The 101,540-nt window shown below is 41.8% G+C and overlaps 3 protein-coding genes and 1 non-coding gene across 4 annotated transcripts; 3 read left to right on the top strand and 1 right to left on the bottom strand.

Moving 5' to 3' along the window:
- The first annotated feature begins 3,321 nt into the window (after positions 1 to 3,321).
- LOC109979652 (annexin A2-A) lies at positions 3,322 to 13,378 on the top strand. Its single transcript, XM_065952620.1, has 13 exons — positions 3,322 to 3,455; positions 6,298 to 6,359; positions 7,093 to 7,186; positions 9,444 to 9,538; positions 9,671 to 9,784; positions 10,115 to 10,205; positions 10,467 to 10,546; positions 11,325 to 11,384; positions 11,658 to 11,751; positions 11,837 to 11,932; positions 12,612 to 12,670; positions 12,918 to 13,040; positions 13,145 to 13,378. The coding sequence occupies exons 2-13, from the start codon at positions 6,309 to 6,311 to the stop codon at positions 13,202 to 13,204; spliced, it is 1,017 nt and encodes a 338-aa protein (XP_065808692.1). The 5' UTR covers positions 3,322 to 3,455; positions 6,298 to 6,308; the 3' UTR covers positions 13,205 to 13,378.
- Positions 13,379 to 24,503: 11,125 nt separating this feature from the next.
- Positions 24,504 to 66,110, top strand: adamtsl5 (ADAMTS like 5). Its single transcript, XM_020640147.3, has 13 exons — positions 24,504 to 25,168; positions 37,890 to 37,965; positions 44,561 to 44,730; positions 44,974 to 45,034; positions 46,025 to 46,130; positions 47,407 to 47,534; positions 51,324 to 51,447; positions 56,018 to 56,104; positions 57,629 to 57,792; positions 59,813 to 60,023; positions 62,593 to 62,724; positions 63,370 to 63,441; positions 63,539 to 66,110. Exons 1-13 carry the CDS (start codon positions 25,149 to 25,151, stop codon positions 63,871 to 63,873), a joined length of 1,686 nt encoding a protein of 561 aa, XP_020495803.1. The 5' UTR covers positions 24,504 to 25,148; the 3' UTR covers positions 63,874 to 66,110.
- A 953-nt stretch (positions 66,111 to 67,063) lies between these two features.
- serinc4 (serine incorporator 4) lies at positions 67,064 to 93,511 on the bottom strand. Its single transcript, XM_020640207.2, has 11 exons — positions 92,687 to 93,511; positions 84,423 to 84,590; positions 83,222 to 83,400; positions 81,706 to 81,785; positions 80,720 to 80,813; positions 78,046 to 78,257; positions 77,454 to 77,549; positions 73,188 to 73,314; positions 72,964 to 73,076; positions 72,312 to 72,465; positions 67,064 to 71,023 (listed from the first exon to the last, which is right to left on the bottom strand). The coding sequence occupies exons 1-11, from the start codon at positions 92,813 to 92,815 to the stop codon at positions 70,816 to 70,818; spliced, it is 1,560 nt and encodes a 519-aa protein (XP_020495863.1). The 5' UTR covers positions 92,816 to 93,511; the 3' UTR covers positions 67,064 to 70,815.
- On the top strand, positions 71,390 to 71,462 carry trnar-ccg (transfer RNA arginine (anticodon CCG)). Its single transcript has one exon. It is a non-coding gene; the product is annotated as a tRNA-Arg (tRNA).
- Positions 93,512 to 101,540: the final 8,029 nt, after the last annotated feature.

The raw sequence follows: 101,540 nt of genomic DNA on the forward strand, positions 1-101,540 counted from the left end.
TAAAATGTGAAATGTAAGGAATAAAGTGAAGTTATGTTTCCTCTCTCTTAGTAACTTCATGAGGACGTCATGTTCTCTCCAGTGGTGTGTCTCTGAATGCTCCTGGCTTTGTTACACTATAAGTTACAACTTTTGTATATGTGTAAACTTGATCATCACTTTATATGAATTGTGCAGATATTAACTGCTGTATGACTGTATATCACCCTTATACCTTCTGTTTCCAGGATATGATTACCCATCACATTTCACTATTTTAACTCGTTCAAACTGTTTTCTTTGTAACTGACCATATATCATACTACTTTATTTAAATGTAAGTTTCCCCTGAGCATGAAAAAAAGAACATATATTTGAGATAACCTGAGTGTCTAACGACCCACAAAATGTGAAATGAACCCATCCAGTCTTTAAAATTAAAAAAAGTGAAGTTAAAGAGAGACAAAGAGAGACTTTTAGGAGAGAATAACAGAACTGTGGAAGAGTTTGAAAGTACAAAAACAATAGGATGGAAAGTGAAAAAACAGACCACAGAGAGAGGATTTCAGAAAACAGTGTTCAGTAAAACAGGCAGAAACATCCAAACTGATTCAGTGTTGTTCAAAAAAACATCACATTAAACACACAGATGTTTTTATTTGAATCTTTTTTCTTTTCACAGAGCAGAAAATATTCTCCACATCTGTTTCCAAATCATCTCTCTACAACAAACAAACACGCTCACACAGACATGACTCACACACACTGTGACTCTGTCTGTGTCTCCATAGTAACCATGCCAACAATAACTGTATTAACTTCAGACCTGAACTTGACCCGTAAAGGCTGTCTGAGTGGAGCCTCAGGCAAGAAAATATGAACTTCTACATGTTCCATCCTTCCTCTTTTTTTTATGGTTACTACTTTGCTTTGCATTGTGGGTATTCTTTTTTAGTGTCCACAGCTTTCCTTGGCTTATTAGCTCATCCAATCAAATGGCCTCCCCTTCACTTCCAGTCTCAAATGAATTTCTTCAGAAAGCCTCTTCACTTGAAACTGTCCTAGTTTTTTATTTTCCTCTTCATCGCATACTAAACGTTTCTGTGTTAAAACATGCAGCTTCTGATTGGGTACAAATTGCAACACAGTCTGAGTGTGAGTTTAGTATTTCCCTGTGGGGGTAGCATGAACTCTAGATCACATTCCTCTGGATTACTCCACTTGATGAACTTCTTCAGACAGAAACCTCTCCACTTTTCTCCTCTCCTCTAAAGCAGGTAGAGTTCTGCGCCGTGTCTTTCTTGCTGCTGGAGGTTAAAACAAACCCATCCAGTGAAGAAAACAATAGATTTCCACTTTGCATTAACACAACAGGAGTTTGACTGACTGTCAGCTGTTGTTCATCTTTATCTGGGTCTTTTATGGTAGAAAAACATTCTGTAAAATGCTCAAACCATCGCAACTATAAATCTCAGAAAGCAGAAATCCAGACCACAGAGAGCATTTTAGTTTTGCAAGGGTAGGAGACAGGTCAAGGGAGTTTGACTATCCAGACTACATGCTTTGTAGACTTTGGCAAAGCTCATGACTTTGTCCACAAAGAGTTGTTCTGGGAGTGGAGGAAGAACTGCAGATGGGGCAGCTGGACCCTTACAATAAAAAAACATAGATTTGATACCTGGAATTGATGTTTTTAACACTGAGACATCAGTTACATGTGTATTATTAAATGTCCCATATCGTATATGTGTATGCAGCAACCTCTACTCGACTCAGGAATCATGACTACAGAGCGGATTTGGGGAAATTGTATCTAATTTCCTAACATTGCGGTGTTGTATGCGCTTGTTTGCAGATGATGCCATTCTGTTGGCCTAAGACCATTACCTTGCTGTTCATCTTCCTTATGCACGGTACGGCATAGTGTGAGTGCGCCCTAAGTCTCCTCTACTTTGTGGCCCCCTGGTGGTGGAACAAACTACCAAACTCAATTTGATCCACAGACTCCCTTTGCACCTTTTCAGAAAAAAACTCAAGACCAAGCTCTTTCATGAACACCTACCCACATGATTTTTTTCATAATGATGATGACCATATTTAGGATGGTTTTGATGCTGATTAGAATTCCTAAGAACAGCTGTCGATGATGTGCTTTGCCTCTGGGCACTTCCTGTCAGCACCTTTGTGTCCGATCAGACTTAAGGCTGTTTGTTTGCACTTCTTCCTAGATCCTTGCTTGTTTTGTACTTACCCCCTGATGTAGGTCGCTTTGGATAAAAGCATCCGTTAAGTGAATTGTGTTATTTTTTGTCTGGATCAAATTACATTCCCCGTCACAGAAAATCCCAACAGCATGTCTCTTTAAAAGCTCTACACTTGCAGCTTTAACAGGGAAGCCTCCTGTGTATCTCTGAAACGCTGCCAAAGGTGTCTTTAACACCTTCCTGTTTTTGTTCTGATTTGCACCAAAGTTCATCAAGAGTTTCACTTTCCTTCCAGCTAGCATTCACTGTCTCAGGCTTGATTTTGTCTTACAGTTACTCTTTCTTTAGATACAAAAAGGGTTTAAAGTCAAAAATCTGCTGTTAACAACAGATACAGTTAAACAGTGGGAGGGGAAGTTGGACCAGAGAGGTGTTTAGATTGCAAGTCAACCAACTCTGATAATGTTTATCTACATAGTAAGTGATAAAGCGGGTGTGGTAGGGTGTAGGAGACAGGATTTTATCGATATGATAAAGGTCGTTAAGTGACAGGAATGTAAGGTGAACAAGCCCCACCACACCTTAGAAACACATGAAGTGACCTCACTGACAGAGGTGGGGGGGTAGCCTAGATGTCTGGGTCAACACATCCTGCTACTTTATGTGCTGAAGGACACATCAAGGGATTGTCTTTTATGCATTGCGGCCTCATCCAATCCATCATTTTTTGTAAAGAAAAATGTTTTATATATGTCATCCCACTTCCTTATGTGATGTAGCCCAGACTGTAAGGCATCCACAAGGAGACAATAATCAGAACACCTACTGTAATCTTTATTATCATTACATGAAGATTGAAGTATTATGATGGTTGATATCAATGCAAAGAGTTCACCCGTACCGCTTGTTTATGAAGTCCCTGCATACCACTTTAATGGAAACCTGACAACCAATCAGAAACCAGCATTGTCTCTGAGCTTACAAATAAGACAGAAAGCAGGCGAGGTGATCAGAACCTAAGTGAGGAATTTATACCCCTATGTTCAGTTTGATGTGTAAAAGTCCTGTCCACTGAGTCATGGAGAGAGAGCGTGTGTGTGTGAGTGTGAGTGTGTGAGTGTGTGTGTGTGTGTGTGTGAGTGTGTGAGTGTGTGTGTGTGTGTGTGTGTGCGTGTGAGTCAGCTGGTATTTAAAACCACACCCTGTCCCGTTCTGGATCATAACGGAGCTGCTGCTTCTGCTCGCTGCCTCTCTGCTGCTGCCTCTCTGAAGGTAAGGAAACATGAAAAACACACCTCTTACTCTTAGTTTGCACGGAGACTTTCAGCTACCCTCTACTCAAAGCATGCAGGAATGAGAGGTCGGCTTGCCAACACAGAAACTATTTGGCTGTTTGGCACTTTGAAACATGTGTAAAGAAGTCTCGGAGAGCCTTTCTTGAATGTATTAAAGGTTATAATCTTTAGATGTGATAACAGGCTGTTGGTGGGAGGGTGCGCCTGGGTAAAGTTTTCCCCTGAACACCCACTCTGCTCTCTGCCCGCCTGTAATTACCAGAGTATCATGATCGTGTCATTTACTGAAGGGAGGATCACAGAGAGGTGATGGAGCACCATTATCTGGGAACAGGAGCAGAGAGTTTACGGGGAGCAGCCTGAAGTTTATCTGTGTTTCTTCATCGCCTGATTCCAGCAGTGGATGAGATTAGAAAAGACATTTGTTACAACTTCTAAGGACTTTTTTTTCTGGAAATGTCTAAATGAAGCTGAAGGAAGAGGATTCATTAAAGTATTCTGCTAGCTGCTTTAATCACACAGTTCAGAGAAAACTGCAAATTTCAGGTCGCATTGCACATGTGTGTCAACAGAAGAACTTCAGCTTAGGCTTCCTGTCTACTTTGAAATAAGTGTCTGATCTCGTTGGTTTCTCAAAAAATGCTGGGAAGAAGGAATGAGGACATGAGGGAAATAAAAAGTTGAATGAACCTTTTTTTTACATACATTTTCCATTCGTTACATATTGTACTGTACTGTACTGTACACAACCTCTTATAGAAACAATGATTAAACTGTGCAGGGATTGTTTGTGGCAGGCGTTGCTAGGTGATGAAACACTGACCCTGACACGCTTCCTGTTAATGTTGTGTGGGATGGTCAAAGAGATTTCCGGTTCTTCTCAATTGTGTTTACTTCACTGTAGAGTTTGATTTCTTTGAGTAAAGTGTGTTTGTATGTGTGTGTGTGTGTGTGTGTGTGTGTGTGTGTGTGTGTGTGTGTGTGTGTGTGTGTGTGTGTGCGTGCGTGCATGTGTGTGTGTTACATAACATGCTCTACACTGTTTGCTCTGCTATCAATGTCCCTTATCTGCCCCGGTTTCTCCTGCAGACACACCCTCAGGGATGCCTAGGTCATTAAATTGAACACACCTATCTGTACTCTCGCTCTGAGGTGTTTATTACCTGCTGGGTTCTGCAGAGTCAAACATTAACAGACTACTGATCACTTGCTTATTTCAACAAATCTGAAATGAAAAAGAGTGTTTTTAGTTTAGGAAAAAGTAGCTGTTTCTTTAACTTTGCATGTTCATAAGTCGTGTATGTTATCTTCTTGTGCACATGTATTAGTTACATTATTAGCAGAGGCACCGCTTGTCAGCAGGCAAGGGCCCCAGTCCAGCCCAGCCCAGTGGCTGAAAATGTGCAAGTTTTGCAATGACGGTATGAAACCTCCCTAAGAGGGCGCCGTCTGACAGCACTCACTCTTGTTGCCCTGCTGATTGCTGGTTGTTTAAACCCGAACCATGATCTTCTTCTTCTGCCTACATGTTTGTCAGCAAGCTTAGTTTTAATTGTCTAACTGCACATATCATATTCATAACGGTTTACACAGATGATGCATCTTTGCCAAACCAATTTTGTTTCGATGAACGACCCACATGTCTCAGCTCAGATGGGTTGATGACTGGACCTTGATCGGAGTGCTACCCCCTTCAGACCAGACTGGTTCTCACATTTGATGTTGAGCCCATTTCTAGCTCATGTATATAGTAAGCCCATGGTGGTCCCAACACCAATCCACTTTAAAGCCCATCATCACATTTGAAGCTTAGAGCTGCTGAACATCTGACGTTCTGATTGCTGGACGATCTTTGTAATTTCATTTGACCTTTATTTAACCAGGTAATTGACAGTGGCACTTCTAGACCACTTTCACTGAGGGGGCCAAACTGGGGCCAGTTGTTTTGTCAGAGGGGAACATTAAACCCAGGAGAAAAATAGACAAAGATGATCGCTTTTAAAAAAAAAAGATATATACGTATATTATGCCAAAAATAGCGCACATCATTAAATACCATGATTTCTATTTGTTTCAGTAAAAGTATTTGATACTAGATTGTGAGTCCTGTTGTTGAGTTACTGTGTATGTGTTTTGAGGGGGGCTCTTCCTTTTGGAGGGGTGGCCACAGGGCGGACCAAGATCAGTGTTACAGGGGCACTGGCTCCTGCTGGCCCCTGAGATCAAGATATCTTTCATAAAGGTGACCTGGGTAAGAGGGCAGCAGCTCTTGTCATCATAACCATGACATGATGAAGATTATTTTGACAAAGCCTCATTTAATCAAGAATGCTTGAACTCCTTTTTTCTTTAACTCAAGTAAGAATCACACTTACAACTATTTGGCTTAATTGTTAATCTCTTAAGTCACTATTCCAGCAAATATTTGAAACATTTGGAAACCAAAGAGCGCTTTTTAACACAGTTGAAACATTTTCTAGGTAAAGTTTTAAATGGGAAAAATTGTGTTTGTCCATCTCCCTAAGGTTACAGGTCATTTAAATGTTTGACCTTTTTGGGCTGTCAGATGGAAAAGATGTGAACACCCCATGTCTGAGATGTCTTTTTACTGTGCTCCGTGTTATGAGATGATTGATCACTGAGAAAAGAGAGCAGCACGTCCTAGTTAAAAAACCCTCCTGAGTTGTAGTCCTGAATGCAACGTTTCCAATCATCTGTCTTTTGGACATTATTGATTAGCCATGAGAACGACAAAAGACAGTTGGTGAATCAGATACCGTATCTCAAATGTCTGACCTGTTCGCCCTAACTCTCTGCAGGTCGACTCAACATGGCGCTAGTGTCTGAGTTTCTGGGTCAACTGACGCTGTCCTATGGAGGGGTGAGTATCCTGCTGACACAGGAAACAGGACACCAGTGCTGCAGAAGGATTGTATTGATCAACTGTTGCAACATTAAGTTTGTTGCGACCTCCTTCTTCCAGCGTCTGTGGCAGAGCTTTACTTCATCTTTCTTGAAGACTTTTTTCTTAAGAAAAGTTGATAGAGTAAGAAACTGGCGGGGGAGAGAGAGGGGGGGATGACGTGCAGGAAAGGAGCCACAGGTCCAATTTGAAACTGGGCTGCAAGCTTGGAGGACGAGCCTCCATACATGGAAGTTAATCTTTCTAAAAGATATAACTGCACCTATGATCTGATCCTGTATCTTTACTGCCTGAGGCCTCGATAGGATCCATAGTGTTGAGACTCTAAAGCAATTAAAGGTGTGGTTTGTTCTCCACCCAGAGTTCACCTGATAAACTGAACACCAAGTCAGAGACTGCAGGCGGATCGATGATTACAAAGATTCAGTCAGACACTGTGGGGGGAAATCCTAGAACAATGGAACAATTTAACAGCAAAAGAACAAAAACAGTTTGAATGCAGGACGTTAACTTTGATGTATTGTTTTTTTTTTTAACTTAAATTAACGACCTGAACAGTTTACCCGTAACTAATGTTGGCCTTACAAAGAAGGGAGACCAGGTGTCATTACTATCATCTCTAGCTACTGTCTCATCATGATCAGCAGCAGACTCTGAGGTTAACATGTCTGTTTGTCTCCGTCCTCTGCAGGAGGCAGAGCCCATATATCCCACTGTGGTGCCAGTACGGGACTTTGACCCGGCCAAAGATGCTGCAAGGCTCGAGACGGCCATCAAGACCAAAGGTGAGAGGGTGCAACAACTCAGTCAACTTACTCTAAAGACTGACTTCTAGTTTATTCATCGACGAACAAACTCATCAGGGATTAAATAATGCAGATAAAACTGCTTTGAAGAGGTACTTGTTACGCTAACTCATTAAACTACTGTTCTGTTACAACTCGATAAAAAAGTAACAGTGTTCTTCAAACGATAAAAGATGTGTTACAGGCGAGAAAACTGCAGACGAGATAGTCTTTAAAAAAAAAACGTGTGCTGTTTAATAACCACCCTGAGTTCACCCAGCTCGTGCAGCTACAAGTCCGATGTGTTCTTGGGCAAGACACCTAACCCCAAGTTGCTCCTGCTGCTTCGTCTGCGGTGTATGAATGTGTATAAACGTGATTAGTGACTTCTGATGGACTCTTTACACAGCAGCCTCTGCCATCAGTGTGTGAATGTGTAGGTGTGACCTGCTGTGTAAAAGTCCGTAGACTAGAAAAGAACTAAACTGGGTCAAGCTCAAGTCCATTTACCATTTACTTTTTAATCTCTGGATGGAAACCTGGGCGCTATGTTCATGATTTCATATAGTTTTGATGCAGTCAGATGAAGTTGAAGCAGATAAATGGTAACAATTAAAATGTGGGGGAAAAAAACTGCCTTTGGTTTTAATTTTGGATTCAGAAGAAACACGATGCAAACTTGGGCTACACATGAAAACTGTGAGTTAAAGCTAATATGCACTCTTTAATATTTCTTCATCACACTTTATATCATTATTGGTATACTGGACAATGTTACCGCACATTGCATATTTTGCTCATATTGTGCAGGCCTGCCTTATAGACTGTGGATCATAGGCTTTATGTGGTAATTGTGTTTTTGTCTTGCTCTGTGCAGTTTTCACTTTTCTTTGTGTACAGTGACTCAGACTCTGATTCCATCCTGTTACAGTCTGATATCAGATTACAAAGTGGCTTCTATCCACCAATGAGCTGTTCAAACCACAACAGCATGTTTTTCTGGTCAGATCAGAGACCATCAAAAGTTTGTGTACCTTCTCTGAATATGCTTCTGACCTTTCAGCTGAGTGTGTGTGTGTGTGTGTGTGTGTGGAGGGGGAGAATCTTACAGGTCTGACTCTGCTGTGATTACTTCCTGTATCTGAGCTGCTGCAGGATGTTGTTTAAAGGCTCAGTCTGTTAAACAGAAGCAGCTGATTTTATTAAGAGTATCAGAGTGTACACAACTTAAAAAATGAACTCTTTCCCGCACAAACAGCTGAGACTTGTTATCTCTTATGTAAAGCCTTGATTGAATCAAATCCAGGGTTGGTTAGGTTTAGTGAAGGAACATTGTTTGGATTAAAATAGTTTCTTGGTCCTCGTGGTTACTTCAAAAGTTACAACAACCAGAGGCGCTGCTTGTCAACAGGCTTCTTAGGGCCCCAGACCAGTAGGGGCCCTTGAGGGCTGACTTCAGTGCCTTAAGGTTGCCCCATCTGACTGCACTCACTCTCATTGCCCTGCTTAGCGTGGCATGCTTTGAAAACCAAAGTTTGTCAATGAAAGTCAACAAAGGGAAATGAAGAGGAATGATCTCTCTGGGAGTGAATAAGAAGAGGAGCAAAAAGGTAGAGGAGTAAGCATCAGGACATTGGCAGGCATAATGGTGATGTTCTCTGGTTGGAGGTGGCCCCCAAAGGATATCTGCCTATAGGGCCCAACAGACTGAAGAATCACCACTGATAATGACAATAGGATGCCGGCTAGCCTAGTGGTTTTGACTCTTGCCCCATGTACAGACTACAGAGGCTGCAGTCCTGGTCGCAGCGGCTGTGGGTTCTGGCCTCGGTCCTTTGCTACATGTCGTCCCCTACTCTCTCCTCCCTACATTTCCAGATCCTCTTCAGCTGTCCTATCCATTTAAAGCAAAATCGCCCCAAATTATAACTTTAAAAAAGTTCCAACAAATAAAAAGTACAGATTTATGCCTTTTTTATGTAATTCCTAAGAGTACTGTAAATTGCCTTATATCCCTAAAATCTCTGTAGCCTATTTAAAAAAAGTAATGAAAGTCAATAAACCACTATAGTGGATTAAAATTAAGATGAATAAATAAAAACAGTTACCACTTTTTTCAAATAAAATAATATACATGTATTAAATGTGACAGTCATTAACAAAATGTTTCTCAACACTTCTTAGAACACTTCAGGCCCTCAAGCTTTTAATGCTGAACCTATGTAATCTAAAATGAAATCTTTATTCAATTCTGCAGGTGTGGATGAACAGACCATCATCGATATCCTGACCAGGCGCAGCTACATCCAGCGGAGAGAGATCGCCTTTGAATATGAACGAATCGCCAAGAAGGTTCAAAATTTTTCTTCTGCATAACACAGATTTACCTTTCATATACAGACCTCCACTCAGAGGATGACACAACTATTTAACTAATTTTTAAGGAATTTTCTTACCAAGTTGTGTGCTACTGCATCATTTCAGGATCTGAACGCAGCCCTGAAGGGGGCGCTGTCTGGCTCTCTGGAGGCTCTGATGTTGGGTCTGATGAAGAGCACCGCTCAGTACGATGCCACTGAGCTCAAAGCCTCCATGAAGGTCAGAGTCACACCTTTTAGAAAGTAACTACGTACATTAACTCAAAATATCATACTTATAAATGAGGTACTTGTTGTTTTAAGCTGTCTTTGGTTTGATATCACCGTCCTTCACTGAAGAGACATTTCCCCTCTAAACTTCTCACATGGTTTCATTGCAACGATTGTTTGAGGCTCAAATTGGTTAAATTGATATTTAAGATAAGAACAGCCTAAACTTAAAGCCACTGAGATAGATGGGTTTATTTACTAATTGACGTGCTTGCCTTGGTGTCCTTAAGTCTTCATGTTTAAAGTAAGGAGTCTTACCTGCTGGTTTTTGATGTCTCAGGGACTGGGAACAGACGAGGAGACCCTCATTGAGATCGTCTGCTCCAGGAGCAAAGACGAACTGGTGGATATCAAGAAAGTTTACAAAGAGAGTAAGTGAGAAAATCGAGTTTTTTAAAATTATAATCAATAAACCAGCAAGAAAATGTATCACTTATAAACAATGAAACATAAAACAAAACCACTCTATGACACCATCTAGTGGCAGCTGTAGAAAACTACAGTACCATACCATAGTACGCTGGTACCAAACCCATATACTGTATTTTATGTGTAAATTACATCTGTTTATAAAAACACCTTGATTTATCTTTTTCATCTGCTGGATTGACAGACATTATTTCCCTCTGTAGCGTTTAAAAAGGATTTGGACAAAGACGTGGCAGGAGACACATCAGGAGACTTTGCCAAACTGCTGATGGCTCTGGTGCAGGTATGTGAGCTTTCCCAATGCTAAATGCTAACATCCAGAACAACAGCATTTTTGCTTTCACTGTATTTTAGTAATTTTACTGTATTTGTAAATATTATTTTATCAACAACATGTGTGTGTAATTGGAGTATACATTTAAAAAGTTTGTATTGTGCAACTTGACAGTTTTTGACCTTTTTCTAAAGGTGTAAGCTGCATGTGATAAAAAGGTGAAATTCCTCTCAGAGCACATAGACGTTGTTTGATTATTATTATTTCATTAGTTGTCTCTACAGTACATGTAACTACACCAGGGTTAGCTTATTGGCATCTGTTGTCCCTGGGCAGGTAGCAAACAAATACATAACAGCAAGTAGGCTACATCATCTAAAACAACATAAAAGAGCCATGAGCGGAGAAGAGCATACTGGCGACAGGAAAAGAAAATGCAGCCGTTTAGTAATGTGCACAGAGATCGTAGTGGTCGCATGTGTTCACTCTATGCACCGTGCAGCAGATACAAACATAACTCCGCCCTCCCATTGGCTCGAGGTGAATTCTCCTTAGAATATCCTGCTGCATTCTCACCTCAGCTCACTTGGACTTGCTACAGGAAAAATACTAGGAGTCTGGCAGGAGAAACTCTGTGTGAAGTCCGAGCGAAAAGTTTATCTGTTTGCGTTCACACTTACAGCTCCTCCTGGAAATATCAAGAGTTTTCTGCAAGTGTGAAAGCCGTATACAACACCAGGTTGCTTTTAATTTGAACATCGATCAATTTGTTTTTCTTTATTTACAGACAAAGCGAGATGAGCCCTCAAATGTGGTCGACTATGAGAAGATTGACGAGGATGCCAGAGTGAGTCAAACTATTCACTGTATTTAAAAAATGTTCAGTTTCTTCTAGAAGAAAACAGTTGTTTTATGTACTGTTCTCCTATTTGAAATGTTCTCGTCGTATAATTGTAGACTGTATTTGGAAACTATTTTTGACATGTGAAATGTTTATCTGTATTATAATGTTGTAATTACTTATACGTTTGTTTATAACTTTTTTACTTGTAACCACTAAAATTCTTCCAATGGGGATTAATAAAAGTTTATCTAATCTTCTCTCATGTGATCCCGTCAGTCTCTGTATGAAGCCGGGGTGAAGAGAAAGGGAACTGACGTGGCGACCTGGATCTCCATCATGTCTCAGAGGAGCGTCCCCCACCTGCAGAAAGGTGAGCTGCTGAAATTTAGATTCAGTGCCGATGTTTTCTGCCTTCTACACCGATTACATGCTTTTTTATATGCATGTTTTTTCAGTGTTCCAGAGGTATAAGAGCTACAGTCCTTACGACATGAAAGAGAGCATCAGGAAGGAGGTGAAGGGAGATCTGGAGAAGTCCTTCCTCACGCTGGGTAAGAAAAAGATAGATTTTAAAGGACTATTCCACTTTGATTTCAGTTTTCGATCATTTCCTGCATACACACTGCTGCAGTCCAGCATTTAAAGGTCACATATTCTCCTCCTTTTCAACCAGTGTAAATAAGTCTCAGAGCTCCCCAAAACATGTGTGTGAAGTTTCTTGTTCTAAATCCACTCTGATCCTGTATTTGATCATGCCTATAAACCCCTCTATTTCAGCCCTGCTCAGAACAGGCTGTTTCTGTGTCTGTACCTTTAAATGTAAACGAGCTGTGTCTGACCACGCCCCCCCTCTCTGGAAGGGCTTGGGTGGCTCGGGGCTTTCTCGCTCCATGTCCTATTGTTTACGGTGAGAAGGCAGACTCAGAGGGCAGAACAAACACTTAGCTGTGGGAGTGTCACCCACCTGGGGGAGGGGTTACTGCCCTTTGTGATGTCATGAGGGGAAATCTCCAAACGGCCTGTTTGAGCACACATTTTCTGAAAATTGGAGCAGGCAAAATATGGAGAGGATGGACTTTTCTCATAGTTGGTGTTTTTTTTTAGTCAGACTAGGGGCACATACTAGTGTTAGAAAACATGATAAAGTGGATTTTGCATAATATGTGACCTTTTAACTACAGTGGAATATTTATTTATTTTTAAATGGACCTGTGTATTCTCTCTTCACAGTGGAGTGCTTTGAAAACAAGCAGCTGTACTTTGCCAACAGACTCAGTGAAGCAATGAAGGTACATTTCATAGTTTTGTACAGTGACAAACACTTTTACTGTTTGTGGTACCTATACTTTCCTTTTTTCATATCCTGTGTATGTGTTGTTCTTTAATTGTGCAATATAGTATTTATTTAGCAAATGTTTTGAATACTTTTCCACCACTTGGTTTACCCACCTTGTTTTTTTATCAAGTTATACTGCAAACACCTGGCTCTAATGTCTGTCATCCTCCATCCTCATCGTTTTCCCTTCATCTCTGCAGGGTAAAGGAGCGAAGGACAAGGTGGTGACCAGGGTCCTCGTTTCTCGCTGTGAAATCGACCTGATGAAGATCAGATCAGAGTTCAAGAAGCAGCACAAAAGATCGCTGTACCAGACCATAACTGTGAGTAATAGTCTGTGTGTTTGTTGTTATTATCAAGTTTCAAAGAGGACATCTTCAGGACATTCATTATTATATTAATCATTTTGTCTTTGTTTTTCTTCCAGGAGCACACTAAAGGAGACTACCAGAACGCTCTGCTGAGCCTGTGCGGAGGAGATGACTGAGGCCTCAAATCTGGCTGGACTCAAGTTTCCCAGAAGCCCTGTTGGTTTTCATCTGACTGCAGATCTTCTAACAGTATTAGAGCCTTTTTGTTTTTAAGTCAACATGAAACCGATGATGTGATCTCCATCTCTCTGAGCAGCTTCCGTTTGTGAAATAAAACCTTTTCACCTGTTTGTGTTTGTTTGCTTTTTGATTATACGGCCAGCAGAGGGCAGCAGAGACTGACTCAGAGTTTACTGAAGCTTTGAGGAGATGTTAATGACTCAGGTCTATGCTGCACATGCTCACTCCAGTAATAGATAAAAAAAAAAAAAACTCACCTGGTCACTTGTGAGTGCTTAACATGTAAGAGACTGTTGGATGTAACTAACACAAGAAGACCCTTCAAAATAAGAGTTCCCTTTTTGGAAACAGGGTTCTTCTAGGTTTAGGAAACTGGGGAAAGAGAGAGTAGGGAATCACATGTAGGAAAGGGAGTCAAGATGTAATAATCCTGGGTCGCCCGCTTTGAGGACTGCAGCCTCTTAACATGGGGCGCGCAACTCTCGGCAAACCAACGCCCCTGCATTTCATATAGAGTACATACCTTTCAGAAGTGATGGATTGTGTGTATTTGTTGCAGGCTGGAGAAACCGTAAAGACACAGCATGAACTCAGAGGTATTTGTTCAGTAAAGATAGAAAAAAGTATTTTAATACATTATGTTCAACATATCCAATTGCTTTTTCCAAGATTGGAAAATAATAAATTGCAAATACAGTGTATAAATAATGTACTTTCTACGGAAGGAGATCATGGCTTAAACCAGGGGTAGGGAACCTTGTTCCTATCAAGGGCCATTTGGGTATTTATAGCATAAATTTTCCATCTAAATTAAGTTGCTTTTTATTGGTTGAACTACCCGCTAAGGTCGGACTCCAGGAACCAAAAAGAGTCAAGCCTTTAATAAAGTAAAGGAACACGCTGAAGAATTGAATGTGATTCGATCATGACCTTTTAATTCAAAGCTTGCAGTTTTGTGTTGCTTTACTGGAATTAAGCGATTACTTTAATGTTGTCATGCGTTTGTGACTGAGCACTTGTAAACTTGATCTGTTTGGATCTTTGAGGACTTTATTGTTGAATTTAAAGGGGACATATTATGAAAACTCATATATTTGGGTATCCTGAGTGTCTACTGACCCACAAAATGTGAAATTAACCCAGCCAGTCTTTTGTTTGTGGTCTGTATAAGTCTTACAACATAGAGAAAAATGCTCTGTTTCAAATTTGCTGACCTTGTGACATCACAGTGGGACCATGGACTCCACCCCGAAACTAGATCAAAACTTTTGAGCATGTCCGCCATTTTTGTTCTCGCTACAGAGAAGTGAAGTCTACTGGGAAAACTCAGGGGTGGCTCATCGCATTTAAAGAGACACACACACCAAAACGGAGCGTTCTGAGAACGCTGGTTTATACAGGGTCACAAACCTCCTCTGGTGCTTGATTCATGTTATATTTTGACCAAAGCACAGCACAAATGTTTCATTTAGACCACAGGGGACTGTTTGAAAAGCTGGAAAAGGGGGATAATATGTCCTCTTTAAGATACATCGTGTTTCCAACAGGGTAAACAGGATTAAAAAGAACAGAAGTGAAATTTTAGGAATCACAACTGAACACTGAATTACGAAGCCTCATTATTTCCCTTCATCTCCACATTCCCTTCCTGTGTTTTATTTTCCGCGCCTCATATCTGTTTTTATTGTCCTTGTTCTTCCCTGTTTGAAATGAGAAGCATCCTTGACTTCCACTGACCTGACTCTGAGTTTTAGCACGTGTTTGTCTAAATGTTTATGTGGCCGAGCGAGTCCTGCTCTCATTGAGCTGTTCGGCCACCCAGAGCCCAGGGAGAAAATCTGTAAACTGTGACTGAAAGTGTGTTCAGGCTGGATTTCCTCAGGTGGTTGTAATATTGATAAAAGAGGAGTCAGAGATGTGTTTTGAACTCTTTGTCCCGTTTTCACTTAGAGTCTTGGCAGATTTCAGAAAAGTGCTGGCATCGAATGAAAGTCAGGGAGCGGTCCACACGTTGTGATGGTCAAAATGCTTATTCAATGCAGAGTGAAGGACTCACAACAGAGCTGCTTCTGAGACACAAAACATACAGTGAAGTCAGTTAACATTCTTGTCCTCTTCTGGCACCACTTGTGTTGATTCAGTGAGTGTGTGTTTGTGGGAGAAAAAAGACAGAGAACCGACATGTACTTCCAATTTGATGCTTCAATAATTATAACTCTAAGGGTATCGGCCTACATCTTATAAAAACTACAAGCATCCCTTTTGAATTTTTTTTTTTTACATGTTCTTCAGGGTCACATTTATACCCCATTAACAAGCAGTTTAAGACGATTCGGCAAGACCGCTAGACCACATTACCATCTCACAGTGACGATTCCACAGACACGAGATCTCATAGAAACTCAAAGTGACTTTAAAAGAAAAACAAATACGGAGGACGATTGTCGTAGTCAACTGCATGAGACAAAAAAATGCCCAAAATCGGGCCTGAAGTAGTCAAGTGTGTAGCCAGAATAAGTCGTGCTGAAATCGATGTACGCCAGGAACTAGGTGAGTCTGTGAAACAAAAAGTTATTACATCACTATATTTTGCTGGTGTAGGCTGACTGTTGTATGAAAGCAACATAACCGGTACTTATATTCAGTTCATCACTCCCTCTTGTTAATCAATCAATCAATCATTATTTGTATAGTGCCAATTCATAACAAGCGTTATCTCGAGAGGCTTTAAAAAAGAGTACATGGGATATTAGCAGGAAGGATTTCTCCTTTGTATTCCTCTCATTCCTGTTGTCCACACTTCCTTGCTGCTGAGGTGGAGGTCGGAGCAGGCCGTCCATGAATGAGGCCGCCGGTGGTTGTGGGGACGACACAGTCCGATTGAGTGATACTGTTTAATTATGAGAAGTACATGAACAGTGCAGATACAAGAACATCCAATCTACTGTCCCAATCCAACATTTTAACCAGGATGTTGGACAAAAAAGCTAATTTCCATCCACAAAAGAAAAGTAAAGAATAAGTGTCAATGGAACATCTCATGACCGACCCGTGTAAACCCTCAGTCACCACATGTGTACTTGTGATCTGTGTTTTAAGCTAGCTCGAACTCAGATGGCAGCACAGTCACACCTCTGTGGTTGTGTGATTTTGTGTGACTGAAATATCTTAATCCCACACAACTGGAGCGCGCTCAAATACACCTCTGTCCCCGAGCAGGAGGTCAGGAGGAGCAGCAGCCTCTGATCTGAGCGCTGTCTTTGGAATGAAATCTTTGGAGGTGGTTTGTTCTGGTTCTTGGTTTTTGTTTACATGCTTTTGAGTTATACTTAGCCACAAGTTAGGTCCAAATTTCTGCTCAGCGGCGACATCTATCAGCAATAAGTGAGGCAGGAATGACTTTGTTTACAGCCTGTTTGTGATTTTCATTCAGAACATGTTAAGTTATCTTTACACACACGCACACGCGCACACGCACACACACACACACACACACACACGCACGCACGCACGCACGCACGCACGCACGCACACACGCACACACACACACACACACACACACACACACACACACACACACACAGTGTAACAGCTGTGTTTGGTGGCTTATAGTTGTTTGTACTGAGATGTTGAACTGTGTTTCTTAGACTACCGTTCCACTGACATAAACACAATTTGTTAAGTGCATCTGTGCAACCTCAGCGTGTGGAGGAACATGTTTATTAATGTGATTTATTGTCCTGTGAGTAACATCAGTGTGCAGGACCGGAGGCCTCCTTTAAGGTTTACTGGACTTCACATGTGGAGGAGACACTCTGAGGTAACGTCAGTGTGGACGGAGCAGCAGATGTTTCCTGTTCGGACGCCTTGTTTAAAGTTACTCTGACAGCTTACAGGTCTGTGTGAAGTTTAATGTGAGAACGATTACGGAAACTTTATATTTCGAATGTCTAAGAGGTGTGTATGAGAGTTTTCTTTGTTTTCTAACATGTGAACAATACAACGTGTCACCAACTGTAGCTTGTACTGTAATTCACCTAAAAATTGCTATCTTACCTTTATATTGTTTGATATGAGGTATTAAAGGTCACATTTAAAATACACTTTCCCAAGTTTCTATAGCACTAATATATGTCCCTAGTCCGTCTACAAAAACCCTCCAATAAGAAAAGTCCATCCTCTCCGTCTTTTGCCTCAGAAAATGTGTGCTCAAACAGGCCGTTTGAAGATTTTCCCTTCATGACATCACAAAGGGCAGTAACCCCTCCCCCAGGTGGGTGACACTCCCACAGCTAAGTGTTTGTTCTGCCCTCTGAGTCTGCCTTCTCACTTTAAACAATAGGAAATGGAGCGAGAAAGCCAGAGACACCAGTTCCATAGAGGGGGCGTGGTCAGACACAGCTTATTTACATATTTAAAGGTACAGACACAGAAACAGCCTGTTCTGAGCAGGGCTGAAATAGAGGGGTTTATAGACATGATCAAATACAGGATCAGAGAATTGGAAGAAACGTCACAGACGTGCAGATCTCTTTACACATCCAATTTAAAACACTCTAGATGAATAGTTGAAGTTTGTATATATGGCCATTGATGTATGATATTTTATAGTTTAAGTCATATTGTCAAAAGTGGCAGCAGGTGCAGTTTTCGCCAGGGTGGGCACTATTTCTCACAGATGAACCAGTACATATATCGTGTGTTAGCTTGATGCTAAAACTAATTGGAAAATTCCATTAACTGGCTAACAGAACTAGAATTGCAACTATTTTAACTTAGAAAACAAACAACAGCATATGCACTCGTACTTACAGGCACAAGTTTCCTAAACTCTGTGGAGACAAACTAAAAAAACGACTGACTCATACTAGTCTAGTCTGCTGCTCTGATCTGTCTTCATAAACAGTCAATGCTCAGATCCAGTGACTCAGCATGACTCGCTCTTCAAGTCTCTGTTCATCACTCTGCTGACTTCTAGGGTGGCGGTGTGTAATGGGTTGATGGGCGCATTTTTCCTGTGCTCCTCGATGATCCTATCTCTTGTTTTGAAGAGGAGCAAAGGCACATGTGCAGCTTATATCAAGAGTTAATTGTTTCATATTATAACGACCAACACAACCCTTGTTGTTCTGTTTTCTTCAATGCCAGAAATACTCTCCAAACATGTAAAGATAACGTCCGGGTACATCATAACAACTTCTTCAGCCTGTGAAATCATTTGAATAAGTTTCAGTGGAAATAGAGAAAAAACTAAGATTGATCTTTAAAATGATCCCATGTCTCACACTGCTAATGCAGCTGTGTGCATCTCTTTGCACAAAGTTTTCTGATTTATTCATGCAGCCAGTTGAGAGCAGCATGTGACTGTTTGCTTTCTGTACATAAACAGATGTTGCAGATGTTCAGCCTGCTTTACTGTATTCAAACAGAGCAGTAAATGCAGGGGCTGGTATTTAAAGGAGGTTTTAAAGTGGCCTTTTTTTTTTTTTTTGACTGAGTTATTTTCTCCCATGGGAAAGCAGTTTGTAAAATTACCATGGTGGTTTCTTGTAATGAAAGCTTGTATTATTATGAGTTTGGACAACACATTTCTTCATGACTGACTCATGTTCTGAGGAACAAGCTTGGGTGCACACTCAAGTCCTGGGAAGCAGCTTTGTTTTGAGCATTTTTTAACCTGAGTGTTACTGACTGTGTAATTCTCTCTCATACCTTCCTGGCAGCAGTAAATCAAACGTGTTGTTTTCTTTGTTCCGCCTCTTTTATATTATGAACTTTTATGAACCCCATACGTCAAACCTTCACAGCTTCAATGAGCGCCATTAGGCCAGCACCATATCCAAAACATGTCATAACATCACATCCATGTACACGGAGAAGTGTTGCTCAGGTGACGGACGACAGCTTGAGATCAAAGCAGGAAGTGTCTGCAGGGTACAAACCTGTCATGTCATCCAGTGGGCACATAAACAATACCTGTCCTTCTTATACCACCCATGATGCATGCTGGGGCGGTGCCTAATAACTTCTCTAGTCAATACATCTGTCTTCTTTTACCTCATTTACGTATGTATTCCTGCAGAACCAAGTATCTGTATACATGAGTTCACCAGTCTCCTCATCTGTCTGTTTAATCTGCCTTAGAGGCATCCTTATAAATGTGTGTCGACTAAATTCACAAATAAGCTGCTCCGGACGATATGTGTAATTTTTCACCCCGATGCTTAATGATACACTTCCAGGTCTTGATATCCTGCCTGTGTTGCCCAGACCTGCACACTGTCTTGTTACAGACACAGACTATTAGCCTGCTGGGCAAACATGCAAAGAGTAAAATAGTACTTGAAGAGTGCAGCCTCTGCCAAGGACACTGCAGCATTATTTAATTTTTTTGGGGGGTGTTAATGTTAGCATGTGCTTGGAGGCAGAACATGACATGAAAAGGATGGTGCAAGATGATAGAGGAAGCACCAGCGCCTGATGCTGTAATGACAGTGTGTGCCTTTTTATCAGCACTTTATGTAAATACAGTAGTTTACAGTGTGATGTATAAGAAGGGAAAAGAACGTATGATCCCACAGGTTTCTCACCAGATGTTTGATGTGAATGTCATCACCTATACGCCCTCTTTATTTCCTGGGTATTACCTGTTGCATTCACACTTCGGCTCGCTCCGACTTCTTGTAGAAATTTAACTAAGGGCTAGACCAGATGTAGGCGGACGAAGGAATCCCGTCCACACATGCTAACTTTTTAAAAACATCTTCGTCCACATGAAAATGCAAGACGCACTTACAGCTGTCATGAGCACGCCAAGTCTAAAACAATGTCACTGAAGTGCGGAAATGTCCTCGCCATTCCTCTGCAATCACCATTTTATTTACAAAGTAGTCCATTCAGGCGTCTCTGCTCGTCAACACAGTGGGAGAGTAACTGTGTATGTATGTATGCATGTATGTACTTAGCATTTAAAAAGTCCGGTTAGCAAAGTTAGCACCGGTGCTAGTTTGGTAACGTCTGCCATCACACTAATCTCATGTACTATAATGTACTAATCACACATTTAAACGACTAGTTTCTGAAAATCTTCACCGTGGAAGGAGTTTTCCAAAAAGTGAATTTTCAGTGACCTAAAACGCAGTTAAGCTAATGTTTTGAACATTTTTAATAACTGTTTGTATTTGTTTCATGTATTGTTTGTGAAGCAACTTCCCAGTATCCGAGACCAATTTCTCCCGTGGGAGACAAATAAAGAAACCTTGACCTTGACCTTGCGTACCAAAGGCCAAAAAGCACAGAAAAAGTTATGTTTTCAAAAATGAGTACAGGTGGACTAGGCCCAAGAGACTGGCAGGAAAGATTCCTGTTAAAATCTCAGTTTTCTTGGTGCAGTGTGAAAGCGGTCTGTGTTTGTGTGTTTAATAAAATTGCAAATTGTGTATTTGTTAAGATATCTGTTTTTATGCCTGCTTTGTGCACTTCTGAACTCTTATAATTTACCTTTCCCTCTTTGGTGATTAAGCTTACCTTGACCTTACTCTGTTTCAGCGTCTCAACATGAAGCTGGGTGTCTTCATGTTTACGTCTGTTTATTCCTGTCTGATCCACCCTGCTTGTGGAAACACTTTTTAATCCTCCAGGTACACACAAATATTTAACCTCAGTTTAAATGGTTTAAATGGGAGGTTTTTCACCAGACAGACAACACATCTTACAGGCTGCAGCACATCAAAAAACCTCCTGAGTCCGGGCTGCAGCTGTGTGAAGGCCACATGTAATATATAGGACTTTTCACACCACCAGCAGCAGTCTTTCATCAGAGCTGCTGTGTGAAACTCTGTCCACCCATCCAGTTTCTCCAGTCATGCTGGCAGGCTGCCAAGCTCAGTAAAAACCTTAAAGGAGAGAGGGGGGAGGTGGATACCCCGCTCAAACCTCCCCCGTAATGTCTTTGAGGAGTGTTAAAGTGCCTCCTCAGCTCTGAAGCCTCTCATTACAGAGCAGCACCCTGCAGACTGCTAAATGCACAGAAAGAGAGAGCGTACGTGCATGAATGTGATGATTACTGTAAACACCGAGGCGATCCGTCTCTTAGTAAACACACAGAGCATTACAAGAGTGAAGAGCATGCAGTGAAGATGGGGGAACCATAGGGAGGGACAAGGAAAATGTCTCTGCAAGCCGGGACAAGCAGAGAGTCCTGAGAGCACTTAACTAATCATTATATACACACACAGGTACGGAGGAGCCACTCGCTGCTGATGGAAACATTTCTACACAATTTATGAATCGCGAGCCAACAAGCAGGACTGTTGTTACAGACCTGACTACATACATTCGTAATAATTACAAACCCTTGTCCATCTGTATGCACTCTGCTTACAGCCTGAATTAGCCTTCAGTACATTCCCCTTCACCCTGATGATGATCAATGTCTAAACAATAAAGGGTGAAAAAGACAGAGAGAACAACCTGATGTCTAAAGGTACAAACTTTGATTAATGAAAAAGGAAAAAAATAGAACACTGAAAGTAAAGTCTTTTGGCACAAACTTCTCAAAAACACATCACAGCAATATGTAGCAAAAACACACACACACACACACACACACACACACACACACACTGCACAGCTTTCTAACAAATGTTACCCAACTGGGAACACATTTACTGCATGCAAAATGAAAGCCTTAAAGGGATAGTTCAGATTTTATGTAATGGGGTTTGATTAGATTCTTTCACCTGTGCTCGCTGCATTAGTTCCCCGTTGATGGTTGACGACATGCTAAGCTAGCTGGTGAGCTATAGTGCTTTCATTCTTGCACAAAACTCCTGAAAAACTCCTGAAGTTTTGGGATGAGGCGCACATGTGAACAAACACAAACAGCCACATTTGCATCCTTAAATCTTTATCCGGAGTTTCTCCTGCCAGCCTGCCAGTTTTTTTTCTGCAGAAAGTCAGAGTGAGCTGATTTGAGAATACGCTCTGTGCATGTAATTAACACGCTGCGTTATGTTTTCTGTTCTCTGGTATGTTCTTCTCCGCTCTTTAGTTGATATGGTGATTCTGTCTAACTACGCGTAACATTGATGCAAAGGCAAACATTGTCTCTAAAACGCCTTATAGCGGACTTTTTCACTTCATCAACCACTGCCTCAAGTGGCTGATTGAGGAACTGCAGTTTAAAGCAGAAGTGGTATACACCATTAGACTCTGGGTTGAGTGCAACACACATGCTGGAAATACTGTAATAAAAGATGAGAAGAAATGGACTTAAGTGTAATTATTTTAGCATCTAAGTTATTTCAAGAGGCTTTAGATATCACTGGATAACCGGATCTAAAACCTGCACCACACTCTGCTGCTGCTGCCTGTCTAATGCTCCTGTGGATTTATGTCCCTGCAGGCTCATGTTGTCTGCAAGTCAACATTTGTAGGTTTGTAAATCATTTTCTTGACATCTGTTGTGGGCTTCAAATGACTGCAACATCACATCCTGTGTCAGCAGTCTTATTCAGGATAATATTTACACTGGAGACATGACCCTGTGTGGTCAAACACAAGCTAACAAGTAGCAACAGAAACGGTTAAGATCCCGGCTGAGGCTCTGACACAGATACTCTGACACCCTGCAGCTCCGTGTGGAGACACTCATGTTGTCCTGTTCCTTGTGTTTTGTCTGCACGGCTCCAGATGATATAGTTCAAGGTCGCGTGCTGAAACTGAAGCACAGCTCAGATGAATTGTCTCCGCCTTGGCCGAGCTTAAAGGAGACTGTGACAGAGCGAGGTGGAGACGCTGCTCTGAGTTCACACGGAGGACATGTGGTCGCTTCAGCAGAACTAAGTCGCCCCAGCGTGTGAAACGACGGATGACCTGCGTGTTACTGCCTCATACTTCACAAAATGTTCTCAAACTGTAAAACAAAACCTGCTACAGGGAGGCATGGTACTTCAAATGTGAAGCTCTGTGAGAAACAAAGACCGATAGATACAGTTACACATGGTTAAAAAAAAAAAGGTGGAAATGTGAGATGAGAAAAGGGAACGCTGGTACAGAGAGATTAAGACAAGAAAGGTGCCCTGACATGTGGATGGAGATGAATTTATCTCGGTTGTTTCTGGTGAAGCAGCAGGGCAGGTGAGGAGAAGGTGAAAGGATGCAGAGAAGCAGAAGGACAGAGTGAGAAGGACTCAGGAAGGAGAGACTGAGAGGTGATTCTTAAAAGAAGGAATAACTGCAGAAATGTGAAGGCTTTGTGTGTGTGTGTGATGTAAATAAAAAGTTATACCACATTTTTGAAGGACTATATATAAGTCCGATATTGAGCTGGAGAAGACTATAATGCCTTTGCCCTCAGTCGTCAAGGCAATGGAAATTCTAAACTTAATCCAAAAGGAAAGTGGCTGAAGGCGTTGAAGACTTTTCACGTCTTCTTCAAAAGCATTCTTGGTTTCTAAACTGACTGTTGAATTACGATACATACCAAACAATCAATTCTGAATAATGGACCTTCTACACATGCAAACAAACACAAAGGGAAGCATTTATTTCCTGTCAAGGAACAGGAACTGAGAGTAAATGCAAAGACAAAAGTTTGTGACAGCAAAGTCATTGTGAAAAGACAAATGTGTGTAATGTGAAAATGTTGACAACAAAGTGGAAATGTGGAGTATTGTTGAAATATCAAAAGTTTGCAAAGCGTTGATGTTGATAATGAATATTACATTTTTTTTCCTTTTTTAAATGAAATAAAAATGTTGAAAATAAATTCTTCCTTCTCTGTTTTTTTCTGACCTGTCACTGCAATAAAAGTTTGGCTTCTTTCTGGAAATTAGGAGTTTTCTTTTCTTTGTTGTTTTTTTCTTTGCATGAGCCAAATTTATTTGTTATCTTTATTGTTGTTGCACCTCCTCCATTTAGGGGATTTACTTTAATGTATTGATGGATTAATCTATCTCCACTTAGTCCTTATCTTCTGTTCAGCACCTGCTAACTTTTCAAGTAATGAATGCATTTGATTTCGATTCTTTAAATCTCCTAATTCAGTTTTTTATTCCTCTTCCTGCCTTGGAAAGCATCTCCTCTTCACCTTCTTGATTTCTTCAGTGAGTCACCTCTGATTTAAGAGGAGCTGCTGGGCTCTGATTGGAGGAGGGAGGCGTGTTCACCGGAGGAATGCAGCGCTCAGGTGGAGAGAGAGAGAGAGAGAGAGAGAGAGAGAGGCGGGGGGACACACCAAAACACAGACACAACAGCCCGGCACACATACAACCAAGCACGGCTGACTGCTGGAGCTCTGTCGGCGGCTCTCTGGAGATCTTACCGGCCCTGTTCGGACTGAGAGGAAAGTTACAAAGAAAAGCTGCTGGAGATATACCTGCTGCTTCAGGACTGACCACACAGGAATTCACCTGCACGGAGGCGATAGTTACACTTAATTTCTACCTGGATTAACATGTAGTGCCCACGTGAATGTCGGCGAGTGGTGCGTAACATAATAAGGAAGAAAATAGCAAGTAAACTTCTTCACCTAGTAAGTCCTGAAAATGCGTATTTACGCGCGTACCAGAAGACAAAACTGATGTGATTCTTTTTTGGAGGAGGGAAATTGAGAAACATCTTGGATGTATTACCTCTTTCTTTGAGTAAGAGAGAGAGAGAGAGAGAGAGAGAGAGAGTTGGTATAAATTTAAATAATTAAAGGAAAAGCAGAAAAGAGACATTAGAGGGTATGGGTGTTTTTGGGACTGAAATCCGTTCGTTGGAGTCTGCAGCTGGGATGCACTGCGCATCTGCACCGCGACGTTTCTCACCATGATACTGAAACAAAGCTGCACCTGACAACCAACACCTGAAGCCAGTCCATCAGGATCCACCATGCCCTCTCTACTGACGAGGTAAGGCTTTAAAAATGTAGTGTAAGTGTTGCTGTCTGCAGAAAGGATTGAACGAGAGATTAAATGTGATTTGTGAGAAAGGTCCAGTCTTGATGGGAGGTGATAAATTCCAGAGACAGATTCAGTTGTCCTTTTTTCTTTCTGAGTGGAAACTGTTTGTCTTTTGATTGCTCCTCAGGAGGAGGGGGACGTGGATGCTTTAAATATTTACCTTGAGTCATTTTGCTTGCAAGGAGCTGCAAAGCCTTGAACATTTTTTTGCAGTACAGTGAAGGATGGGAGGTGATAAATTCCAGGGACAGTCGAGTTTCATTCCCACTCCAGTTTGAAGTTGTTTGTTTTCACTTCACCACAAAGATGGCAGGACAAAGTGTTGGTCCGCAGCAGTGTTTGAGTCACTTTGGTTGCAGACTTTCAGCACTATTTGACTGTTCATCAAAAAGAAAACTTGACTTAAAGCGGTGTAGATAATCCTGTAGCAGCCTGTGCAGTGTTGTGTTTTCTCTGAGGGCAGAAGTCATATCCAGGCTCCTACTTCCTGCCAGCAGGTGAGGTAATCCTCCTAACAGTCATACAGTATCTGTGATATTGCAACTCCTGGCTCTGCATTCCTCCCATCCTGCTGCTGCACCACCTTTATCTCCCAAATGTCACCGGCTAAAAATACGCTGCTCGTATTTGATCTAATCCCAACCTTGCCACACAGATCACAAACACAGGGGCTGCACAGGGTTTGCTCCAACTCGGCATGAAGTTTAGAAATCTGTCTCTTCAAAACATAAAATTTACTTTCTGCCTGGTCTTTTTCTTTCTACTCTCAAACCCAAACAAGAAACTCAAGTCCACAATAACCTATCTGTAATGTAGGGTCTTATGTACAGAATTACAATAAACGAAACATTAAAGCTATTTGATTCGATCCAGATTTGAAATATTGGCTGTTGATGATGTAGCCTAAAAGTGTTGAATGTTGAACCTGGTTGTCATTTTTTCAGGTGCAGGAGTTCAATTTGGACTGCTAATGATCTTTTGTTATTGGCAGGACTTTAGCGTCAGCAGAGGGAGTTTAGCTCTGTAGCTAACAGAATTATTGTTTAGCGTTACTTTTATCCCTTTAAGAACAAATACTGGGATCTCAGATGACGTTTGGTTCTTACATATTGCCAGTTCAGTGCTGGACAATAATGCTCCTGTTAGGCCCTGTCTGCAATGTATGAAGTACTGAGGTAGTAGTAGCCTAGCTAGAGGGTTAAACGTCACCACCCTCATATAGTCGGCTCCAGAATTACTAGTCAGTGAAACAAATTATTAATATTTTGGCCCACAATGCCATTCTGGTCAAACTGCAATGCAGCCACCTGCCACTAGTTGGAGTCGTTTCCATACACTGGTTAATGAGTCTGCTCTCCTCGCTCTACTACCCAGATGTAAACGAGCACGGTGAATGGTTAACATGTCGGCAGTATTTTGATTTTGATTGATAATGGAGTTATACCTGTATGTAGGCGGTGTCAGGTTGAATTGACATACCTGTTGGAACAATGAGTATCAACATGTAGCATGGGCACCGAAGGTTAGCAGTGCTACCCCTCCTCAAATAAATAATGTTTTCTTACCTTTAGACTGCATCTTAATTTCTGTTTAACAGGCTTGAGCATTAGTCATCTAGGAACATCCTTATTTGTAATTCATCATTAAGAGATTGAAGGGATTTTTTTTTTCAGGTAGCATGGCTTCTGCTTCTTCTGTCTTATTAAACAGAGACGTATATCATCTTCATCAGTGTTTAAGTCAGGCGGTAGGGGCCCCACACACACAAACAAAATCCTCGACACAACGACTCGAAACCCTCAGCTCTCTGATGCCAATCTTCCCCTTTTTTTAATTTCCTGTTTCTCTTCATATGTCCTGTCAACAAAGGGAAAAAAGCCCTCCAAAAGTCAGCTAAAAAAAGAAAAGAAGGGTTAATGTCACTGCCCGTTGTGTCATCGTGGTGTGCAAAGCCAGGCAATCGAGAATCAAAGCTTGACCTGACACGCCCACACAGAGTATTTGTCTATTGAGTTGTTTCTTTATTTTTGTTTTCCAATAGTTGTGATTTTATAAAAGCTTTTAAAGTATTTCAAACCATATTTCAGGAGGCTTTAATAAAGAAAAACATGCTGAGGTCCAGGTGTTAAAGTGTGATACCAGTTTTATGGGCTGCATTTGACGTAATGTGTCAGGAAAAATGTGTCTGCTGTCAGTCAGATGACGCCGCCTCCAGAAACTAAAAGATGAGTCGGAGATATATATAGAGAGAAGGGTTTTTGGCTCAGGGTACATTTTCTGTCTCTGTGATAACTCCTCGGAGGAATGTTTGTTTGGGAAGGAGCCACCAGCCCCATGAACTGATTTAATCTACTTACCATGGAACACTGAGCATATAGCTTCAAAACGAGGACTCTAATTTGCTGTTACACGCAGTGATGTCACTCTCTCCTGCGGGGAGGAATTTCAATCCTTTTCTTCCCTGTGGATGTGAAGTCTGAACACTAAAGAGGGACAGAAGTGTCTCGAACCGCGACCACTGGGGAAAAAGTAGACGACACAGAAACAGTGGTAGAACTTTTTTCGACCGGAAAGTTAATTTTTACAGATAAACCAGATGAGCTGCAGAGTCACACACAGATTCTGATACAGTCAACATTTATAATAAATCTGGAGAGAACAACTTCTTGCACATTGCCCAAAGTAAAAAAAATCCAGGGTCAAATTTAATTTTCAAGGCTGGTTTGGTATCGTTGTTTTCTCTAAGCACTACAATACCTATGAGTATCCTTTGCTTTGGAGAAGCTAAAATTCAATAATTATAAAGCTGCAGTACGATATTGCTGTATTTCCCATGTGGCAACACTGGAGCTCAACAGTGACTGCCAACTTTATCGGCAGACCTACAAGACTGTGTACATGACTTTATCTGGGAGTGATGGAACTACGCATCCCACAATGCATTGTGATTCCAGCTTCTTTCAAAACGTACACAGACCTTCTTTCTTCATTTATCTTTATCGTGTTTATATTGTTAATAATCACGTTGTCATTTATTGTAGTTTGTGTTCATATAGTGTGTTGAACTTACAGTAACATCAGTGGTTGACAGGCTAAGTTCGCAGGGTTGATAATGTTTCCATGGTAACAGCGGGCTCCATCAATCAGGGATCTCGCTGTGACACCCTAAGATTGTGGGTAGTGTAGTTCTAGTCCCCGAGATCACAAATGAACCATGTTTTTCTACAAATGAGGTTGAAATGCAAACTTCTAAAGGAGCAGATAATATAATTTCACACTCAGGTAGCTCGTGGTCAGTCGACCTTGGAAGGATATGGAAATTATTGCTAATAATCAAATCCGCTATGGAGAAAATGAACCCCAATGTTGAGCTCTGTTTGTAATTTTGTCCTTGTTATGAAGTAAACAGGACAATGAGGACGAGCCCTGAAAACATGAGTCATGCATTCACACATTCGAATTTCAGATTTATTGGTGTTGACTGCAGCGTTAGCTCACACGACAGAGAGGAAATGAAGTTGATCAAGCTCTGTGGTGAAACAGAACGGCACTTAAGTTCTTTTTTAATTGTTTTGTATTTAGTAGAAAACATAAAAAAATACATGTGCTGCATAAAACAGACAGAACAGAAACTGACAAGTTATTGCTAAAATGCACACTTAATCACAAAAAATCTAATAATTATGCAGCACATGGATTTGTCCTAAACATCCTGCAGACTTCATCCAAAATGTTCCATATTTTCATTTTCATATTTGCACTTCGGTGCCTCTAATTACTGGCTGAGAATCTGTAAGTGAACTAATTCAAACTAAGTGTTTAATCTGTATTTTTAAGATTTATTTTTAAGACCTTTATTTTAGAGATGGGACAGTGGATAGAGTCAGAAACTAGGGAGAGAGAGAGAGTGGGGGAATGACAAGCGGGAAAGGAGCCAGATGTTGGATTTTCTTGCTGTGGTGTGTTTATGACTTCTGACAGATTCAAGCGGACACTGGATGAACTTCGGGATTTTACACGTTACAGAGTTCCACCATTACGCTTCTCTCTGCAACATTCAGATTGAAGCCGAAACGTCACAGGGGCGTAAAGATGGCGGCTTGAAACAGCAATCTGAACAGGGCTACTGAAATGCTTCTGAAATGAAGAACAGGTTTGAATAGTAAAATAATTGTATTTATTTTTTGGGGCTTTTTGTGCCTTAAATGAAGAGATAGGACAGTGGATAGAGTTGGAAATCAGGCAGAGAGAGAGTGGGAAATGACATGCGGGAAAAGGAGCCACAGGTAGGATTTGAACCTGGGCCGTCTGCTTGGAGGACTACAACCTTCATACATGGGAGGCGCACACTAACCACTGAGCCACCAGCGCTCCTAGTAAAATAATTATAATGGCTGATTTGTGTAGCTCGATCGCTGTACTTTACATACTCTTGCTATTTTGATTTCAAAAGTGTATTCATAAAAAGTTTTGACACAACTAACTGGATGGTCTGCTGCTGTTTTACAAAAAGAGAAATTTAAGTAAAAGTACATTTGGGGTGCAATCAGGTACAAATAGCAGGAGTATAAACTTTGGACTTTCTGCTGCACCTTTGTCACATGCTGGAAAGATTCCAGTCAAAGATTGACCAACAAACCACATGAAATCTCGTAATACACAGCACATTAAACATGATGATAAAGCAGCTGTCACTTCTCCACTTTCAAACTAGCAGACGGTTAACACATGAAGTGTGTGCAGCTGCGTCATGTTCCACCACTTCCTGTCGTTTAAATTCAGTCTCCAGGTTGATTTAAAGCAGATCCTGAATTTGATTTACAATTGGGCATCAGACTTATTGTTTTGGATGAAGACAGGTGAGTCGTTTCTCATGGACGCTCAGGTTTCAGAGTTCAGACAGATAAGAGTTTACTGCTCCCTGTTTGTGTCTCTCTGCACCAACATGACATCAAGTCTGTGATTCACTGTTTGAAGGCTTCACTTCCAAGCAGGATTAGTGTTGTGGTTTCAATTCAGTAATTGTGTTTCTACGTCTGTCAGCAGGATGTTTCTAAAGTACCCAGTGAAAGAATTTCCATGAGGCATGATGGACACGTCGGCTTTGAGCCAGGGAACCATTGATTTGGTTTTGGAGGCGATCCAGATCTGAGATTTCTGTCTTTGGACCATTAAAGTTTTTTAGCTGTAATTATGAAAGTGATGGAGACGGAAAACATGAGAAACTCCCAATCCTGCGGGTACATTTGTGGCTTCTAGACAACAGTTTTTATTCTAATTCAGCTGCTAAAGCATGCTATTTGAGGTTAAAGATAAGTGGAGGGCCTTTACTTCAGATTTTACAAGACTTATTTTATGAGTTTGTTTGATTTGATTTAACTCTTGAATCATTTGTACATAATATGCCCAACCCAAAACAAACATAGACACTTAGACGCTATTATTTATAAAGAGAGAAAGAAGTAAAGTAGAGGGACAAATACCAGTAATATCTCAGAAATAAACCATGCAGATGTTTTTGTCCAAGCTCTGTAGAAACATAAGCTACCGCTCGTCTCTGTTGTGGTCGGTGAACATTTCAGGGTTTGAGCAGACGTACTTTTCATTTGTCCTGCAGGGTTTTAACTCAGCGCAGGACAATAAGAAAATGTGATTCATTCTCCTGTTCTGCTAATCCAATAATATCCTTAGAAGGTGCGATAATATCCAAAGCTCCAAAGGTCCTTTCACACTTCAGACTGCACTGAGTTCACTTGTTCTCATTTGAATCGGAATTATAAGTACTCAAGATGTGTGTGGATGAATTCCTGCTCTTACTCTTTCCTTTTTAACTTTTAGCCCTTCTGTAGTCTTGAAATCCAGCGTTTTAACACAATAAGAGAGTTTTAAATGTATGTGCTTTCAATTTTAAAGCTTTAATGACAATAAAGGCGATCTGTTCTGTATAACTAAATGTTTTAAATCTGCAGACTTCTCGGGCGGTTAGGGAAAGGATTCCTCTTCACATCTTTAAAACTTCAGATTGAATGAATTACATTTCAGTGATGTCAGGATATACCCATTTTAAATTCAGATACGATGCTTGTACAAATCAAATCATATGGATACCCGTTTGGATTCCATGGCAACAAAGAAAAAAGTCTCTCGAGTTTCTCGTTTTTTAATCACCAAATCAAACTGCAGAAAAACATGGAAACGTAGAAACCTTGGAGGAAACCTTGCCGATATTTGTGTGCAATTTAAACACTGTGCATTGTGTTGTACAGTCATATTTCAACTCGGTCTTGGTCTCAAGACCACTTTTTGAAGGTCTCGGTCTCGTCTCGGAATCAAAAAAAAATTTTCTCTGTCTTGTCTCGTCTCAGACTGGATGGACTCCTAATGTAAAATCAAGAATGGTCAAGACCACCACTGAAAGGCTATTTTTCCAGGACATTACTGCGATTAGAAGGAAAACACCTTTTTCAAAAAGAACAAAAACAATTCATTCATAAATTGATTTTATCCCCTGGTTACGGCCAAGGACTAAGTGAGTGACACGCCTGCTGCAGACAAGATTATGATTTAATGACCTAAATGTCTTGGTCTTGGTCTTGTCTCGGGTATGTCTTGGTATCGGTTAGTGTGGTCTAACACTAAGTGTGCAGGAGTTCACCTGCACTTTCTGATGGACTCATTCCTCACCTGTCTTGTTGAATAGTCATGTAGTTAGAATATTAGAGGTTGTGTGGTTTTAAAAAGTCAACATGTATATTTCAGAAGATTGTGCCTCTGTCCTTTATTGTTCATAATTTACAGTATTTTCTCCTCCACTATCTCCTGCGTGTTCCTCATGTAGTGAGACGAGGACCTGAGAGGCTCTGCTTCAGTCAGAGTGGCTGTGAAAAGATAAGCTCATAATCCCTGAGGTATGACGGTGTACTAAGTTTGTTCTAACTGTCGTGGAAGGAGAGAGTTAGGTGCAGCGAAGCGGAGTGAAGGGACTCGAGTTGAGCAAGAACACGAGTGTAGACATTTTGGCAACAAGGAAACCAAAAACAGGATACCAACGCCTGTCTTTCATTTAGCCGTTTACCACAATGCTCTCTGGGGTTTTTTTTGTCAGGAAATGTAATAGTATTTCATTTCTTTTTTCTAAAATGTTTTGTTATGTCTCCAAGTGGAGCAGCTGCTGGAGCACAAAGAGCCTGCGCTGTTTGTCTCTGAGAGGCTGACCGAGCCACTGAGCGCTCGATTGTTGTTTCCTCATTCAGAGTGGACGCCAGACGCAGAGGTCAGAGTCTGAACAGAGCCTTCACACTGCACATCTGTTCAGGGTTGTCTCAATCCATTCAGCAGCGGGCTCCATATAACCATCGGACCCTCCACACGGCTCGCCCAAACTCTGGGTGGGTCACAGCTAAATCTCAGCAAGGGTCAAAAGTCAAGACCGGCCCCTGGTTGGAAGAGGTTTTTCTTTTCTAAACTTGGTGGGTGTGCAGGGGGTTGTAAACCAAAAAACGACGCCTGCAGGTCACCCTGACGGAGAGATCACACACGCACGTAAAGTGTCATCAGTCAGGTGTCTGCGGTGTTGATTTGACGCACACACCGTCCTGAGTTCAAAGAACACATTCTCACCTGCAGCGCACGACCACCAACGCACCGTAATGGCTCCACTTTTAATCGAACGATAACAGTGTTGAAGTGTTGTTTATTTGTGCAGGATGGGAACCCGAGTGCTACCTGTCTGTCAGGGTGTGTTTTTAGCAAAGTTCAGTCGTTACAGAGGAATTATAAACTCAGGCGGAGAGTCTTTAACCTCTCTGCGAGGAGGGTTATGTTGTCTTTCTGTCAGACTGTGAATAAATCCCCGCTCTGTTCAGGTGTCAGGTCAGGAGAGCGTGTTTGTCATTTTCCTCTTGAACTCTCATCATGAGAAGAAGAGACGATTCAGAAAGCGATTTTAAATGATTTCATCATAATTCTTCACTTGATTGAGCTTTTTTTTTTAAAGGGTTAAGAACCTTTGGGTCTTACTCAGGAGAGATCTGGTGGAGACAACTGCAGCAAAAAATCACAAAAAATGACTCAGGGTCTGGCAGGAGAAACTCAGAGTGTGAAAGACGTAAGAGGTCACACACGGACATATAATCGATCCAATGACACAGTGGAGCATACATCAGAAATACAAGACGTGCAAAAGTGGTGATTCCTATGACCAAGAACAAACCCCTGAAATTAGCCATGGAGACTCAATCTTTGCATTAACTGGGATAAAATAATAATTACACTTCTTTAAATCCAAATGTGCATCAACTAACATATTAGCATATGAGTTAATGGGAAACATTTGTGATTTATTTTCATCTTAAAGGAGCAATTTGTCCAAAAAAAAAAAAAAAGGCAAAATGTTTCTTAATCTGTACCAAAAACCTTTTTTTGAGCATTTTCCTTTCCGTCACTCGTCAAAATGTTGCTGATTAATTGTGTCTGTTGTTGTCTTTTTCACGTATTTGCGGGTTGTTACTTTGATTTGCAGCTTTCTCCGGAGCAATCCTCCTGAAATGACCTCGATATTTTCAGGAGTGCGTAATGTGAAAACGGCTTTTGTGATGTTTGGCATCAGTTGTCTCCAGAAAGGCTAATGTGATGATCTGTTGTGTGAGCATTGGCTGTATGTTTCTTACCCTGCAGACATAAGGGATCACTTCAAACATCTTGAAACGTCGACATTTACAAAGTAACAATATGAACGTGGAGATCAAGTCTGAAAACTGATTGAGCCTCGATCACGTAATTACATTCATATCTCTCTGAGCGCTCGTTGTGTCTTGATGGTTTCGGTCTTTTTCTGAAACTTATTTGCTGATAATTAAAGTAGTTGAGTGTTGAGCGCGTCGGGCGGGGCCGGTGTTGTTTCTTCTCCGTCGGTCATGAGTGCAACTGATGTCAGTCAAAATAAACAACAAGTCTCGTATTGATTAAAGCCGTTTCCCTCCCTGCCCCGGAGCTATGCACTAATGTGCTGCTATAGGCTTAATGAGAGCAGGAGGAGGCGGCCTGACCCCTGCTCACCTCTGGAGGGCCCCTGCAGGGAGGGGGCCAATCAGTCAGTGACCGGAGCTGCTGTCTTTTCATGTGCAAGAGAAGTGAAGCCAAAGATCAAGTGAAACTGAGAGAAACGGCTTCATCCCTGTGAGAGAACAAATTTTTTTGGTCACACTTCAGCAGCAAGTGAACATAACCCCCAGGCGTATTCTCCTCCGTTTGTTTCAGTGAAGCAGTGAGCAGAACGTTTCTTTCTTTAGTCAACAGTGTCACACAAAACTATTTACAATGTTTCTGTAGTTTTGTTGTTCTCCTCCACCACCAGCTCCCCGGGGTGATTATCTGGCTCTTTAGCTGCCAAATGCTCCACCGTTGCCTAAAGTACGGTGGCCGGTAGGGGTCACACGCTCAGCAACTGATGAATACTCAAGCACTTAGAAAAACGTGCAGCATATTCAGAAACGCTGCACATTCAAAAGCACATTCAAACTCATAAAAACAATTGCAAAGGCTGAAACGCGCTGCAAGTACAGAAACGAAACTTAAGTCAAAAACATATACATAAACATACTCAGAAAACAACAGCAAATGCAGAAACGCTGCAGGGTCCAACGTTTACAGTGGCGTCGCAAATGTGGGTTCCCGGTGTGAGTGGTGTAGTGATGGGGGAGTTTTGTTATCGCTCTGTTCTCTTTTAATGTAAAAAAGGGCTAAAAAGACGAAAGATGCTTGAGACAGATTTTGAGAGAAACTGTGGTCTGATGATAATATTCAGTCATGATGTAATGCAGCTCAGACTTCACAGATCAATTTGAGCTCAAATATAATCCCCTCTTGGGGAAAGAGCATCTTATTTTTCTTTTTTCTTCGAAAACTCAATGCAGGCTTCATTTCACTGCAACACAACGTAAACACAGTCATTGTCAGATGGTAGAATTTAAGATTTTAATCAAAAATGAAGGAAAATCTAAAGTAGTTGCTTTAAATGTTTGGGGGGTTTACCCTCAGGAACACAGTGACCCTGGCGTCATGCGGCTGAGACGTTTGAAGTGAGACAAAAAAAAGAAGGTCTCTTTCTTCCATCGTGATTTATGAGCCTGATCTTTGTTCCGGTCAGATCGACCTTCCTTGTTCCTCTGATATGAATTCCCCCATGTAAGGCTCGTGTGGGAGCCGAGGTCGCCGAAGGGAAGGGCTGCTCAGCCGAGTGTGAGGCAGAGATAAGTATCGTCTAATTGGACAGGGCAACTACTGACCTGGGACCGAGCCAAAAATTGTCTTTTTTTTTTTTTTTTTTTAAATCCAAAAGCATCGGAGCAGCTCTCTGTGTTTAAAGCCGCTGCGGAGATAAAAGAGATGGAGCAGACAGAGAGCGATAAATGATAGACTGGAGGGAGACGTGGGAGACAAGGTCAGGGAAAAAATTAAATGGAGAAGATTAGGATGCTGCTACTTTTCAAACGGAACACGTCTGTATGTTTTCCTCAATGAAAAGGACACGTCCCATCACGATCAGAGTCTTAAACGTCAAATGACACAGTGCTGCTGTCAGCGGAGCGGTGCCAGGAAGCAGTCAAAGAGAGGGGCTTTCCACGAATCACAGTCACTTCTCAGAAAAAAGCACTTGTGCTTTGATGAATCAGAGGCAGAAAAGACGATGAGTCCACGTCTAACTGTTTCCTCCCCCCCGAGGTGAAAACGGAGATGAAGTAGCTTGTTAAGCAAACAGCAGATTGATCTGGTAGCACCTCAGAAGGGTTCACTGTGGTGGTACAACTGTTGACTTTAGTCGCTTTTGAGTCAGCTTTGTGATAGATAAAGATGCTGCTGTTAAACTTGAAGTCTGACACTTTTTATTTTTATGAAGTAAAGTATATAAATATGAGGCTTTCATCAGGTCTCACAACTAAAACTGTCCAACTAGCTGAACTTCGGCTTTTAAAAACCTAAACTAAATGTACTCACCTTTAAAACTGGGAGGAAATGTCTCATTGCATTGGCTCATGGACACTCTGAGAAGCCACTGACGCTACATCCACATATGCTATCTGATACTCCACCATGCAGACGAAGCCATAGACAAACCAGATTTAGAAACGTAGCCGCCTTTCTGTCCAGAGCTCATGTAAAACGGACGTAGGCTCAGGAGAAAACTATCCTGAGGGCTTAAGAGTGAACATTTGACTTTCTGTTTGAAAATAATGGACGCCTCTTTCTTGAGCTGTTGTAATGAAAAAATGTCCCCCATGGGGGATCAATAAAGTTTATCTTTATCTTTCTCTGGGCTTCAGAGGAAAGGGACCAACTGGCTTGTTACGAGTGCTCATTTCGTGGCCAGCATCCTTGGTGGTACGGCGGTGCATTAGTAAACATGGCACTGACCTGCACATTTGTTTAGTTCACATTAATGCTGAACCATATACACAGATTTTGTAGGAACATATGCTGACCAGAAGACAACTTCTTTCTAGGGGAGGTTTGCTTATTTCAGCAAAGCAGTGCTAACCCACATTTTGCACGTATCACAACATCCTATCCTCTGTATGAGTCTGGATGATAAACTGGCCTCGACTTATGAAATATCTGGCACATTATGAAATGTAAAATATGACAAAGAGACCCTGAACTGTTTAACAGGTGAAGTCATAAGCATGGGACAACATTAGTTCTCATTAGTCTCCTTAGTTTTCTTTTTTTATTTATCCCTGAGGTTGACCTGGTTTAAACTCTGTTATTGAGAGACATGCTTCTCACACACACAGGCCCGAATCATACACCTGTACAAAAAGGACCTGTGGACACGCATTAGTGGAGAGATGTCAGAGTGGTGCTGCTACACACTGCTACGGGGGGTTAACCAGGGTGGTTTGGGGTTTGGTACCTTGCTCAAGCAGTACTTTGGTAGTTGCACTTCTTTAACTTCGCTGCTTGAAGTCCCTACGCACTGAGCTGCTTGGAGAAAAAGAAAAAGGGAAATGCTAGTTCCTGAATTCCTGAGTGTTAACAGAAGAGGAGATGCTGCAGAGTTGTTTAATGTGTCGCTGGCATGAAAGGAAAAATTGGCACAGTGTCCTACCTTTTTTGGAAACAAGGTTGTATGATTTAAATGACCCTGAATGAACGACCTCTGGTGCTATTGGCCCTTTTTTTACGCTCTTAATCAAAGTTTCTTGAAATTAAAAAAAGTGCATGTAAACACAGCAGGTTGGTTATCCTTCCTTTCATGTAACCAAAGTCAACAGTCATGCGGGGGGAAGGTGACAGGGGAGACGTCATTGTTCAGCGTTGGGGTTCAGGCCCCTCCCTCTCTGGCTCTGAGAGAGTTAATAAGACACTGTTAAGGGGGGGGGCATTTGGGATTAATGATACTCACTGGATGGGGGGGCATTCCTGACCTTGACTCCTCACCACAGGGGTTCACAGCAGCCCGGCAGCTTATTTGTGGATGTTATCAATGACCTAAAGACCTCTGCTGATTCCTCTCTTGTCTCGTCTTCTTCTTCTTCTTCTTCTTCACAGCTCAAACCCTGTTCAGATGCATCTTCACTTTTCTGATCCTGTAAGTGTATAAAATGAAACACATCGGGGCGGACGATACAAACACACTAACAGTTTGTGTTTCTCTCTGTGTGTATTCCAGGAAGCTGAGTCTGTTCCCGGCCCTGACCTTTGTCCTGCTGCTGGTCGCTCCTGTCTGCCTGTCGTCCCCGCAGAGTGTAAGTCCAACCTGCCCGCCTCGACACAAGTCACCACAGGGCCTCCGACACAAAAATGCCTCTGCTCTGTGTCAACGCTGCTTTTTTTTTATTGACACTGATGGATTGATTGTCAAACACAGCTCCTTCTGATTTCAACCCCATATTCTGGTTTTGGTTGTCAGAAGGGTTTTGGTCTCCTTCTGCTGAACAAGACATGTTGTCCACTAATGTTTTAGAAGGCATTGGCTATACGAGGGAAAACAGTCCATGTGGAGAGCAAGAAGGGCAGAACTTAATCTGCCATGATGCAATCATGGAAACAATCAGCAATCATCTAACAACGATTTAGCTTTGATTTAGGTCCATAAATGGATATGTGGATGCATGTAAAGCTGATATCTCATCCATTCTCGCTTCTCTGTTAGTCAGATTGGAACCAAAGGAAAAGAAAAAAAGAAGTCTTGGATGGAAGTGTTTTTTTGCTAAGTGTTGGCTACTCCCCGATAAATTGTCTGTCACTCTCTGCGGCTTTTATCAATGTAAGAGGAGAGCTGACAGGTTCCAAGATTTAGAGAAGAAATCCTACACAATTTAAGATGTATAACCAATGAATCAAAACTGAGAATAGATTAATCAAAACCAAAGCAAAGTTTTGAAACTGATCATTGTTTTGATTTTTAGTGCTGCTAACTTCTTTTAAACAAGGATGCAATTATTTTGTGTTATATAGGCGAGGCCGATTACTGAAAATGTTCATCTGACCACAAAAACCAGAGTGAAACAAGTCAAAGAGAGGTGGCAAAATGATTCACGTCTTTTACTTTTTCATTTATTTATAATCAGAAGAGTTTTAGATTCTGGGATCAAGTTATTTATTAATTACTTTTTCTCTGACCAAAACCACTTAAAGCAGCCTTAATTATTTTTGGGCCACTAGGGGGCATAAAGTCCACAAACATATATCAGACCAATCATATCGACATGTTATAGAGTTTTAATATGATGCCGATAGTTGTCCTTTTTTTTTTACACATTAAACGGACATAAAACAAAACGAGCATCAGGGTTGAAAATTACGTTTCATTTTCACATTCAGTTTTATTGTTTTCATGTTTAGTCCATCAAATATCAAAACAAACTGACACAAGGACAAAGCTGTTTCCTGGGGGGGTGGGGGGGGGGCAGTTTGAGCCATCATGTCAACTCCTGTGTTGTGCAAATATACAAAGCTAATAGCTGAGCGACAGAGTTCGCCATGCTGAATTTACACACAGGAGCCTGTCGGGGCCCGAGGCCGTGTTTCCCACAGCCTCCTGCCTCTATGTCTTATTTTTCTTACTTCTGACAGAGTTAAACGCAGCGATTACACTAATTAGCTCAGAGAAAAAACCCTGCACTCCGGTTCCAAAGAGGAAAATCCAGCTCATTTAGATAATAAACGGAGGTCGGCCCTTTGACCAGTGTCAGATGTGAGCAGGTCGCTGAGGTCTGCGAGCGTGCTGATTGGATTGTTTTTGCAGTGTGTTTGTCCTCTGATGGTATTTTTGTCTTGGCGGTTGTAATGTTCCTGAAGGCTGCCGTCCACTCACTTTCTCCCCGCTCTGATTGCTGCTTCTCCACCTTTTCTCCTCTGACTGCAGCGTCCATCTTCATCACTGTTTGTCTTGTTGTCAGGCCCCCCACCTTGACCTCACTTGAGGGCCGGCTGCAGTGAGCTGACACAGACAGAGAGATAGGCTACCCCAAACATCAAAGACAGGAATGTAGTGGAGGGTCGACACTCTTCAGATCAGTTTTCCATTGTCTGTTGGAAAATCATTAAGTCAGGACTGCAGTGAGGACATGTCGCTGCCCAAAAGCTGTTTAGATGTTTGACATTGCTGAGACTTTTTCTGTAGTGAGTCATAAACACAGCTGCAGTGACAGAGTCGCTGATGTCCACATCTGGACAACAACAGATAAAAAAAAAAAACAAGACAAATAGACAAATCAGATCAAGACATGAAATACATCACTGAGAGCTGGTTTTCTGGAGCCCCTTTCACACATGTCCTGCACTCCTGATAATGAACACATCAGCAATTTCTCCTGATGCTATCGCATTTAAGAAACAGCCAAGTTGCGTCAGATGGAGCCAGCTTTTATTGATAAAGGACGCCTGACTTCCTTTTCCATACAGTGCCTTTGGTTACCCTCCGAAGAAAGCTTAAAGGGGACATCTTGTGAAAAATCCACTTATAGTGTTTTTCAACATATATAATCTGAGTGTCTACCGACCCACAAAATGTGACATAAACCCATTCAGTGCTTTGTTTGTGGTCTGCATAAGTCTTACAACACGGAGAAAAATGCTCCGTTTCAATCTGATGTCACAGTGGGATTCTGGTAAAAAAAAAAATTCTCTCCCCTCCCCTGGTATCTCCACCCATGGACTCCACCCCCAGCCTAGAGCAAAACTTCTGCGCAAATCCGCCATTTTTATTCTCCCTACAGAGGAGTGATGTCTTCGGGGAAAACTCAGGGGGGGCTCATTACATTTAAAGAGACACACACACCAAAACAGAGCGTTCTGAGAGAGCTGGTTTATACAGGGTCACAAACCTCCTCTGGTGCTTGATTCATGTTATATTTTGACCAAAGCACAGCACAGATGTTTCATTTAGACCACAGGGGGACTGTTTGAAAAGGTGGAGAAGGGGGATAATATGTCCTCTTTAAGTAGAGAGAATGGATTTGGAGTTAGAGACAACGGCTTAGAGTGGATATTTAGCTGCAGTCACATGTAGAAATATGTTTATAGAAGCTAAATGGTCAAAGGATGATTGCTGATGGATTCTGGTGTTACATTACAGTCATCAACACATCAACGTTCTCCACACGGACTGTTTCCTCGAATATATGACCGGTGTCATTTCAAACTCCACTAATGTGGAAAAAGATGAAGTCTCTTCATGCAAGGCAAGGAAAGAACATTTCTATAGCACATTTCAGCAACAAGGCAATTCAGAGTGCTTCTCACAAGACATGAACAGCATCACGACAAACAGAAAAAGAAACATTAAATCATAAAAAAGCGTTGATTTTGCTCTTTTTCAAATTAACAAGTATCTATAATTGTGTGTCGGGTCTGCCAATAGTAGTGAACGATTACTATGAGTAATCAGCTCTGCGCTCACACAGACTGAGTTTCTGCTGCCCCGTGTGAGCTAAGCTACAGAATATGTTGGAGACTGAAATAGCATAATTTCTTAGAGAAAAGGTGGCGCTGATTATTTTGACTTTCTGTCTTCACCTGTTGTCCTCATGTTTACTTCAAGGCGGGACGTTTTCCAGTTTGTCTGTCAGCTCCAGCCTCTCTGCTGACTGGGAGAGCTGGTCTGCTGACAGATGAGGAATCTGTTCACTTGAGTTCCGGTTTATCAAACAATGTGTGGACAGTTTCATGTGATATCTCACCTCAGTGTTTGATTTCAGCTTTTTTTTTAAAAAAGGAGTAAAAAGGAGTTTTTTTTCCTGCTCGTGGGCTGCTTGGGGGGGAAGGGTGTGTTGTGAAGGTCAAAAGTCACTTTCATTAATCTTGAACGTCGGCCTGCCACATCTCCAACTGTTATCAACGCTAATTTGGAGCAAAGGTAACGCTAATGAGGGCAACCTCAGGTGACCCTGCCATGGAAAATGATGGAGAGTCAAAACACGGGACACTCTCAGCTGAGAGAGAGAGAGAGAGAGTGTGTGTGTGTGTGTGTGTGTGTGTGTGTGTGTGTGTGAGAATGTCTGACCAGTTCTAGTCAATGTCTTACAAAGCCTCAGATAAGAAGAGGCTATAATCCTACAGAAGCATACATACATATATATATATATATATATATGTATATATACTCTTACATAGTACATGTGGAGATGTGCCTATAAATGATTTAAAGCAAAGCCAGAATATGACTTCAAATGTACAAATTTTAAATACATAAAAAAAGGATTTGGATAAGTAGATTAGGTTTATGTGGAGTATGGAAACTATAGGAAAATGTATCAGAGAAAGAAGGAGGAGCAGAAGGGCAATTGTTTGATTGATCTTGATTTTCAGTAGAGCCCGACTGATCAATCGGCCAGCTGATAACATCGGCTGATATTAGCGTATCAAGTGACAATCGGTATCGGCTCATTTGATTTATTTCAGACTTGTGCCGATGTTAGAAGATCTATTCACCATGGATTGTGGGATATGTAGTTATTTAAGATTTATTTTTGGGGCTTTTAATGCTTTGATTGTCGAGACAGGACGGTGGATAGAGTCTGAAATCAGGGACTGACAGAGACTGAGGAATAACATGCGAGAAAGAAGCCACAGGTTCGGATTTGAACCCGCTGTGACGACTACTACAGCAGCTGCACCCTAACGACTCGGCCACCGGCGCCCCGGTTGGTTATTTTTTAAAGCATGTGCCAAGAATTTCATCTTGTTCGAGCTCTGTGATGATTTTCTGCTCGTCCGGTTTAGTTTTTTTTAGTTTAACTGACCGAACAAATTATGCAAAAGGTGGAGAAGAGAGGGTGAAAAAATGAAATATATACATTTGTACAAGCTGTTTGGTCCTTTGCCATCAACATAATAAATCAAGTATAAAACATGACTGAAACATCAAACTTACACACTCTTCTCCTGCTGTACAGTGTTTCTGATGATAAAGATATCACTGCTGCAGAACAACAGTGGGAAACAAGGACCGGAGCTTTAAGTCATGTGTTGTATTTGTTTTTCTATACATCTGGATTGAGTGTTAGTTGTTGCTTGTACATCAGATTCTCCAGATGACTCCAGCCCGTCCTGTGAGAAAGGTGGTCAAAGCAGTTCTTCAACGTGTGTCTAAAGAGTTAAACGTGTGTGTGAGCCAGCTGCTGTGTGAGAAACTGTTTGGGAACGCTGCCAGCTTCAGTCCTCCTCCCTCCAAGGAATCAAAAAAAAAAAACAACAAAAAAAAAAAAACTCAGGAATGTGTTTGAGGAGCGCCATTGAGATTTCTCTAATCACTTTTTATTGTCTCTGATGATCCTGATCCAGCAGCAGGCTCACAAGTTTTGTTTTTTTAAAACCATCTACGCTGAATAGATTTATCAGCCTGTTGGATTCTTGGCTATAAATAATGTGGGTGTTGTTAGCCGTCACAGATAACTCCCCTCTGAACACACTTTTTTTCCTTTCACAAATGACATCTCATCATCCTGCCAACACTGTCTTCTCTCCGTCGTCTCTCTCTCCCTCTCTACACACACACACACACACACACACACACACACACACACACACACACACACACACACACATGCAGGGATTGTGAGCTGCTGACAGTTGCCAGTTGCTGCCTGACAGCTCTGAACATGCAGGCCAACACTGCAGAGTGATGCTGCAGAGTGGCGGAGAGCGGAGAGTCGAGAGGCCTTTATGATGCATCCAAGAGACTCAGAAAAAAAGCCCAGCAGTACAGGAAAGAAATTGAAGTGACTGCTTTTTTTTTTTCCACTTCTTTGTCATTGTGTACCCGGCAAAGCTGGAACAACAGGTTGTAAACTTACAAAGAGTCTCAAAGTGACCCTTCAGTATTCATTGTGGTTTTTGCTCGCCCTGTTGTTCTCTCCAAAACACATGGACCCAATTCCTAAAACTTGTAAAAAGTGAATAAAGCAGTATCTTATTAAAAATGTTGTTCTTGTGGCACCGGTATAGATCAGTTGGGAGAGAAGGCGCTTCAAGTACAGAGGCTACAATCGTCGTCGCTGAGTCTCATGTTGACTCCAGATTCTGATGCTGATTGGAGCATATCATTTCACACTCACTCTCCCCCATTTCCTGTCTCTCTAAATCTACCCTTAAAATAAATTAAGGCCAAAAAAAAATAAAAAATCCTTCCTGATGCTCTTTGGCTTTTGCAAGATGTCAAGACACATCTGTGAGTGGAGCTGTTTTTGTGAACTCCTCTGATACAAACAGACATACTCAGTAGATTGAGTAATGAAAACTGGGAAAATAACTGAGCATGATAGTTCATGTGACAAATCTGAGTCTTACCCTTGATCCTTGTGGGGCCTTCGGGGGCTGTGAGCTGAGCCGCTGCTTGTAGCTCTGTTTTTACCAACATGAGGTGACTAAAATCCTTTACTTTGGTATCATGACGTCAGATAAAATGATATCTAATCGTGTCTAAATCCGAGTCTCGTCGACGTGACATGACATGATTCATTCAGAAAAGATGTTTCTCTGAAAAGTCTGATAGATGTCAGTCTTCAGTCACAACATGAATGAGGCTGATTAAGAAGTTTGATGAGACACTGAACTAAAAAAGGAAGAGATAGGCAAACATTAGAGTCTAAAAGCCAAATCCTTTTGAATGATAAAATTACGAGGTAGTTCTTGATTCCCTAAATATTAAATTGGTTTAATATGATGAGCGCTGAATCAAGATTCATATGTAACTTTGTCTGTTGCAGAAAAAGCGAGTCAGTCCTTTTTCCCCTGAGAAGATTTTCAGACTTGAAGGAAGGTATAAGCGAGTTCCCCAGCAGGTGTTTGTGTTAAATGTCAGTATTAAAGTTTCTCGCTGTGTCTTGTGTGTCTCAGTCCTGGATTTCTGCCTGGGGTCCCTCCGGTGAGGTCTCATCAGGTCGTCTGACTCGAGCCCGGCGGCAGCTGCACTACAGGAACGAGTGGGCCACATGGAGCGTCTGGTCCGAGTGCTCACGTAGCTGTGGGAGCGGAGCCTCTGTGAGGACACGCACCTGTATCACCAGGTAAATACACTGAGCCAAAACCATACACTGTATAGAAGAGGTGAACACGATGTATTGGTTTATGAAAGTGGAGCAAATGTGGAAAAAGCCGTAAATCTTTCTGCCAGCAGGGGGCGACTCCAATGCTTGTAAAAAGTAGTCCTCTGGTGTGAAACCAAAGGTGGAACCTACTACTACAAATAAAACATGTCCCCATGTGTTGCTGACTCATCCCTCATGAAGGTCTTGTTCTCTGCGTCACAGGAACCCAGTGGGTGGACCATGTGCAGGAGATCCCCGACAATACAAGATCTGCAACACCAAGGTCATTTCAGCCGAACGATCTTCACACTGCATGAAAAATATCAGAACAATGGCCCGTGTTTGCATTAGAAGTTGGTCTTTAAGGTGTGTTCGTGGGGAGGTGCAGCAGACGGCTTTCAGGGCGTGAGCTGGAATTTCACTGACATATTAACCTGTGTCCTCGCTGCACTGCTTTACGCTGAACTCAGGGAATTAAACAGCCAGTTATCAGAACCTGCCACTGAGATAGAAATGTGTTGTAAGGTCAGCAGCTGTGTTTGTTCTTGACAGGCGGTCAACTATCAACTGTAGTAACAAAGAAGAAACACACAGATGTGTTGCAAATTGTTCAAAGGAAGAATGTGTGACTTTTTGATCCAGTAGATGTCGCTCTTGAGCACCAGCATGAAACCAAAACAAACTGCTGTTTGTCCACACTTCTGCTAATCTGAAGCCTCCGCTCTCCTCCAATGACACACCTCTAACACCGCTCCACTGCGTTCACACTAAGGAGTTATCAATTAGAACGCAGCATAATTAAGCACCATTAAGCTCAAATGGGCAGATACAAACATACAAACAGACACATGACATCCAAATAAGCAGTGAGTATGTTCTTCTTTTCTTTAGTCCTTGACTGAAGCAGCTTTATACACAAGGTCGTCCCGTCCATGTAAACACGGCTCTGACAACAACACAGCCAGCGGGACTCAAGCTTCTCCCTCATTGTAGACAGTCATGACTCAGAGACACATTCACACAGGATATTCTTGATTTCTGCTGTATTTATGTGTACAATCTTTTCCATGAAGCATGATTTAATGTCACTTATTTATCTTAGATATAAAAATGGAGTTATGCAAGATTTAAGGTTCGGGTTTATATTTTTCTTTGGGAGGGGTTTGATGGTTGAATTTGAGATAAACGTCCAGGGAATGAATGCAGAATACCCACAATGCAATTTATTATCCTAACATGATGTATGTGTGTGTGTGTGTGTGTGTGCATACAGGTGTGTCCACCCAACTCGGAGGACTTCAGAGAGATGCAGTGTGCTGCCTTCAATGACCGCCCGCTGGTGGCTGGAACCTCCTTTAAATGGACGACCTTTCATGGAGGTCAGTGAGTCTATTCACAGTTTTTTACAAGGTTTTCTCAGCAGTGGTTTGTTTACAAAGTAGTGAATCCTCACCGTTTATTGGCAACAGATAGTTTTGGATTAAACCAGTCGTGTCAAAGAAGAAAAGGTGGAACTAAGTCCACTGTTGTTGCTGCTGAAGAACAACTGAAGGAATCTTGGAGGGTTTTCACACCTAACCTTTCTGCTTTGGTTAAAATGAACCTGATTCTGTTAGCCAAGTTAGTGCGGTTAGTTTGTTCTGGTGTGAAAGCTGACAATCTAACCCCGGTGCCGACCAAAGAGCCGTACAGAGGCCGCTTAAAAAAGGTTGGTCTTGGTCTGCTTTTTTTTCAGACTCTGGTGCAGTTTGTTTGTAGTATGGAAAGGAAAGTCAAAAAACAAGATCCACACACCAAGAAGCTCCCATTAGAAGGATTTATTAAGTGACATGTTGAGCAGACTTGCTCTTACTCAGACTTCATCCAGCACCCACTGAGGGATGTGCGTTTCTTTTTCGATTTTTCCTTTTGATGAAACGACGAGCACGATCCGAGAACGGCAGGAAGCGTTGCACTTTTTTGGATTATACAAGCCACCATAGACACGGCCCGTTCTATTAATCACTGCTGAACATGCGTCAAAAATCACAGCCAGACCTCTCAGATGGATCTTCAGAAACAGTTTTGGGGGGGATGAGCAGGTCATGGTTCAGGAGGATTAAAGTGCTCCTTCTCCTGAAGTGTCTTGATTAAGTGCCTTTGACTCCAGGACATCCAATGTATTCATTTCAAGACACGGTTGCATCTCATTTTCAAACTGTATCATTTAGCTACAGTGATTAAAAAAAACAAAAAACGATATAAAAACCGCTGAGCAGATCCAACATCAATCCCTGTAGTGTGTCGGTCTGTAACATGTAAAGTGTCTTTGTAGCAGCCACAGCCAGACAGGAGTCGACTTTAGTGGTGAAGTATCATTTGTTTGTTTCTGCCTGTGCCTATGTTTAATTTTAGTAACTGTGTCGTTGTCAGTCATGTGGTTAAGGTTTCCTGCTGCCTCTGCTCTCGTGTCCCCTCAGAGTCCTGCAGGGTGTTAATCCTCATAAGACTGTTGATGTTTTAAGTTTTCTCTTTGACATCTGTTTAGCTTCCTGCCTCCTCTCCCAGTCTCACTTATTTCTCTTCCCCGTCACTCTGTTTCTGCCTCCCTGCCTGTCCTTTTATTTCCCATAATAAATAAATTAATGAGCCACTGACTGGAGATCTTCCCTGCAGGCTCTAACCCGTGTGAACTGAGCTGCCTGGCCCTGGGTCACAACTTCTACTACAACTTTGGCCGAGTGCTCGACGGCACAGCCTGCGACAAGGAGCCCGGAGCCGTGTGTGTGAACGGACACTGCCTGGTGAGTAGGAACAACAGTGTGTGTGTGTGTGTTATTCATGTGCTTATTTTAGAATTACTTTTAAGATGCAGAAAAACAACTCCACAACTCACACGAAAACATGAAACATAGCAGTCCTCCAAGGTTGCTGTATTTTGTGTCACTTCTAAATGTTTCAGTATGAAACAGTACATTCTGCTCCTGTTATTTCCATTTCCATCTATATTAAAATGGAAATAATCTTCAGAAAAGGTAAAGGGGCAATAATGGATTTGAAGTCTCTAAAAATGTAAATTCTGGTTGGCGTTTTTTGTTTTGGATTCCAAGTCCTTTGAGTTTTCTGTTGTATCACTACACTGATTTACACAAGTCTCCTTTTCCTGGAAAGTTTTTTTTAAACTGGCCTTACTGGGTGCTTCAACTATGATAACTGGTAAACTGTTAAATGATTCCACATTGTGATGGCTCTGTACATGACAGATCTGCACACTGCTTCAGTCCTGTGGTTTTTGCTGAACTGGTGCAGTCAGTCGGTGGTTGTTAAAAACACACAGGACGTGTTAGCTCAAACATGCTCCAAAGACAAAAAGGATGAATCTATAAGATATCTTCAATAAAGTCCCTCACTAGGATATTAACTTGCACTCTTCCTGTTTTCAACATTTTCCTTAACAACAGACGGCTTTCAGACCAGGGTGTGAGTGTTAGTATGTGATTTGGTTTCTCAAATTGAAGCTCCACGTTGCTTTTAAACATGAAGCTACTTTACTCACATTTATTTTACTGGTTTTAATTAAAGGGTCTGTTTTGGAGAGGAGACCTCTATATATATTTTGTGCCTCATTAAAAATCCTTACAATGAACACTGAAGGGTCATTTTCAGACACTTTTTTGTACAGTCCTACAGCCTGACATGTTACATCTTCTCCAGCATCGCAGATTAGATTTGTGAGTTTATTCCAGTTCCTTAGAACAAACTCAAAGGGGGCGGTTTTAGTACTTTCTTCTTGTTCTTTTTTGTACTAGAGAGGAAGCCGTCTAAGTCGTCTTGGAAGTGATTGGTCAGTCAGAGAAAGAAAGGGAATAACTTCCAGAACCACATCCGTCTGAAATAACTCCTCTTACTTCCGTCCTGATTCTCATTTGAACATGAGGCTGTGTTAAGCTGAAGTTCCTCTCTCTCTCTCTCTCTTGCTCTTCATTCCCACCCTGTTGTGGTGTAAATGATGTTGACCACTCTGACTGCAGCTCTCTGGAGAAGTGAGCTCCATGCTGCGCGTTAGGGCCAAGGTGCACTCATCAGTGTGGACTGCAGCCTTCAGTTAGCATTACAGCTCTGCTCAGCACACAGTCCACAGTCCTGCTCCCCTCATCCAGGCCGTCCCTGCTCACCTCCTCCTCACCCCCCTCTTCACCCTCCTCACACAGATGGGGAAGGTTGGAAATGAACTTGTGTCCCTCTGGACCTGCAGGACATTCAGATTAACAACATGCATGTGTAATACTCAGCGGTCACATCTGCTACATGAGCTACACTTAGAAGAGGAGGTTATTTTTACACCACTTAGAAAGGGATTAATGTGCGTCTGTGTTTACATATGTCTATATATTATGTTTGCATGTGTGTGTGTGTGTGTGTGTGTGTGTGTGTGTGTGTGTGTGTGTGAGAGTGTGTGCTAACGCGTGGTGTAAATAAGTGGATTTATGGACTCAGACTGAGGTCAGAGGAGCACAGGGTCTGAAACAGGAAGCAGATGCAGCGTGCAGCTGGTGTGGGGAGCTGCAGGTCACAAGCTGAGATCAGACTGCACAACGCATGGCCGCTGTGGAGAGTGCACACATGTGTGTTTGTTGTGTGTGTGTGTGTTTGTAGATATTTGCTTTTTCTCAATGATGGTGCAGGGATTTGCTCAATCAAGCAGCTGTTTCATTCTGCTCTCTGACCACATTGCGGTCAGAAAACTCTTTAAAGATATGGCATTCATGAAAAAGCGGAGAAAATGGAGATCTCTCGATATTATTTCATCAGGCAAACACTCCAAAACCCCTTTGTATGGTTTTAGTTTTTGCTTAGTTTAGTATCAAACTTTATTGTCATTGCATCACTCATACTACAAACGCAGCCCAAAGTTCTTTATGATTAGGAGTATACGTCCACCAAGAGCTTCACATGAAATGAAACATGTAGACTGTGAGATAGCGATCTAAATATTATTCAACCGTTTACAGCCTGGTTACCAGTTCTGTGAGGCTGTACTCTACTGAATGGTAATGTTGGCATGAAAACATATTCATGATGACAGTACCTGCATGCTGGTGTCAGCAGAAAAAAGTCTGACCAAGAATATTCTGTTAGCATGTCAACATTTTATAAGTAGCACCGCTGAGAATTGAATTTCTTGAGTTATTTTTTGTAGGATTTTTTGGGGGGGTTTTATGGCCTTTATTTAGTTAGGACAGTGGATAGAGAAGGAAATCAGGTGGAGGGAGGGGGTGGGGGGGCGGGGGGGGATGACATTCTGGACTAGACTAGATCTGCAGTTTTGACTTGAACCCGGGCAGCTCACTTGAAGGACTACAGCCTCTGTACGCTGGCCACAACCTTATACCGCTAGGCCAGGTGTTTTATTGTCAACAAATGAATGAAACACATTCAAATTGTTAAGCACTGCTGATGGAGGAAATGTCAGAGGATCAGGAGGTCATACTGATGATCAAGGGAGCTTCATTTTACTGCAATCCCCCCAAAAGAGCTGTCAAGATATTTATGAAGATGTCAACCTCTGACGTTATAAGAATTCCTCCTTTACTTTCCTTGATGGATGACTAAAACTGCAAAAGAAATGATCATATCTTCTGTAACTTAAACATTAATTTCACTGACAAATAAATACCTTTCACTTCAGGATTAGTGTAATCACATACCTGAAATTGACAGTCAGTAGCTGCTCCAAACAAACCAGAAGAACAGTGAAGTCAGTGAAGAACGTTTGGGACTAAACCCGTTCAGATGCACCAACCTGTAGTTTTAAAGCCTTATGGTCTGATGGTTTTTCTTGCATTGCTTGAGTGTTTTTTGATGTTTCGCAGCACCGGGCTCTTTCCCTCAGTGGGGCCCTCGTGCACATGGCTCCTCTGTCACCGAGGATTCATTTCCTGTTGTGCGCTCACAGATGCTGGGAGTGTTTTTGTGTTTTTTAAGGGGCTTAGGGGGCCGATGATTACAGGGTCCCTAGATTGCTGCTTTTCTTTGCCGGGGAACCTCCCACTTGATTGGTTTGCTCTGCAGAGGGAGTGATGAAGGCTGGAGAAGAGAAAAACAAGCCACTGTAATCTATCGCGACAAGATTCTCCTCACACCATAAACCACAGAGCTCGTCCTGCGTGCTCTTTGCGTTGGCATTTTAACGTTTACTGAGGCAACTCTCGTCCTCTTTTTTTGGGCCCTGCACTGGCTTTATATCCCCGCGGAGTCAATGTTTGTGAGAAGGAGAACATGACGCAGATAAGCAAATAGTAGAAGAAGAGGCAGAGTGGACTGAGTTGAGTTATGGCAGAAGATTTAAGGAGGCTGCTGAGAGGAAACACAACAGAAGGAAAGGTTAGAGGTTGCCGGGACGCTGTCAGAAAATGTGTGAAAGTTGGACTCAAGTAGGATCAACAAGTCTCAACTGAGACTTTCAACCAGAGGGATGTAGTGTGTTACACATGGCTAAAAAAAACAATAAACCTCCTGGCCAAAATCTGTTTAAATGATTTTACCCTTTAATCCTGATTCCTAACTTGTGTGTTTGTTTGTGTGTCGTACAGAGGCCCGGCTGTGACTCCATCTTGGGTTCGAAGCAGCAGGAGGACGCCTGCATGGTGTGTGGAGGACAAAACACCACCTGTCTGCACCACAAGAGTGTGTACCAGAGCAACGGGCTGGAAGCAGGTAGGACACATACACACACACACATACACACACACACCCACACAATCATCACACTGTCTCCACAAGGAATCAATTGCTGCAGTTTCAGACCAACACGATCCAGGTATAAATCCCTTTTTGTGGTTTCTCTCCAAAGCGTCATTAGTCGGTCCAGTTCATTGAGGAGCTCATTGTTCTCTGATAAACCGAGCGTTCGCCATGGTTACAGTTTTTTGCCAAACAAAACCTGCTGGCTGTCGTCCAGGAACACATTCAGCAAACAACAGGTCCTCCAAAATTACAGTGGTTAAAGATTTCAGGAAGGAGGAAGAAGAACGGAGAGTTCTTCAGGCTCCAAATGACACTCTGGCTCAATGCCACAAAAACATTTTCCCTCTTCTATTAGTACCTGTAGTTCAGAGGTTAACGCACACAGTCTGATTGTTCACAGCAAACATGTCAGGAGGAGGGGAAATCTGCAGGGTTTTCTCTCTGCACAGATCAAAGGAAAGAAACATTACAGGCAAATGGCATATGAAGGCAGCATATCTGCAAGTAGGTTAAAAAAAAGTCATAATTGGATTACAGTCCAATCAAATAAGCTGGTTCTCAAAATGAAACAAAACGAACATTTGCTTTTCAGGCTGTAGAGACACAGTGAAAAAAAACGGAAAAAGTAAAGCAAAATAATGTTACTGGGATTGTTTTCATTTTTGCTAAAAATAAAGAAACCTTAGGCCTTGTTGAATAGACAACAACATGTTTAGTGTTTCCTCCTGACACCGCTCACACTGCTTTAATGTTGTACACTTCTATCAAAATGTGTATCATTGGATCATCATCAAAAAGCGCTCACCACATTTTAAAAACCATCTGTATCAGGGTTCATCTGCATCAGGGTTCATCTGTATCGTCTTCTTCACTCCACTTCGGCAAACTCAAGACTCGCCAGTTTAAAGGAATCGATTATTTAGTGTAAATCCGTGCAAAATGTTTCTGCCAACTCTGCAGCGGTTTGCCTAAAGACTGAGAAAGAAAGAGATGCAGTGATGGAACCAAACGTTGTCATTGTACAGTCTTTAGCTTTGTGTGTAGACGGACGTCCGTGTAGGAGAATGTCATGATTGTAGTTCTGGAGCTGAATGCACCGGCTGGGCTTTAAAGAAGTCATTCTTATCGCCAATGTCCAACTAAGCTAAGACCGACATTACTCTCACACCTTTAAGGATCTCAGAAATGTCTTCAAAAGAAACACATTTTCTTTGTGCTCATGAAAATGTACACGGCTGAAAGTATAATAACTTCAAGTTTTAATATCTTCTGGAATGAAACACTATGTTTTTACGTTCAGAATGTGCTTGTATTAATTTGTTTCCTGCGTTTATACACCAAAATGATCAAAAAGAAAGTATGATTTTCGTATTTCGCAAGTCAGGAGGACACAATTTTAATACTTTTTCTGTATATGTTCTGCTTATTAACCTTCAAGTTTAGGTTGAAATGATCTTAGGGATGTGCAGAATTTAAAAGATGCTCCAAGAAATGAAATCAAAATCAGACTCATTTTTACAGCAGACTTTGGAGGGTTAAACATTTACGCTCATGTTAATCGTGGAGCTACTTTGTTTTTGTGACTGTCAACATGAATAAATAATCGGTTGAATGGTGAAAATTCTGTGGAATTCAGGGAGTCAACACATGCAGAAAGTACAAACACCTGTGTGACTTGGCTCAGGTCTCTGTTATGTGTGCTTCCTCTCCTCGCTCTGTGCTTTTGGCAAAGCAAAGAGTCGGCCATTACGGCTCAGATTGAGCAAGAAGCAAACATGCTGATAATGGTTGCTTTGTTTGGGCGATGTCATCAGCCTTGGGAGGTTTTCTCTCCTCCTGCAGCTGTTTTTGAAAAATGCAGGGAGAGAACCCATGAAGCGGCTGCATGGACTTCACTCCTCAGGCGGTGAGATGCAGCCGGCCTTGAACGCTGCATCGCTGTGACTTTGACATTCTCTCTTGTCACTGGATCTTCATGAAGCTAATGAAGCAGATGAAGCCTGTGCATAGTTACTCTTTAGAGCGGGTAAACAGGGGCAACCAAAGCGCTTCAGAGGCCGTTATAAATGGAGTTCATCCTGCGGACACTTGTCACCCTTGAACAGCGGGAGAACCACAGAGCTGTCGCAGCCTCACAAAGGTGAAATATGGCTCTGTAATGAATGCTCCTGGTTTCAGCTCATTCATAAATGATCCCTCTATCTGCTCATTAACCCATCCTGTAAACCATTAATCAAAGTGAACCATAAATGACATCATAAATACAGATTGTTTTATAATGACAGGCAATAAAGACTCTAACAGCAGCTGACAGTGTTGAACAATATCCACTCAAAAGAACATTATTATCTGATTATTTGTGATTACATTTCTGTTTCTGTTGGCAGATGATGATTCAGTGTGCTATTTAAAGATTAACCCCCAATAAGAAGGGCAGAGTACAAAGTGAGAGCCTGCAGCAAACTGTTAAATAATGCGACCGCATTTCTCAAACCAGCCGAGGTTTAATCTTACTGTTAAATGTCAGAGACGTGCAGCTGTTGTTGGAATGCATCCACAACTTCCTGAATATACAAGAGCCTATTAATGAACTTCTTATTTAACAACACGCTTCAGGTTGTTCTGATTTGAGCTGCATATTTACATCTATTGTATGAGCAGCTTTATTAAATATTCAATGATAACCTCATGTTCATCCACTCAAAGATTTATAGAACTTAAAGGTCCCATATTCTCCTCCTCTTCAACTAGTTTGAATAAGTCTCAGAGCTCCTTAAAAACATGTGTGTGAAGTTTCTTGTTCTAAATCCACTCTGATCCTGTTGATCATGCCTATAAACTCCTCTATTTCAGCCCTGCTCAGAACAGGCTGTTTCTGTGTCTGTACCTTTAAATATGTAAATGAGCTGTGTCTGACCACGCCTCCTCTCTGGAAGGGCTCGGGGTGTCTCGGGCTTTCTCGCTCCATGTCCTATTGTTTACAAGAAGGCAGACTCAGAGGGCAGAACAAACACCTAGCTGTGGGAGTGTCACCCACCTGAGGGAGGGGTTACTGCCCTTTGTGATGTCATGAAGGGAAAATCTCCAAACGGCCTGTTTGAGCACACATTTTCTGAAAGGTGGAGCAGGCAGAAGGCACAGAGGATGGACTTTTCTCATAGTTGGGGGGTTTGTAGACAGACTAGGGACACATACTAGTGTTCGAAAAACACGGTGAAGTGGATTTTGTATAATATGTGACCTTTAAAGCATCATCTTGTGAATGTATTTCCATCAATCAATCTTTATTTATATAGCATCAATTCATAACAAGTGTTATCTGGAGACACTGTGTCTGTTAATATGCAAACCTGGAGAGAAGTCCCAGCTTTGAGCTTTGAATTAAGATTGCACGATTCTTCTGTATGTGGCTTATATTTAAAGTTTTGTGTGATTCTCACACGAGTGGCTTCGATTAGGGAAAGAGCAAGTCGTCAACTTAGATCAGCGAAGGATCCGCTCTTTCAGTCTGCATGTTGAGGTGTACTTGGGTAGAAACGAGAGAACCGCACCATCTGTGTGCGCTCTGCATGTCTCTGTGTGTGAATGAGCTTTAGATTAGATCCCAATGAGTAGGTTGGCACCTTGCACGGCAGCCTCTGCCATCAGTGTCTGAGCATGTGTGAATGTTGGCATGTAGTGTGGACTGCTTGAATAATCAGAAGACGAGATAAATGCAGTCTGTTGACCATTTTCTCTACCGCTCTGTACACCTTTACATTGTTAACTTAACCCGCAGTCATTATAGAGGTATCTGAACCTGTCATTGAAATTAAATACAAGTTTAATTGAACGCAGCGAAAGTCAGCGGTCTCTACTTTTAGTTCATATCAAGCTTCACTTCCCATCATGCAGCTTGATAGCATATTATGGCAGAAGCTTCAGTCCGCCTCATTTCATTCTAGCACAAAAGTTACAGTGAATGTTCCCCTTGAAAATCCTTCATCTATCAGGCTCTGCTGTTTAGGATCACAACAAGGGATGTAACTTCTCTTACTCACTACAAAACTCCTCCAGAGATACAGGAGACACGTTACAGCTGTTTGTGACAGGCCGTGTACTCCCTGACATGTAGAGTTTGATAAAAGGAGCTGAAGGAGCACCTCTTCAACTACAAAGACGAGATATGGCGGACTGTGTACATAACTTCTCATTTGCTTGTCTCACATCTGAGTCCTGCGGTGTAAACTAAACTCTGGGAGGCATCTGTGTACTTTAAAGATGAACCCGCTATTATCTCTGCAAAACTTTTTATGGGATTCATTTTACAAACTCAATGTTCACCTACATTTAGATTCATATCAAGCACAAAAACTGGACTTAAAGTGCCACATTTGTATTTTCTCTTCCTCACTTTGTTTCCTTTTGTTGTAAAAATGCACTTAGTGCAGCGTTTGTGTTCCAGGTTGTATAAAATGTCCTTTAATGATGTGAAGCATTTTAAAAAAAGAGGAAATAAATGAACAAGTTAATCCTCTAACCGAGTATTCCTGTCTGCCAGCCGGACCTTTTGGATACAACGAAGTGACAATGATCCCGGCTGGAGCCACTCACATCCGAGTCACAGATAACAGCAGGAGCTATCTCGGTAAGATTCAGCCTCTCACACACACACACACACACACACACACACACACACACACACACACACACACACACACACACACACACACACACACACTAACACAGCTGGTCTAGCATGTGTATCAGTTTGTGATGACTCACTTTGCGTCACTGTCTCCATAGCTGCCGAGTACATCAGACATTTTTAACTTAAATTCTAGACTTGCTATCACTTCCTAGCCCCAGAGACAAGACGGGGATCAGCGGTCCCATCTGGTCTCTGGATCAGCTGTGTGTTTACCAAGCAACAAAATAACCAAGGGCATCTATTCTCATCCTTGTTCATGAGATCAAAATAAAACCGGACCCTGAAATGGGGCACGCTGCGGTCTTGAAAGTGAAGCTCGTAAAGCTGCTGGGGCGAGGCAGGTGAAGGTGCTTCTTGTTTCCATTTCATGTCATGGAAAATCCCTCTCTCTCCGTGCACTGAGGAGAGACAGCTGCCTTATATAGACAGCTGGAGCTTTTCTGTTTCAGAAAGCCTGCTTTTACCTCAACGTGACCCACTGATAGGGAGCGCTCACTGCTGGAAATTACTTAAAAGTTGAATTGATCGGTATCTGAAATGCCTCTAAAACTGCTTTAAAGTCAGTGTTATCCCAAAGTTTTCCGGTCAATGCAGCAATTTGATTTTATCACTATTAGGTCCCCAGAAGAAGACTTTTTTTCTTCAATACAGTAGCTATGGTTTCAACAATATGGCAGCAGCTTGCGAGCAGCTAAGCTCAACAATACACTGCTACCGTAAATGTCATCATAAGTTTTTCACCATATATTTTAAGGATGTAGTTTGAGATTGAAAGTAAGGCCAACATAAAACAGTAAAAACACAAAATAAAGTATTTTAATTGTGAAAATCATTGTTGATCTGTCACACTAAAACATGGGACTGCTACTCGATAATTTAGCTAGTTTCCATTTGGTCAGATTATAACAGTTCAAGTATTTATAACTTGTGGTAAACACAGAAATGTTTTCATGGTCAATATCGGGGTTTCTCAAACACTCGAACACCAGGAGAGGCCCAATTTCTTGCTAATATTAGCATTAGCTTGTTTCTCTGCGTTGCGCCAGATTGCTGAATTCAAAGATGCAGTAAATTAAACCCATAAAAACACAAAATAAACCAGGGTTTCTCTGAAGCTCTGTGAAAAACACAGGACATCAGGAGGGGCTGCTAACCAAACTGTAGGCTAACTATCATTAGCTTACCTCATTTCCAGGGGTTTAGTTGAATCAAAAGCTGCTATAAATAAAACCCATAAAAACAAGCCAGGCCGTACAACAATGATAGCCATCATGTCACATCCACACTGGGTTATAACAATGATAATAGTAGCATATGTACAGTATATATATTATTATTATATTATTATATATTTGCCCCATATTATCAGCTCTGAAGTCACTGAACTTTCTTCTCTCCTCTTTCCTTCAATCCTCCCTCGTGTCCTTTTCCTTCTTCCCATTGCCGTCTTCCCTCCTCCAGCCCTCCAGAACGGTCGCTCTCAGTTTGTCATTAACGGTAATTGGAAGATCAGCATTCCAGGGGAGTACAACATAGCCGGGACGAAGCTGCTGTACCGGCGCTCGGCTGACACCTGGGAGAGCTTCGAGGTACCAGGACCGACCCAGGAGGACCTCCATCTGATGGTGAGACACTGGACCCTGACATTTTGATCAATGTGAATCTATAGGCATAACATATATTTTTGTGTTTTATTGATCATCATTGTGAAACCTTTCTAAAGTTTTACTTGTTTGAACTCAACTCTTTGAAAACTGTTCTCTTTTATTGAGAGCATTCTGGTAGGTCTGTTATACCATTTTTGAGCCCAGCAGGCAGGAAAACCTATAAAATAAAAACACGTTCTGCTCTCCCTCTTATACTCTTGCAACATATGGTTAAATTAAAGCTAATCAGCTTATAGTTAACATTGCACAGGCTGATAGAAACATAAGGTTTGCATGAATAATTGATTGTTTCCATCCAGCCTCTGTGCAGGAATTTCACAAACAGACCTGGCTCAGCTAGCAAACATATGTGAGCTGCTGCCTCCTCGTAAGACACGGTTAGAAAGTGAGTCTGCTGTTGGATGTTTAGTGAAACGTTTGTTGGTTGAAAGTAACCTCTGAACACTGTGATCGATGTGTCGTCTGAGGAGTCCTTCATAGCAAGTATAAGAACAACAACAGCACTTTGGAGTCTGGTGTTTGTGTGTATTACCAATGACTGTTCTAATACTGGTGTGAACTCACTTATTAAGCTATGACTCGAAAACTATTTGTTGGATAACTTACTAAAGATTGATTTTTGTATCTAAGGTCATACAAGCTGTTGCAATCTAAAGCCCCATTTCCACCAAGTGGTCTGGTTCAGTTCGGTTCGGTAAACATTTATTGGAGTTTCCACTGTTAAAAGTTGGGAAATACTGATCTGTACCATCCTACTTTTTTGGTACTCTTCTGTTGGGGTGCCAAGCGTACCAATCCGACCCTTAAGGCTGGAGCTAGACGCAATGCAGTCTGTTGATTGGTTGAAATAATCTTCACTTCCCAGCGGTAATACAGCACAAACACAAAACGCACCATGCTTAAATACTTTGTGGATTTGGAGAGAGTCATTTCAAGGCTGTTTTTGTTTTTTGCAACTATTGTGATCGAGTAGCACCGCCCCATGGACGACCTCAGACATGCAGACCTTCCTAGGAATCATCGATCTTTGTTCACTATGTCCTGTTCTTCTTCTTTGTTGAATTTATTGGCTGTCTACACTATGTCACACCTATGTGATTTAGTGATGTGTAAGGGTATGGTTGGCTGTGGAAACACAAGTGAAATCAGTACCAAACTGTACTGAGCTGAACATGACCACTTGGTGGAAATGGGGCTTAACATGAATTCAGTTAGAAAGCTGAACTCGAATCTGTTGGTGTGCTTTGATGAGGTAAATGAAGGATCATTTTGTAAGATGTTTTTTGTTTCTGTCCTTTCAAACATCCAAAAGAAAACATAGCGTTTCATCTTCTCTCTTGCTGATCCTGAAATATGTTATTCATATTGTATCAATGAGCTGAGAAAATGAATTCAGGGGATTGTTTGATAATTGGTTGAATGGCTGAATCGCTGTCGCCTCACAGCAAAAAGGTTTGAATCCCCAGTTTGGACAGGAGGCTTTCTCTGAGACGTTTGTATATTCTCCTTGTGCATTGGCAGGTTTTCTCTGGGTAGTCTGGATCTGTCCCACAGTCCAAAGACATGCTCCATATGTGAATTGGTGTGTCTAAATGTCCTATATGTGTGAGTGAGAGTGCTAATGGTCAACACTGCGATTGAGTGGCAATCTGTCCTGGTTGTACCTCACCTCTCGCCCAGTGATAGCTGGGATTGGCTTCAGACCTCTGCAACCCTGAACTGGATTGGCATTATAGATAATGGATGGATTGATGGATGTTTGATGATAGCTCTTCTATGTCTATCTAGGTTAGGTTTATTTTGTAAAAAAAAAACTGCAGTTTTTGCAGATCTTCTCAGAGTCTCAAGAGGGCTGCTCAGCCCAGCTGCTAAATCTGTTGTTCCTCCAGTGTTGTTATTACCATAGTTTTAGTATGATTAAAAATGTATCATAACCTTTCCAATCCAGTCTAAAAGTTTCCATGCTGCTTGTGTGCAGGTGCTGGCCACGGACAGAAACACAGGGATCGAGTACGAGTACTGGCTGCCACCAGACCAGTACGCTCTGTACCACAGGAGTCCACTGCGTGAAGCTCACCACACGGCTAACTACCTCCCCTGGGATCAACCCATCACTACAACCACCACCACCAACCCCCCTACTACAATGAGCACCCGACCTCCTCCTGTCACCACCCGACCCCCCTGGTGTAAGTCCTGCTTCTACAAATTAATATGTACACTCCTGTGATCCAAACTTGTGTGTTTGGCTTTAATGCATTTGTCACTTTATTAAAGGTATCAGCTCATTACTGGGACAGAGAGACGTGAAAAATTATGACAGTGCTCGTCTCCTTACTCTAGTTTCCTTATTGACTAAGATTTGATTTTAAAAACTCTGCCCATAAGATCTGCTCATGGAGCCCTGGGGGTTTCTCTCCGGTGACAGTTATCAGACTTTTGCCACCACATTCCAGATGATTGCTGACACACTAAGTCTCTAGCTTTTGTATAAATCCTCTCTTAAGATTTGACTCTTGTTGAAAGCTTTTGGAAATGTTTGACATGTGTTTTTTATTATTTTTTACCATTTTCATTTCCTTGATCTTCTCCACGTTATGCTCTCGACCTCCTCTGGGCTCTTGGCTTTCATTTATCTTTTTATCAGCCTTGTCTGGTTTGATTTATTTCTTTTAGTGCAAAAGATTTTAACTCTGTTGAGTGCTCTGTAAATAAAATGATTATTGTTATTACTAATAATCATGGAGCATCAGTTTATGAAGAATGAACTTCTGTTCAGTGTGTTTTTTAAACTTTTGTTAGAGTGACTTATTAAACCAGGATCAGCAGTGAGTACATTTTATCACCTGAACACAAAAACATTTTGTCTTCAGTTGGCTGCAGCACTGATAATGTGGAGAAAGTTTGAGACTTCATTCACGACTGTGTTTTAGATACGGTGCTCCTGATATATATACATATATTTTAAAGATTTATTTTTGGGCTTTTTGTGCCTTTAATGGAGAGATAGGTCAGTGGATAGAGCTGGAAATCAGAGAGAGAGAGAGAGAGAGAGAGTGGAGAATGACATGCAGGAAAGGAGCCAAAGGTTGGATTTGAACCTGGGCCGCCCACTTGGAGGACCAAAGCCTCCACTGCGCCACCAGCTCCCTGCTCTTGCTGATATTAAAATGCTTGGCAGGTCTTATCTGTCCGGCACTGATAAAAACGTGAAAGGACGTTTTGCTTTTTTTAAACCAACTGGTACAGAAAACTATCAGAAAATAGAAGCAGTTTTTTGCCGTCGGCACGGACAGTTTCTCCTGCATACACAGACGCATGCTGTTATGTGATTGGTCGATCCAGCTCGGACGACAAACTGAAACCAGAACACTTCCCGTGCTGAACATCCAGACCCCCTTGTACAGATTCTTCTTCTTTCTTATGTAGAATCTGTAAATAGAGATTACTGAAGCTGAGGAATGTGACTGCTGTACCTCTGTTGATAAACCTGCAGTACACATGTGCTGAATCTCTCCTCGAGCACCCACATTCACATGGGAATCTCCACACCGCCTGCAGTCCTGAGCCTTCTGTCGGAGTCCGTCCAGAGCTGTAATAAATCTCAGTGGCCTATCTGGAAGTGTTTCCAGCTGATGGATTAGTGCCAAACAGAGTCGTGTTGTTGCCAGAAACTGTGATGATGATGATGATTGTTTGTTAGGTAACACTCAGGTCGGTGAGTTTAGTCAGGAATGGTCATGTTGACCCCGCTGTAATGAAATCCTTAACGGGTTATTTATTTACTTTTGGATACTAAATATTTGTTTGTGATGCCATTTCATGTGAGACTGAACCGTTTGCACATCACAGTCTGCTGTTTTTATTACCCTCAGACCAAAATATCTAATATATCCAATATTGGATATATATAATATCCAATCCTCTTTTTTTTTCAGATTTTGAAAATTGCGGATGTGTGCAAATGATTTCTTCAGTTTTATGTCTTTACAAAGGTGGTCTGAGTTAAACTTTGGCACCAGTGTTGATGCTTGGACCTCAACTGAATCCAGGAGTCTTAAAACTGCAGATCTTTATTTAACATTTTTATGGATTTTATCTGTTTGGATTTAACTATTTTGGCTCGTGTTTTGTATGTGGCTGTGTTTTTGTTGAAAACTATTCTTTTTTTATGTGCATGCTCCCAACCACGTTATTGATTCATTGGATTTATAAACCATAAAGTGTAATAGCAGACATTTTACAAAAAGATCTGAGTCTTCTCATTTGTGTATGCCTAGTGAGTCCACATGAGGAAATTACAAAAATGTTATGTTTGGAAACGATTACTTGTAATCCTTAATGTTTTAGATTTTTTAAAAACAAACTGTTGTTTCTAATAAGCTCCACGAGCAGAAACGTGCTCAAACTATGATCAATATTGGAGATGCTTTTGAAAAACGGAGAGAGGTTAGAACACAGAAAGGTTTACAGACCGATGCAGAGCTGGATAAACACTGAAGCTTCAGAGTCCACCACATGGCAACCTGTGAGAGGATGGACTCTAGAGAGGAGGGGGGTGGGGGGAGACAGCTCTCTATGATATTTAGAATTTGGACTGCAGTACCCATTTTAAACACTAGGTGTCAGAGTTACATATTGCTCCTTTAAGTTATGTCTTAAAATCATGTAAGCTCAGTTTGGAGATGCTGCTCAGTTTGATCTAGACAAGTTGTTTAAATCATGATTGACTCAGAATTCTGTGATTGTGTTCACTAGACATAAGACCTGTGAAGCCTCCACGCAGAGCTCCTCATCACAGCCGCCATCCACGCCCCAGCCAGCCCATCCTGCCCCGCCTGGAGCGCGAGGACAACCACAGAAACCTGCTGCCTCAGCCCGCACCTGGAAGTATGTTCACCTGTTCACTTTCTAAACTCACCTAATGCCCCAACAAGCTGCGTCTGGCTAACATACCGTCGGACTAGGTTTGGGAATCTGTCAGTATCTCACAATTTGATTTTGTTTCTCGGGGCCATCGTTCGTTTCAAAAATGATTTTCAATTCAAACCGATTTCTGGTGGTTGGGCTGTTTTTTGCATATTCATGTGAGAGCAAATTGACCCCCGTCTGCAATACCTAGTTAGTCCAACTTTGAGATATGTGACTTATTAGGATTTCAGATCAGACTAACATGTTTATGTGTATTTTTAAACGTCCAAACTAACACAATACATTGACTTTTTTCAACATCATGTAAACGTCCTGAAACAACAGAAACAGGCAGCAAAGGGAGAAGCCCCTGTTGCTCCTGTCGGCCACTGTGTACACGTTTTTTATTTTATTTTCTATCATGCATTTAACTGTTGAATAAATTAGCAGCAAAGTTAAGAAGTTGAGCTGCTTTCTGATCTTTAAATCCATCCGGGGCGAGAAGTTTTTCACCAGCCTTATTGACATTTACCTTTAGTACAATGAGAAAGACAGCAAGCAGAAGGTGTTTTTTATAATCTTCTTATTATAACAGATCTTGTTTGTGTATTGTTTGTTGATCAGAGCATTGTGGGAAATGTCCGCGAGTCAAAGGTCGAAGGGAACGTCAGAGGCAGTATTGCCAGAAGGACTTTGGTGAGTCCTTACATTTTGTAGAGTTGCTGTTTTTGAACAGTTTCTGACAGAACTTCAACATGTTTGAATTGAAATGTAATTTTCTGTTTCCTGTTAGTTTTCCGGGGCAGAGTCATGGGGAAGCTTTACAGAGGCGAGGAGACGCGTTACGACGTCCAGATCATCCACACGTACAGGAACGGCTACCGCCTGGAGCACCGGGAGTTCTTGTGGGTCCCGAACGTGTGTGACTGCCCCCACCTGGAGGAAGGCAGGCAGTACATTCTGATGGTGCGTCGTCACATTAACCACGAGCACACGTTAAACCGCATCCTGCTGGAGGAGGACAGCTACGTGGTGCCGTACAGACCCAGAGAGGACGAGCTGCTGCGACCGCTCGAAAGACTCTGCAGCAACAGAGGACGTAAACAGCCTGAGGACCTGAGGGGCTGAGAAACAAACCGTGTGTGTGTGTGTGTGTGTGTGTGTGTGTGTGTGTGTGTGTGTGTGTCATAGACTGAAGCTCACACTACAGCTACATTTACTCCCAGTGTTTCTGTTCTGATGAATTCCAGTGAGGCACGACTCCAGGAAGAAGACATCTGGACCATAGAGAGACGGTTTCAGCCTCATTTTGAACCAAAAAGACTCGACTCGTAATTTAAAAAGCCTGAGCAGCTTACTGTACCTTATAGAGCACTTTAGGTGGAGCTTCTGCTCACCTTTAAACACATACCAAAGAGAAGAACATTGACTGAAATGTCCTTTTTGTTGTTGTTTTTCCCCCCACTGTTGCCATGTCATGTTTTGTATTAGTGTATTTTCTGTGTGTCTGTGTGTTCAAAGACTAAAAGGAAAAATCCATCTCAAATAGTACAATAAGGCCCTTTGACCACCTGGCGTTTTTTGCCGAGCAGAAAAGCGCTGGCTGTACACTCGAGAGTCTCTGCATGAAGCGTTTGTGCTCTGAGAAAGAAAAGCGCTGCACATCCGTCCTGTCTCTATGACAACAGTCGCTGTATGACCAAGACAGCGCAGTTACTTTTCACTGCATGTTTTATATTTAAGATCGTTTTTTACCCCACCAGACACGGAGCAAAGAGGATGTGAGTACAAGATACGATCCGTAGGACGCTAAATTACAGGGAATATTATACATTATTCATATATACATATATATAAAAAAAGACGGGGTCGGCGCTGCGCTTTTCATCCAGGCGTGCTGCTTTCTGCTGCAAACGCTCTCTACCCATTGAAACCAACTGAAAAAAGACGCTGGCGCTGAGGAAAAAACGCGAGGTGGACACGGGGGTTTTAGATGCACAACTAAGTCGAGTTTCAGGTATAGCTTGATCCCGGTAAACAAGCAGAGGTGCGAATAGATTTAATGACTAAAGTATGTCAGACTCTACTACAGTAGGTAGCGATTTGCTCCCTTTCAGCAAGCAGCTGTTTGACCTTCTTCCGGTTGATCTATTACGTCACATACACCAAACAATCGACCAACATGTTAATAAGCTGCAAACTGTTTTCCGTCCATCCATGATCTTCAACATGCTTAAGTCATTGAGCTGAAAACATAAACGACATAAACTGTGTCTCCTTGTATGTCCAGAAATGCATGATTCTCGCTCTAGCACTCACCATGCTTTCCCCTCCGTCTTGTTTTCTTCGGCGTATTTATGCTGTACGACTTCTGAGTCAAAGCTCGATGTGAGAGCTGTTGAGCATGCTCAGAAAGCCTCGGCCAGTTTGGGGTCGATTAAGGTGTATACGAAGGTGTAAATCAACCTCCAATCACATTATGGAGGTGTGTTAGTCCGACTTTGAGAAATTTGACTCATCAACTTTTCTCTGACTGCATGTAAAAGTACTGATTCTAAATCAGTACTCGCCACTTGCTGACTGTCGACTGCTACATAGCTGCCATTTGACTCTTACTGCCAATTTCCACAAAGTGCTTTCCCTCAGCGCCACGGTTTTGCTCTGTCGGACAGCGAGCACCCTGTCCCAATGGAGCCGTTTTTGGAGTGTGAGCGCAGTGTTAATGTCTAGAAATATCCATGCCAGATTCAAATCAATTCCAGTAAATTCTAAAATAAACTTTCATCACAAAAAAATCATATTTAGATTGTTTAAAACCTTTTTGGCTCTTCTATTGTAATTTCATGATGCAGGGTTTTCTACGTCAACGTTATAATAAATAAACATCTTGATTACTTCTACACTTTCAGTAAATAGACCAAAATATGTATATAATACGATCCTTAAACAGCAGCCACACACATTGAGCCAGGATTAAGAGGTGGATTTGTCTTTTTAACTCCAGATATAGTAACGACATATTGCTCCACAACGTAATTATCTTATCAAATAATTAAGCTTAAACCACGACACATAACTTGTGTGTGTGGGTCACTTATTTAACAATTTTCAGTGTCTGTATTTGTGCTGTTATTATTTTTTTATTGTGTCTTAAATCTGGTCTGCTTTGTGATACTTTATTTGAGAGAGATCTACAGTATTTTATTGTGTGGCACTGATTAGCTACATATATACTGAACTATAAAGGTTGTTGTCAATAATAAGTTACCTTCTGTGCCTTGTGTTCTGTATTTGAAATATCACATTTTACTCTCAAACCTCGTGTACGTGTGCCAAAATAAAGCCTTTGTACATTTGTGCCTAGATTGTGCGACCCACTCTTCTTTATATGATGTTTATATGAGTTGTAACTTTAAATTAAAGCCAATTAAACATTTATTAATTCCACCATGTTCCTCTAACACTAATATGTGTCCCTAGTCCGTCTACAAACCCCCAAAATTAGGAGAAAAGTCCATCCTCTCCGTCTTTTGCCTGCTCCACTTTTCAGAAAATGTGTGCTCAAACAGGCTGTTTGGATATTTTCCCTTCATGACATCACAAAGGGCAGTAACCCCTCCCCCAGGTTGGTGACACTCCCACAGCTAGGTGTTTGTTCTGCCCTTTGAGTCTGCCTTCTCACCTTAAACAATAGGGCATGGAGCGAGAAAGCCTGAGACACCCAAGCCCTTCCAGAGAGGGGGCGTGGTCAGACACAGCTCATTTACATTTAAAGGTACAGACACAGAAACAGCCTGTTCTGAGCAGGGCTGAAATAGAGGTTTATAGGCATGATCAAATACAGGATCAGAGTGGATTTAGAACAAGACACTTCACAGACATGTTTTGAGGAGCTCTGAGACTTATTTAAACTTCTTGAAGAGGAGGAGAATATGTGACCAGTAAACAGTTAACACAGGGGCTCCAAAACTTCTCAATGCCAAGGACCTCCATATTGCCTTAGCCTCTGGTCGGGACCACCCTCTTACTAAATTTCTAATTTCTAATGATTTCTTCCTTTGCACTGATGGCAAATATTCACCTTTCTTAAAATTGCCACTCACTCGCGGTTGCTGAAATCTGACTGGATAGAGTGTTGTGCATTATTTTTAAATAGAAAAATTGGCACAGAAAAAAAAGAATTGTGATTCTTGTTCCATTTGACCTCTACTTTCCTCCAAGTTTCTGAGATCCCCCTTGTGCCCCCTGGCGACCCCCTGGAGGGTCAGGACCTCCGCCTTGAAAAACACAGATTTAACAAAGCAGACATGACAACAGCAATGTTTGTAAGAAAACAATGTAATTACAAAAGAAGCGTCACATCTATAACAAACAGAAACACTACACCAACCTGCAGATAATATAACTCTATTCATATTTTATTTTGCTGAGCCAGTCTCCTGCTCATTAACTGTGAGGAAGTCATCACAGACCCTCGGCTCAGTGTCCCATCAGGAGAAGGGGGGAGTAGAAAACAGTCCAAAGTCCACATACAAACATAAACATGAACATAAGAGGGAATAAAGGGGAAATCTTAAATTATCAACACAGTTCCTCTCAGCGTCTTGCAGACATGACGTCTTCATCTGAAGGCATGAGACAGAAGCTGCTTCTATCTCTTCTGGACGTGAGTGCTATTTCTTTTTTTTATAGCACTCTCGGTTTCAATCTTTTAAAGTTTTAAAAAATTTTGTCAAAAATGCGTAACAAAATGTAAACAAGAAAGAATCCCACAGAGACAAGAGTGATGTACTGTAAAGCAACATAACACGACTGTGTGTTAAAGTGAACCGGTAGCTTTTCGGCCGCTCAACCCCTCAAGATATCTTGGTGTAGGTGACATTATTGCTCTATGCTTAGAAATAAAAAAAGAAATAGACTGCAGCAATGCAATGCCCACTGAATGATTTTAAAATAGTGTCGTTCCATACTTTTTGAGTTTGCTCTGACTCCATAGTTTTCAGTCCTCTCAGCACTTTCTGCAGCACGCAGCAGAGCAGTCATTGGTCTGCTATAGAATTAGTTTACAATGTGTAATAATCAGGGCAGTCAAACAATCACAATTTCAAATCGAGATTAAGCGATACATTTCAATATGCCGTTAATTACATTTTTAATCGCATGTTTGAAATTCCTTTGATTGGCATTGAAAAATGTTAGTTTTAAGACTTTTATTTTTGAATGTTTATACTGTATTAAGCTGACAGTACTTAACTTCCTGTTTGAATTCAACTCTGCTTTTATTTTGAAATAAAGTACGGACCTTCTGGTAGATCGAAGGTCACCACATTAGCTTAACTTAAGGAAACAGGAAGTGGTTAGGGATCACAAACTGAGGCCAAACAGCTCAAAGGAACGGTAACAAAGGTCAATGTGTGATGTCATAGGTCAATGTGTGATGTCATAAGGTGGATATGACTTTGGACTCGTCAGCTGAGCTGTCTGAGAGTTTGCTAAAGTGAAATGAGACTTTCAAAGGTGCAGCAGTGTCCTTCTTTTACATCACTGAGACTACAGGGAGACACTGAGTACGACTATCTACGGGGAGCCTGAAGGGACAAACTAGCATGAGATTAATCGTGGTTAAAAACATGTATTCATTCTTTTCAGACCCTAATTCATCACGATTAACTAGTTAATGCTCACAGCCGTAGTATTAATGTTACATTTAATCATGAAATTACTTTAGAAAGCAGCTTTTTTGGAGTATGTCTGCAAAGTCATGTTGTAGAAAAATCAGGTTAATACCAGTTAAATAACTTAAGCTGCGGTAAGATCAGAGTAACCCAGTGCACACTAGGCGTGTTCAGACTTTAAGGTTTAATGCATATAAAACACTGAACACAAACACAGGGGCGGCTGTGGCTTAGTGGTATAGTAGGTCATCTCTCAACCTGAAGGTCAGGGTTCAAGCCCCAGAAAATCCTGCAGCTAAATGTTTGATGTGTCTTTGGGCAAGACACTTAACCCTGATTTTATCCCAGAAATGAGTTATTGGGATTAGTTACTTCTGATGGTCACTTGACATAGCAACCTCTACCATCAGCGTGTGAATAGTTGTGAATGGGTGAGCATGTGACTTGCGGTGTGAAGCGATCATTTATAATAATATGAGCTGGATTACTCTGGTCCTGCTCTAGCTGCACCCTGGATGAGTAGCACGGCTGTACACAGGGCACCCATCGACCCTCAAATCAGCTGCCTTATCTTTTTCTACTGCGTTATCTTACAATCAAACAACATCGGCCTCTTCTTAAACCAGTGTTGGGCACAAATATCAGTCTTCAATATTAGTGGAGTTCCTCATTAAGAGTGAAGATCAAAAATATTTCTGTCTCAGTTGAACACATATTTTATGTTGAACTTTTGAGAACATATATTTCTGTGTAGCTGCCTTTCAGTCGCTCAGTCACTCCTTCTGTCACTGAACATTTAATAAGCAATACTTATAAAAAGAATTACACACAGAGAATCATCTGCTATTCTAAAGACCCTGGACGCTTCAGGTTTCACTTTAGAGACATGAACAAATCTTTCTTTGGTTTTGGATGGGAAAAAAGAACCAATCCTGAAGTTCTCCCGCTCCGAGGTAAAAGAAGATAAAACATTTATGAGTGAATGAAAATATTTAAATAATTATTTTGTTTTCTGGTTTGTTATTGCATCACTTAAAACGACACTCTAGCCTTAAGTTGAGTGTCGTTGATTTGCTTTCCCGGTTGTTGATTATTTCTCATCCATCCCTTTCATAACGTGCTAACTGCTAAATCAGCCGTCTCATCAGCCGGTCTCATCCGACCAATAGGGTGGTGTCTCAGCCTCATCGTCTTTCTCCTTCATACACCTGTTGTGCAGCTCACCCCTCCACCTCCCCATCTCCGCCCAGTCTTCACAGAACCGTCCATCTGGTCTCAGCAAGTCCTCAAGCCCCCACCAGCAGCACCACCAGTGTCCAGACTCCACAGGGGGGATGTATCCTGCTGCAGCTCTACGCAGTCCTCCAAACATCACAAAATCTCTTTAATAGTGTTGGGTTAAAAAGTAGTACTTCACTTATGGATGGCTGTGGATCAGTGGTAGTCAGTCATCTCTCAACATGAAGGTTGGGGGTTTGATCCCCAGCTCCTGCAGCCACATGTCCGATGTGTCCTTGTGCAAGACACTTAACCCCAAGTTGCTTTAAGTCACCAGAAGACTAGAAAAGCCCTATACAAGTCCATTTACCTTTTTCATATTATGATGGATTGCTATTTTATTACTGAAACTATTTACTGCAATAAGTTTTATTACATCATATTTTGTATGTCTCTCATATTTACTCTTTTGAATGAAGCCAAACGTTTATACCCACACTCTGAGAGACAATAAACATCTTGAACATTTGTTCTTTTGAACGTTGTTGTCGGGATCATCTCTTGTTTTAAATGTTTGATTTGAGACTTAAACTTTGGGTTCAATAATCCAAAGTTTTCTGTTTCCAAGCAGAAAGATTTGTTCATGTTCTCACCACGACCTGCCCCGCCTCAGATCAGAAGAATAACAGAACTGTCAAATGTTTGCCTCTGGAGGAAATATTACAAATAAAATATTTTAGAATTCCTCTTCTGGTATATTATTAAAAAAAATCTAAACATGCATTTCAAATAATACTACAATAAGAGTAAAAATGTATAAACGTTTCCATTTGTTCACCCACTTACTGTAATCCACATCATAAAGAGAGAGAGTCCACTTCTTCTGATCCCTTTGGCAATTCATACTGTAAGTGTGTTTCCAAACAACATCCAGTCTTTGTTTGTGGTTTCTGTTCATGTTTGTTCCTCCTGTGACATCAGGTCTGTATTCAGGTCTTCTTTGTTCATTAGGACACGGAGCTTTAAGCCCTCTGATTGGTCCTTCTCACTGCTCTGCAAGCTCTGTAGAAATCCATTCCTGAAAACCCCCTCTCACAGGGGGTGTTCAGAGTCACCCGACCTCTCGTCCACATAGCGCCCTGTCGGCCTCCGACCTGCCGGCCCCTCGCAGAGAGTGTCAGACGCTGACGGATACGTGACGGGAGGACGCCGCGCGGCGTTTGATGCGCGAGCGTCGAGGTCTGGATTCAGTCTGACAGCTGCACAGGGGGCCGAGCAGCAGCCACAGGTAGAGGATCACACAGGCCCAACACGACGACATCTTCACCCAGAACGTAGACCAGCTGCCGTGGGTGAAGGTGGTCTCCAACACTGCTGACTCATAACTGCAGGAGGTAGAGCACAGGTTAAATTCATCTCCTACACAACAAGATGGTGCGTATAGAAACGGCTCCAACATAAGGATGAGGAGGGAACATGATCATATGTTTTCAGGAATTCAAACTTTCTGACGGTGTTTAAGACGGTGGGAAAAAAAAAAGTTTCCAGCATCGTTTTAATCTCACTTTCCTTTGTTGTTTTTTTCTGCAAAACCAACAAAGGAAGGAAGTTTTTAATCATGTGTGAAAATGATTGTTTTGTGATGTGCTTTTTTTTTTGATCCTGCAAACTTTTATTGCTACCTGAAAAACTTGTTTCAATACTTGAACAAAAGTTATTTGGAAAAATTGAGTAGTTTCTACCACATGTAGGGTCCAGTGGCCTAATGGATAAGGCATCAGCCTCCGGAGCTGGGGATTGTGGGTTCAAGTCCCACCTGGATCAATAATACCACTTCTATACAGTCACCTGACTTACATCATTCCTACAGCCCCAGAAAGTTTTAAATAATAATGATAAATCCAAACATCATTCACCAATGGAAATGATTTGGATAAAGTAAGACGATGCTAGCTGAAGTCTGTATCAGTTGTTAAGCTTAAATCGCAGGAGAAAAACAACTCAGGTCTGACTAAATGAACATTTTCTGTGCCATGCTGAGCTTCCACACATTACAGAGGCAAGAGTTCTAAATCATGCACTTTTCCCGCTGCATGTTTGTCTGTTGCGTCTGTAGCTCGTCAGGTGATACTGATTATAAACAGGGTGCACCTGGTCCTCAAACTCTGAGCTGATATCAGAAGACAGAACCTGTTGGAGTGAAGACCACCGGTGGTTTTTGACTCCAGGATGTGGATTTTGTGTTGCTCTGTTTTGTTAATGTATTCCTCAGTTGATTTTATGTTTGAGTGATTTGTGTGCCAATTAAAAGTAAATACCACAGATTCAGTAGTTTGAAGGTGTGTTTTTTTGTTTAGTATGGGTCAGTTTGGGGGTAGATGTTCACCCCATAGGACCACTTTGTTCAGGGGTGTAACATGTACTTTACACTTTTAATGGAATATCTTCTTACTTGATTTATTTCCTAATTTGTTGCTGTTAAACTGCAGAATTAAGTGAAGTTGGGAAAGACTAAGTGACACCCTCTCCTACTTTTCCCTTTAAGCAAACATAAAAAACACAACGCCTCCCACCTTCCCTGATCCCTCAGTGCTCTAGAAGTATTCACTCAATCCCTGAGGAATCACATAAAATGGTTCAGACTGAGGTTTGCTGTAAAAAAAAAAAACTAACCTGAACCAGTTAGTGAGGGTCATCATGACATAGAGCGAGGCCAAGAAGAAGACGAAATGGAAGAAGAAGTAGCTGTAAGCCACTCTCTGGGTCTCATTATGAATGACCTTCTGACATCCTTTGTTCTCGTCGTCAATCACAAACTCCTCGTCAGCTGAAAGAGACACGTTGATAAAAGTCAGGATGTCTCTCATCGCAACAGCAAAACGTTTCAAACCAGCTCAAACTAAACTGTGAGGATGTGTCAAAAATGACATTTACTTTAAAGGACGAATGAGCGACATTTTACACATAAATACAGCAGAAGTCAATACTCTGTAGATGTCTCTCATGACTGTCTACAATGAGTGAGAAGCTTGAGGGCTCAAGGGCGACATCTACTAGATCAAAAAGTCGCACATTCTCCCTTTAAGTCATAACATCAGATATTTGATGTAGATATCATAGTCTGTATAAAAAGATGGACAACATGACAGCTCCTCATCATTGAAGCCAAAATATAGAAAGCGCCCCAAAAGCCTGGTTCCTCCATGTTAACAGATGGGACATTAAGCATTTTCTTAAACATGTTTTCTGTCATTATCGTTAGTTCTTATCGTGCAGAAAACACACATTAAAAAGATGATGTATTAATAAATGCATCAGTACAGACCGTCCTCTTCCTCAGGGCAGCAGAAGCAGCAGGTAGCTTTCTGGAACTCGTAGCGGTAAACTTTGATCATCCAAAACGGACCGAACATCTCAGCCAGGTACGACGCTTCATTACTGAGGACGGAGGAAGTTAGATTTAAACACCACATACCTTCTCCTTTAAGGGGTGTAAAAAGTAAACATGTATTAGTTGACTTGTTGTTAATAACTCAGGAGTGTACTCGCCATGCAAAGAGGACGCAGCAGTACATGATGAACGCTCCGATTATTGCCACAGCGTTGCCTTCCTTCTGGATGCCTTCTTGCCCCGTGCTGGGATAGCAGACGGTCATGTTCATGCCCTGATACACGACTGACACAGAGAGGAAAACAACACGTTAAGTTTCATGCTGCAACATCGATATCATCATCATGAATATTCTAATCAACATTCGATGTTCACGCAGGTTGCCATGTGGTGGACACTGAAGCTTCAGTGTTTATCCAGCTCTGCATCGGTCTGTAAACCTTTCTGTGTTCTAACCTCTCTCCATTTTTCAAAAGCATCTCCAATATTGATCCTAGTTTGAGCACGTTTCTGCTCGTTGAGCTTATTAGAAACATGCAGAGGCTTTTTAGGTCGGGTACAATCACTTCTATCTGAACTGAGTTCGCTTGCCCGCTTCCATCGCTGCAACACCTGCTGGTTTGCCGTTTGCCTGGCAAACCGAGGGGCATCCAAAACGTCCGTGTGGGGGTGCCTTAAGACTGCCTACCTTCTCTGGTTAAAATAAATACAGACCATTCAGGACCATTACATAAGTCTCTGTCTTTTGGAAATATTTTGCGCCTGTCACTTATGGAGACCTCTGGACTGGACTGAAAAATTAATACAGTGCACTTAAGTCCTCTCTGGACTAAATCTTATTTTTCTCCTATCCATCCACAGCAGGTGTTTTGCAAAAACATGAATTATTCTCTTTGACTGTATGTATATTCTTTCAAGCAGGCACGACGGATTAGAAGTGTCACGTGAAGGTCAAGTGTTGAGTCACTTGATTTGTTTCATTTCCTGGGAAATTCTTTCCTTCTGGGAATCTTCCTTGTGGACTCGGCCTCTGGACAATCTCTCAGGCAAACACACAGCGCTCGCAGAAATGAACTTGAACTTGGTTTCACGTGCATGTGCACAAGCTCTAACACCAAAGCACACACAAAAAAGAACAACCTCTAAAGAGCTGTTTCAGATGACTGTGGATTCCTGAGAAGTTTTATGTTGGTGTTTTGTGAGGCGGGAAAGGGACCTGAGCTCCATGAAAACACTGGCTAATTACAGGACTCATATGATGCACACACAAATATGCACACACACACACACACACACACATACACACACAAACACACACATGGGTCAAGAGTCACCAAGGGAGAGAGAACATATCCTGCTCTTGAGTTGTTGTTTTTCAATTCCACTCTGAGCTAATTGTTTCTCTCAGAAATGTGTGTGTGTATGTGTGTATGTGTGTGTGTGTGTGTGTGTGTGTGTGCTGATATGTGTGTGTGTGTGTGTGTGTGTGTGTGCTGATATGTGTGTGTTTGTCATGGTGAGGTCATCAAGCAGAATAAGCCTTCCGGGACAGACTCGGCCTAAGAAGACAGTAAGGAGGATGGACTTCTTTGCCTAAAACACACACACACTCACACACACTCACATACACACACACACACACACACACACACACACACACACACACACACACACACACACACACACTCACACACACACAAACACACACACACACACACACATTCCCCATGGCAATGTAACCATGACAGGTGTGGCACCCGTGAATTAAAGCAGCTGAAAAAGGAAACTCAGCAACAGTAGGTGGAAATTAAATATTGCAGAGCAGTGGAAGTGGAGTGTGCCGGGATGTGTGTGTGTGTGTGTGTGTGTGTGTGTGTGTGTGTGTGTGTGTGTGCGTGTGTGTGTGTGTGCATGTGCGTGTGTGTGTGTGTGTGTGATGGTTCACGGTCTGAAAAGTGAAAAGGTGTTTTTATAACAGACTCAGAGTGCATATTTTCTCAACAAGTTGCTACAATGTCCTGCGCTGCCCCAGGACTCACACACACACTTACTGTACATCTGCAGGTTTAATACAAAGACAAGAAATGACAAAGCTGACTAGACCTAGATGGACCGTCAAGATATTAAAGTACCAGAGAGGGCCGCTAAAGGCCAGTGGATCTCTGTAGGCCTGTGAGGTGGATTCATAACATAACAGGCATATGCGGGGCCGAAAGGGGGCTTCAGAAGACTGCTCACTAACTGCCTCGGCTTATGTGGGTGAGAAGATTTCTTGTTTGAAAGTCATTGAAACAATATCAGACTCTTAAAACATGCAACAGTAACATAGAAAGGTATCAATGAAATAAAAACATCTGCAAAGAGAAAAGAATAGTGTTGTAGTCAAGACCACACAAACAAAGACCAAGACAGAGACAAAAATCACAGAAAAATCTTTCTTCTAATCAAAGTAATGATGTGGAAAAATAGCCAATCAGTGGTGGTCTTGACCCGTCTTGATTTAAAATCCAGTCCACCGAGTCTGATACCGAGAACAGACGGATGGATATTTATAATAAGAGACACAAGAGAGTGTTCAGTGAAGGTCTGTTGTTCTCCTTGTGGGGAGTGTTTGGACGGTGCCCTAGCGCCCTCTATTGACCGGCCGCCTCTTACTGGGCCAATCTTAAACAAACTGATTTTTAACTCTGTGTTTTGTGCGTTTGTCCTTTAACCTCTTGTGTTGTCTGACTTTTCCTCGGCTGCATACAACAGACCAATAAACAACGAGGAGTTTCCTGTCAGTTCAGAGCAATATATATCGCACTTTATCTGTTCATCACCGTGAGGACATGTGTAACGACGCTGCCAGGTTTTGTGTTCCTGTGTTATTATGTTGTCAATGGATCCATGAGGAATGTGAAACAAATATCCTTCAGTCTGCCCTCACCACAGGCCACCAGCTCAGCAGGCAGCATGTCAGAGCACATCTCATCCCAGATTATCTGTGTCTGTATGCTGCGTGTGTGTGTGTGTGTGCGTGTGCATCTATGTTTGCATGCGTGCCATTAAGATGTAAACCCAGGATAAGACGGGGGCCCTCTGACAAGCCGCTGCACTAATGTCTCAGTAATGTGGAGGCTCTTTGTCTTACCTGAAGCCAACAGGTGAGTCATCATGTGGAAATTAAAGGTAAATTATGGAGGATTTTAAAATAAGAGTGTGTGTCTGTTGGTGTGTGTGTGTGGGCTCTTCAGTAGTAAGTCATATGGGACACGATAAGGAGGTAACACAGAAGATATTTTTCTACATTTGGCTTCAAGAAGCTGCTGAAAATAATATTTACACATGAAAATACAAGTATGTGGTCGCTTGTCATTCGTCCGGTCGACACAGGATCTAAGATCATTTGAAGCTTCTTTGTATAAATCATCATTTGAATTAAAATATCCTATATCATCCTCATTTTCATCTTTCATGTTGTCAGTCTGTGAAACCTGTAGAGTAGCTTTGCATGATTTGCAGTAAAAAAAAAAAAAAAAAACCTTCTTATTTATCTGGTGTCAGTAAAAACCTTTGCCTGAAACAGTTAATTTAAACTGCTGTCTCTTGTCCTCATGTGCCCATTTTTTTCTGATTGACCAGCTCTTTAGAAGCCGTCCGTTGGTCAGAACGCTGCAGGGCTGCCATGGGAGGGCCACTCTCTAGAGCTGGTTTCAACGGCTTAAGGCCATGAGACACTGAGTCAGTTTCTTTTGGGATCCATAATCCAAAAACAACATTACAGGGGTGGCTGTGGTTCAGTTGATAGAGTCATCACCTCTCAACCAGAAGGTTGATGGTTTGCTCTCCAGCTGAGCAACATGTCCGATGTGTCCTTGGGCAATACACTTAACCCTGCATTGCTCCCACTGCTTCAGTGGTGGTGTATGAATGGATTAGTGTTGTACTTAATCTCTGATGTACATCACTTTGGTTAAAAGTGTCTGCTAAGTGAACAGACACATGGCAAACTGAGTCTTATTCATTTATTCTCCTATTAATTGCAGATATTATTATATGCAGTATGAGGCTTAGAAAATGCAGAAAATCAAACCCTTTCTGAAAGAAATATGAACTGACGAAAATGTTGTTGTCAGCGTGCAAACATAATTTCTGAGGAAAATTGCGACGTGTGCAATGGCCTTTATGTAGAGGCTGGATGAGCCTCTTTCAAGTTTCACATCCTGGAGTTATTGAAACTGTTTTGCATCAGAGCAAACTAAATTTGATCCTTAAATTCAAATGTAGAAATTCACCTTGTAAATCTCCATAGGTGTGTCTGTTTATGTTGGAGGTTTGTGCGTCAGCGTTAACGCTGAACAGAGACCTGAGTCCAGTGTCTCAGCGGAGCTCTGCAGATCTGTTTCTGTGTTTTCTGCTCTGTGTCTGGTTTGTTATCTTACTTTTATCCGGTGGGCGGCTGGACAGCGCAGAGAAAGTGAGGTACATGACGTAACAGCTGATGATGGAGGCTTGGAGTAGTCCGGACCGAGGCTGCTCTGCAGAGACAGAGAGAGAGAGAGAGAGAGAGAGAGAGAGAGAGAGAGAGAGAGAGAGAGAGAGAGAGAGAGAGAGAGAGAGAGAGAGAGAGAGAGAGAGTGTCAGGTCGGTATACTCAAAAATCCAAACTCAAATCCTTTACTCTTACCCTCAAAAATAACAACACTGCAGTGACCAATATGTGCTTTTCAATTAGTTCATTTAAAAGTAAACACTTAAGTGAAGTCCCAAAACCTCAAGAACACTTAAATAAATGGACTTAGTTATTTCCACCTCTGCAGCAGCTGTAAGTTTCAATCATAAAAAACAACAAACATGTGCAGACAAAGCAGGTCTGCAGTCTGAGAGAAACAGTTGATATTATCTTACATCTAATTATTATTATCTGCAGCAGCTCTGGTTTCAACGGGGGGGGGGGGGATGTTTTGCACTAAGTGTTATTTCACCGCCGAGCGTCGATGACAGACAGTGTGGCGTGTGTTTTCATCGACTCACTCTGCTTCACGCACGGTGTGATGGCTATGAAGGACATGAGGCCGCAGAGCCCCAGGTTGACCCACAGCAGGGCCTTGTTGAACTGACAGGCGATGGGGTGCGTGTAGTACTTGTACATGAAGGTGAAGGCCATGGTGGCGATTGTGTAGAAGAAGAGGGTGGCACACGTCACCGCCAGATACCAACGCTTGTTCTCTTCTGCTCCGGTTAACCTGCGAGCAAAAAAAAACAAGAATACAAAGAAACATTTAACAGAGGACATTTATATTTATATTGTGTTTGATATGAAGCACTTTGCCTTTAAGGTTGCTCATGGTTACGGTTGGTAGAGTGATGTAGCTTTAAGACAAGTGAAGTGATGGATCATTGATGTCTTTGTTCGGTCTGTGTATCAACGGTCAAATGTATCTTTATTGTCCCCACAGGGCACCTCTGATGTCATCAGAGGTGCTGCTTTACCACAGGGAAGGCAGGCAACTGCTTGGAGCCCCAGGCTAGTATGGCACCCCAAGAGGATGACAAACTTTAAACAACAGCAGTGGATCAACATGTTGTGTCAGGGGTGTCAGGGGTGCTGTCCCATCTGACAGCACTCACTCATAGAAAAGTCAATGACTGAATGTTGCCTGGTCCAGCTCTAAATAAGTGGGAGAGACACTTGATAAACATAACTTCCATTTACGTTTCCCACTGTCTTTGTTGGTGTCACATTATCTGTAACGTACTATAAAGGCCATGAACTCAGGTTGGAAGGGCCCCATGGGAATTTTTTCCCTTGGGCACCGCAGCAGACCCCAAAAATCTAGATCCTGTTGGGGCCCTAGGCAAATATCAATTGAAAGGCCCTCCAATCTCCGTTCAGCATGCCAACAAGAATGAGTGCTGTCAGATGGCGCCTTCTTATGGAGGTTTTCTTACCGTCATTGCAAAATTTGTACATGCACGCCCCGCTGCTTTGGGGCCCCCCTACTGGTCTGGGGCCCCAAGCAATTGCCTGTCTTGCCTGTTGACAAGCAGCGCCTCCGACTGTACGTCAGGCTATTCTACAAGACTGATATTAAAAGTGTACCAGACGGACTGCAGAAGATGTCCTCCTGCTGTTGCTAACCCACACCTGAAGGTATATTTAATTAAGTCTATTGAGTGATAACGGCAAGACAACAAAGAGTTAAGCTTACAATCAACATCACCCAAAGAAACGCTGTTACACTACAATAAGTCCTTTCAGCTCTACATTGAATGTGCATGTAATGGAGATTTGCTGAGAGCTTTTTCCATGTCTGTCTATATAACCACTTTGCTATAAATATTTATCTTCTATTGAATATGTTTTTACGACTGAAGTGATTTAGAAGATAAAATGTAGAGGAGCAGAATCAGAAGAAGAGATTGTCCACTGTCGGGTACCAAACAGAGCCAAACTGCAATCATGTGAACAGAAATTAAATCCACCAATGACAAAAAATGTGAAGGTGAAATTTTTGGTTCCAGCAACATCTGGATGGATGATACAGATGTTGCTGAAGTCAGTCTGTGTGGTTTACAAAGTGATGTTAGACAGAAGATGAATCCATCATCACCACAGTGTGGAGGACGGACTGTTTTCTCCAGATGTGATCCGTTTGTAAGTGTAAGGATCACATGTTGCATAAAAATACACGTTTGTGTCGTTCTGTCTCTTTGCTGGGTTATGTTTGGTTCCGTCTGAGGTCCAAACTGAACTCTGAGTGGTTGAAAAAATTCCCCCAAAATGTGGGTCATGATTTCTAATTACGGAGGAGGTGGTGGATCCTGAGGATAGACAAGTTGAGAACCACTGGATCAGAGTAAAGTCAGCAAACATAACTGACATTTTTGTGAAGTAAATGTATTTTTTCCTGCTTGTGACCCCAAAATGATTCAAAGAGATGTCTTTATGGCAGTACTTGATTTTGATTTTTGCATCAAATGATTGAAGTAAGGCATAGGGCAAGTCCAATATATGTCTCACCCTTGTATTTGATCGTAAAATGTAAACATCTGGGCACACTGTTGCTGCTGTGACAGCATCCACTCTTCTGGTTTCAGTCCGTCCACCAGAACGAAACTCAGGAGCAACAGGTCGGATTCGAACCCGAGCTACCCGCTTAGAGAACTATAGCCTCCGTACAAGGGGCGCACGCACTAACCACTACGCTTCCTGCGCCACTGTAAAGAAATATTTTTGACTAGATATTAGATAAATACTCTCGCTTAGATTTGAGTTTGTTCCAGTGTAGGCACATTCTGATTAAAATGTATGTTAACTTTTGAAAGCAATGTTTCACTTTTTGTCCTGTGGGTCCTGGGGGGGAAGCTTTTCTTTGATACAAGGGTGGGGCTCCAAGGAAAAAAGGTTGGGAACACTGGTCTAATACAGAATATAATATAATAATGCCTGCAGTCATATTAGAAGCTCTTTAAAGTGCTGAGACCAAACCCAGGATTAACATAAATTCTAAGACATACAAAAGTATCTCAACAGCTGCGTCCACCCTCTTCCTGCCAAACACTGTAATACTCATATGGAAGTTTTAGCCATCACCAGATTGTTTTACATTTTCCCCAATGCTTTCTGTGTCAGGATTTATTCCACTATCACACAATTTAAGTAGACCAACAAATAATATCTCACTTTCTGGACTCTGTGACTCACCAGTTCTTGTTCCAGGTGTGTGCAAAAGCTGTGATGAGGATGAGTTGGATGAGGATGAAGGCAAATCCTCCCACCACACCAACGTAATGCCAAGCTGAGAGGAGAGAGAAAGAGAGAGGGAGAGAGAGAGAGAGAGGGAGAGAGGGAGAGAGCAAAAGACAAGTGTGATTTATTTCAGGGAAGTGAGAGAGGGACAGAGAGAAAGAGAGAGATCCGTAAATCACATCAGAGCTTTGATATCAGACTTGAATCACCAACAGATTTGTTGTTCCTAAGCAAAGTGAAATCTCGCTGCACAGATTTATGATCCAATAACTCACGAACCTGAGGAGATTAATTTCAGGAGTGGCTCTCTGCCGCCCTCTAGCAGGACACAGAAGGAGGTGCACTCACACTATAATATTAATTCATAATCAATTCCAAACAGAAATCATTGCCATCAGTGGGATAAATTAACACATGTATGAAGTGATATTAACACCAATCCCTCCCCAGCAAGGGTTACATTTATTTAAAATAATACAAAACTTTATTATATACGTTGATTGGGAGTCAGCACAATCAACTTTGTAATAGTGTCTCAAAATAAGATTTATTTATCTGAAAATAATGACCTTCCATCTGAAGATGATTAAATAATGACTTTGTGTGTAAAGTAACTAAAATTATTTCTGAATATTTTTTAAATATTGAACAGTGTTCTCAAAATTAAGTGTTTTTATCTTAAAATGAGACAATATCTACACGTGATGACCAACGAGCTCAAAATAAAAATTTTGGATCGTAAAATTTTATAAAGTCTGCTCGATGAATTGTGACTTTTATGATGCAAAATAATGAAAAAATTCCTAAAATAATAAATAATTGCCTGAAAATAATGACTCATAAATTCCTCTAAATAACGAGGATGGGCTTCAATGTCCTGAGATATTATCTCTAAAATCTGATGCAGGGACTCTAATATAAAAGCTAAGTATCATGCTCACCATGTAAGAAGGACTCTGTTGGGATGAAGAAGGCAGCGGTGCACGTCCCCAGCAGGGTGATGAACTTCAGGAACCAGAAGCTGAAGGAACATGTGGAGAGACATCACAGGTACGCATATTAACACTTGAACGAGTTTAAAACTGAAGACAGTAATTATTTTTTAAATAAAGCTTTGCGTTAGTTCATGCAGGACACAGAAGTCAGACGCCCCGGCTGTGATCAGCTGACAGACAGACAGCTGATCAAATCACTTTTTCCATCTTACTCATGCACCAATCACAGCTCATCATCACATGAAACCTATGGCATGCTGCTCAGGGAGGATCCTTTTAGCAGAGCCTTCAACTCCACAACAGTATGTCCATTCTGCAATAAAATAGAGAGTGGTCCTGACTGTATTATCATTTTTTGTGCCAGAATGATCTCGCTTCGCTGGTTCTTTCCAAAAATGTCTCAGTGGGCAGTAAAGTAAGTGTGAAAACTTTGATCAGGTTTATATTCAAACAGTTCTTCTTCATGTGTAAAGCAATAACACTATCTGGTCAAATGATGTATCCCTCAGTTCAGGGATAATCTCTTAGCTATCATTCAATTCTTGTTTTAGATCAAATCCTTACCGTAAAACTTCAAATAAAAGCCCATCCCAATTGAAGACCTGGTCCCTTTTGGACAAATAAAGGGCAGGTCTCAATAAGAGGCCCCCGATGCATTTAGTGTCGATTAGGACAAATATTCTGCAAATGTTTTGTTGTTTAAAAAAGTACTCTCAAGCTTTGTGTATTACTGCGTTTGTTCTATACTTCAAAGCTCTAAATATTCAGTAAAAAGTAAAAACCCGAGCTCTGTTATATTTTCTACTCGTATTAAAAAGGTTTACATTAAGAACTTATTCTTCGACGACATAGCTCTGCAGTTTACTGGATTAAAGCAGCAGCCTCTGTGGTGAGAGAATTACAGATCAAGTCTAAAATCCCTCCACGTCCCTGTGGGCTGTGTGCTCTTAAAGAGGACATGCCTCCTTCAGTGGGGCACTGGGTCACCCTCTGACCCCCCCCTCCTCCCCCTCACAGAGCAGACCGAGCTGTAACCTCTGCCAAAGACCCTGAAACCTTTTTCTCCCCGAGGCTCTGATAAGACCGCTGTGAGTAGACTTAACGCAGAGAGGACCAGTGTTACAAATCCTAATCCCAGCTCCACGTCAGCACTCTAATCGACAGCTCTGGAAAGTGTGACAACAACGAGCTTTAAATAGAGCAGCAGGTGAGCCGAGAGTGAGAACACTTTCTCTGCACAGGAAGTATTTAAAGACGGGCGAGTTGAACAATCCTGGATTTCTGAAGATAAACATTCAGAAATCTATTTCTATCTATTTCAGTCTGTAAGTGAAATCTTGTGTTTGTAATGACATCCATAATCTGCACCACATAAAATAAAGTCAAAGAAAAGTCTTGAAAAATCTGTTCATGATCTGTCTCAGAGGTTTCTGTTTACTGTAAGAAACCCTGCAGCACTGACCCGTTGTTAATGAGCGCTCTGAAGTCCTGACTCGACTTCACGTCTATGAGGAAGATCGCCATCATCAGGTAGAAGCAGGAAGTGCCGAAGCAGACTCTGTAGACGGCTGAGTAGCCGACCAGCATCTCACAGTGCCCCCCGCCGTGCGCCTGGTCACACACCACGTTAAAGAAAGGCACCTGGAACACACAAGGTGGGGGGGATTAGTTTTAAGAGTAGATCCTTGTTGTCTGTACTAAGGCTCCCAAACGACTACATTTCAAGAAAAGTCGATACTAAAAGTCGATACTATTTCACAGATTTAAAAAGAATCTGGAGATGTTTGGTTGGTTGACGCTGGAATTGAACCTAACTGTCCCGTTTGACTTTTTTTTTTAGACTTCATGACAACTAAAGTGGTGACATCGATAATATGACTTCATCTCGTAACTGGTCACTTTCACTTTAACTTGCCACTTATTGCACAACATGCCTGAATGTCCTGTATAGTTTATAGTTTGGATTTTAATTGGTTGCAAAGTAAAGACATTTATGTTGATATTGATTTATGAAACACTTTCTGAATAGTAATAAAGGGAGTTCCTATTTATCTGACGGCTTGTCTTCATTCATGGAAACGTTACCATGTGCAGTAATGTAGAAAATTAAGGATGCAACCAGCCGTGCAGCATCGAGTCAAATCAAATCATGGATCATTATCCAATCAAATCGGGAGGCCAGTGATGATGCGCAGCCCTAGTCTGCATGCTCTCTGACTTTCTTCAAACTTATTCATTTCATTTATCGGATCTTTTTCTTTTGCATCTTTGACTACCTTCGCATGATCTCATGTCATTAATAAACATGTAGCTGCAGCTGATCACTAACCCTGTTAGGAGTTGATACAGACTGCAGAGCTGAACTCCAGGGTCTCATCTATTCCTCTACAGCTCAACAATTAAGGGGTGAATGTCTTCAAGTGGATAATCAGTTGACATATACGTATACCACCAACAATTAACAACAACAAAAATACAATCAGTGGAATTCAATGATCTAATTTCTGATGAAATATTGTTAATGATGCTCTCAAACACTGACTTACATTAAGAGGGCAGAATTAAGTGTTCTTGTTCTTGTATTTGACTTTTATAAATGCTGTGTTATAATTTTATTATGTCATGATGGGGTGGGGGGGAGATAAGATCCAGTAACCACTCACGTTTTCCCTCACAAGCTCAGAGACGGTCTGGGACAGCATGAGGCAGGAGACGGCACAGCTCATGATGTGGAACAGGGTGTACATGATCCGCGTGCTGGTGGACGACTTGACCGGAGGACAGAAGGCACAGCAGAGCGAGCAGGGAGCCGGGCCACAGCAGCAGCAGATCTGAGGAAGAAGAGAAGGGAGGACGGAGGTAGATTAGCATCCAAATAATCACAAAGCACACGTCGAACAACACAATACTAAAACTCATCGTGCAGGTTAATTGACTTCATAGCCGGGGGGGGGGGGGGGTCGTCTCCTCGGTAACTCACAGGAAATGAGCCGAGTGTGGTCCTACAGAAAGCCATGTGAAGGTCACATCAAACTGTAGAAGTGAAGGTTTCTGTGCTGAGCTACAGTGGAAGGACAAGGAGCCACAAAGAGACGTTTCAACTTTACTAATATCTTGATTCTTGTAGCGGAGACTCAGATTAGTGTCTGCTGATTTCTGGAGTTTATTTTATACTCAGCCAGTTGTCAGTGGACCATTTGGCTGCATGTGTAATCAGGTGTCTTGACATCAAGCAAGTGTCAAGACGCCTGACACCTTCAGCGTACTCGTTCTGTGGACGGAAGTGTCTTTTTCCTTGAGTCCTCATGCTGCATTCATGTGGTGTCGGACACATCGGAAAAAACGAGTTTCCGAGTTGTAAAATGCACATGACCACCGGCTCAACTCGGAACAACAACTCTGAAACTTGGAAAAGAATTAGTTAGTTTTGTTTGTGTTTTGTGGAAGAAGCTTGTTTTGTGTTGTACATGTTTTATTTAGTTTGTAATAAATCCTTTAAATGTTTGCTTGTATTTAGTTCCTCCTTCTTTTCCCTTGGTTTTATTACATCGTTACTCCCCTCATCCCCTAGCCGTCTCAGGGAATGTAACCACAGAAAGAAAACTAAATGACTCTGACGGTGCATATCGTTGAGGCCAGTTAGGAAACTAAATCTTTGCTCATGTAGATGGCGACATGCTGAAGACAGTCTTTTCCAGCCAGTCATCTGCACTGTAGCTCTAAGAGAGACTAAATGACAGTTCAGGTTTGAGACAACACAGCACAACTCAAATGTGAGCAGTTTGTGACGGGTAACGTGAGCCAGGACCCCGAACTCAAGCTGTCTGAAGAAGTTTGGAGGTCAGACAATCAGACAACTTGACACAGATGGGAGCGTTTGGCAGAGCAGCAGTTAGCAGCAGATTAATCTTACGAGTCCATCAGCATCTGGCTGGTTCTGATTCTGATGACTGGATGTGAGCCCATCCCTGCTGATCCTGAACTAAATCTTAGGAGGCACAAAAAAAAAAAAAACCTGCACGCACATCTGTCTGATGCTGCAGCAAACTCAGCAGATTACAGTCTGCAGGTCTGTCTGAAAGGTCAGGGACGAAGGATGGAGAGACGCAGTGTCAGCTGTTCCAATGTTGCTGTCTCGCGCCGTCTCTTTCAATACCAAGCTATTCAACATGAATGCATGAAGTCAGATGCAACACGTGCAGCCTGAGAAATACTTTTTCCCACACTGCACTATTATTTTTTTATGAACGCTGTTGCAGTGAATCCAGAATTATTAGTAATCATCACGCGCACGTGTTAATCTGATGGATAACTCGGAGGGAGATTATCCGACATCTTCTTATTGAATGGAGGACTGAATAAAAATAGAGCTTCAATCGTGTACAGTAGAGAGCTCAAAATGATTTGACCCTGAGGGAGATGAATCATGATTAAAGGGACAGTTCACTGCTCAGTGCTTCACATCCGACAGCGTCCTCATCAACTATTTCTGACTTCATCTCTCTATAAATCCAGGGATCTCTGTGTGTGTGTGTGTGTGTGTGTGTGTGTGTGTGTGTGTGTGTGTGTGTGTGTGTGTGTGTGTGTGTGTGTGTGTGTGTGTTCGAGTTTCTACACCACCATTCCTCCGATGAAGGTCAGACTTGGCGGTTGTATTGCTGTGGACCCCAGGAAGTGCAGTGCTGATTGTGAACTTTAGATGAGCTCATATTGTTGCTGAAACATTTTAAATATTTTTTTCTGTGGCGCAATATAACGGAATCAAAACATAGCAGAAACACGAGGCGAGATGGAAGCTCTCTTTAGTACTAAATACTGTCCTCCTTACCGTTTGACTGTTTGATGTCATTTTGTGTGATTAACGTTCGCTTAGCTGTTATTTAACGTTAGCTAGCCATGCTGACTTGGTACCCTGGAAAATGACGTCACTGTCACTTTATTGTGAGTAACGTGTTTCACCTGTAGCCTCCTCAGGTTCGCCCAGCATCATCACAGCGCACACACAGGTGTGTTAAATAATGACCCATTATCACAATAAACATTATTCCTGGTCACAACCTCAAACGAGGACTATAGCGTGCGTCAAAACAACACGACATAGTCATCATATATAACCTACTTTAGTGAAAAGCTGCTGCAGACCTCACGCAGCATGCAGGACTTACAAAAAGATTAAATACATGAGATTTTGCTGGCTGCATAACAGGCTGGTGGCTTTCCTGTGTTTGTAAACTATAACCAATACAAAAAAAAATCACTTAGAAGTTTGTATATCTAATCCAGCAGTCCGTCAAATTCTATTAAATCTCCCATTTATAAACCCCGTGGCTCAATGTGCGCTCCAAGACATGAGAGGTCAATAATGTGATCTTTGCAAACTCATCAATCTGTCAGTCCCCCCAAAAAAAATATTTTAGCTGAAATGTAGGAATGAAGACAAAATCAGAAAGTAAGCTCCCTTCCATGCAGGCGGCCAGGTGTTCAGTGAGCGTCCTCACCGCTGCTCACGGCGTCCTCTGGCCTACTTTGAGGTTTATAATACAGGATTAATAATGAGAGGCCTCCATCTAATACAGTGACTCATACTGTATACATGAAGGCCAAACAGTGACCAGTCTGAGCATACTTTATTCATGCATAGAGAAACAAAGTCCCACAATACAATAAAACAACTGTCTTTTTTCCAGAAACAGAGCAGAATGAAATCCAGGTTGTTTGTTCGTGAATGATTAAAGAAGCAATATGTGCGATATCTAGTGACTGAAATGATGATCAGGCATTAAGGAAACATGCTATGTTGAAGTGCTGGCTTCTCTGACAACAATGCAGCAGCCAGTATGTCCTCCTTCTAACTTTAGAGTCTGGTCCTGAATGCTCTGGATTTGTTTGGACCAGAGAAGGTAGGCGCTTTTACGACATCCCCACACGGCCGTTTTAGATGTCCCTCGGTTTTCCAGATGTGAGAGCAGTTATCAGGTCAAACCAACAGGTGTTGCAGCGATGGAAGCGGACAAGAGAAGTGGTTCAGATAGAAGTGATTGTATCCGACCTAAAAAGCCTCTGCATGTTTCTAATAAGCTCCACGAGCAGAAACGTGCTCAGACTAGGATCAATATTGGAGATGCTTTTGAAAAATGGAGAGAGGTTAGAACGCAGAAAGGTTTACAGACCGATGCAGAGCTGGATAAACACTGAAGCTTCAGTATCCACCACATGGCAACCTGTGTGAACATCGACTCTAGAGAGGAGGGGGGCGGGGGGAGACAATGTTTTGAATTTAGACTGCAGTATCCATTTTAAACACTAGGTGTCAGTGTTACATATTGCTCCTTTAAATATTGTATTAATGCAATTCCTTAGAGTATGTGGATGTATCTCTAATGCCAATATTGCTTTTATATTGCTTTCTTTTGCTTAGTTGTATCAGTAAATCACAGGAGATAATCCTCTTTATTCACAAGTGATTCATAACTTGTTTTCACTGTAAATAACTGAATTATAAGAAAACTGCACATTATATATTATTTCATTTCTTGATATTTCTTGATATTTCTTGATTGTCTTCACTCAGCTTTACAGATGGGCTCTGCCTTCCAGACCAGCTTAATGTTTTTGGTAGTACAATATTTTACAGCCACACCTACAAAGTTTGTAGTTTGGGGTTGCTGATGGCCCTAGCGGTTAGGTCACCCCCCATGTACAGAGGCTGTAGTCCACCAAGTAGGTGGCCCAGGTTTATCCCCCACTCTCTCCTAATGTTCTACTCTATCCACTGTTCTATTTAAATCAAGGCTAAAGCCAAAAAATAAATCGGAAAAAAAGTGTTTACTTTGTATCTAGCATCCTTGCGACTGAGACATAATACTTTGTGATAATATTAGCTGTGGACATTTACTAACCATACCTCCATTGCAGTCAGTACTGCCGCTGTCTTTGCTGTCTGTGCTGTTCAGTGGATGTGACATCATGCACAGAGGACTGTTAGTTCACAGCAGCTAGAAGCACGTCGGTTCAATGTGGCAAAGTGTGACCAGGTGAAGTTGGACCCTCCTGATTTATTTGGCATGCATGGGTTGGGTCTTACTTAAACTATTTATATCATATTGGAAGTGGAAGTATGGACACTGGTATGCAGCTGTCATCATTGTTTCACCAGACGGAGCGTGGGAGGAATGAGGTCACACAGGCAGGAAACAATACTTTACCCAGAGAGGTATGGAGTTCATCTAGCTTTTCATTTGGGATAAAGCCATTAAGCGTTTTATCTAATATGATTAGAATATTCTGTTACAATGGCCGAAATACAACAACATCTTACAAACAGTATGAAGATATGATTTCAAAGATTAAAGCTGTTTACGCTCTGTCAATAAATCCCACTGAAACTCAGTAAACAGTGATGCATCTTTGACACTGTGTATAGGCACAGCAGCAGCAGCAGCACAGGAACAAAAATGTTGAAATCAGCATGCTAACATGTTCACTGTGACAAATGTATAATTTTACAATCATTAGCTTAGCATAGTATCATGCTTTATTTTCTTATCCTTAACCTTTTAAAGATGTATTAATAATATTAAATTTACGAGCTTTATTAAACTTCCATAAAAATCAGAATGGCCATTAACCTTCAAAAACAGCTTGTTTTGCTCTAAATCAAGTAGCAAGGTCCCATGCAGAAGTGTATACATGCAGTTCCTTGAGTGTCCACTAGAGGCTGGCTGCAGAAGCCCCGGAAGTCACATACACACCCATTCAAAGAGGCCAGTTTTTACAACAGAAATAAACCTGTTTACAGCCTGGTACAAAAAACCAATTGGTCTGAATAGTTCATGTCTTTATCGGCACACTATATATATAGAGGGGGTGAATTTCTTGATAAGTCATTTGTTTTGATTTCATGGACGATACAAGTTATTCACAATACGACGCGTAATCTTGTCTAAAATATACGCTATTGGATGAAACTACAACTTTAAACCTAATGATTCATACATCCATTTTCTATATCAGACCTTCAATTTTTACAGCTGCACTGCTAACATTGCTAACAGGTACTTTTTGAATCTCCAAAACCTGATGTATCTTCTCCCTCTGAATAGAGCGCCCTTGTTTGTCTAATATCTATTAAAAACACATCAACGAGCCACTCTGTTGCACTGTCTGACCTGTAACTCAATTACCTCTGACACCTTCACTACAGTTTATTCTGACTCACCGTCCTGCTGCCCCAAATACTCACCAGAGCACCAAATGTGGATTAATCCACCGCTCAAAATAGTCCCCAACAAAGACACTAGGCTACCTCCTCCTCCTCCTCCTCCTCCTGTGTGACGTTTGCTAAAAGCTTCGGTTCTTAGCTGTTCTGAGAATGATGCTTAATGTGTAACTCTTGTGTAAAGTTTGAGTCTTCACGTGGAACCAGTGTTCTTCCAGACGAAAGGTCAGAACGTACTCAGAAATTATGTAACAAGTGTTGGTATACGTTGTTTTTCCATCTTCCCACTCAGTGTTGTCATCATTAGAAGTAAGTTTAACACACTCAACATGCTTTTTCCAACAACACTCGTTACATATGTGACTGGAAACACAACTCTCTGACAATGAAAAAGCTAAAGTCTTGAGCACAACTGAACCTGCTATCTGAAAATGATACTGACACTGTGAGTCCAAACACTGTGCAGTTACACATATCAGATGATTGCTTCACATTCTAACGTTTCAGTTTCTGACCTTATGTTTTCATCTCCTTCTGTAGTTCTGCGAGCTTTACTTAACTGCAAATGCAAATAAATAACCTAATTGGCAGATCATCACTCGGCCATTTCCATGAGTAACAATCAACTGATAACGTAAAGTCTATCTGTGGTCAGAAAGCCGAGACTACAGACATTTTGCAGAAATAAGTTGGAGGAGAGAAGTATGTTCTGTTGGTGTTCAAAACAACATAAACACCAGACAAGATGACCTGATGCTCTTCAGCTAATGACTCCTTAAACACGACTCAGCAGATTGTTAAAACAGCTGCAACTGAGACCATCACAAGCTCCATGAAGTATCATTTCATTATGAACCAAAGTGTGCAGATGTTCCTGATGGTTGACTCAGAGTGTGTATGATACCTTATATAAAGGAACATGTCGTTCAAAGTGATCTGTGTTAAAATAAATTACTGACATAGTGGTTTAAATCATGAACAAAACTCTTAAAATCGCTCCAAAATGACAAAGCTACATATCACAGGGGCGCCGTATAGCTTAATGATTATGTCGCACGCCCAATGAACAGAGGCTGTAGTCCTTATCAAAGCGGTCATGGGTTCAATTCTGACCTCGGCCCTTTGCTGCATGTCATCCCCAACTCTCTCTCCTCCCAACATTTCCCATCTCTCTTTAGCTGTTCGATCTATTAAAGGCAAAAATGCCACAAAAAATAAAGCTTCAATATCAGAATAGTGTATCCATTTTAAAGATTTAAAAATAATAATCCAAAATCTCAAAAAGTGGTTCTCAACTGGTGGGTCGGGACCCAAAAGTGGTTCGCGGAAGTGTCATCAGCGGGTCGCGAGCATGTGCCCTGAAAAAAGTCTGTCTTTTTTAAATGTGTTTCTGTTCAGTTTCTTGCTTTCGTCTGAGGTACACAACCTTTGACAGAAGCTGCAAACTGCACCATTTTGAATTAAATAAAATCTGATCGGTTGAAAAATATCAGAAATTTAGGTCGCTATTTTTCATGGAGGAGCTGGTGGAGGGTTCAGAGGCTTGACAAGTTGAGAACCACTGCTCTAATATGTTGATTAAAATATAACACTGAAAATGTTCGATCTATATAACACAAGTACTTTTGATAGATTTATATACTCAAACTAATTAAAGGAGCTGAGTGCTAACCTATGATATCCTATTATTCATATATTAGTTAAAAATATTTTTAATATGGGTGATATCAGGCGATCACAATCTATACTAAAACATCTCCAATTACAAAATCCCGAAATGATGGAAGATAACATGTCTGGTTATAACGATGAAGACATGTTCCTTTAAAGATACAATATGTAGATTCCACCACCAGGGGGCTCTCGATCAATACTACAATGACAAAAGATGACGTTGAGGCTAGCGGGGAATCATGGGAGTTCTTTCTGCGACTTTACTCCGCGAGTAAAGACGAGCTGTTGAAACCGACCTGAGAAAGAGAATATGTTTACAGACGATGTATCCAAGTATAATTGTCGTGCCGTTTTAATCACAGCAGCACATACAGCAACAGTACGGCAGCTTTCAGTAGCAGCTCACGCTTCCTTATGCAGCCGCTTTTGAGGTAACATCTGGTGTTTCCACGGCAACGATAAACGTTTCGTTTCAATCATGACGGCTCATCATGGCGGACAAGACTTGTCCCGTTACAACTATAAAATTACAGATTTCTCTGGCTTTGATAACTGTCGGAAATATATGAGGTAATGAAAGAACTCAACAACAAATTAAAGGCTATATAACATCGGTTTAATAAATGTTCAATTAATTTACAAAGTTGAATGTAAACTTTGTCATAAAATTCTACATATTGTGCCTTTAAATGTTTGAGTAGGCTTTCTGATAAGGCTTAACTTATGGTCTAAAAGAACGAGATATATTTCTCTTGTACATGTATTTAACATCACAGACATATTTCTGAGGGAGTAATTTAACAATGTTTTAATGCCACGACTAAATGTCTCAAAAAGAAAAATGTCTGAATGCTTCAGCAGTATTTTAAAGAAGTAATACCCTGTACCAGTACTGATAAAAAATAAATAAAAAACACTCAAGAGTTCATAAATAACCATAATAATCATCCAATAAAATCAAATACACTCCACTCTCCCGAACGTGTTAAAAGTGACTCTTCAAACTTTTACCACCTGCTGCTCCTCAGCTCTCACCTGATAGGCCACCATGTTGAGGAAGTAGTTGTACACGCCGCTGCCGTTCATCCCCTGATGAGTGGCTGACATCGCGCCGTTACACTGCTTTTCATCGGCCGCTCTCACTCTACATTTGGCCATGAACATCCAGCTCTCGCAGGTTGTATTCAGCGAGCCGTCAAAGATGGCATCCTCACATCCTCAGAGAGGCCAGAACACAAAGTCTTCAACAGGCCAGGCGGAAAAATGAAAAGAAAAAGTAAAGCTCCAGAGTCCAGCAGCTTGTCCCCGCACGCTCCTTCTCCTGGATTAACAGTAAATCTAGTCCTGCTGGGATCCCCTGCTGCAGCCGAGAGCCTCAGCATGAGCGCCGCTTCAGCTGCTCCTCTTCCAGCCTCACAGGGGGAGAACTTGTTTTTCTGCCCACATCCTGCGTGCTTTGGCTCTGAGGGCTGAGGTGAGTGCTGCCAGAAAAGAGGGAGAGATGGAGGCGAATGCCCGGTGCCTTCACCCACAGTCTCCCCCCCCCCCAGCGCTCAGATTAGGCAGAGAGGAGGGGGTGAGGAGGAGGAGGAGGAGGGAGAGGAGGAGGATGACAGGGACCATGTGTCCGTCCCATCTGTCCCTCCCTTCCCCTCCCCCAGCGGCCGCCGCACAAATGCAACAGTTGAATGGGATTGGAAAATACTGGAGTTAAATCCAGTTTTACATAATTAAACAATTACCTCATGAGACTTTGAGATGCTTGACATCTCACTACAGACCCCAACCTACAGACCCCCACCGACCCAGACCAAGACCCCGTCCAAGCCTGAGAGTGTGTGTCAGTCACAGAAAGAGGCCACGTTTATAATCCTGACAAAGTTATCAGGACCGCAGAACGACCAGGAAAGCCTGAAGTGGGGCGGACTGAGAGGGTGCATTAGTAGGATTGCTCACAGATTAACAATAAAACAGACTGATGGTTTATTTGTGAATCTCATGGAAGTTCACAGAGGTATTAAATGTACCATTATAGCTTTAAAAAGTCACTCTTAGTTCACTATCACAATACAACATCACCTCATAGTAATCAGAATCCCACCTTTTGGAATAAATTATGTGAAAACAATCAGAGAGAAATGACTGCAATTGGTTTCATGCTGCTCTGGAATGAGGCTACTTTCCCACAGCCTCACTTGAGTTAGCTCGATTATATACGTGTTTCTCTTTCTTAATGTCCTTCAAAATCATTAATCTGATATTTGATCCGACCTAACAAACATCATAAGTTTAATTTTGTACATTTTGACAGCATGTCTTGCCGTACTGTGCATTCAATCTGAAGACTTTGTTGCAGGACTTGGAGAAATATTGAGTTTTTTTGAAGGGGACATATTATAAAAATCCACTTTCACAGTGTTTTTGAACATATATTTGGGTAACCTGAGTGTCTACTGACCCACAAAATGTGAAATAAACCCATCCAGTCCTTTGTTTGTGGTCTGTAAAAGTCTTACAACACAGAGAAAAATGCTCCATTTCAAATTTGCTCTCTTTGTGATGTCACAGTGGGATTCTGGTAAAAAAAAAAATCCCCTCCCCTCCCCTGGTATCTCCACCCATGGACTCCACCCCCAGACTAGAACAAAACTTTGCGCAGCTCTGCCATTTTTTATTCTCGCTAACGAAGGAGTGATGTCTACCAGGAAAACTCAAGGGGGCTCATTGGATTTAAAGAGACACACACACCAACACGGAGCGTTCTGAGAGAGCTGGTTTATACAGGGTCACAAACCTCCTCTGGTGCTTGATTCATGTTATATTTTGACCAAAGCACAGCACAGATGTTTCATTTAGACCACAGGGGGACTGTTTGAAAAGGTGGGAACAGGGGATAATGTGTCCTCTTTAAGATATATCAATATATTTTCAAACAAGATATAGGGAGAGACAATACCGTTTATATCGCATTAAAATATCATTATACGTGTCTTAGTAGAGCTGCCAGTTCACCTATTCTAGTTTATTTTTGTCATTTTTCATGTCCATGTTGACATGGTCCTTATCTCCCAGCCCTACCTTGTTTTATTTATCTTTCATCCTTCTTTTGAGCATCTTCTGTGCTAAATAAATTAACATTTTTAAAAACTCTTACAAACATGTTTGTTTTGCCTTCATGTCAAATTTGAGAACTCTGTTCAAAGCAGATCATAATGAAGTCTTAAGGTTCAATAACTGACCACATTTAAAATTTTTCTCCTGTTTGATTATCTTCTTATTCAGTGAATCTTTAGTTGGTGCTGAATGCACGACTTAATGCAGAGTTATAAATCATATTCCTTTGATATGTGCTTGTTAGACACTAAATTACTTCATTTTTTTCTTCAGACAAGGACCTGATAGTTGGTCAGAGTTCACATGTGAAAGCTGTTTGTTGCTGGATATGCTGACAGTAGAAACACTCATGCTGCGTCCTGTTTGATCTCAGCAGCAGCGAAATGAAACGCCGTGTCTGGTGGCCGTAATAAGCGCTGAGTGCAGAGGAGAGAGTCGGAGCAGATTTGGGTTAGTGTGCAGTGTGGAGCGCCGGATAATCCCGTGGTTGTTCAGCCGTCCTCTCAGTGAGGATGACCTTCATCAGCTCAGACGAGTCATCAGCTACGTCCTTTAACTCTCTCTGGGTCAACAACAATACAGACCATCCTCACTGAGACGGAGACCGACCAATCAGACTGCAGCTCACCTGTTAACACACTTTATAACTGACACTGTTTCTGCAGATCAAAGCAGCCTCTGTCCTCTGAATCACAGCCGCTCTCTCTGTCTGACCTGTTGGATTTCAATCACTCTCTTCCAGAGGTAGAATGTAAATAAGTAACATTTGAGGTGCTTTCACTTTACCAGAGACGTTCTACTTTTACCTCACATTCATAGAGAAACACGTCACTCCGCTGTTCATCTCTCTCCACGGGCTCCCAGTTACTGCTCACATCAAATTAAAACTCTGCTGCTTGCTTACAAAACAGTCACAACTAGGACTCCTCCTTACCTAAACGCTCTCATCCAGGTTTACACTCTCTCCTGTCCACTACGCTCTGCCAGTGAAAGGCGTCTGATCCAACTGTCACAACAGAGCCTTAAGGCCACACTCACACTAGGCAATCCGTACCGTGCCCAAGCACACTTCACCCCTAAAGTCCAGTTTGTTTGACTAGTGTGAGTGCTTTGATCCGTGCTCAAGCTCGGAAAACTTCCTGGGCCCTGGCACGCTTCAAAGAGGTGTGCTTCAGCTTGGTACAGTTCATGCACGAGCACAAGCACGGGTACAAAACGTGGACAGCCTTTATTCAGTCCCTCGAGGAAGATGCGATGTTGCGATCGCAACAATTAACGCAAATTTAACCAATCCCCGTGAATTCTGGGCGACCTTGCAATTTTGTCCAATCACCGCAAAATCCTGGAGAAATCCTGGAGAGTTCTGGCTGAATCTAAGGACTCAAGATAAGATACAAAGTCAGTAAAGTAGCTGTCATGTTCTCTGATGTGCGGACACGGACCTGACAGCCTGTCTCGTAAGCTAAACTTACTCTTCATGATAAAGTAATTAGTTAAGCCATGCATGTTTTGAATTATCACATTATGTACAAGAGGTAACCGTGCTCAGGCCCGGTTAGTTCTGGAGCAGTGTGAGTGCAGGCCCACAGGAGAATGGGGAGGGGGACAATCATGCTTAAGCAAAGTACGGGACCACTTTGCCGAGTGTGAGTGCTAGTTAGTCTCTATCTGGACTCTTCTCCTCTTTCGCCCACGGGTGGTGGAAGAAACTACCCAACTCCATTCGATCTGCAGAGTCCCTTTGCATCTTTAAGAAAAAGCTAAAGACCCAGCTCTTCATGAACACCTACGACCTTAATGAAGATGTTTTGATGCTGATTAGAACTCTCCAGAACAGCTGTCGATGTCCTGCTTGTCTGGTCACTTCCTGTCAGCACCTGTGTGTCCGATCGGACTTAAAGCTGATCGTTTGCACTTACTGACATTGTTTCCTCTTTTCTAGATCCTTGCTTGTGTTGTTCTTACTCTCTGAAATACGTCTCTTTGGATAAGAGCGTCTGCTAAGTGAATTGTAGCAAAGGATAATTTGTTCCGCAGTTTGCACTTAATGGTGTTTAATTATGGTGCGTTCTTATTCATAACTCCTTGAGTTTGTTTTGTATGCAGGTGCTCAAAGGCGACATCTACTGAATCAAAAAGTCACACATTCTTCCTTTAAAGCCATCACTTATCATTAAGCTAACGGCTGCAAGTAGTTACCATTCTTCATGTTTGTCGTCAGCCTTACAGATTAGCAGATTGAGTTATTCTTAGGAACCGTCTGTCTTTAAAGAAAAACAGAAGTCAAAACAAACTCCAGACTGTCCAGCAGGTTCACTTTCAGGGAACTGAGTACCAAACAGCCTGGTTATCTCTCAGCTAAGAGGCTTGGATTTACAAACACAGTGAATGAAGAGTCTCTGAACCGTGTGGTAAAGCAACAGTTGTAAGATCACAACGAGCAAACCTAATGAGTCTCTGTGATACAGACGTGTGCTATTTACAACTTCTTCAAAAAAAATTGGAAGAAGAAGAATAAAAACAAGACAAATAATGGAATCTGAACGATGCATTTAGAGATTTGGAGAAACTCCTGTGTGATACATTTAAGGACCAAGAGCGTCACCGCAAGCTTAATAAACGACTATTCTGGTCAGATCCCATCCTTAATCTCACGGTTGTTTATTCCAACATGAGCGGCTGTAAACCAGTACGTCCCAGTGACAAACACGTGTTGCTGTGAGCGGTCCAGGCAGGGGCATTCCTGGGGGCCCCTTTCTCTCTCTCGGATAATTACTGGCTGCCTTGTGGGAGAGGAGGAAGTGCCAAAGAGGACAAACAAAAGCCAATAAGCGGATGCAAATCGCCGCTTGAGTGAAAGCGCTCAATCTATGGTTTCAGGGGGGATGGCGCAAAAACAAGTTGGCTGAAGTCCAAACTGGTTTACAAAAAAAAAAAACAGGAAAAGAAAAATTACCCATTCATAATCATTTCAGGACTCTTTCTAAAGGTTACAAATGAGTAATGGTTAAAGGCAGTGTTGTTGTTTTTTAACCTGAATAAGATGTAAGTAAATGAAAGGCTGGATGTAACATGTCGATGTGTGGCTGCCAGCAGAAAGAGTCGTCGTCGGTCCTATAGCAACACAAAGCATCCATTCATAACAGACGCATGACTGAGCGCACAGCCGGCTCATGTTCTGGAAAATTAAAACCCCAAATTAAAAAAAGTTTGTTGGGATGTTCATTGAACACCCGTATGGAATTAAGAATAGCACATAGACAACACATCAAATGTTGAATCTGAGGCTTTTTTCCTTTATTTGGATAGGACAGTGGAAAGAGAAGAAAACCAGGAAGAAAGAGAGAGAAAGACATGCGGGAAAGGAGCCACAGGTCGGACTCCAACCCTAGGTCCACCCGCTTGGAGGACTAAAGCCTCTGCACATCAGGCGCTACCTAACCGCTAGGCCTTTAGTGCATAGCGTGCCCCAAATGTCATGTTTTTTAAAAAGTGATATTCCAATTTAGAATTTGATGCGTGTTTTAAAACAATTGGGACGGTGGAAACAAACGACGGGAAAAGTAGTGAAATACTTCCAGAGCATCCCAGAGAGGCTGAGTCTATCTGAAGTAAAGATGGTGAGGGGTTCCCCACTCTGTGAAAGACTGTGCTGGATATAGTGCAACACTGTCAGAAAGATGTTTCTCAACGTACAATGACAAAGAGTCTTGGGATTTCATCTTCCACAGTTCATGTATTAGTCCATAATATCATTAAGAGACTTAAAGAATCTGCAGTAATCTCTGTACACGGGACAAAGACCAAATACAATCTTAGGGAGCTGTGATTTCTGGGTCGTCAGGCAGCTCTTCAATAAAATCAGACGTGATTCTGTAGTGGTCATCACTGCATGGGCGAAGAGACTCTTCCAGAAGCCACTGTCTGTGAACACAGTTCATCGCTGCATTCACAAATACAGGCTGAATCTCCACCATGCAAAGAGGAAGCCGTGTATAAACCAGAAACAAAAACGTCACCACCTTCTCTGGGCACGGCTCAATGGACTGAGACGAAGTGTAAATCTGTCCAGGTCTGACTAATTATATGTTGACTTCCTGTTTGGAAATCCTGGACGTCGTGTCCTCCAGGCTTCAGAGGAGAGGGACCACCGGGCTTGTTATCAATGCTCAGTTCAAAAGCCAGCATCCCTGGTGGCATGGGGGTTCATTAGTGCACATGGGTGACCTGCACATTTGTAAAGGAATCATTAATGCTGAACCATATACACAGCTTTTGGAGCAACATATGCTGCCAAATAGACGACATCTTTTTCAGAGAAGGCCTTACATATTTCAGCAAGACAATGCTAAACCACATTCTGCACGGGTGATAAACTGGCCTTCCTGCTGTCCAAACTTGAAACCCGTTAAAAATGTTTGGAGCATTATAAAGATAGATGTCTAAGAGATACTGAACTGTTGAACAGACTTTTATATTCTAAACATTAAGCAAAAATGGTGAAACATTCCACTTTCAAGATTACAAAAATTGGTCTCCTCAGCTCCCAAAATGATGACAGTGTTGTCAAAAGAAAAAAGTGAGGCAACAGATTAAATCGAAGCTTGATCCAAAGGCAACGGGACCGGTTGAAGCGCTGTCCACCAGTTATCTTAGAACTGAAGGAACCCATATCTTTGGAAGATCCATCCTGGTCATGGTAAATCGAAGCTTGAGCCAAAGACAACTGGACTTAGTTGAAGATCGAGCTAACAACTCTCATGTGAGTCATCTTCGATCATCCACAGAGGCTTACATTTCCAGCTCAGTCCATCACTTAGTTTAGAGCTGAAGAAGCCTTTCGTAGGAGAGGTGAAAGATCTTCAAGATCTTCAACCAGTCCAGTTGCCTTTGGATCAAGCTTGAATTTACCATGACCTAGATGATTGAGAAACAACACAGATTAGTAAACGTGTCCCTGTGTTGCTGGCATCAAATTCAAATTGGGATATCATTGTCCAAAAAGGAAAGACATTTCTCTGTTTCCAAAATGTATATGTTGTCTTTGTGTTATTTCAAATGTAATATGTGGTTTCAATGTTTTGCAAATCGTGTCATCCTGCTTTTATTACATTTCGCACAATGTCCCAACTCTTTTTGAGTTTGGGGTCGTGAAAGTTAACCCTCATAACACTCAAGTGTAAAAGTTTGTGTGATGCCTTTTTCCCTCTCATAGAGGCGGCATCGCTTCTGCTCCTACTGCCCCTCATCATCTTACATCCACTTTAAATGCAGGGTTGGTAATTTTCTCCAGATAGACTTTTTAAGATTCAGGTTGAAATTGTCTTTAGGTCCTGACAGACATTAATAACTCATGTGCTCTGAAAAAGGAACAAAGAAAAACCGTCATCTGTAGCAGTTGTAAGCGTGTAAAAACTTCGACCAATGTCTGCCACGAGGTACCAATCTGATGAACCAATCACACGCCTCCCTGTCTCCCTGCTCGCTCTCTACCTCTTGCATGCACGAGCCCAAACTCAAAGCCTGTCACCGATGACGGGGTTCATACTGTGAGTTTACACAATGCACATCGGCGCTGGTGCATGTAAGTGAGGGGGCGTGGCTTTTGAGGGAGCACAGAGGGGAGGGGGGGTGGGTGCAGACGGAGCACTGAGGGAATGCTACATTCAACATCATGCTAGTTTTAGAAAATTACCAACCCTGCCTTCAAATCAGCAAGTGCATCCTGCAGAGTCTCACCTGAGCCCGACACAAGCGTCCTGACATCACGTCTGTGAGGCGGTTACAGTCAGTCAGCCGTCAGTCATACAGCAGGATGAAGGGGTTGACGTGACGACAGCAACATCCTTCCAGCCCAGGCGCCATTCCTGGATGGGATGATCAGTGCTCTCTGATCATCATGGTGACTGGTGTGGTTCTGTTAGCACTGACGACACCAGCCCAGGGTTTCTCTTTCAGTTAATCTGATTATTGGGGGGGGGGGGGGGGGGAGCTAAAGGGCACGAAAGGGATCGAAACGTCTAGAGACACAGGAAATCTGCTGCGATGGTTGTAGGGCTATTTGTATTTAAAAGTAAACCTCTTAAAACAAACAAGAATAGACCAAGGAGGACCTCAAAGTCCACATAATCCAGTTATTGTCCTTTTCTCTCCTGAACAACACTGTTAACAAAGACGATAAATCAGACGTTTGTTTGTTGTTTTAAATCTGATTTTTGATCAAATCGGAAGTGAAGGCAGCGTCTTGATGTCAGAAAATAAGTTTTACATGGATTTGAATTCACAAAATGTTCCTTAAATGGACTTTCTAGTATTTGGAGGATTTTACTTTAAACTATTTTTATAAGGTTGCAGACAAACACGGAAGGCTACATGTAGGGGAACATGCATTATTCATGATTAGCTACAGTTAGCAGCAAACCCTTTTTTCTAACTATGCTACACTGTATTTTTTTTAAGTGTCTTGTCTTCGATATGCATCAAAATCAACACTCAGAATATTACAATGGTTTATCTCTTGTTGTAGTCAGAGAGGCACAAGGCTGTGTGGATAAACAGGTCAAGTACACAACTGCACGAGGGCCCTGGGTTCACTGTGTGGTAATTGGTTTGTGGTAATTCAATTATTGGCCAGTTTGTTTGGGAGTTTGCAGCACTTATAGTACAACTGAGGAGCGTGCTGAACATCAAATCTTGTGGCACCAGTTTCTTGCAGGAACCCTGTGTCATCTACTACTCTACTTTAAACACTTTTTAAAATGTAATTTCATGTCGG

The sequence above is a fragment of the Labrus bergylta genome, chromosome 3 (genome assembly GCF_963930695.1).
Source record: "Labrus bergylta chromosome 3, fLabBer1.1, whole genome shotgun sequence".
In the NCBI taxonomy this organism is placed as follows: domain Eukaryota; kingdom Metazoa; phylum Chordata; class Actinopteri; order Labriformes; family Labridae; genus Labrus; species Labrus bergylta.

Excerpts from the sequence above, each read along its gene's own strand:
- adamtsl5 (XM_020640147.3), top strand. The coding sequence starts at position 25,149 with ATGCCCTCTCTACTGACGAG. Across the intron at positions 51,448-56,017 it reads GAGCAACGGGCTGGAAGCAG|CCGGACCTTTTGGATACAAC; the intron begins GTAGGACACATA and ends CCTGTCTGCCAG. Across the intron at positions 57,793-59,812 it reads AGGAGGACCTCCATCTGATG|GTGCTGGCCACGGACAGAAA; the intron begins GTGAGACACTGG and ends GCTTGTGTGCAG.
- LOC109979652 (XM_065952620.1), top strand. The coding sequence starts at position 6,309 with ATGGCGCTAGTGTCTGAGTTTCTGGGTCAACTGACGCTGTCCTATGGA. Across the intron at positions 11,752-11,836 it reads CGTCCCCCACCTGCAGAAAG|TGTTCCAGAGGTATAAGAGC; the intron begins GTGAGCTGCTGA and ends ATGTTTTTTCAG. Across the intron at positions 11,933-12,611 it reads GAAGTCCTTCCTCACGCTGG|TGGAGTGCTTTGAAAACAAG; the intron begins GTAAGAAAAAGA and ends CTCTCTTCACAG.
- serinc4 (XM_020640207.2), bottom strand. The coding sequence starts at position 92,815 with ATGTTCATGGCCAAATGTAGAGTGAGAGCGGCCGATGAAAAGCAGTGT. Across the intron at positions 81,786-83,221 it reads AGAGCGCTCATTAACAACGG|CTTCTGGTTCCTGAAGTTCA; the intron begins GTCAGTGCTGCA and ends ATGTTCCTTCAG. Across the intron at positions 73,077-73,187 it reads TGCTGCGTCCTCTTTGCATG|TAATGAAGCGTCGTACCTGG; the intron begins GCGAGTACACTC and ends CTCCGTCCTCAG.